At 41.3% G+C, this 121,862-nt stretch overlaps 2 protein-coding genes across 3 annotated transcripts; one reads left to right on the plus strand and one right to left on the minus strand.

Moving 5' to 3' along the window:
• Positions 1–2,311: 2,311 nt before the first annotated feature.
• Positions 2,312–53,107, minus strand: PDHX (pyruvate dehydrogenase complex component X). Of its 2 annotated transcripts, none has more exons than XM_081891810.1 (11): positions 52,914–53,107; positions 48,207–48,290; positions 44,386–44,486; positions 40,736–40,932; positions 38,239–38,337; positions 27,610–27,781; positions 26,071–26,218; positions 14,132–14,190; positions 9,786–9,944; positions 6,849–6,913; positions 2,312–3,280 (listed from the first exon to the last, which is right to left on the minus strand). In XM_081891810.1, the coding sequence occupies exons 1-11, from the start codon at positions 53,053–53,055 to the stop codon at positions 3,016–3,018; spliced, it is 1,491 nt and encodes a 496-aa protein (XP_081747936.1). In that variant the 5' UTR covers positions 53,056–53,107; the 3' UTR covers positions 2,312–3,015. The 2 variants fall into 2 exon arrangements, with proteins under 2 accessions (XP_081747936.1, XP_081747937.1); XM_081891811.1 differs by lacking the exon at positions 52,914–53,107 and adding an exon at positions 52,579–52,601.
• A 1,245-nt stretch (positions 53,108–54,352) lies between these two features.
• Positions 54,353–81,808, plus strand: APIP (APAF1 interacting protein). Its single transcript, XM_081892110.1, has 7 exons — positions 54,353–54,498; positions 61,909–62,009; positions 64,840–64,888; positions 69,899–70,016; positions 73,081–73,216; positions 76,540–76,707; positions 80,717–81,808. The coding sequence occupies exons 1-7, from the start codon at positions 54,427–54,429 to the stop codon at positions 80,814–80,816; spliced, it is 744 nt and encodes a 247-aa protein (XP_081748236.1). The 5' UTR covers positions 54,353–54,426; the 3' UTR covers positions 80,817–81,808.
• Positions 81,809–121,862: the final 40,054 nt, after the last annotated feature.

Genomic DNA, 121,862 nt, shown 5'->3' on the forward strand with positions numbered 1-121,862 from the left:
GTCCGTTCTCCATCATGCTTCTGAAGAGTGAGAGATGCAAGAGATGCAAGCCTGTTATGCAATAATGAAAAAAAGAGCATCCATTTTCTAGCCCTGTGTTGCTCTTGAAACATGCACTTGAGTTGATTCCATGTCCAACAAATTTGTGTGTGTGTAAATAAAAAGGACAGAAGATGGAAACACAATTAGGGACTAATTAGGTTAGGAAGGGTGCATTATGTTTCTTAAAACAATGCCAAGCACAATATAGATTTCAAACATGAAAGCATTTGTTTAGAGTTCCCACATAAAAAACAAGCACCCTGAAATCCACTTTCAGATATTGTTTTTATTAGGCCAACCAAAATGTCTTGCAATAGTGTGCAAGCTTTTGATTTCTGCGGAACTGTTCATCAGGCAAGGTGGTAAAGAAAAAGCAAGGTTGGGGAGGAAAAAACGCACACATCTTGTCTGGTGTTCAAGCCAGCTGCGTTTGCCTCTGGTAAGAGTCTTAAGGTAGACTGTGGGAAGAGGTAGCAGACCTTCTAATGTGGCTGTGCTATGCAGGTATCAGGAAGGTTTCCTGGGAAAAAGGAACACGTAATGGCAGATTCTTCACCTCTAGAAGTAAAATCATCAGCTGTTACTCAGTTCTTTCTCCATCCTTAGGCAAAACACACAGGTTCCTTGGTAGGTGGAGAACAGGAATAAAGGAAAACTAGGTAGTCATATTAACAGGGTTAGAAATTAATTTTAGATGGTGTGCTGGGGGGGGGGGGAAGGCAACAGAAGCCAAACTGGGGAGCTTTACCTAGTAAACATGTTATTCTTCCTTGAAAGTATTCTCCTATTATCAAACACTTTGTTGAAATATGTTTCAGTGTTCCATGCAAAATAACCAAACTCTTTTTTTCTCCTCCACCAGTTTTGTTGTTGCTTCTGTCAATAGTAGTGCCACTGTAATTTTTTTGCTGCAAAGAACCAATGAAGCAGACATTGGTTTAGAACTCATTTTATTTAAAATGTGAAGTTGGATGCAACTTTAATAATAAAAAACATATATGCAGTGTCTCATACCTTAATATTTTAAGTGAGGAAATATTTGTTCTGAATTCAAACCAAATGGAGCCAGTAGATTCTTCCTGGAGTCCATTAATTCCTGCTTGGTGGCATGGAAAAGGTAGCCCTGCAAAAGTTTGTGGGTCAAAGGTTTTAGAGACCTTCATCTATGAGTTGTGCTTTTGGGAGAAAGCTTTGTCCTACAGCAAGGTAATGCCTGTATTTTTCTAAATAGTTCATCTTTGCATTCTGAGCTGGTGGAACTCTTTCAAGATTTCTTCAATCAAACTTGGAGAACTTCTTAATTCAACTCATCTATAGAAGCTAGAAAAGTTTCAGTTTCCTCAGAGCAAGACATCTCTAAGGACCCAAAGAAGCTTCTAGTGTTTGGCCAACCTGGAGGCACAATTTATCAGAACCGTTATACTTGATGGTGCAGTGGCCAATTTAATTACACCTAACGTATATCTGATGGAAAAATAGCACATAGCTCAAATCACCAAGAACATCAAGTACACAGATATTCAGTCCAAGAATGCCGGTCAGCATATTATGTATATCTTTGTTTTGAAAAAAGTGGCAATTTTAAGCTGTGTGTGTTTGTTCCAAGTCCCTAATTTGCAATGCAGGACTGAGCACTTGCATTTAGAAGATGCCCTCTTGATTCCAAGTGAATGTAGTTTCAATTAACAGTTTAGGATGCGAGGACTTGTCATTTTGAACTTCAACATATCTAATGTTGTGCTTGAATGGCCTAATGCCACCACTGATGCGGTGTCCACATGTACAGGCACATGCGGTGGCTGTAATTCAGAACAGGCCTCAGAAGCATGGTAATGGTGCCTCGATCATATGGACAAACCCATCCTGTTTAAGTTAATTTTGAGCTAAAGGTCAGCAAGAAGCTGTTAAATACTATTTAATGTGAAGATAAAGGCTGGTATTCAGTGCTACCTGCATCGCTAATAGAAAGCATTATCTACTCCATATATAGGCATAGAGTCTTCATGGTTATGTCAGAAGACTCTTAAGTTTGCTAAATTTCCGTAAACAGATTGCTAGAGAGAAGGGCAATGATGTGGCCTATGATCTGAAACAATGGTTCTCAGACTGGGAGCGGCTACTGGTGGGCTTGCAGCTTGACTATTCTGGCACCGTTTTTTCTAGAAAAAAATATGTTGGTGAGCAGGATTTTAGTCAGTGACTTGAATTATAAAGATGATCAAGAAACTACAGGTAGACAACACAGAGAACTCAACAGGAAAAGGAGCGCTTATTATCTGTTGTGTTTTTAATGCAATTTGTTCTTCTGAAGTCAGCACTGGGTATTACATTGTTATAAATATTTATACACATTTCCCCCATTTATATCTGTTTTACACTTTAGACTTGAATCACTATTACTCTTAACTTCTCAAAACTATCATACCAGTACAACCATTACATATACAGTAAGCAGAGAACCAATACAAAGAATTCCCAACAAAAATTCCAGGTTCACATGGATGAATCCTAGTTTTAATGGGAACACTCTCTCTATTAAACAGCTGCATAACTGACACAGACAATCTGCTAGACTGAAAATGGTATTTGAAAATGCTTTCAACTTTTTTCAGTCTGAAAAAAAAAATGAAAGAAAGGATGGTTTTGTTCTCTTTTACTACTTTTTACCCATTTCACCCATTCAATATGCATTCAGGCATATTGAAGATATCCACATCTGATATAGCCACCCTGTTGTGCAATTGCTTAAACAGTTTGATAAATTCAGCATGTTCAATAACAGTATTTAGCATATAAAAACCAAGATCTGGAAATCTTTGAAAGTGTTTCAAGTCAGTTCAAATAAATAAGCTGTTTAATTGTCCATGTCTCACTAAGCATTTACCTTCCTATTTTTTGTACCTGGTTTTCTTTCATCTCCTTTTGCAGTTCAGTCCCCTATATTGCCAAGCAGAGGACCAAATCTTGACCATTTTAGCTCAAGGCAAGGCGAACTGGATTCTCCAAATTGCTTTTAAGTCTCTCCAGAAATTGTGAAGCTAGTTCATCGTCTACTACTCGGCCATCACTTGATAGCGTTACTGTCATCAACTGATGCTGCTGAAGCTTCTCATTCCCTTCGTCATCCACCGCAACTGCGAGTTCTGTCCGAGTTCGTCCCACAGCTAAGATACAGGCTTGTGGAGGGTTTATGACAGCAATGAAGCTACTGATGCCAAACATGCCTAGATTTGAAATGCTATTGGTGGAAGGGAAAACGAAGACAGACAAACAAATATTGGGGGGAAGGATAAGTATGAAGAAGGCACTTTGAAAACATATTTAGGAAATTACTAAGGATTCATTTAGACACAAAAAAGTATATGTATCTCCATAAACATATGGAGTTAGAAATTTAGCTTAATGAATTAAAACCAAAGGTTTAGAATAAAGAATAAAGATGAATAAAAACCACACACAAAGAAATACACCATTTCCCTATATTAATATAACTTTAGTATTAGTATCAGTTTGATTTTGTTAGTATGTGATGAACTAAAAGGAGAGTAGTTGGGGTTGTTTTTGTCAGTCTGCATTTCTTAGTGCGGAAAGTATTGATCTGAAGTGTAGAGATCTTTCCTATTCTACTTAATTCAAGAGGGTTCTGGAAGCCTCTCTGTGTGAAAGAAGGTTCGTGATGTTTGGGTTATACCTTCAGAGAAGCTGAGTAGAGATGGCTTAAACTGGTTGTCTTATCTCTTCAATCAAGGTCATGCTGACTATAAAAGTAAGGCCAGAAGGAGCCTGAGTTTCACTTTCTCTTTCTATCTCTTTTCCTTCTGGTGTAGTGTTCTGTATATAGTATGCTTAGTGTTAAACTTTTAGACTAATTATAAGTTATTGTAAGTTTAAATCTGCTGCAACTGGGCTTCTTATGGACATTACCAATCCTGAATGTATTGGATTTGTGACCATTCTGCTTATTTGCCTTTAGTAGCAGCAAAGCTCTGCTGGATGAAATACAATTGCCTTTGGTCTTTTTTTTAGGAATCCTGCAACATGTTTAAGTTGTTACTTTGCTAACCATACATTGGAATCTACTCTGGATCAACACTGAGTCGAATTTAAATAACAGTTTTTCGTGTTTTTTGTTGTTAACTTCAGTCTGAAAACTATATACAGAGAGTCATACCCCCTCAAGTTTTTCCCCATCTCATCATTTGCCACCAGGCACCTTTCTCTCTCTCATTTGTCATCACTGGCTGAGACGGTAGCAGTGTGCTGGGGCTGGTTTAAATTCAGCTAACTCAGTGGGGCATACTTTGGAGCAGAAATGTGTAGGGTTGCACTGTTAGCTGAAAATAGGCCATGGAGTCGTGATAGTGGACTTTTGGAGGAAAGCTTTGTCCTACGGCATGGAGTCTACTAAATAGATTCTGGAATAGGCATGGATGCAGAAAATAATACAACCAACCAATTTCCAACCAAACTTTGAACCTGTTCATCACTATTAACTACTGCGAATTCAGAATATTTAAGACTCTAGGATGTAACTACCTTCTTTGGCTTACTAGCGTTATGAGAAACATAGCAATAGATTCTTAAAAACACATTGGCTACAGTGTGATTTATCCTGTCTCTTCAGCTGAGGTAATGTCAGAATGAATCCAAGAGTAGAGAAAGCAACCTTGGCTGCTACACAGCAGTGGAAGTAATGCTAGGAAAATCTGGTAAAGTGAGAAAAGGTTTCCTGGCTGCTTATGTAGGTATTCAGTAACTCTGATTTAACACAACTTCTCCCTGCTAAATAAGAAGACTCTTCCCTGCCATAAATTGAACATGACAATTCTAGTGGGGGGCAGGGGTGGGAAACACTGTCACTGCCATTTCCTTTCACAATTTTGTAGAACATGGGATGGTCCTGGAAATTATAATAAAGTGTATCCTTTGTACCAAGCAGCTGTAATGGGGTTTCCATGCACCCAATATTCCTACCGTCTAGGATTTCTCACAAAGATCTTCAGAACAGAAAACAAGAAAGGGGAATGGAAGCCAACAGGAAATCAGCATTTACCCCTGAAGGCCCATCTAAACAGAAGGCTCTTTTTAAGTTATCATCTTTGCTCAGCATCATATACACAACTTCATTCTGGCCAATCTTAGCCTCTGGAAGTACAGAAGTCTGCTGTTGCTAGGCAAGAATGTTACAGAATAGGTCTCAGCCTTGCAGAATTCAAAGTGCAGATGGGCCAAGAGATTGGAAGCTGGGGTAACGTCAAGCATCCAAGGTGAAATTAATCAAAGCATAGGATACCATGGCGTATTAATATTGCCTCAATAATGCATCAGTTAAGGCTGTGGCCTCAATAGCTGTAATTTCCTGGCGTTCTGAAACCCTTTATGCAGCATGCTACACCAACCCCCACCCCACAATTTTTTTAAAATTAAATATTAAACTCACTCTATTGCACTATTCAACATGGGAATAAGCTAACAATGGACATTCCTCCTGGCCAACTCTAGGACACTCATTTAGATATGATGAAATTCTTAAATTTATGTGAAACATCTCTCAACATTGAAGCTTTTCCTGCCAACTAGGGTCTACAGTCTTGCTCTGCTATGTCCCCATTAGCCTTTAAACAGTTTTAATGAAATACCTGTTTACGTTCAAGGAGTAATTTTCTAATCTGAAAACCCCTCATAAGAAAAGAAAAGGTGCTGTGTTTTATAGAACCATATCCCAATTAAACAAGGTATATTAGGGACGCAGGTGGCGCTGTGGGTAAAACCTCAGTGCCTAGGACTTGCCGATCGTATGGTCGGCGGTTCGAATCCCTGCAGCGGGGTGCGCTCCTGTCGTTCGGTCCCAGCTCCTGCCCACCTAGCAGTTTGAAAGCACTCTTAAGTGCAAGTAGATAAATAGGTACCGCTTTCTAGCGGGAAGGTAAACGGCGTTTCCGTGTGCTGCGCTGGTGCTGGCTCGCCAGCTGCAGCTTCGTCACGCTGGCCACATGACCCGGAAGTGTCTTCGGACGGTGCCGGCTCATGGCCTCTAGAGCGAAATGAGCACGCAACCCTAGAGTCGGACATGACTGGCCCGTACGGGTAGGGGTACCTTTACCTATTAGCTGGTACCTTCATTACTAGTGCATCCTAAACATTATTGGGAGTCACCAGTTGTTCATAATAAAGCTAGAGGTTTGCATTCAATAAACAATTCTATAGAGATTACTCCTTTGACATGTTAGGTATGAATTTTGAAGACATCAATGGGAACCATTATCCAGAGTCTAGGAAAAACAACAGATTTATAGTGCAATATTGTCCATGACCAGCCACATGACCAGAGACTGGATTGTACTTAATATTTTTGAGTCAGTGGAATTGCACTGCTCTCTCTGTATACTCTATGCTGCTAAGGGGAAGGGATGCAGCTCAGTGGCAGAATATCTGCTTTGAATTCAGGAAATCCCAGTTTCAAATCTCAGCATCTCCAGGTAGGCCTGGGAGTGTCTCCCGTGTGAAACTTGGAAGAGCTGCTGACAGTCATGCTTCTCGCAGCATGGAGTGAGGGTGAAATGAAAATCAGCAATGCATTCTGAACGAATATGAATGTTATGAGAGGAGTTAAGCTAAGCTCATGCAGTACGCCAGATGTGCTATTTGTAGGTACATCTGAACACAGTCTAAGATTACAAAAAGCTAGATAAACCAAGTTTAGTGCTTCAGTTACAGACTAACAATATTCTGGAGCACAAGTATTCAAGAGTACAACTTCATTCCATGCTACTAAATTTTTAGCAATTAAAATACATTTGAAATACCTAAAAGATCCTCCTTGGTATTCTTCTGGTAGCAATTTTCCATCTCTTGCTTTCTTTGCTAGAGCCTATGGAGATCAAATCCAAACATATGTTAGTAATTTAAGAATATCTTTTAGCAAAGTTAATTGTATTTGTGAAATAAATATGCTCTTAAATGTATTTTGCTTGTATAAATAGTTCAGTTTAATTAATATCAATAAATTCAAGCAGATGCTGTAATTTGTGTTAGCAAAACTCTTAAATTTGTGTCTTCTGGGAATAGGCCTCCAAAGTAGGAATATACATTTGGAGGTAGCAGAGAAATTTCTGTGGTGATCCCTCAATTAGCTTTAGAATAGTCTCAGACAACATTTTCTGTTATGTGTAGCTTGTGTTAGTTATTCAACTGTCAGCACTGCCTTGCCTACAACCTATAGATGAAATAGTCTGATCTCATTGTAAGTAGCCATTAATTCTAACGCTGACAGGAAATTTCACCCAACTATTTTCCAACCAAAAATGAGAGGAAAATCTAAGTCCTGTTATATGATTCACAGCTGATGGGTGGAGCTAACAAAGTGTCAAATCATTCCTTCTAGGAGGCAACAAGACTCATGAAAAATTACCATTTCCTATGATTTCATATGACATATTTGGATGCATGAGATATCTACACATGACATCACTGTCTGAAAGTGCATTTTTCAGAAACAAGATACGGACAATATACAATTGGAACGGAAATTTCAATTTTTCAGATTTATAGCAGTTAAAAAGTAATGGTGCAAAAAAATGCATTTGAGAGATATGTGTCACTGAAAATTCCCCACAATTATGGGAAATATTTGTTTTTACTGTCTTGCCACCATGGCCATGGCAATTTCAATATAAAACATCAATGCACGCAGAGATTCAAAGATCACTTAGACCACTTACATAATCTATCTCAGTTTACTAAAGGAGAATGAAATAAAAGGTATCCAAGAGGTTGCCAGAGAGACAGGAAGAAATTATAGAAAATTAAAATTGAGGAATATTCAGCTCAGCTGTGATAAAGATAACACTGTAAACTCAATTCACAGTGATATATGTAAGTCCTTACAGTCCAATACTGTGCTCAGCTATGCCAAAGCAATGTTACATCTGTTATAACAATCCCAGTGCATTAGGGGACAGTTCTATTGACCAGACCTAGCCCTTCAATATATTCAGCTCATGACAATACTGAGAGGGATAATACATGCTTATGTTCAAAGCAAAAATATTAATCTTGACAAGCGTTTATAACTACAGTGCTGGTAATGCACCTTTTATTTGAAAATATCTGGCAGTAAAGAATGCCCCAGTAGCCTTAAGATGGGATTGGAATTCTGCTAAAGATATTAATAGCAAAGCTTATTGTTACAGATGGAAGTCTCAGATTTCCGAAATCCATCCATTATCTTTATGGAAATATATTGGCCTAGTAGATACTTGTAGATTAATACCTCTTACTATGGATGCCTACTTCCTGCTGCACATTAGAGTTATGATAGACAAGTTGTTAGGTTTTACATAAACACAGGAGAAGAAATCTGCAATAGTTTCATTTAAGATTATGCTCCAGTGGCTCTTTGTAGAACTAGAATATTCTTTGTGAATTAAGATGACATGCATAAAGTTTTACAGATGAGTACGACACTATCAAACATTTATCAAAGAAAAAAGTTAAATTGCACAACCATGTGGCAGGAAGCTAAGGAGTAAAGATCAACAAAATGAAATGGTCTACATTCCTTTCAGCAAAAACACAAAAACAAAAGGAACACCACAGATATGCATAGGTTTCTCTGGGTCTGTTCTTCCACTTCTTAAATTCTATTGGACTTCCAGATAAGTGGGGTTAGGATTGCAGTCTTGGTTACTGAACTGAGATATGGATGACTATACTTGGCCTATATTGCATTGCCTAGTTGCTTATTGCTGGAGATAAAAATATATGTTTCCATTGAAATTTAAATGCATCTCTGATGAAATTGCCTTCATTGATCATCCTTTCAGAATTACTCTAACAGTTACTACAACTGGCAAGCAGGAAGATAAAGAAAAGCACACTCTTCTTTCTAACTGATTTTTGAATTATTACTTACAACCCCATGGTGATTACTGGCAAAATAAAATCTTCCAAATCATTCCATTGTTGTGGTTTATAATACTTCAATAAGCAAAGAGTTGAGGACAGGCCTAAATGTGGGCAAGGAACAAGGATATTTTGCCTATTGGTTTTTTTCCTAAAATACACAAACATCTAAACCTCTCTCTCAAAGGGTAATGAAAACTTATTTGCAGAATGGTGTTGGAGGAGCCCAGAACAATAGTTCTGGGTGATTTCAACATCCATACTGAGGTGGACTCTAGTGCACTAGCTAGGGTTTTAATGGCCTCCATGGCGATTCTAACTAATCTTAAGAAATCCTCCATTTTCCATACTGCCAGCTTTTGTGAAGCTGGTGCAGCACAGTGGCTAAAAGACTGAAAGGCAAATCATAAAGAGTCTGATACAAATTTCACTATTCTGATGAACTCACTAGGCAAGACTCGATCTCAGAGCATCAGGCTCCTGTATGCAGAATGGGATTAATAATGATGACCTACTGCAAGAAGAAAGGAACAGCATGTGCAGTCCCCAACTTCCACAAAAGAACTCAAAATTAGCCTCCCTCTGGGGAACTTTAAATAAATGTAGGCCAGAAACAAAATGTATTTGTTGATTTTAATTTCACTTAAAATCCCTGAATGCCTGCCAAAAGCAAAACACAGTAATTCCTGTGGAATGGGACATCATCACAGATGTCTCATATCCAACAGAGAAGCGGCTTTAAAGCAGTGTGTTTTTTCCGAGGTACACCATGTCTTTGGTTGCACATCTAAATGCGATTATGCACCGAAAGATTACCACCATGTATGTGGAATACCTACCTTTGCAGAAGCTGCAATTTCCTGAACTCCCTTGGCTGCAGCATCTTTTATGATTGGTGTAATGAGACCTCGGTCTGTTGCCACAGCGATAGAGATGTCTATAGATTGCTGCTGCCGGGGGCCCTCTCCATCCCAGGTCACATTCACATCTGGCATTTGCTGGAAGAAGGAAACAGAGGGAGGCGCAGCTGTTAAAAGAATAATGGCATAACCAATTACCAAGGAAAAGGAAAATCCTTTAGAGTGTGTGGTGATGGAGGAATTCACATATGTGGAAAGGTTTGCCTTAAGCAAGGCAAGGTTAATAATAACAAAAGATCTGCCATGTGAGTCTAAAAATAGACCTATCTTATTAGCTAGCATCCATGTATACCTACTTTGTCACAAGGCATGAATGTACAGGATACTGGAAATTGCACAGCTGCAGGCAGCCAAGAAATACACGGTTTCTGAACTGCTAGTGAATTATTAACAGACTCCAATCCCATCGGATATCAACCCTCAACTTGCAGGTGCCTTGGAAACAAGAATTGTGACTGCTGCCCCAATCATAAGGAAGTACAGTACATATGGATTTTCTGTTGCCACTTGATTCATAGGAGAAAATACAAGTTCAGTGTTAAAAAGGAGAAAAACTCACATCAACATATCCTTGTTAGCAGCATCTGCTCTAAATGTAAAACAAAATTTGACTAATTTGAAACTTGTTAATGTCAGAATTAAATTTCACGTTTTAAAATTAGATTGAGGGTTTCTTTTTGCTTTGGATACAAATGGATATTTTGTATGAGAATGTTCTCATTTTCCCCCTACTCATGCTCCCATATTCATGGCTTCCATCAAGCTAATGTAACTCATTTATTTAAAACCTGTACATGATGAATTCTACTTGTAAAATTTTCCCAATGCTGATCACACAAATGCACTGAGCAAGACATATGTGTGCCTAAAGCAGTGGCATATGTGTGCCTAAAGCAGTAGATTGGAAAGGATTTCTACTTCCTAATTGTTTAACAATAGCAAATCAAAAATATTTTTTCCACCAGCAGTGGATTTTATGTATGTGGAAGGGCTATGAACTCCATTCAATTCTGATATTCAAATGCCTGAACTCAGGATAATTCAATTCTAGGCTCTGGTTGAAGGATCTGGGGCTTCTAGTAAAACACAAGGTAGATTCCCCAAGCCTAAAGCCTGTTCATTCCTAGCTCATGTAATGTTTATATGTATCCCCAGTAGTTCCATTTGCAAGTTTCCCTTTTCAGACACAAGTCACCACACATATAGAAACTTGTTTGAAAGAAGTGGAACACGACCCTTTGAAAAGTTTCCTAGGATTGAAGTTGGAACATTAATAATAATAATAATAATAATAATAATAATAATAATAATAATAATAATATTTCTACCCCGCCATCTGGCATGGTTTCCTAGCCACTCTGGGCGGCTTCCAACTGAAGGTTAAAAATACATTAAAACATCAGTCATTAAAAACTTCTCTGAACAGGGCTGCCTTTAGATGTCTTCTAAATATCATATAGTTGTTTATCTTCTTGACATCTGATGGGAGGGCGTTCCATAGGGCAGGAGCCACTACTGAGAAGGCCCTCTGCCTGGTTCCCTGTAACCTCTCTTCTTGCAGGAAGGGAACTGCCAGAAGGCCCTTGGTGCTGGACCTCAGTGTTTGGGCAGAACGATGGGGGTGGAGACGCTCCTTCAGGTATACAGGACCAAGGCAGTTTAGGGTTTTAAAGGTCAGCCCCATCATCAACACCAATTAGGTTATTTTCTACTTCCCTGGATGAAAGGAAGACTCAGCTAATGACAAAAAGATCTCTCAATGTCATGGGCTAAGAAACTGAAACTAAATTCAGATAAAGCAGGCTATTGGTAGATGTCTTGCCTGGCACCAGGTCTGACAGGGATCCAGGCAAGGATGTTGATAATTGGTTCAACTGGAAAACAGGTGTTTGGTTGTTCTAGACAGCACCAATGGACAAAGTTTCCAACTGAGGAATATTTTTGATCTAGTTTAGCACCTGGATAAAAAAGGAAGCCAGTAATGCTTTCTACCATGAGCTGCTCTGTCTCAGAGGATCTGGACTTGGCTAGCATACTGCAGCCCTCAGCAAAGTCTCATTTGGATTACCGCAGGGCATCCTCTGTAGGGCTGCTGTTGGAGAGTTTAAAAGGCTGCAACTAGTACAGCATGGGAGACCTGCTTTTTGACAGATGCTAATTGGTCATAGCTAATAAGTATGTGATCTTTTAAGGACAGAAAAGTTTACTGAAGTATAAAATACCATAAGCCTGCATATTAACCTCTTTACCTATACTAGCAGTACTCAAGCTAGAAAAGAATCATACCAAATAAACAAACCAACAAGCCGGTATTAGTGCTGGGCCAAAAAGGAATATCAGGCAAGGGTTTATTTTCAGTTAAAAGACAAAAAGGTAAATGAAGATCAAGCTCAATGTTCAGTTTTCTTTCCATATTAAACCTAGGAAGAAAGTGTTGGCATATGTGAAACTGAAACTAGTAGTCATTCCTTATCTGCACAGTGTAATGTAAACAATCTAGAAGCAGGTGGCTTCAAGGACAGAAGCATGAGCAATGTGCCTTTGGGCCTATATAAGAGACAGGGAGAAAGAGCTCTGTTCTTCTCCCTGCAGGGAGGGAGAAAATCATCTCCAGATGCAAACCGTACTAGCATCATGCTAGTGACTGATTTATGGGCTAATGATGTTAAAAAGGTAAAGGACTCCTGGACGGTTAAGTCCTGTCAAAGGTGACTATGGGGTGCGGTGCTCATCTGGCTTCAGGCCGAGGGAGCTGGCGTTTGTCCACAGACAGCTTTCCGGGTCATGTGGCCAGCATGACTAAACCGCTTCTGGAGCAATGGAACACTGTGATGGAAGCCAGAGAGCACGGAAACATTGTTTACCTTCCCGCCAAAGCGGTACCTATTTATCTACTTGCACTGGTGTGCTTTCGAACTGCTAGGTTGGCAGAAGCTGGGACAGAGCAATGGGAACTCACCCCGTCATGGGGATTCGAACTGCCAATCTTCCAATCGGCAAGCCCACGAGGCTCAGTGGTTTAGACCACAGCATCACCTGCTCCCCTACTGATGTACTGAGCCATTAAGCTGTAAACCAGCACTACAACTTACTTCCTGAATCGTGGGTGTGAAGTGAGTTTATTGCATCAGTGATTGTCTCCTCAAAAGGCTTAACAACGCTGCGCAGAGTGGAGCACGCAGAGGAGTGTGCTGGACAGTTTGTGAGTTGGAAAAGATACTCACAAATATTCAACAGAAAGGCGTCTTCACTGATAATGCTTTCTGCATGAAGGCTAAATAAAACTAGCACATCTTTCTTACAAATTCAGTGAGCTGATACAGATCAAGTGAACTGGAAATCCCAGAATAATGGGGAAATATTTTAGCTTCCTCTTAAGGAAGAAGATGCCCACATATGAGGAACATAATTTTAATTGAAGATGACACTCTCAAATCCCATGCAAGATAGCAGTCCACATAGGATTTGCTTTGCATAGTGCTAGAACTGAAAAACAGGGCAGTCAGAAAAGTTTGCATTTTATGGTGCTATGTAAACATAAACCCATGTTCAAACATATGGTACTTTTTTGGGAAGTTGCAGGTGGTGGGGTTGCATTTATTCATTCACAACCAGATACAATGATGAATTAGACGTGGGCTAAGATAATGAGGGTTAATCCAGATCAGACAGAGGTGCTGTTGGTCAGAAGATCTGAATGGGGAGTGGGAATCTGTCCCATTTTGTTATTAATGGTAGTGCAGGCACCTGTACTAGTTGCCATACCAAACCATATTCAAGGCAAGATGTGCTTAAATTCCACCAGTTTGCTCCCAGTAGTGCTGTCTAATTGGTAACAAAGGTTTAAAGATGATTTTAATCCGAAGACTAGATAACCTTGAAACAACAGTAGTCCATGTGTATAGAAGAATTTAGATCAGCCTTTCCCAACCTGGAAGCAAGGCCGCTAGCCAAATTGGCTGGGACGGATAGGAGCTGTAGTCTAAAACGTATGAAAGGTATTAGTTTGAGGGATGCTCTAGATGGTCTCTGGTATGGCAACAGCACAGAAGTTGTAATCTCACCATTAAGAGAATGTCTATCTGAATGGTGACTAAGAAACTACTTCTGAGGCTAGCAGATATTCTAGAAGAACAGAGAAAGGGGAAACTGATTTTGAGCTGACTTCCAAGGCACCAAACCTTCAGTTAAGCCTAACTCAACACAGCACTTACCATTATTGAACACAGAAAATCTACAACTATAATTAAAGAATGGTTACTTACTTTCAGGGTAACTGCTGTTGCTTTGATAATAAAGTCATTCACTGACACTTTAATATCATCTGTATAAAAGAGAGCAAGAAATTAAGATACATAGTTTGAAGATAAACAGTCCACCTGTCCCAACTTGTACAATTAATATACTAGTCATTAGCAGAACAGAATGACCTCTTAGAAAATCATGTAGTCAAAAACAGTTCTAATTACTTATCTTCATAGTAGGGGTGTTTTTATAGTACCATAAATCTGAAACTCAAAACATATTTCTGCTGTTGCTATAGGAAAACAGCGATTTAGAAATGATATGCTATTAACTGAGAGCATATAAAGCAGAATACTTGCATCCTCTAGAGTCTACCAGAAAGGAAAGTCTTTTTGTTTTTTAATGCATTCCACAATAATAATGTTTTATTTCGCCCCCATTCTTTTGCAGATAACAGCAAAGAACAAACAAGACCAACCCAGAAACCTGGATGCCTTTTTAAAAGGAGATGTAAATACAAGGGGGAAATGGAGAACAAGACAGGAGATGGAAAACCACTAGTCACCAAAACACCTCTACTCTGGTCCACCTATGAAGAAGAAAGGGGGAAGGCTTATTCAAGACAAAATATGTAGGTATTTGCAATGATGGCCAAGATGCCTTTGCAGAAGTACAGCTGGAATTTCCTCATCTCCACTCTACTATCATCTCTTCATCCTCATCCCTGAGCTATGCAGCATCTTTATTGGGAGCATATCGATTGACAGTATTAGCATTTAAACCTCAAACTGCTCACAATGCCAAAGTCGGTGTCAAGATAGGTGATGTTATTATCTTTTCACACAAGAAGTACAGCTCTTCTTTTCACACAGGGAAGCTTGCAAGAATACTGCAGTCACGTAAGTTGGTTCAATTGAAGGAGCATTTTTCACTCAATCAGTATTCTGCCAGGGCAGCGTGAGGTGCCAAAGACCCAGAGGTTCGGTTCTGCCCATGTTGTTTTGGTATTCACACATGGTCTCCAGCGGCAGCAAGCAATATCATGGGAAAAGGTGTTTCCATGTAGCTGGGTATATGTGAAGGAGCCCTTATTCGGTGCACTGGATTATACAATCAAAAAGATGGTAACTAGAGGTATACATCCAAGTCGAGCAGGCAAGGTTTCCAACTGACTCATTGAAATGAAATGTTCATTGACCACGTAACTTGGAATACAAGTGTAGTGCTGAACTCGAAAATGGGGGTAAGATGCCAGTCATTCAGAATAAATACTGCTGTTATATCAAGCTTTCAGGATCATTTACTGTAATCAAGGTAAAAAAGAAACATGATATTAAACCAGTAAGCTAAAGGCTTAAAGGTTACTTCATCGATGCAGGTAGTTTTGGAAAGCATTTTTAAATATTAAGGGTTGTACCCAACACTGTGAATGTGGAGCTCTACTTACATGATCGGACTACCCTTCATTTCCTTATGTGCCCCCCAAATATGTCTCTACAGCAGATGTTGAGGGAGGGTGAAGGGCTACAAGGGAGAAGAAAGGAGTAGGAGGAAGTTCAGTTGCCCAAGTGGAAGTCTGTTGTGCAAATGGGATGGCACAGCATTGGAGAGAACCCAAAGTGATATATTCATTATATGTTTTATTCAAAAAATATAGCTCTTAAGGTATAACAACTTTCTGGATGAAAGTGGTAAGGGTTCTATACAACATAGAGGGTTGTATATGATGTAGAGCTAAGGCTAAGGGCAAGTATTTTTCTTGTGTGATGGAACCTTCTCCTGCTCTCTCTCCCCCCCATCCACCGTGTGTCCCTTAAATCTGTTCTGAGGTTTGAGCATGGAGAAGATTTGAGCATGGTGTAGAATGCATATGGAGTGAGGAGACTGAGGCAAGTCCTGTTGTACTAGCAGGAATCCTTTTTTTATATATATAAATTTTTATTGAGTTTTCACATTTTATACAAAGACACACACAAAACACAAAAAACACCACAACAAAAACACATTTATGATTTTAAATCCTAACTTTCTTAACCCTCTTTCCTCGACTTTCCCCCCCACCCCCATACATCCCACTTTCCATATTTCAATCAACAAGTTCTTGTCCCTCTCCTTAACCTATCCTTATTATATTTAAAACTTAAATCTTTTTGTTGGGCCAAATTTTGTTATCCCATTCTCTTATATACATTAGATCCTTATTCTAAGATCGGCCTAAGTTTTTATGCCAAAAATTTCCCCTTTTTTATATTAAAATATCAATCAAATCAAAACACAAAAATCATAAATTTTAAAAATTCTGCTTTCCCCCTCCCACCCTGCCCCGGTTTCTGTCCCTTCCCAAAAGAGAATGTCCAACCCATACATCTCCTAGCCCGGATTCCTCACATCAGAGGCCGTTAAGTCTCTGTCAGTCTCTCTCTGTATATTTTGTTGATAGTCCTTTTTGTTGGTCTTCAGGTCTCAAGGAATATCTATCCCAATTGCCTCATTTTCTCTCACTCCAAACCTATTTGAAAAAACTTGCTGCCAAAGCTCTGCCGAAGATCCCCCGTATTCAAAGTCATAGAAGTCAGAAAAGTCAGAAAGGAGGAGGAAGTCCCAGTTATATTTCTTTACTCTTTTAACTTCCGTTATTCCAAAGTTTCCAGGGATTTCCTCCTTTGCTCCTTTAATCCTTCTCATCTTTCCAGAATTTGTAATCCAAGAGGTTTCTTCTTTATTTCCTGACCACGTGGGTTTCTGGTTAATATTTCCTGTCTGTCCTTTTTCCTCTCCTTCCTCTTTTTCCTCCAATTCCAGTGATGTCTTTTCAGGTTCGACTGCAGAATCTTTCACAGCCCAGTCCTTTGTTCCATCAGCAGGATTGCTTGTTTTAGAGATCAAGGTCGTAAGTTGTTTGTCCATAGCCATAGCCTGCTCTTGTAAGGTTCCCACGAGAAAAAAGGCTCTTTCTATTTCTGCCAGTAATTTTCCTTCTGCAGCCATTGTAGTGTCACAGATTCCCCCTAGGGGGATTCTAGTTTCAAAGTTCTTTACCAACAGTCCTAGACTTTGTTATTTACTTTGTTTCCAACCACTTCTGTTTGAATGTATCAGCTTTAATTCAGAGAGATACGAAATAATACAGTTCTTATCTTTATCCGTCCGTTTGACAGCTCATTTGACAGCTGTCAAGCTTCAGTTCTGTTGCGCTAGGATCATACACGGGACACTCCCGGGTCGGGGGGGGGGGGTAAACAAAGGTTTTCAAAGTTCCTTTCTCCTCAGCATAGAAAAAAGAAAAAAAAAACTTGTTCTTTCAAATTCATGGAATATCTTTTTAATCTCATAAAACACAGTTTTTCCAATCTTAGTTTTTCGTTCCTTGTTTCCAGTTATCTGTATGAAGGGGGGTGCGGACTTCCCTTTAGCACATCCCCCCGGTCGTTCCAATTTAAAGGTGTAAATTTTTAAAATCCAAATTTCCTTCTACTCACGGGGTCTTTGTTTCCAATCCAAATTTCGGGAAGAAAGTTGACGCTCTCCGGCAATGGCTTGCGGCTTCACTCCACTGAAGTAGCGGTCTACTCCCAGCACCACGCCGCTCCTCGTACCCTCTCGTAGCCTTTAAAAAGGCTCTTCGATTGTCGAGGAGGGCGCTTAAGGTGCCCACCGAGTCACCAAGTCCACAGGTATCCGCACCTGTGGTTTCTAAGGGTCGCCGGCGCGGTAAGACCCGTCTTCAGCGGAGCCGATTCCCTCCGGAGCTCGGAGGGAATCCGCCATTAACCGATCGCGTCAACCCGGAAGTCCTTTTGCTGGCATTTGCTAGTGCAACAATTTAGCTGAATACAGCTCATAGCACATAAATGATTTCATATACCTACCTACCAACCAAAACACAGTTGACGCGCAACTATTTTTTGGAAAGGCATAAAAGAACGAAACAGGTTAATAATTATATTTAATTGAAGGAATAATATCACGCACAGGAATAATGTCATGTGCAGATTTGCTAACCTGAAGTCAAACATTTGTAGTAACAACACCAGCACAAAATATTATCCATAATTTTATCACACATACACACAGACCAGTGAATGACAGCAATGTGTAAGTACAGTGGTACCTCGGGTTAAGTACTTAATTTGTTCCGAAGGTCCATTCTTAACCTGAAACTGTTCTTAACCTGAAGCACCACTTTAGCTAATGGGGCCTCCTGCTGCTGCTGTGCCGCCGGAGCACGATTTTTGTTCTCATCCTGAAGCAAAGTTCTTAACCCGAGGTAATATTTCTGGGTTAGCAAGGTCTGTAACCTGAAGCATATGTAACCCGAGGTACCACTGTATTACACACTGGTTTACTGTGATGCAAAATTCTACTGTATGTCTAAAAATACAACCAAATGAGAAAAACACAGAAAATAGAAATCTCATTGTTCAGTCTGATATTCTATGATGCATGAAATGGAATAATCAAAAGAATTATCTAGCATATCTGTTCAACTGTAAAAGCAAAACATGTCATTGTGTGATGTCCCTTGGAGACTTGTCCTGTTCAGATTACTGAGATGAAGGCACTGGCAAATCATGAAATTGCTTTAACAATAGAAGTAAAGCAGGTAGGAACTCTGTTGCATAGTTGAAAATTCTAACGTATTTGAAAAAGGTAAAAACAAACAAATCGTCCCTTATAACCTGCCCTTGTCCTTTCTAGATTGGATACCACAGGGCAGTTCCTTCATTGGTTCAGGTTCTATTTAGGTCTGCCTAGAAAGTTTAATAAAAATGGGTACCTGAATTCTATTAGATCTGCGCAAAATCAGGATTAATATTCAAAATTCCAAAGATATATACATATATATAAAAGAATGCAGCCTGCAGTTAGCACCACAACACTTTTACAGTATGTATAATACAAGCAGCCAACAGAACTGTGGTGGAAAATCTTTCATTAGGTTACAGTGAACTTTATTATGACTTGGGTTGCAATCCTATATACACACTAACCTTGCTTGGAGTTAAGTCTTATTGAACTCAAAACAAGCTACTCCTGAGCAGACATGCACAGGGTTAGATTGTTAAAACATGTTTCAAAATGTATCTGGCCTTCTTTGTTTTGAGAGGAGCAGTCTGTTTAAATCAATAATGTGGAGCAAAAAATATATTTTTCTGAGAGTTGTGTTGAAAATAAATAGGAAGATAGCCTTTAAACAAACAACAGAAAAGGGACACACAGTTGTTCTACGAAAATATAGCTGAGGAAGGTTCAAACCAGACAAAATTACTACGAACTTAACCCCCTATACAGTGGTACCTCGGGTTACATATGCTTCAGGTTACATACGCTTTAGGTTACAGACTCCGCTAACCCAGAAATAGTGCTTCAGGTTAAGAACTTTGCTTCAGGATGAGAACAGAAATCGTGCTCCGGCGGCACAGCAGCAGCAGGAGGCCCCATTAGCTAAAGTGGTGCTTCAGGTTAAGAACAGTTTCAGGTTAAGTACGGACCTCCGGAACAAATTAAGTACTTAACCCGAGGTACCACTGTATATTTGGGGGGGGGGGAGAGAATTTGCAGAACCATAGAAGAATGTTACCACCAAATCATAGTGACCTTAGTTTTTCCACTGACCCCATGCCTGTCTCAAGCGGCCTAATCATTTTTCCTATTTGTCCTAACAAAGTACACTAGCAGTAAGAAAAAATAATATAAATGCCATGCAATGTTCTTATTTAAGCCACAGAAATCTCTTGCTGGAGACCTGAAAGCTGGAAATCTCTTTTTCCCCCAATTGTAATGCTGTCAAGTGTCTAATTATGGGAGCTCAAAAACAAAACACAAACTTCAATAGAGTTAGTTTTATATTGGAAAACCAGAATCACCATATGAATAAACCGTACCTGTTTAGAATTCTAATGGAAGACTTTTGGCCTTCACATCGTCCAAGGCTGCTAATTAAAAAGGTAACCTTGAAATGCTTCAGCCAAAAGGCAAAGCCATTCATGTGAGGAAGCTTACAGTGGAACTTGTGGATTCTTGTTGCAGTTGGGAATATGGCCGTATCAAAGCAGTTTAACTCTTTGCAGAAGCAAAGCTTCCATTAAATCAAAATCCTTTGCCTGTGGCATGACATCCAGGTGACCCTGTTGGTCATCAAAACCAATTTAAGAATGATCAGTGCTAAATGCTAGATTGCAACACACACACACACACACACACACACACACACACACACATGAAAGAGAAGCCGATTACCAAACTACAGCTAAGGTTCAGAAGACTGTAAAGTGGTGCAAAGACAAATTTTGTTCCATTAAAATGCACCAGGTTTTGGAGCACAAATGGACTGTCATCAGAGGGACTGCATATCTTGAACACATACCGTAATTTTGAATTAGGAGAGTCAAGGAATTCCGTCCCCCCCTCAAGTATAGTCACTGCTGAAGAGACATCCATTATATGAAAGACATCAGACTGCTTCTGAGTACCTTTTATCTCCTTTATGCTAGGCTCACTTTGGAAGTTTCCTTTTGCTACACTTTCTACTAGGCTGTCTTCTCACCCACCACCCAAGCTGTCTACATTTATGAAACTGAGCTAATTATTAGACACAGATATAGCCTTTGCTTTCATGTGCTATCATGTGTACTATTTAGCTTTTCTGGTTTAAAGTCTTTTGTACAATAGTGTCAGCAGCACTGATCTAAATTATCAGTTTCCTTTTTTAAGGGAGACGGAATGCCAAGCAAAAATCCGCTGCCTTTCTGCAGCCTAATGCAATATCTGTAGACTCTGGAGAATAAAATCTTTTTTGAATTTTCCTCATCTCAACCCTCCTCCTCAGCCACCAGGGTTCCTCTTGTCTGCTTTCCCTCCCCAACTAATCTGTTCCCTGCCTGAAGGGGGCATGTCCCCCCAGGGAAGGACCAACAGAGGGCAGTTGCCTCTCTCACCACCTACACAAAATTCATTGTTTCTGTGCTAGACTTCTCCTTGGAGATGGCAGGCAGAGAAACTCACTTTTTAGGATGTTCCCCCTCCCAGGCTCAGAGGTACTTGCTGGGTCTCTGAGAACAACCAGTTGAGCTTGGGGAGATCTAAGAGAAGCTTTTAGGGAAGTCATCAGTCAGTCCCAAGAGTCAGCTCAATGAAAACCATCCACAGAGGGACTCTGCTGGCAGAGGGATGAAGGAATAGGGGAGAGCCTCTTTCCTCTCAAGTTTCATGTTAGGTCTCTGAAATGCAGAGGTCAAGGGAAAATGTCTTGCTGTGTTATTTACATCAGTGTTTCCCAATCTTTTTTGGGCAAAGGCACACTTGTTTCATGAAAAAAATCTCGAGGCACACCACAGCCCCGTGACGTCAGTGCGCAGCGTCACGCCGGGAGGGACGCACGAAAGTGTAAGTTTCAATTCCCCCCCCTTGCCTTCCTTCTGTGCCAACCGCCAAAAAGCCAAGAATCGCGGGACCGCTGGCGGAGGGGGGGAGGGTGAGCGGAGGCAGCGGCGAGCCCCGTTCCTCCCCATCCGCCCCATTCCGTGCAAGGAGCGCGAACAGGTGTGAGAAGGGGGTCAAACCTGCGGGCCGGCGCCGGGGAACCTCCAAGCTTTGGGGGTGGGGGGGGAGGAGGCAGCAAAGCGAGGCAGGAAGGAGAGCGCGGCTTGGCTGGGTGAGCTTTGGCAGGGGCAGGGAATGAGAGCCGCGAGGCAGGCGCTGCGGACGGAGGCGCTGCCCGCCGAGCTCGCAGGCAGCCAGGCAGGCAAACGTCGAGAGCCCCGCGCTGGGCGGCCTCTCCTGGGAAGTTTCAAAGCTGTAGTTAACTTTTTTAATTATTATAAAAAAATCGTGCTGGAGCACGATTTCTGTTCTCATCCTGAAGCAAAGTTCTTAACCCAAGGTAATATTTCTGGGTTAGTGGAGTCTGTAACCTGAAGCCTCAGTTACCCGAGGTACCACTGTCCCATGTAATGTAGTTTTGTGTTTTTGTGTTGTGAGCCTTGGATGTTAAACAGCCACCACCACCGCAGGCCCTTAAAAACAAGGTACTTTCATATTCATCTTTACTTGGAGGCAAGCCTCCCTCTTCCCAAGGGGGCCACTTCCCAATTCAGAGTGCTTGGCATCCTAAGGAGGGGAGCAGCGCTGTATTTGGGACGCTGCTGGTGGCAGAGGGGCGCAAATAACAACACTGAACAGATCCGTTGGAAAAAGCAGCTGTACCAAAATGAATTATTGCGAAAATGAGGGATATTTGAGGGAGGGGCCGTCAAATGTTGTCCTCGCCCAGGACGCCACTTGAAGGAAGCAGCGGGGGCGGACGCGGGTTGGAATCCTCTCAGCCCGGCCTCCCTCACAGGGTTGTTGTGGGGGGTAAATGGCGGGGAGCCCCGCCCGCCCCCCCCACCGGAGCTCCTGGGAGGGAGAAAAAGGAATGCGAAAGCGCTAATAATAAAAGCCAATTTATATATGTGGAGAGAGGGAGGGAACCCTGAGGCCGCGTCAGGCCCACAAAGGCGGGAAGGGGCCCCTCAGCCGCGCAGGAGGCGCCTGTCCCGCAAGAGGCCGGCAAAGGTCACCTCTGACGCCCTTGCGCCTCCCTCCCTCCATTGCGCGCGCAGTGGGGGGGGCGTCGCTCACCATCCTCCATGGCTGCGCGTGGCGGCTGCAGGTCGGCGGGCCCCTCTGGCGCGCGTGGACGGCGGCGCCCCTGGCGCAACTCAGGCACTGGAGGGAGCGGAGCGAGCGGTACATGGCGGAGGCTGAGGAGCGAGGCGCCGCGGGCGGGCGAGGGGGAGGAGGATGGAGTGGGCGGAGTCGCAGACAATGGGGTGGAAGAAACCCACATTTCCTTTTTGAAAGAGAAACTTTTAAACGAGCGCGTGGTTGAAGAAGGCGCTTGCCCAGCTCCCCTCTGCGCCTCGGAGGGCAGGTTTGAGCACGCGCAATGCGCCGCCCTCCCGCCCTGCGCCGCCGCCGTTTCGCGCTCCTCCCTTTTGTGCGCGCTGCCCCGCCGCCGCCCCATTGGCCGGGTCCTGTCAGCTGATCCTGTGTTATTTCCTGTGTGTGTGTGTGTGTGAGGGGAGAATGGAGAGAGAAACCTCGGCACCATCACCGCGGAGCCGCCCCCGGCTCGACGCGGATCCTCGCTGCCGCCGCCCCGCCTCCCGACTCGCCCGCCGCGGAACACCGGTTGGGAAACACTGATTTACATCAATATCATCATTTAAGATATTAATCGCTGAACATGTAAAATAGGATTAAAAATATGCAAAATTGTTAAAAAGAACGCCCCCGCCAAAAAGAATTACTCCAATTTTTGCAGCTGGGAAGGAGTGGGAGGAGCAACAAACCGCAACTCACAACTGTTCATCTGAAGGGACAGGAAGAGGCTGGCTCTGTTTCTAAACCTGCCAGCTGCTCCAAGCTGAGGGAACCTCCCATGTCTTGCCTCCTATTCTGAACTGAGAGGCAGAACCTTGCTCTGCTTGTGCAGGCTCCCGCCAAGCTTTGTGTATGGAGCAAGAGTGGGTTTCTCCAGGGCTTTTTCCCCAGTTGGAACTCAATTCTGGCACTTCTCAGGTGGGCGCCATTGCCATTATGAAAGGACAAGGGGAGGCATTAATGGTGAGTTCCAGCACCTCTTTTTCTAGAAAAATAGCACCATCTGCACTGTAGCTCCAGATCTGGAGGAAATCTCAGGTGCATCTCACTCACCAGAGCCTGGCTCCTCCACTTGATAAGGAGGACTGGTGAAATTGATCAAGCCATGCCCTTAAGACACAGCATCTTCATGGGAACTAACCTTGTGAAAGATTCGCAGATCTTCCTCAAGAAACTAATCCTTTATCTCCCTCAGATTTTACATATTTTACATATTCTTCCCAATCTGGACACAAAGATTGCTTAGTTCAACAATATTTTTCTGTCTTGATCTCTCTCACTCTCTCTCTCTCTCTCTCTCTCTCTCTCACACACACACACACACACACATACCATCTTCAGCAGTTGTACTCATTGTCTCTTACAATTTATCGAATGAGACCCATTCAGCTTCAGACAGTTGTTCACGTGCGCATATTTGTCTAACAAGAGGTGTTTTAGTTTATCTGAATCCTTAGAGAAAATTTTTTAATACACCCCCCCCCCAAAAAAAACCCCTACTGCTGTTGCCCAGATAATTCTGGCTTTTCACCTTTTATAAGAAACACATCATGGCCAGTGGTGGGCAGGGCGAAATCAAAAGTGGGCATGGCTAGAGCTGAGAGTGAATGGGCTGCTCCAAACACTGACAGCTCATGCTCTCAGTCTCTCATTCTAGCCTTTCCCCTCCAGCACAGCAATTAGGCTTCAAAAAAGCCTTGCATTGGAGAGGTGCGTGGCCTTGCATTGGTGAGCGAGCCTGTGGGCCAGAGCACTGTGAACCCCATCCCGCCCACAGAGCAGCAATTTCCCCATCCCTGTTCCACAGCATGTACTCATTTTGTAAATGTTTTAATTTATGTATAAAAAGTGAACCAGCAATTTTGAAGCGCCAATACCTTTTTAAACAGGGCATTTTAAATTATACCCCCAATCAGGGAAGCAATTTCATTCTCTGTGTTTAAAGCATTAAGTAATAGAGAGGCAGCACTCTCAATTTCAACGGAAAATCGTTACAGCCGAAACAGAATTAAGAAATCAAGGCAGCTTAAATGGAAATATGGGGAAAGCAAAATTGCTTAAATCAATTTGGTGATTTGTAGTGTGATGGCACGGGCTAAAGCCTGGACCGTGAGAAGGAGCGGCGGCAAGCAAACCTGCCAAAACAACCATTCTTTTTTGTTAGCTTCATCACTGCCCCCAAGTGGATATATCTTTTTTCTTCTGGCTGCCTCCACTCAACAGCCCTTTAATCTCTTGGACTTTTAACCCACCCAACCTACTCCCTGGACTGAGGAGAGTGGTGTGGCATTTAGGTGTGGGGTGAATAAACAAGGCCCAAGAACATTTCCCCCCCAAAACATGTCATGCTTTCAATTAAGGTTTTAGTGAGACAACAAGTTAACAGTTTTTGTTTATTTTAGGGGGGAAAGCCTAGGTTTACAGAGTGAGTAATTACTCATAAGAACAAATCAATAGAGAAATATGTACCTAGTTAGACCATTTCCCGAACCAAGTCAATAAGTCAACACTTGCGCCTCTCAGTTCAGCTTCTAGGTCCCTTTCTGGCCTCTCTGATGCAATGTCCAACTGTGCTTTTTCCTCAGCCCTTTCTTCTCCCTCTCTTCAATTGTCATGGCTCTGACGCAACAAGTCAACTACAGTGGTACCTCGGGTTAAGTACTTAATTCGTTCCGGAGGTCCAGTCTTAACCTGAAACTGTTCTTAACCTGAAGCACCACTTTAGCTAATGGGGCCTCCTCCTGCTGCCGCGCCGCCGGAGCCCAATTTCTGTTCTTATCCTGAAGCAAAGTTCTTAACCTGAAGCACTATTTCTGGGTTAGTGGAGTGTGTAACCTAAAGTGTATGTAACCTGAAGCGTATGTAACCTGAGGTACCACTGTACCTTATTTTCTTGCTTGACTCCAAAGCTAATTAGAAAGAGTGTGTTTCCCCTTCATTGCTAGGCTTGTTTGTTTACTTAAAACACTTCTTACCCACTTTTAATTACTGTATAATCCTGAAGAACGGTAAAATGGAAAGCAACAACACATAACACATCACAGTAACAACCCTAATTAAATTTCCTGTGCAGGAGAACCTCAGCAAAAAGTAACAATTTTATAAGAGGCAAACAAAACACGAAGGAGTGAACAGTTTCATTCCTTCACGTGCAGGATAGTTTAATTTATTACCAGCAATGCTTAGCTGAATATATAAATCCTAACCATCCATGACAAAGTATGCAGAATTGCTGACCAAATAGTAGATCAGGATAGATCAGCAAACGGAGCATATTATATGAAACAAAAATTTATAAATAGTAATAGTTCACCTTTTGCCAGCTCTTGCCTTAGTTTCATAACAGCACCAAGGTCACAATCAGCAGTTGCATATGCATGAGGTATGGTGGTTTTAGATTCTGTTAGCCTCTGAGCAATAACTCTTCTAATATTGCTAGCAGGGACTTCAGTGAATGTGCCCTATAATACAAATAAAAAAACACATTGCACATACTACATTAAAGGAAGAAAAGTTCAATGAAATATGCTAATAGCAATAAATAACAAAGTTTGAATTTCAAAACAACATTGATGGTGAAAGCTGGAATGATGTGATCCACCCAGAAGCATCTCTGCCATAAGGAAACTTTTCAAATGACCTCTCATCTTTTTGAACTCATTACACACTTTTTTATTTTTATACTGTTGACACAAGTGATAAATGCATTTTACTTGAAGGTGTGCTCCTGGCCAGTTCATTTGTTCCCTACAAAAATGAGGAAAAAGCCTCAACAAGTTTGTATATCTCCCACAAGTCTTTTTTTTTTTTGTGCAATCAAAAAAGAGCACCTGTGTCTTCTCAGATAGCCCTGTATATTTTCTGGAGTTTCCATGATAGGGAAGCGATGGGAGAGCTGGGAGGCTCTTTTTAAATTCCCACAAACCCAAGAAAAGGAGGGGAAGGAAGGGAAAAAATGCAGCAGGACCACAGAATTGTAGAGTTGGAAGGGACCCCGAGGGTCACTTAGTCCAACCCAACGCAAGGCAGAAAACTCAATCTAAGTAGATCCTAAGAAATGCATCCTTTAAAGATCCTTTAAAATAGGGGTGGGGTGGGGATCCTGCCCACCTTATAAGCTTAACTAATGTAATTTCGACAGTGCTATGTGACCCCTGTTCATTTGGGGACACTTGCGCATGCTTATCCATGTCCCTGTGGTGGACATATGCAAAATGTTCTGTCTTCTTTCAACTGGGATGTGACAGATTCTAGAATTCGCTCCCTTCTTCTTCCTTGGCATCTCTCGAGTCCCATCTGTATGTGACTATGACAGAGATAGCCCTGTATCTATCTACAGTGGTGCCCCGCAAGACGAACGCCTCGCAAGACAGAAAACCCGCTAGACGAAAGGGTTTTCCGTTTTGGAGGCGCTTCGCAAAACGAATTTCCCTATAGGGTTGCTTCGCAAGATGAAAAAATATTGCGAGTCCCCGCGGTTTCCCCCCGCTTTTTCCCCCTTTTCCTAAGCCACTAAGCCGCTTAACAGCTGATCCGCTGATAAGCCGCTTAACAGCTGATCGCTAGAAGCCGCTAGACCGCTGTAGCGCTAATCCGCTAAGCTGTCAATGGGCTTGCTTTGCAAGTCGAAAAAACCGCTAGACGAAGAGAATCGCGGAATGGATTCTTTTTGTCTTGCGAGGCACCACTGTATTCCCCCGACCAGCTATTTGAAAGAGATACTGTGATCTGAATATGAAGATCCCTCTTGGTTACTACAAAGCTTCCTCTTATTTTAACCCACATTACTGTGTTTTGTTTTGACCTGTCTGAAAATTCAAGGGGGGGAAAACAATTCTTCCATAGTTATTACCACGGAAGCAGGTCGACCTGGCACAGAAACAGGTGGAGCCAGAGGACGAGAAGCAGGAAGAGGTGTTGTTGCTGAAGGCACTCCAGGTTGTTGTGCAGGGAGTGAAGAAACCACTGGCTTTGCTGCTACAGGTTTCCCTTTCTGCTTCTGCTCTAAAAGCTTGAGGGCATCCCTGTTGTTTAAACGACAAATGCAGACACACTTTAGAATACAGTAAAAGCAGAAATGCAAAACAACCCACACCCCCGAATTAAAAACTAAATCTCTAATGCTAATGAGGATTGCTGTGAACCCCAACAACTGTTTGAAATATTTGTAAAGTTCTTTTCTTCAAACCAGGGCCACTTCCTGCTCCAAGTAATCCTCAACAATTATGGAAACAGTGGTTCACTAATATGCCAAGTTGTGGTGTGGGGAGTGGGGTGGAAAGAGCTTTTATAATCTTTCTTCCGCTAAGGCTACCTTTCAATTTTCTTTTTGCCCTCGAGATATATATTTCGGACAAACCACATCCCATGGTGGGATGGGAAGTTAATCCACGACAACTTCATCACCTTTGAAATCAAATGTGTAACTTGGGTTGGGAGTGAGGGGTTGGCAACACAAAAGCTGAAAACGTGACAAGGCTGTGAGTTAGTACTGCAACAACACCTTTAAAATGTAGCTGGCAGCTGACCTGCTTTTTTATATCACAAGACTGAAACTAAAATTAAAAACCCTGGGTGAGAAGACTGTGTGGAAAGTGCTTAATCCAAGATTAGAATTTATGAAATAGGAAGCAAACACATTTTTCATTTTGATTTCCTGCGCACGCAAAGTCTCCCTGCCCTGCCAACACCTTTTCTAGACACTGCTATTATTCTGTCCAGGGATTATGATGCAATATATACAGAACATAATCTTCCCACAAGTTTGGTACATGAAATGCTCAGTACAAGGTACAGGTGAAGTTCCATCAGCAAAGAACAAATTCTCCAGGGATGTATATGCTTCCAGCCAATGTACTATTGTCATTTTCATGGTTAGAGAAGCAGAATCACTTTTTGATTTTTAAAAATCTTACTCCAGTTATTTAAAAAGTCTTCAGATGTGAAGAATATAAAGAAGTATCCTAATAAGTTAAAATATTCATACATGAGTAATTTGATTTATAAGATTTTATTAATCCAGTGTACCAAACAGATCTTTCAAATGGTGCCATTTCCACAAGCATCCATGAGGTGGGCAGACTGTAGATTGGTGAGATCTCCTCTTTTTATTTACTGAAACACAAAGGTTCAATTGGTGCCCAGTCCAAAACAGTGGCTCAGGAAGGCAAAATTGAGGAATAGGGTTCTTTTTACATGGCTCAGACCAACAATTGGTTTACTGTAACAAATTGAACTTTGAATCCTTTAACACAAATCCCCCCCCAAATCTATTGCAAATCGTTCAGAGATGAATAACTAAAAGTCGATCAACTTTGTGCTCAGCACTGTTGTATTTCTCATGTATCATGAGAGATTTCTCATCTAGTCAGTCCATACAGCCCCTCCCCCCCCTTTACAATTATGGCTGCACATACAGCTACAGTTATTACAGTCAGCCTAATACATTAAATGGAACAGTACCAACTAAACATTATCCTTCCTCTCAGCCATTTCTCGAACTGGTAATATGCAGCTCAAATATCCACTGTACTTTACAAGACACAAGACAATTTAGAAAGTTACTGGCGTATTTAAGGCTTCTAAAAATATGGATTGCATCCAGAAGAAGTTGAACGTTGGTCTGCTTCTGGATGAGTCATGTGACCCATGCTGCACTCTCAATGTGGAAGAAGCACTTTTTCTGGGGCAAGAGCATGGAGCAAGAGCGCAGCATCCAAAATGGCCACCACAATCTCACCTGAATAAACAGGATGCCCCATTTTTTCCCAGGGCACTTGGGTGGTATGTGCTGGTTTCCTCACCAAAAAATAGGGATCCATCTTGAGGGATATGCAGTCCCATTCCCCACATTCTTAGGGTGAATTCTCACTATAGCTAAGGAAACATCTACATTAATGGTGGCTGACAAAGCTTCCCATTTAAATCGGGTCCAAAACCATGTTATATGTTGACATTTCCTTTAAATGTGGTTACAGCAGAAGGGAAAGAACTTGCTTCAGAGAGAGGGAGAGTGAACTCACATTCCCAAGGCTGGTTCCTGAATTCTTAACCATGATTTAGAACAGGCACCCCCAAATTCAGCCCTCCAGATGTTTTGGGACTACAACTCCCACCATCCCTAGCTAATAGGACCAGTGGTCAGGGATGATGGGAATTGTAGTCCCAAAACATCTGGAGGGCCGAGTTTGAGGATGCCTGATTTAGAGGAAGTTAACTTTACATCCATACTGGCATGATTATAACAAAAGCATATCTGAAGTATCTGAAGAAGTGTGCATGCACACGAAAGCTCATACCAAGAACTAACTTAGTTGGTCTTTAAGGTGCTACTGGAAGGAAAAAAATTTTTGTTTTGACTATGGCAGACCAACACGGCTACCTATCTGTAAACAAAAGCATAATTATTTACCTTTTTGTTTTATCCTCCTTTTCTCTTTAATTGGAGATTTAAAAATAATACCTAGAAGGAATTCACTGCCTCAGGCTGTGATGACTCTTAAAGACTGGCTTTTTTGCACGTCACAGTAAACCACCATAAATTGTTTGCCATGACTGCAACTGCTGTGCTAGCATATGGAAGAACAAACCATGATTCCAGGCTTAGCATTATATACAGGCACCAAATGGTTACACGCCTAAAGTAAGCCTAAAGTAAGTCTAGACTACATATCATGGTTTGTTGGGAGTAAAACAAAAGCCATGATCCCTGGTTAACATTAAAGCTAGAATTGAAGTTTGTTTCCTCCACACACCAGCCCCCAAAGGCACATTCATGGCAAACTATTAACTATGGTTTCCTGTGACGTGTGAAGTGGGTCAATGTATCTAACAGATGCTATCAGCAATGGGATTAAATGGAACCTCAAGGTTCAGAGATAATATCAGATACTAGAAGCAAACAACAGAATTGAGGTGCTACTGACCGCAAATAGTAATACACTAGTTAGGATTTTCTGTCATTCATTCTGTACTATTTTCTTATTTTGCACTACAAGACATCATTAGAAATCAAAGCCAGCATACAACTGCATGTGTGAAACCTGTCAGTGGGGAAAAAATAAACCTTGTTCCAAGTTACATAGATGCATTTTGGTAGGTAAAGAACAAAAAGAAGCCTAGGGAATTATATTACACGGTTCATATAATGGAACATTGACTATTTTTAAAGACTGATATAATAAAGCCATAAAATTTTACAGTCTTCAATTTCTTAATTCTAAAAGCCATAACTATCTTGCGCAGAAAGACTGGACAGCTTAAAATAGCTATTAGGAAATTTATACTGCTAGCTGCATTATTAATAGATTTTTCCTAATTCAGAGAGATTTGAAAGTTGTGGTTGAAAGAAGTTTTCACTCTCATTCTCATACAATAAAATACCATTATCAACTCTTTCATACCATTACCAGCTTCAGTGACTTTGGAATAATTAACATATTCAAAGCACTATAGAAAATCTTAGTAACAGTAATAAATAATTACAGGGTTCAACAGGACAGGCCATTTGTCAGCCAGAAAGATGCTTAAATGTACTGAAGATTACATATATATCATACATACATCTTCTTTTAGATGCCACAGTACCCCCATAAAATTTAATTGCTTCCCCTGCGACTTGCATAGATAATATATTGCTGCTAGTTATGAATTAATTTATTTGTGACATGCAGTGCTTTAGTTAATAATTATGGGAGCCAAACTGGCCCATTAAAATCAATAGGGGTTTTGCCACTGATTTCAATGAAGTATGAACTTCAGCCATAAACTTCTGACCTGGTGTGTGAGCTTCCTTTTCACTATTGTTTAATTTACACAAACAAGTGTCATTTTGCCTTTTATTAGATGTTCTCAAAGTATGCTGTATATAGTTATTTGATCTTTTTTAAAAAATATATATATATGCTATAATAGGTTGTAGATAGATCCTTATCACTGGAGGAAATGTGGTTATAGCCCAACACTTGGGGTATAAAAAAATACAATTCATATTCCAATTTTGCATCTAAGCTGGTTTCCAGGATTTCTTGGTTTGTGATACAAAAAGAGCAAAGCTATGTTTTAACAGGACAGAAACTGCTTCCGCTAAACTGTATAGAGGTTAGAACAAACAGACAATGTATATATTTCCAAATAAAGGTAAAAGCCAGTATTATTAAAACCAAATACAGGTTCATGCTAGTAAAGATTTTGTGGTAATTGACCAATGAATCCTTTATATGGAATCCAGATCTATTTCCACAATTAATTTGCAAGATAGAATGCAAGGGATTTAGCTACTTTAACTGGTTAAGATGTCACAGCCTATAAAAATTGTGTCTTGCTGCCACCTGCAGTTCTGAAAAGAACCAGACTGGGAATTATCGAGCCAAATACTGTCAGTAAGATTAGCAGAATAGAGTGAACAGAACAACTAAGAGGGTTCTTTGCAGGTAGTGCTCTTTTCTAGGGGTACTCAAGGGGCAAGCAGTTCTGGCACCTTATTTTCAAGAAGAAAAGCACTGCTTGTAGGGCCACGGCTTCAACTGGACTCTGAATTTCTTCTCAAAGCTACATAAGCAGGTTTCAGTTTGGATGCCAGGCTAGCACTTGTCCTGAAATTTCTGCACTGGCTGCCAGTCAACTACCGAGCCCAATTCAAAATGTTAGCTAGTGTACCAAGTGTTAACGGTTTGGGGACTCAAGAACCTAAGAAAGCATCTCCCCCAAATCAACCATCTTGGGCACCACAATCGGTAGGGGACACCCTATTGGTGGTGCTCTAGCAGCCGCGCTGTTGGCAATGAACTACAGCAGTGCCTTCTTGGTGGTAGTTCCCCGTTCATGGAGTGCCCTGCCTGGTGAGGTGTGTCTCTCTCCCTCATTATTGACTTTCAGGAGAAAATTTAGAGATTTGATGGCTGATAAGTATAGATATTTGATGGCTGATAAGATACTGGCCACGGCAATTCTGAAATTAGTAACTGTGAGGGGATGCGATGGCTTTGAAATATTCTAAATTGTTTTAAAATATGGTGTTTTTTTTAAAAAAAAATTATTTAACATTGTATTTTTTTAACGTTTGGATGTCTGCTGCCCTGGGCCCCTTTGGGAGGAAGGACATTATACAAATTCAATAATAAAAAAAGATAGATTTCCCAAGCCGTAGTTAAGTCACCTTCAAGACAGAAAACTGCTGAGGTGGTATCTCCCACATGGCAGGTCCATCTTTACACAATTCACTAGTTTCCCCTCTGGCTTCCACATTTTACTGACTAACTACAGCTGCCATGGAACATTCAGTCTCCTTGGCAGCTACGGCCAATACCATTCAGCAATCCAACTACCGGCATAAAGACCATGAACTGCAATCTGTAAATAACATTCAGGCAGCAGGCAGTTGTCATGTGCACACTGAATGTTACTTCTATGCACAGAACTGCTGATTCATGCATATTTAGGGACTCACTTCCAAGTAGGCAACTTTGCCCATAGTTCATTTATTTTAGGATTTATTTATTTTTCCTACTGAAAAGGGTTTACCGAAAGCATAAGGGTTGCCTAACCCATCCAAGTAAGTTTTTTTTTATTGCTCTCTCACATACAAGAGATCCATGTTTACTTGTTCCTTGCAATACAACTCAAAGCAGATGTGAGAGCAAAGTTGGAAGAATGAACAGCCCTTCTGAATTTGGCAGGTTTCCATATTATGTAGAAACACACCTGCCCCTATTTTTAATATTCAAATATCCACAAATATCACCTGCATTCATATTAAGACTATGGCCAGACTCCAAAGAACTGTGCAACTAATTTCACACACACACACACAAGGGACTTTTGGCTTGTGTCTTTCAAGTCGCAGATCCCTGTGCCGTAGCTCAAAACTTAGGAAACTTTGAATTTGTGATACAGCTGGCATGGGGAGGCTATTAAAAGTGTAAAAAGCAAACTAACTAGCCAAGCTCAAAACCTTGGCTGCACCTATATTAGCTTACTAAGATCCTAGTCCATATTTTTTCCTTTAATATAGGAGATTGTGTTTTTTCAATTATGTAAACACTGGATAGCTAATCAAATAAAATGAAAAGTGCCAAAATTACTAAATAAAGTAATGCTGCCTAATCAAACAGAGGAAACAATGGACATACCGTATTTTTCCATCTATAAGACTATATTTTGGGGGACTCCAATTTAAGCAAATGGGGGGAGATGGTCCCCGTGTATAAGACGCCCCCAAATTTTGGACATAATTTTTTTAGGGGGGGAAACCCTAGTCTTATACATAGAAAAATACAGTAATAATCCAGCTAAAACACTTGAAGGTATTCCAAGTCACAAATGAATGCATATATGGGAAAAGTTCAAGTCTTTGATTGCTCAGGGATTTTGAACAGGGTATCAATAGAAGAATTGTATGCTTAATTCCCAGATACTCCCCCGGGAAATGGCTCAAATACACAGGATATATGTACTGCCATTCATTTGAGTTTTGAAAAGAGCAGCCAAGGCAAAAAATAATTGCTGAATGTATCATCTACAGAATTTGAGTCTTTTGTTTGTCAGTAATGCCCACATGCTATACTGATAGTAACCACCATTATGAAAATAATTGCAGACAGCTTATGCAATTATGCAGCTTTGTATACTACATAAAACACTTGACTGTCCAGTAAACATAAAAGTTAATTGGGTAACAACATGCTAATAGGGAAACCTGAAAGAGGAACAAGAACAAGATTTGATGGCAGCAACGATTAATCAAGGTTTATGGTAAGTGCCAATGTGAATATATATTTGTAAGCACTGCAGTACTTTCCAGGACAATGATACAACCCACCACATTATGTGTGATAAATTGCACTTAATACTGAAACTGGATGGCACTGGATATATAGTTCAATCTTTTAAATTTCTTGCATTCAAGAGATCTACAGAATAATAAATAAACAAGTTATACTGCAAACAGGCACTTGCCTTGCTGCCTTCAACTAGTAAGCCTGACAAAGCAGTAATAATTGCATTAAAAAAAATGTCTGAGAACCCCTGTTCTGTGATAGTTTTACACCAGAAGTATCAGGGCTGGCCCAATACATTTTGTAGCTTGAGGTGAAGTAACCAATGACATTTCCCACCTGTCTACAAGTCAAGAACAAAGGGTCAGCCAGGTTATTTTGGCATTTGAGCTAGCAAACGTCATGAACACCTTTTCTCCCATCCTGGCATTAAAAATACAATAATAATAAAATTAACAACTTGTTGCCCTTTCATGACACCTGAAATGTGTTGCCCAAGATAGCTGCCTCACTGTACCTATTAGTAGTGCCAGCCCTGAGAAACATCTACTCTGAATCAGAAAGAACCATGTATTTAGATACTGTACAGAAATAGAATCAGTTGCATTTCACGGTACAGTAGCTCATTGGGTAACGTAAACTTCAGGTTGCAAAAGCAGCAACCCTGGAAGTGTTTCGCCGTGCGCATGCGCAGAACCGGTCTACCGCCACGCGTGCATGTGCAGAAGTAGCCTATCACCGTGCGCACATGCGCAGAAGCAGTCTACCACCACACGCATGCGTATAACAGTGATCCTCAGGTTGCGAAAATCTCGGCATCCGGTCGGACCTCCGGAATGGATCCTGTTTGCAACCGGAGGTACCACTGTATCTCCATGGAAAGGAACCCTAGAGCATTTATCGGTAATTCAGTTCCAAAGGCAATATCCAATGCCCTTGTTCCATTAGCCCAGGCATAGGCAAAGTCGGCCCTCCAGATGTTTTGGGACTACAACTCCCATCATCCCTAGCTAACAGGACCAGTGGTCAGAGATGATGGGAGTTGTAGTCCCAAAACATCTGGAGGGCCGACTTTGCCTATGCCCGGATTAACACAACGATTGATGTTTGCGCAATATAACATTCCCCTCTCCCCTCTCTTCATGTGCTCCCTACATCTGCTGGGATTTGGGAAGAGTGCAGGGCACATGCCCAGCGAAGTTTCGTTGCCCAAGCATAAATCCTTCAACTTATGGGACATGAGACTTTGCAGTACTTTGGATGCAAGCCTTAGCTGCACGGCATATATTTTCCCAACCAACATTCATTCAAATCTGTTTATCCAAAAAAATTTCATACACTTTTAAAAAAACAACTATGAATGAATGTGTCCCTCTTTTTTACCACGATTTAGTAAATTTACAGTGATGATTTAAGCAGCAAACTCCTCTTTCAAATGGACTATTCCAAGACAATTTATTCTGTTACAAGAAATAATAAAGGTAGGTGTTGGCATGTGTGTGTTTTAAAGGCATTTCTCTAGCTGCAAACATTCCCTCTACTCCTCTAGCAAAATCTGTGGTACATCTCCATGGCTACCAGGAAAAGTTAATTAGATATCTTTGTGACCTAGAAGGTTCCCACCTGCCACGAACTACTTACATACCATAATTTACAGTTACACTTACATAATGACTAAGCTTCCTGATAATGAGCTGCTATTACAAATGATATAACATCCACACAGCTCACTGTTCTGTCTAAATCAGGTCACAATGTGGACGAAGCACAAGCTGTGCTGCTTCTCATTGTTGTTTGTTTTAATATATAATTTCCTAAACCATTTAAATCTAGGTCTTGACTTGGTATAGGTCTATAACATTATAGGCAGACTATTCTTTCTAAGGTAGGGGGAAAGCAGCCTTCAAGCAGAGGTTGGATGGCTGCCCATCAGGGATTCTATAGCAAAAGATATCTACAGTGGTACCTCTAATTACGAACTTAATTCGTTCCGCAGGTCCATTCTTAACCTGAAACCGTTCTTAACCTGAGGCACCACTTTAGCTAATGGGGCCTCCTGCTGCTGCCGTGCTGCCGCCGCACAATTTTTGTTATCATCCTGAGGTAAAGTTCTGAACCCGAGGTACTACTTCCGGGTTAGGAGAGTCTGTAACCCGAAGTGTTTGTAACCCGAGGTACCAGAAGGCCTTCAAGAAACTATTCCATCCAAGTTATGTAATTTCTGTCTACTTGAAAAATCTCAATAAATTCAAAACAAAAACCAAAGCATTATACAGTGGTACCTTGGGTTACAGATGCTTCAGGTTACAGACTCCACTAACCCAGAAATAGTATCTTGGGTTAAGAACAGGTTAAGAACTAACCCAGAAATAGTATCTCGGGTTAAGAACTAAGGAAGAGAACAGAAATCGCGCGGCGGCAGCAGGAGGCCCCATTAGCTAAAGTGGTACCTCAGGTTAAGAACAGTTTCAGGTTAAGAATGGACCTCCGAAACGAATTAAGTTCTTAACATGAGGTACCACTGTAATTCATCTGCTACTAATCTATTGATCACACAGGTTTCAATATCACAAACTGCTTAATCGGGACATCAGAATCTTTTGTGGCTGTGGAATGTGTGATGCATAAACTAGTGGCCAAAATTTTGTGAAACCTTTTGGGAAAAGTGTATTTCTGAGGTTTGATGGCTCATAACACCACTATTTTTTTTAGTAATGTCATAAAATTATATATCAATGGGAAGATAATTTAGTGAAGAATGTAATGCAATAAAGATTGTTCAATTATCTGTATTCTATCAAAAGTTATAGCCAAATAACCAGAAAAACTTGCTTAGGTTGATATGCAGTAGCTTTCCTTCACTTGAATGTAGCCAATGTGCACGAGTGTTTAGAGAGCCAATCAGGTGTTAAAAGGGTAAAGGGACCCTTGACCATTAAGTCCAGTCGCGGACGACTCTGGGTTTGCAGTGCTCATCTTGCTTTACTGGCCGAGGGAGCCGGCATTTGTCCGCAGACAGTTTTTCCAGGTCATGTGGCCAGCATGACTAAGCCGCTTCTGGCACAACCGAACACCGAAACCAGAGCAGCGCACGGAAACATAGTTTACCTTCCTGCTGGAGCGGCACCTATTTATCTACTTGCACTTTGACATGCTTTCAAACTTCTAGGTTGGCAGGAGCAGGGACCGAACAACGGGAGCTCACCCCGTCACACGGATTCGAACAGCCAACCTTCTGATCAGCAAGCCCTAGGCTCCGTAGTTTAGACCACAAATCTCGGAAATACACTTTCCCCAAAAGGTTTCCACAATTTTGGCCACTAGTGTACATTGAGCTCCACTACCCACAAGTCCTTTCCCATTCATGCCAACTGAGTTAGATGTTAGCCTTTTCCTGTCAAGACTCTAGACCTAGCAACTCCAGCCCTTGCCTGCTCACTTCCTCCTATATGAGGTTTTGCTGCAGTCTTGCTTTTCTCTTTCATCCTTCCTTTCTTCTACCACACATATATACCAATATATTTCAGAGTTCAAATATGCCACAATCTAATAATGATTAGAAAATCTTCCTAAGATAGCTTCCAATACCTGTTTCATTGGACATCAAATCAGTCTCAACATTTACCTAGCATTGATCCTTCCTCCCAAAAAAAAATTGAGGAAGAAATATAGAAATAAAGGAAGAAAGGGGTGAACAGATGCCGTACTCTTTAGTGAAGATGCTTCGAGGACCTGAAGGTGTGCAACCACTTGCATCAAGTCCATGTGTCTCCAGAATGTTGCGAGCAGCAGGACTTAACCGAAACCTACAGACAAAGAAAAAACTGCATTAAAAATGCACGTATTTAAAAACCTGTCAATTTTGGTAAAGGAGTTTATACACCATCATCCTATATTTTAATTCTGAACCAAGCTTTTGTATGCTCTCACTTTTGTAGTCAAAATGCCAACAGGCAAACACACAGTATCAGCAGACTTGTGGTAACCCTGAAGTTAGTAGAAGTAATATATATATATATTACACATGAAAGAAACAGGACACGAAATTAATTTTGCAGATTCCAAATTGCTCTTTAACATGGAACATCACCACAAGAGAATAATCATGGAAGCCATCGAGATAGAGAAACACCCTCACAACATGAACAAGCGTGACGACACATCCCGCTTGCCAGACATCTGGAAATTAGCCCTCCCCACAAAAACTGACACCAGATCCAGAGGCACACAGAACGCCATCACCAATCAACCACACCAGACCCAAACCCAGACCCTCTCCACAGATAAATTACAGACACCATCCAGTAGCCAAACCATGGTGGCACCTCCGGATGCTGCACCCACCTGCAATCCCTACACAGATCTGGCTGACACAGGCCACAAAACCACAGCTCGCCCCTATACACGAAGCCAAGCCAGAGCACAACTAAGTGCAATACAGCCATCTTCTCAGAAAAACTCTTCACAAAGTTCAAGAGGTCAAGACACAAAGACTTTAGCAACTAATCCACACCTAATGACCCACCTAAGTGGTACTCAGGATATCACTCAAGAAATCACTCAAGATATCCCTCAAGTAATTAAGGAACAAAAGAAGAAAAGGCACACTAGCCTGGGAACTTCCTCTCTGCCCAGAACATTGGAGGCTATACACCACACCCCCTCAACAGTATTTATAGGAACTCAAACACTGAGATCCTGCTCTGTTCCAGTAACAAGAAGCCGAAAGCACCAGCCTGAAGATGACGAGTGAGACCTCGTCGAAACGTCGCCTAGACACCCCAACTTTTACACGGGAAGACACCCGAGGACACCAAAACCTACAATATATATATATATATATATATATGCTTTCGTAGATTTTCACGGGTACAGGAATGCAGGTTTTGGTGTCCTTATATATATATATAAAACAGGACAGCCAGAATATTAAACAACATATTTAAGAATGTAGCATCTAAAAAGAAGCACATTTGATCATCCTGTTGCATACATATAAATGAACTTTAGAAATCCACCGATACCTGGGTGAGCTATGTATCTGTGGACCCTATTTCCAGACTAATGGCTCTTTCTCTTATTGCCAGGAAACTATCAAGTTGTACAGCTCTAGCTATGCATAATTTTGAATTAGAAGTTGATTGTTTTCACATACACAATTGAAGATTATACCAACAAAAAAAATTGACCTAAACACTCTACAAATTAAAAATAAGTTGGTAGGTATATCTCCCATCACAACCATATAACTGAGATTCTGAAATGTGTTTAATGGAAGAAAAAATAATCACAGGGAACACTCTTTCCTAGAGCGTCACTGACAATCAGACCAGACAATACGGCTAAATGGACCAACGGTCTGACTCAATATACAGCCCTACAAAAAAGTTAAATCATTTCATCTCCAAACAAATCCAAAAAGACATGGGGCATTTACCTCAAGGACCTCCTTGACATTAAAGGGTTCCCCATCATGCAGAACGTCACAAGCTCAACCACAGTATAACTGGTCACTTATTTCAATGCTTTATTTCAGCATTGCTCATTACATTCTGAAGTGAAGGATGTCTGTTAAGTCTTCCAATGTTATGACACAAGTATTGGAAGGTCTACAACCACAGCACAGTTTTCCTCATTTCTTCTGCTTTGTGTAATATCTTGCCTGATGAAGAGTTCTGAAAGCATGTCACTATTTTGTTTGGTCCTAATAAAGATATTACCTAACTCTGGCTTTCAGAGAGTTTATTTTATTCTTATGGACCGACATGGTTACCCTTGCTTTTTATATTACTTTACTACAGCCAGTACTGCTAATACCACTGCTATCACTGAAAGTTCACAGGGGTATTAAAACTGGTCTCTTACCTCCATGCTTTAACCAAGGTTTGTTGGTTAAAGATTCCTGCACCTTCATCCAAAAGCACTACAGTAGTATCTCTGGTTACTTAACCCTCCGGTTACGTAAACTTCGGGATGCGAAAGCAGCAAACCCAGAAATATTTTACTGGATCCCGTCCACAGCCAGAGGTACCACTGTACAATTTTTCTCTTTTGTATAGCATGCAAATCTACAGGCGTAATCACTCTTTTTGCCATAGCTTGCAGCAGTATTATGGGCACTGAATTTGGTTATCAAACGCTAACTTTCTGTGGGGCATGATCAAAAAGTGCAAGCCTTGGCTCAAAAAGTGTGCAGAAACTCACTGTAGCTTTCCAGGATGGTGTTCCACTTTATGGGCCAACGTTACTGAAGGAGTGGGAGGTGGGGCTGCTGCTGCTGCTGCTGCTGGCGCAGCAATGCTCGTTTCAGCTGGTATTTCAACTTGCTTCCAGTCTTGTCCTTCGTCCACTAGCAAGGCGATTAGTTGACCCAAACGCACATTTCTGCTTCCTTCTTCCTTCTGAAAATGGATGGGGGTGGTGGCAGAGAAATCAGGTTGATGTCTACATACACACACTTGTACCTAATGTAAATGTTTTATAGTTGGGAAAGAGAAATATGCTCCCCTGCACCCACTCAGCAGCTTCACCAGCCCTACTTCTTCTAAGGGGCTAGGACTGCCTGGTCCTGCAGGATATATAGCAGAAGGTTTAACGCTAGAAGTTAAATACAAGCCCATGAAAGAACCAGAGTATTTTTTAGCAGCCAGCCCGGACCCTGCAACAGAGTCTCATATTGTAGTTAGTATAACTATGCCATGCTCCTGAAGTTAGTTGCAGAAGCTGTAGCATAGACACAAAGCAAACTATTTCACACTGCAATTCTAAGCATATGTATCCAATCAAACTTATCTCAAGTCTCCTACTGATTACAGTAAGACTTGTTCCCAATAGGATTGAACGGTCAGAAACATGCTGTACTGAGGTAAATATGCTCAGTAAATAGTAAATATGCTTACTGACATTGTTCCCAGAAACAGATAAGGTGACAAACCTGTGTCTGGGCTATACCATTTCAAAATGATGATGGAGATTCACATGAGTGAATGCTCAGAATTCTTAGTGTTCAGAATGACTGTAATTATAAGCTGTATTGAGTAAACCACAAAAAGAAGAGGAAGAAATGGAAAAGGGGAGGGAACAGATGCCAGGATGTTCCATACTTTCCCATTTAATAGGATTTGCTTTCTAACCAGGTGATAGGGGGTGCGCAGGGGATATTTTTGTGAACAGAATTCCACATATTTGGTTATCACAAACAAACACTGCACTGTTTGCATAAGAAGCAACTAAAAAGAGCACATCTTACGTCATGCTTCAAGCAGGCATTTTCTTGCTTGGTTTCTTCCTTAATTAGCCTGGCTGCTATTTCATATCCTTCACACATTGGGCTATCTTTGAAACTCATTTGCAAAACACGCAAACACTCATTTGCAAAACACGCTTAAGCAAACTATTTCAGCTCACTACAAGTTCAGTATCAGGACCAGTGATGTGATATGAATTTACAGAAGGGACTGCACATCATAACACTGCCTTAATGGGAATTTAATGTGCAACATTAGTAGACTTTATAATAGTGTTTTAAATGCAGCCTCAGTGTAAGATATGCTGACAGAAGGGCTTCTGCATAGGACTTTGCTTGGTTAAGACTGTTCTCCACTCTGCTACACCTCTTTTTCTCCCCCAATGTATTTACCAATAGTGGGAGAGAAGAATGGAAAAACAAGAAATACCCTTCATTTCAATGAACACATTTCTCAACTCGTTCAATCTGTACCGTATTATAACAACCCATCCGACTGACAATACAAAAGGTCTCCTCCTCATTACCAGCTGCAATGATGTGGTGTGAAAAAAGTATTACTACCAGACACAGAGCAGCTTCTGTTAAAATAAAATTCTTCCATCAAAAAGCATTACAAAAACATTTAAAAAACAGATGCTTGGTAGACTAGCAAATCAATCACATTCTGATGCCAACAGGCCTAGCGTGGGTGGCGCTGTGGGTTAAACCACAGAGCCTAGGACTTGCCGATTGATGGTTTGAATCCCCACAACGGGGTGAGCTCCCGTTGCTCGGTCCCTGCTCCTGTCAACCTAGCAGTTCAAAAGTATGTCAAAGTGCAAGTAGATAAATAGGTACCGCTCTGGCGGGAAGATAAACGGCGTTTCCATGTGCTGCTCTGGTTCGCATGCTTAGGCATGCTGGCCACATGACCCGGAAGCTGTCTGTGGACAAAGGCCGGCTCCCTCGGCCTATAGAGCGAGATGAGCGTGCAACCCAAGAGTCGGCCATGACTGGACCTAATGGTCAGGGGTCCCTTTACCTTTAAGTTATCCTCATAAGCATATTTCATGTACATGCATATGAGTACAGTTGTACCTTGGGTTACAAACACTTCAGGTTACAAACGCTTCGGGTTACAAACTCTGCTAACCCGGAAGTAGGTGCTCTGGGTTGTGAACTTTGCCCCAGGATGAGAACAGAAATCACGTGCCGGCGACACAGCGGCAGCAGGAGGCCCCATTAGCAAAAGTGCGCCTCAGGTTAAGAACAGTTTCGGGTTAAGAACGGACCTCCGGAACGAATTAAATTCATAACCTGAGATACCACTGTACACATATTGTGGGCTCAATTGATTTGTAAATTTCAACAATAAGAGCATAAAAAGAGCCTGATGGATGGGTAGCCATTGTGGTGCAGTGGTTAAGAGTGGTGGACTCGTAATCTGGTGAATCAGGTTCGCATCTCCGCTCCTCCACATGCAGCTGCTGGGTGACCTTGGGCCAGTCACACTTCTCTGAAATCTCTCAGCCTCACTCACCTCACAGAGTGTTTGTTGTGGGGGAGGAAGGGAAAGGAGAATGTTAGCCGCTTTGAGACTCCTTAGGGTAGAGATAAAGCGGGATATCAAATCCAAACTCCATCTAGTTCAGCATACTGTTCTTGCAATGGTCACAGATGTTTGGCAAACCAACAAGTAGGATCAAAGCACAAGAGCATACTTCCCCTCCTGGTATTCAGCACCTGGTATTCAGAAGCATACTGCCTCCAATAGCGGAGGCAGACAACAGCCATTATGGCTACAAGTCGCCGATAGCCTTATCCCCCATTAATTTGCCCAATCCTTTCCAAGATGGTGGCCACCACTGCCTCCTGTGGAAGCAAGTTCCACAGTTCAACTATGAGCTGCATGAAACTGTACAGCTAAAACTTTTCATCATAGAGGAGTCCCCTTGATCATTTCAGTGACTCTTTTCTGAAGCTTTTCCAATATCCTTTTACAGGGAAAGTGAACAGAATTGTATGCAATATTCCAAATGCAGTCGCACCACAGATTTGTATAATGGCACTGCGATACTGACAGTTTTATTTTCAATTCCTTTCCTAACGATCGCTAGTGTGGAAATCGTCAATTTCCCAGCTGCTGCTCTCTGGGTCAACATATTCATTAAGGTATCCACTGCAATCCAAGGTCTTGTTTCCGGTTAGTCACTGCCAGATTCAACCCCATGAAGGTATATGTGAAATTGAGATTTTTCTGCGCCAACATGTATCATTTGATGCTTGCTTACACTGATGTCTCTCAGAGCCAATCAGCTGATGGACCCTAAGAAACATTGCCTTTACAAAACCACTTGCAAATGAACTAAACCTCCTGCAAACAGACTAAAAGGTGAGCCCCTTACATGTTATTGCTTGACAATGTAACAATATCAAGTAATTGACGAGTGGCTCCGCCCACATATCAAAGTTGGCCTGTGGAGTGGTGGGGAGAAGGGAGGATCTCATCTGCCAGTAAGATGAGATTCCACATCCCTGAAATAAAGGAAAGTCTTAGCAAAGAGTCTACTGATTGCTGAGATCATATACCAAAGGCCGTAATATAGAATAAAAAAGTTCTCCCTACCATTATTTTAGCCAATATGCCATCATCACTTGACTCCATGGTAACCACTGCTTTATCTGTTTCAATTTCACACAATGCATCTCCAACAGTCACTGTTTCTCCTGTAAAAATCAAAAGATAGTTCAACATTTTAAATCAATTCCTTTCAGAGCACTGAGAAAAAACAGTACTTTAAAACCATATAGTGTAGCATGTTTAGAAAGAAAGTCAAGACACAATGGTGAAAACTGATACTGGAAAAGAGAGGGACTACACTTAGCAACTCACAATAGCATTACGAAATGATTCTACAGTTCACGGAATCTCAGTAATATAAAGTGAGGAATAAAGGCATTTGCAGAACCTTATTACCACTTTTTAATCAAAACCACCCTAAATCCCATCATCATATAATTTGGCATATTGTGATGGGGCGGAGGTTATAGCCTGTCATGTAGGTGCACTAAATATCAAGAAGCCAGGTACAGTCATACCTTGGTACTCATACATTTTTGCTTCCATTTTTTGGAAGCCGAATGTCCGACACGGCTTCCACTTGAGTGCAGGAAGCTCCTACAGCTGAGCGGAAGCCACGCCTTGGTTTTTGAATGTTTCGGAAGTCGAACGGACTTCCGGAAGGGTTTCCGTTCGAGAATCAAGGTACGACTGTACTCTCTTTGCCACTGCTAACTGCAGCTTTAGTCTTTACCAGCTCTATCATTTTACTACCTCCAAGGGAAAAGGGTGTCCAGTTGGGGGCAGCAAACCTATATGGAAAATGGGTGGCAGCAAGCTGGACAGTAACAACTGTTAAAGCAAGGACAGTGTGAACTGGGACAACTGGGGGAGAGATTAGGGTGGCAATGAGGGAAAGGCAGCACTGAAAAATGTAAATAAAAACATTAAAAAGCTGTAAGGGATATGAACCAATGGCTGATTCAGAATCAGTCACAAGGGTTGCTCCCAAGCTAGGACAATCCAGAGAGGGGTTTATTTATTTATTTTTTAAAAAAAATCAATGGCACCATCTGAATCAGCAACAAAAATTGTAGATGAAGAACAATCTAGTCCAGTCTTGATAAGCAATATATTCTTTAAATGATAAATTGTTTTGAGCTCTAAGCAGAGATTTCAAACAAATATTTTAATTCATACTATCATTTGCAGATAAGCAATGCTCCTCTGCCTTCTCCACCCTACCAAAAAAAGAAGAAAATTGGGAAGCGACTCTGCAAGCTCAGTTTCTTTCAACATGAAACAGTCCTTTTAGAAATGCATTTTCATTTTTTAAATGAAATGGAATCGTTTCAAGCCAGTATTTTCTTCTCAATTCAAGAAGATCACCATCTGCTGCCTTGTGATAACAGACCTGTGAACTCAGACGCCTTTGTCTACTGAAAGACCTGCTGGATGGCTGCCATTAAAGCTGGATTACAGTGGGAAGCTGGAGAGGCTTCTGAATGGTTCTGGGGTCAAAGCCATCCAACACACACCTTCTCTTTAGAGCACTGAAGTAACAAAGGCTTGCTTATGTACCAACTTTGCATGCAGTACAGTTTTCATCAAAATATGAAAAAAAGGCTTTTAACTGTCTCGCCTAAAGGAAATGGAGTGACTTGCCTAAGCCCTAAATTGGATTCGTCTTTGCTTTCTTTATGAAACACTTAAAACATTGAGCAATTAGGGTGGCAATGTGTAATAGCTGTGTCAATGAAATGACACACACGTCTTTGTCTTTTCCTTCCTCCATTACTACATTCATGGAAAACAAAAGAGAGAATATTGAAAGAGTGTGATGTTTATAACTCAGGTGCCTTTGGTAACAGTAAGCAGCTGCCAAATGCAATCTTCTTTCAAAACTGTATTTGGTCTCTTCAAACATTTCACTTCAAGAAGAGGAATAATGGTCTAATTATCTGTCCAATAAAACACCTGTCTGGAAATTATTGGATCTTTCCTCCCATTATTTGTTTTCCATGGGTTTACCTGTTAAATCCTGAAGAACTAGTAAGAATTCTCAAGATGCCTTATGTCAGAGATTTTGCCAGTATTTCAATACATTAGCCTCGTGAATGAACGTTATTGATTTGAAATGTCCTTTTGACATATGGAATAGATGTGGAACTATTTAGATGGATAGCAAGCATCTGCATGAGAGAATGCTTAATTTTAGAGAGAAGAATAAGAAAATCCCATGTCCAGAACAGAAATTGGGGCCAAAAATGAGTCATTTTTAATGCTATGGGAGATTCAAACTCCTGTGCTGCTTTATTTAAGATAGCAACAAAGGTAGCTAGCTACCTTTATTTTTAAACAAACATTAATGCAAATTTTCAGAGGCCCAGAGTTCAGGCTATATTGGGGTCGTCCCCCCCCCCCAGCCACTCAAATCCTCTTTAAAATATGTGATTAAACCGTACTAATTTAAAACCTTCCAAATGCCTTAATAAAGAGCAGCTATTTTAAGTGACAAGAATCTAGAAGAGCAGTGGTAATGAATGGCCCAAAATACCATTTTAAGAAGTTAGTCTTAAAAATAAAAGAGCCTTTCCTAATTTAGAGATGGCACCTGCAAACTGATAGAATGTTTCAAAAACTCATTAACACTACAGATAGGCTGATTTATTAATAGCATATGCCTGAAATATTTTATAGACTAGTAGGAGCCCAAATAATTCATGCTACAGAACTCTCAAAAGCCAAGTCAGATTTTATTGTTTTCTTCATTTAAGAGGTGCCTCTTCCTACCAACGGAGACCTGATCTACATATGGAGCACTCCATGAAGAACTAAAGTTGTAAAGTCCTGTGGTGGAATGGACTAAACCAACTCAGAATACACATGGGGGGGGGAGTGAAACACATTTTAAAATGATTCTCTATCTAGAAAATGCCTTGCACGTGTGTTGTTGTTTTTTAAAAAAACCCAACCTAGCAAAGCTGGCTGGACTACAACCTCTCCCCCTATTGTGTTAAGTGTTCAATTTGCAGGGAGGGTGGTATCTAAAGCTTCTGTCATCTGCCCTGAATGTGGGCTGGAGACCAAGGTTCAGTTAGTCTACCTTCCAAATTGCAAATACCTTTGAACAAGTGAAACAAATACGCGCTGCCTTAGGCCAGAAAATGCCTGAAGGGAAAGAAGTGCAAAATGTGCAGCAAATTTGGTGGCTTCAGGCTTTCTGCGGCTTATGGCTTGCAGGTGAAGTAAGCTCTGTTTAGCTACAAATCAACAAGTTTTAAAGTTATATCAACCGATGCATACATTTTTGCCTTAGTAAACATCAGAAGCCCAAAACTGAATTGGCACAATTTTTATCATCTTAATTCGTATCGCAACTGCAGCAATCACTGGAAACATTCCAGAGAGTTGATAAATCTTGCAATTTGATTTTTAAAAAAATATATTGTCTTTTTATGTAGTGAACTGCCCTGAGATCTATCGATGAGAGGCAGTATACAAATTAAATAAATAAATGATACAAACTACTCTGATGTTTTGTGATTCAGCGGTATACAAATACATTAATAAATAAATAATGGTTTAGAAGTAGTGCAGAGTCACTGTAGTGTAGTGGTTAGTGTGAACTAGGACTGAGAAGACTCCACTTGGCCACGAAGCTCACACCAGGATACAGTTGTGGGGCAGGGGGAGGAGATAACCACATATGCCACCATAAGCTTCTGAGAGGAGAAGCAGGATATCAATGTATAAATATAATGTACTGCAGTGATTACACTGTGGTAATTCTTTTTGATGAAATTAAGATGTGGCAAGTGACTAGGCTGAAGTGGAAAAAAGACACAGTTCTCAGTGCTCCAAAACGGCATCTCACTCAAATTCACCTTCCTTTTTCAGCCATTTCACTATGTTTCCTTCTTCCATTGTAGGTGATAGCGCAGGCATGAGGATTTTAACTGCAGGGGTACCTTGGAAAGAAAGAAAAAAAGGAATATCAAGTCGCTCGATAAGGATATGATTTCATTTTCTCAGCGTAAGAGGTGTAATAAAACCTATGCAACCCTATGCACACTTACTCCTTTGTAAATCCCACTGAACTCCATCAGAATTGCTACAAAGCAGCCATACAGGAGGGGTCTGGCAGCTGCACTGTAATTCGTGTAGCCAGAATGTGAGCTGAATTGTACCCATGGTGAAGTTGTTGTGTACAGAGTTTGCCACAAGCACAACTTGTAATTTGTACTACAACACTGCCACAGACAGCTGAGTGGTAGCAATTTAAGTAAAAGTGGATCAAGGTGAAAGATGTCCTCATGGTTGTGTCATAAGCTCAGCTCAGTCTATATACAAATTTACCCACACCACTTTTAGTCTAAATAATTGGATCTCAGTATATCCTTAACAACTCCTGCAGGAGCAACCAAAGAGATAAACGTGATGCAGTGTAAAAAATACATGCCCAAGCATATTATTTTTTAATAAATATGTTTTATTAAGTTTTACAAATAAAATTTCCATCAAAACACGATTCAGCATTGCACATAGGATGCCCAAGCATAGTATTAAATTATGCTTGCTTGCACAGTATCAACTTTCCCAAGCTTCTCTACTGTAGATCTGTCATGGGAATGAAAGGCATATATACAAAGCATAATGCCAATCAATATTACCAAGAAACTGAATTTTGTGATTACATGCTTTTTTGAATTATTATAAGAACTATTTCATGTATTGCTCAAATCCTGATTAGAAGCAACCTTAACTTCATTTCAACAGGTTTTAGATAAGACTTTCTCATTTAACCTAGCCTGTCAATGTCATCAGTATGTAATCACAAAGAGCTATGCATTCCATAAGGTTTTTTGAGGCACTGGTATAATATTGGGTATTGATCTCAGACTGGACTTGAGCAACGCGTGGGAAAACTCAAATTATACCCATCTGCAAAAGGAAAGAAACCACAGTGACCTGCCTTTGAGTAATTTGTCAGAGTTACAACATCATTATTGGAGAAATACTAAAACTGGATCATTATTCATTAAGCAAGAAAGAAAGGTGACTAAATAAGCTGTTGCAAAATCAGACTATAGTGTGAAATGTGGTCTCATTTTTAAATTAATAATAATAATAATAATAATAATAAAGACATCAGGTATCAAATGTGTGATCACAGACTTCCATTACCAAGACAGCTGCTGACAGTTTTACCTACCAGATAAAGTACATATTTTCCCATTATTGTAACAGATAGGATTTTGTACATGCATGCTATTGAATTTCCAGATAACACCAAATAATTCCACAAATATGATAATATTGTGAATGCTCACTTTTTTATTTCTGTTAGGCACTGTTCTCACTCTTTAGTTTTAAACTGTTAAATTAGGTTCGGTTATGTGTATTGTTTTCTACATTGCTGCATGGATTGTTTTGCATTTATTTATTGATATTATGATTATTTCTAACTATCCCCCTATGCATTTTGTAACTGTTAATACTTATTGCTCTGTTGATATGATATGAGCCACTTTGGACTCAATTTTGTGGAAAAGTGGTACACAAATAAAAAAAATACATGAGCCATGAAACACAACAGTTTAGCGATCAGCTATAATATTGAAGCAAAATGCATACAACTGAAAAGAATTTGAATATGGCTAACCAAGCAGCTCATCAAATCTCTCATTCTTTGTTGTTAACGTTACTATTTATTTATTTATTCATTAATTCATTCAGGGCAAGCCCTACCATGGGATGGTAAAGCAGCTGGAGAAGAGGACAGAGAGTGAAGAAAGAGCTGTGAGTGACAGTGGGCTCTTCCCAACTAGTGGGCTGCACTATGTCTGTGGGCTGGAGGTTTCTACTCCTGTGGCAAAGCTAAGTTTAACGACTTAGCTAGGATCCAGGATATAGTGCTCCAGTATCTCTGAACATATAATACTGTACAGTTCATGAATGCAAACTAAAAGTAATGTACAACATACAATATGTTTATTAATCATATTTCTATGGTCCCCATTTCTCTAGAGAGCTCAGAAACATGCATTATCTCACTTTATCTATTTCTACAATATTCATCAGCATATCAATGGCAGGACAAGATGTCAAATCAATTTTCATTGTAGGGATCCATCCCTTATCCTTCTTCCTGCTTCAGTTATGCATCTATCAGCTAGAAAGCAGCCTTTCTATGCAAATATTCATCTAAGATACAGTAACTGTACGGTTATGCTCTGTCTAGAATATGTACTTCTGCCACCTGCAGGTTAAAATTATTGTGGCTGGTAAATATTTCACTGGCAACACTACAGAAAGGTTAGAGGCCAGATGAGTTAACATTAACGTTTAGATTATCACTTGTGGAGTGATGTGCTTTGCTCCCAAATTGTAAAAGTGATCGCCTTTTTGAAGGAGTGTAGCAATTTGGCTAACAGTGGATTTCAAAGAGTCTTCCAGCTCAACTATGTGGCTTCTTGCACCATCAAAGCAATTTTCAGGACAGGAAGCAATAACTACTACTACGACTATTGATGCACGTGTCCTACTCTTCTTCCAAGAAACTCCACAACAACTTACATATGACTCTCCAAGCTAGGCACAGCTCAAGAGCAGACACCATTACCATCACCACCACCGTGCCTTCAGACATTCTCTGGGCCAGTGTCATAAGAGAGTATTGACACTGCAAGCCCACCTATAAGGGCAGACAGGGTCAATGCTACTAAGCTGCAAATATTCCCTATCAGTAGATAAGGCAGAGCTTTTAGGCAGTGCAGAAAAGTCACAGAAGTAATGTAGGGTCAGGTATGATGCTGCCTAACAACCTCCTCCAGCTTCAGAGCTCGTGTGACATATTGGCTCAGAGTGTAAAGCCCTCGGTTCGGTTTTTACATAAGCAGTGAGTTCATTAAAGCCCTCTTTAAGCATTACTCGCACAAAGGGATAGCACACATCAAAGGCACTGCAGGGTTGCACACTTAGCCCTGGCCCGATGGTGGTGTTACTTCTTCTATTACTGTAGGTTTCCCCTGTGATTGAGAATCCTGACCTTCCAGTACTCTAAATTTTGCAGGGAGTCTACAAAGATATTTATTTTGTAATCTGAGGTGTTGTGTTTTAAAATTGCTATGTATCTCCTTCTGGAATTGTTTGTAACTATGAAGGACTGGTAACAAATAGTTAGATAAACAAATAGAAAGAAACTCACTGATTTAGAAGTAATTCCATAATACACAAGCTTTGGGCGGGCCTAAAATGTGTGGTCCCACCACCTCTTCATGCAAGAAACACATGATGAGGGCTGAAGACTATAGTCCTATGCAAACCTACCTGGGAGTATGCCTCAGCTACCATAGTGGTACTTACTTCTAAGAAACCATCTACCCCTTGTCTTCTGTTTAAGGGAGTCCTTCTAAAAAGAAGAACAGGAATATCCTAGATAATAATCTACAATACAGGGATTTTAAGGGTCCTCTTTGACAGAAGTTTATTCAGACAGAGTGCATGAATGCTACCTTATTTATTATCAGAACCAATATCTGAACCATTTCTTTGTTTTCAACATATTGCCTGGAATTGACAGACTTTTCTAAGATTCTGTAACTTTTCATTTCAGTGTGTTAAAAGTTCCCATTTTTTCTGTCTTTTAAAAAATAATTCATGAACGTTTCACTTTACAAGAACACCCGAGTGAATGTCAAGTAAGAGCTGCCCGACAGTGGAACGGATGCCCTTGGGAGATTGTGGAGGTTTTAAAGCAGTGGTTGGATGGCCATCTGCCATGGATGCTTTAGTTGATATTCCTGCATTGCAGGGGGTTAGACTAGATGACCGTCAGCATCCCTTCCAATTACCCGATTCTAGAAGTGTATATTGTGGCATCTTCTGAGACTGCTGATTTTTAACACTAAAAGCTAAGGTACTAAGAGAAACAGCTTCAGAGACATTGCTGAAGAGAATGTTACACATCAAGGACGAAATTTTTCCAGCTCTTCCTTCTTCTCCAAAACCTAACCCCTTTACAAATCCCACCATCTCTGGCTACTGACCATGCTGAGTAGGACTGGTGGGTAGTTTATAGCGAACAATATATTAGCTACCTGAACCGTATTGGAGTTACTCCTACCCCCTTTTTCACATTTTTGGAGGGCTGTTGTTTTTGCTTTTAGGCACAAAAAAAGATGTCTGTTTGGTTTTTGTTTTTACTTTTAAATCTCTTTTTAATCGAGTGACACATGAAACCCCACTCAATCATACCGTTTGAATTTAGGATTTGAAAACCGGATCGGGGACCCTTTTCGCCCCAAAGGCAGCATAGAAACGAACTGTGACATAACAGAAGCAGGTACATCGAAAAGACAGCCCTACGTGAAAGGCCGCTAGGCATGCCGGGGATGCATCCTAAACTCCATCCCAGAGCAAGGGCACCTGCGACCCTCCGACCACCCAAACAGGCACCACCTTCTCCCACCAGCGCCCCCCACAAATCAATGACCCCGCGACCTGATCCCACAGGCAGCCAAATAACCCTGACCCTTTAGAGGCAGGTGACCAATGCGGGGCTTCTGTGTGTAATTAAACCCAGCACTCACCCAGCCGCTCCCGGGTGAGGTGCAGGAACCTCCAGGCAGCCGCGGGAGGCCGGCAAGCGGGAGCCCCCAGCGCGACATTCCTGCCGAGCAGCAGCTTCGCGGCTCCCCGGCCGCTGCAGCTCAGCCGCAAGGAGGCGGCCATCTTGCCCTCTTCTCACCACCCCCTCCCTTCGCCCACCGGGCTGTCCTCGCCGCTGCCTGACAAGAAATACTCCCACGACGGCGCGGTGCCCTTTAAGCGCCTGAACAAAAATGCGCGCGAGAGGAATTCCTCCTCCGGAGTCGAGGCTCCCCGGGCAGCGCAAGCGGGTGGATGCACCAGGTTTCTCTCTCTCTCTCTCTCTCTGAAGGAAGTTTGCCGCCCATTAGGAGTTTCCCATTTAGCAGCCGGAAAGCAGGCGGGCGAATAAAAAACGCGACGCTTTCTGGAGACCGCGTTTCTGCGCTAGGTCGATTTTTCTTTTCATTTTTCCAGGCATTGAAATAAATGTGGCAAGCAGCCGTAGTCTAAAGGCAAAAGCACGTTTCGAAGTCGGTTGGTTGGAAATAAGCAAATGGTCTTCCTGGTTCACCTCTATCTGACACCACTCACTCCTCCGCAGCCTCTCGCCCAAAGAGGCTTCATCTCTGTGCCCATCTGATATTTATTACTTATATAGTGCCGTCTTACAAAGAACAGGTGACTTGATCAGTCCCGAGGCCCAGGCAATAAAATAGACCCGGGGAGACAAAGGAAACGGAGACACGAGTTGTATATTCAGTTACTCAACAATCTTCACATATATTAGAGGTGGGAACTAAGGCAGGAGAAAGGATGCAGCAAATGCATAGGAGATGGTGGGCGCCGTACAGCATTGTGTATCTTGTTTAAATAAATAAATTGAACCCAAAGCAGATTCAGAATTATTTCTTATCCGGACGCCTGGCTATTAGAGGGTAGTGATGGATTGGTACTTAAACCTGCAAAAGGAGGGATAGCCAAAGCGGGAGCCTTGGGGCGCAAATGGACTCCAGCTCCCATCGTGCAAGACCATTGGCAGCGCTGGTTGGGGATGCTGGGAGTTGGAGTCTAACAACACCTGCAACACCTAACACCACCTGCCCCCAGGTTCCCCGTCACCAGCTGCTCCCCAGTCATATCTAGCCTTAAGGGGGAATTCATAACAAAAAGGTAAAAAAAAAAAAGGCATTCTCACTCCCTACTAAGCGCAAATTGGGCACGGAGACACGCACCCCCGCCTGCTAAATAGCGACATTTGGAGCCTTATAGCTGCGACCCTTTTCATGGGAGTAAGCTCCGTTGAGCTTGGTCAGTTTCACGTTTGAGTAAATGTATGCATCCCATTGAATGCATCGCGTTTTTGTTGTTGTGGCTCGTCGGGGTTGAGGTGATAAGGTTGCAGGACATAAGGGCTCACTGCTGCCAGCCTGGAGGGCAGCCGCCCCCTTTTGCCGGCGGCTCAGCCAAGCTCCTCCCTGCGCGGGGCCTTTTCTCGTCCTCGCGTGCAGCGAGATGGCTGAAAAGCAGCTGCAGCAGCGAGGCGACTGTGGCTGTCATTGCAGGAAGGGCCTGGAGAAAGCCGAGGTAAAGAGTGGGAGGGGAGGGACCAGGTTCAGTCGCCGAGGGTCCCAAGTAGAGCAGGGAAGATCGCCCGCAGGAGCAAGGCTAAGCTGCCATGGTCCGCAAGCTCACTTTCCTAGGGAAACTTCCGTTTGTAAAACGGGAGGACACTGTTTTGGAGAAAACCTAAAATTCAGCAGATGAAAAGATTTCATTTACAGGCTGGGAAGCATGATGCAAAGATTGCTGTTATTATTAATAATACTGTGCATATCGACACAAGCCATATCAGCAAGGAAAGGAGAAAACGGAGAGGGAGGCTTCACCATGTCTGGCTATCATAGCTGTTTAAAAAGGTTGGGGCAGAAATCAGGAGTAGCTGATAACAAGCAAATGCAGGGAACTGCAGGATCCAGCTGTGCCTTCAGTTTTTACCAGTGATGGGAATCAGCCTGGATTTTTTTAATGTATGCCAGCACTGATAAAGCACCACCAATACCCCCTTTCACCTAGAGCAGCAGTCTCCAATTTTTTCAGACTTCGACACAGCTTTCATCCAAACATGTATTTGAAGACCTCCCCCATCCTCTCACATTGCCTATATATTTGTATAGTAGTAATGCTGCTGTTGGACCTGCACCCTCCTTTGATCAGGCTGTGACTCGGTAGTCGGCCCCAGCCGCCAGATGAAGACCAATAACCCAGGGCCACTGACCACTGGTCCTGTTAACCAGGGATGATGGGAGTTGTAGTCCCAAAACATCTGGCGGGCCGAGTTTGCCTATGCCTGACCCAGAGGAATAGAGCATGAAAACAATAATTTCCTAGTTTGCATCCTGGATTCTGTGCAAAATGAGAATGCTGGCACAGGCAGGACAGGGAGCCTCTAGAGTCCCTACGGGGTAAATAAAAGTGACCTTGTCACCTTCTGGAGTCAACTCTTATCCAGGATCTGTTTTCTTCTTGGCTATGAAGCTTATTAGGTGGCCTATGGCAAGTCACTAATCTTGCTCTGTTGGGGAGTGCTTCTTAAAACACTGCTTAATTATTGAAATTATTTTAAGATCTTGTTTTCCATATGTGCCTGTATAACGCATTTTAAAATTGGGTGGAGTTTACTTGACAAATGTGCCCACATCAAAGATGAATACAATACCTATATCAATATCTATTTTTGAAATGCCTACTAATCAGCATACAGTTACTGTTTACATTGCTTCTTATTCTGGGGCAGAGTGGCTTTTGGATTACAACATTTGGGTAACCACTGGAAACTAGGCTTAAACTCAGTTAACTTAATAAGTATATTTAAAGGTAAAGGTACCCCTGCCCGTACGGGCCAGTCTTGCCAGACTCTGGGGTTGTGCGCCTATCTCACTCAAGAGGCCAGCGCTGTCCGGAGACACTTCCGGGTCACGTGGCCAGCGTGACATCGCTGCTCTGGCGAGCCAGAGCTGCACACGGAAACGCCGTTTACCTTCCCGCTAGAAAGCGGTCCCTATTTATCTACTTGCACCCAGAGGTGCTTTCGAACTGCTAGGTTGGCAGGCGCTGGGACCGAGCAGCGGGAGCGCACCCTGCCACGGGGATTCGAACCACCGACCTTTCGATCGGCAAGCCCTAGGCGCTGAGGCTTTAACCCACAGCGCCACCCGCGTCCCAATAAGTATATTTACACATTTGTATCTAGCTGTATTACAAATTGTAAGTGTACAGCTTTATGAGCTTTAATGCTTTTATTTGTCAATACTTACAAATTTTCTTGTTCATTTTTAATTTGAATAGCGTTCTGAGTACTATTTGAGAGAGTTGAGCTGAAGTCAGCATAGAACTGAGCTGCAGTAATCTTCTAGCTTTATATTTAAGATCCAAGGTGGTCAGAACTTTGACAGAATGAGTAATTTCAATGTGTAAATAAATAAAAGTTGCACCACTTTCATAATCAGTGAAAGGACCCGTTGGTTTGGTGAAATCAACAAGAGACAGTGTGAGATCTGTCATTTCAGTTCAGCTTTGCCTGGGAGCCCAACCACCAAAGAACTCCCCAATGTACCCACCCAAATGGCTGCAGATGGACCTTTTGGAGCTCTTCACAATCTCTTTTAATGGTCCTGAACAGTTTAGTCTCATCAGCAAACCTGGCAATCTCACTGCTCACTCCTAATTCTTAAATGTTTATGAACAAGTTAAGAAGCACATGTCCCAATATCAATCCTTGGGAGACTCCTCTATATATCAACATTTATTCCTATTCCTGCTACCTTATGGGTAGCCCTCAAGCTGATAGCATTAGTGCCTACCCCAACTTTTATTCTTAGACCCCAAAGGCCAGAAAGTCTCATTCGTTCTTCTGTTTAAGGCTGCCTACTGCCCATTTTGCAAATGGTATTGACAGGAAGTGAGACGCCTACTTACTGCTCCACTTCCTTTGGCCTCCAGTTCCAAATCCGCAGTGGGCTATCCAGGCTGTTACTGTCTATATCCTATCCTAAGAAGAGAGACTAGATGGCTAAAGAGGAAGCCAGCGAGTATCCAGGCAAGCAGGGGAGCAGTGGCAGTGGGGGGACACTGTGGTTTCAGCAGAGGGGAAGCATAACTGCAGGGTGCCAGGAATCACCAGGGCCCTTCAAACATGATAATGCCACTGTCAATTCCCCTGGAAAACTAGCTGTTTAATTAATCTAGTTTTAAAGGATTATTGCAAATCATGTTGTGGGGGAGAGTTGTCTGACACTACTTCTTACATATGTATCATTTTGTGCACTTAAATTACTAAGGTTATCAGCACAGCTGCCTCATCTATTGTTGCTTCCTCAGTTTATTAATGCTTCTAATTCTTGTAATAAAGGAACTGAAATGAGAAGAGCTCAAATTCTATTTTGGAATTTTGAAAATTGCAGAAGCTCTGACTATATTAGTTTAGTTCTTCTCTATAATTAAGATGTAATTCATCTCCTTCCAAAAATAAAACAACAAAATTATATATCATGTGAATTATTTTGATACATTTTGTACAAAACTGACTAATTAAAGGTTTTATGGTTGCTGTTTTTAGAAAAGGAATATGACCGTTCTTCACACCATTTTATTAAATGGAAATTTGCTCGTTTGGGAATCATGGTAGAATTGAAATGGGGTGGGTGTCTGATGGACAAAGAAAATTACTTGCCAACTTTTAAGCTAACACATTCCATAATATTTGTTGGTTCAAGGACTGCTTCAGATCATGCAGTGTTCACTTCCATAGGTGATGTTTCTCATGTTTCAAGCACTAAGCTGCACTCCTTCCATATAAGAGCATATTTTTAGAAACATGGCATTCAGCTGGTTTATACCAGTCAATATTGAACTCACTTCTCTATTATTAAGTTGGAAATCAAAGACCCATTCTAGTCCAGCATCCTGTTCTTGCAGTGGCCAAATACCTATGGAAAGTCTGTAAACAGAACCTAAGTGCAATAGGGCTCTTTCCAATGGTTTTCCCCAGCAACTGGTATGCAGAGGCATACTGCCTCCAAGTTAAGACAGAAGATTGCCATCATTGCTAGTAGCCTTTAATAGCCATACAGTGGTACCTCGGGTTACAGACGCTTCAGGTTACGTGATTTCGGGTTGTGCACTGTGCCGAACCCAGAAGTACCGGAACGGGTTACTTCCGGGTTTCGGCGCATGTGCAGAAGCACTAAATTGGGCTTTGCGCAGAAGGGCTGAATCGTGACCCGCGCATGCGCAGACACGGTGCTGTGGGTTGCAAACATGCCTCCTGCACGGATCACATTCGCAACCCGAGGTTCCACTGTACTGTTGATGTTATTTTTTTAAAACCACCCAAGTTAGTAGCCATCAATACCTCTTGGAGTAGCAAATGTGTAATAAGGAATTCCTTTTGTCTGTCCTTAATCTTCCACCATTCAGCTTAATTGGATGGCTCTGGGTTCTAGTGTTATGAGAAATGGAGGATTTCCAGGGGATGAACATGGCAGACTGTCTTCTGTTGGCAAGTTGCCGGCCGAGATAATTACATGGTGACTGATGATAGCCAGGACATAAATCTTGGCTATCAAAATTCACTCTGGAGATAAGAGTGAATAGGTTAATAACTTCTGATGCTCTGAAAAAGCCTTTTTCTACACCAGGATACCAAGAAGCTGTCAGTACCTGGGAATCTGGGTGGGGGTGAGCAACTTAGAATGGAGGAATCAACATGTTGCCCAAAAGCCACTCAAGAGCCCTGAAGGCCATAGGGACTGCAAGTCTGCCTTTTTTCTAAATACCTCTGAGACTGTTAAAATTTACAAATGAGAAAGATGTTTCTGTCTGCTGGTTGAAATTTACATTTGGTGTTTGAGCTACTTTATGTCTTTAAGAAGAGTTGGTCATTAAAGGGCTGAAAGCAAACAGGGGGGGGGGGATGTTCTAACTGTTTGAACCCAGAAAGTTTTATGATAAAGTGAGTTCTGAGTGCTAAGAATTTTTAATTCTCCATTTTCCCCGTGAAAGTGTTGCCTTGAAATCAAAAGTAATTTTGTTACTTCATATTTGCTTTGTGGGAAAGGAATGTGTTCTGATAAGAGATAATACTGTGACGATCTTAAAGTGGAGACGGGAGATTGAAGATCTTAAGATGGAGACTGAATTGTTAACAGGAACATTCAGTATGGAAAATACTCTGTTGGACATTCCATTGACTGTTGGCATCCTTTAGCAATTGTTTGATGAGCAGTTAAAAAGAGATCAGAGCTAGGATTGATGAAAGTGGACCAGAGAAGGATGAAATGGGAAGTGGAATTAAAGAGGACACAGAGATTTTGGAGAACAATATGAATATAGGATTGCCAGAACAGGAGGCTGAAATGGTTGAGTTGGAGGCAACAGATGTTGAAATGGAGAATACCTTCACACAGGTGTGTGAATGAAGGCAGTTGTGGGTGCACAGTGGGGAGGAGGCCTAAAACCGCTATTCATACAGTCAGCCTGTCTCATGATAAACATGACTGCGTGGACCTGCCTTCACTAACAACCTAGTGCATATTTTGGAATACAGTCTTACCTCAGGTTAAAGATGCTTCAGGCTGAGCGTTTTCAGGTTGCGTTCCGTGGCGACCCGGAAGTAATGGAACGGGTTACTTCTGGGTCTTGCAGCATGTGCAGCTGCTCAAAATGACGTCGTGCGCATGCGCAGAAGTGGTGAATCGTGAGACGCGCAGACGCAGGTTGCGTTCTGCTCAGGATGCGAACGGGGCTCCAGAATGGATCCCGTTCGCATCCAGAGGTACCACTGTACATGCCAGATTTATCTGTATTTTAAAAACAACAATTTCAAGTTCATGTCGGATAAATGATTCACTTCATTTGAAATGTTAGAGAAAAGTGGCAATCTCCCCCACCCTGCCATCAATGTACTTCAGTCATGTTGGCTTAACAGTAATTCTGTAAATCCTTGGTGAATCCCTTTGCAAATGTTTGTCATTACGCTGATACATACCCTAAGTTGAAGCTCATACTAGAAGGTGTTCTACTGAGATGGAGCTTACATCCAGCTTATGCAAATGTATATCATTTTTCTTTGCAGCAAATAGTGTGTATAATAGCTAGACTAACATATAATAATAATATGAAAGGTTTCAAAGGACTTTGATTTCATAGCAGATTTGGGATTAGTAATGATTTGCAGCATTAACTGGTGTAAACCTGCATGGCTGCATTGCATTCAGGACAGATACTCCAGTTTACATCAACTGTGAAGGTGCCCTGGAGTGTTTGCTTGGCATCTGCTAAAATGTGGTAAATGAAGAATGACAAATTGCAGCTGTTAATAGTAATTTCATGAAACTCCATTTGAAAGTTATTTTTCAGTGTGTTACTGATGACCGTTTATCAAGCTGAACGAGTTGCAGAAATCTAATTTATTTTCCCCTTCAATTTAAATGTAAATATTTTGGGGGTCGTGTAGTTGCTCATCCTTTAAGAAAATATATAGTGTCTCAGTTTGAGTGAAATATTAAAAAAAGAAGCACAGTCGACTGTGCAACTTCAGAAACTACATTAGAAGCAGATGTTTTAAAGCTGTACATAAAAGTCAATGGATAGCTACTGTGATAGCCTTGTGCACAATATATCACAGGTACAGGAAACCTTCATGTTTTTACTTGAAACCACTGCAGAGATGGGTATTGAACCCACGGGTACCCATAATATCTAAAGGTGTCAAGCAATGCTGTGCAAGGGAACCAGAAGGAACACTGTTCTTCACCATATGCACAAGAGCAAATGCTTTTTGTGAAGCCCCTTTCACTGCTGGGCAGATTCTGTATTGGACTAGACCTGAAAAGTCTGTTGGTCAACCATAGCCAAGCGTCTAAAAGCATGTACCCTGCCCTCTATAGCTGCAAACAGCGAAAATTGTGCTATTTAGAAAAAAACAACTGGGGTCAGGTCCCTCCTAGAATCATGGGACAGGACTATCTCAGGTCAAACAGGTCCCCATTCTGCACAGAAATCACAATGGACTCCTGGATGCTTGTGCCACAATGCTTATGGCTTATGTGTGGCCTGATTCATTCATAGTCCTAATGCACAGTTTATATGGATAGTTGGAAGGGTTGGTGACACTTCTGCACTAAGTAAGATGATATACAGTAAGCCAGTAACCTATGTGCATAGCAGTTAAAAAACAAAATGGAAAGGGGGCAAAGTTCTGGAAAAAATGACTTTGGCATTCCCAGTGTGTTCTGACTGTACACACGACCCCCACATATGTTGCAGGCTTACTTGGTTGGAGAGATGGCTCATCTGTGGTCCTCCAGAAATTGCTAAACTCCCAAGTTCTATCTTCCTTGACTATTGGCCATGCTGCCTTGGGCTGATGGGAATTGTAGTTCAACATCTGAAGGTCGCCATGTTGTCTACCACTGTCCAAAAGGATACAGCCCATGTGTGGGAACCTTTTACCCTCTTGATGCTGCTGAACTACAACGCCCATCATCCGTGGGATGCTTGCTGGAGCTGATGGGAGTTCTAGCTTAGCAAAATCTTAAATGTGAGATAGATAATTTAGTAACCCATGCTATATGGACCTTATATAACAGCTGCCACCGACTTAAACAAATCTCAGTGAATTTATTGTGCGAGTTTTGATTAATCAAATTTGCATATACACAAACCATAATGCTGAAGAAAAAGCATACTCTTTGTTTTTAGAGATTCATGTGTTACAGCAGGAAGAAGCAATCCCCCTTGACTGAGAGAAGAGCAGAAATCTGTTCAAAATAGCAATATTTCTAAGTATTTCTATTTAAAACAACTTCAAATGGGGGTTTTCCTGATCAGCTGGAATCACATTTTAATCAATGAATCGGATAAATATTGCAGCTTTCATTTAAAAAGCAAATAAACCATTTGAAAATGTGCCTTTTCTTTTTGTTTCCTCCGTAGGAGAATGTGCATCCAAGGAATTTGATCCCAGAGCTTTGCCGCCAGTTTTATCACTTAGGATGGGTTACAGGGACTGGTGGTGGAATCAGCATGAAGCACGGGTGAGTGTTTAGTGGTTGTTGTTTTAAACTAATACCCACTTAGGCACAGATCAGCATAAGTGGAGTAAAAGTGAAAGATAAAACATGATAGATGTTGAAAAGAAGTAGACAATTGGAACTTCATTAGAGTGGCCTTATACCATTGTCAAAGAAGGCCACTTACGTACAATACAGCGGCTTAAGAATTTTATGGGCCCCGGATAAGAAAACTGTCATTCTTGTATATCTTAAGCAAGTAAGTCCTCAGACTCTCTGAGCAGAATATAAATAATTTCCTCCAGCTGACAGCAGAACATAAAGTGAATGATTTCGTGCAGGTGCAGTACTCTAAATAGATTTTCTAAAGAAACATGTACATGAAATGTTTAGCTTATTTCTGAGTTGCTCTGGATATTTGCATTTGTGGATACCTAGCTCCACTTAGTGGTGGGAAAAGGAAAAACTTGCAATCTGTTGGCATAAAGTTCCAGTTACAGATAGGTAGCCGTATTGGTCTGCCATAGTCAAAACAAAAAAAATTCCTTCCAGTAGCACCTTAAAGACCAACTAAGTTAGTTCTTGGTATGAGCTTTCGTGTGCATGCACACGAAAGCTCATACCAAGAACTAACTTAGTTGGTCTTTAAGGTGCTACTGGAAGGAATTTTTTTTGTGTTGGCATAAAGATATATGTGTGTCTGGATAAAGACATATTAGTTACACTGTGAAGGGTTTTGCCACATGGGCTGCCAATTCCTAGCCTTGGGGTCACATGTGGATTCAAGCAGGTGGATCTTGAGCTGTTCCAAAAAAGAGTTTTCCAATGATAATTGCCATTTCCCTCTTCCTGTATAGCCAATATTGGACAAGCAGTGCATGCTTGGAGAAGAAGGTGAACCTAGATGTTAGAAAAAAGTGGAAGTAGCAATGGCAACAGAAGTGAGACTCCAATACCCCTAAAGAGCAAGAGAGGTTTTAGAAAACAGGCTAGAATTGGACGGCAGGATGACTGAAGTCAGTGGCTTAGGTTATAGAAAGAATTTTGGAGGAATAAATGGGAGAGCACCACTTGTATTCATCTCGGGGCTGGAGACAGAGGAAGCAGAAGGCCTGTTGTAGTGAAAACCATAATGTAACAGCTCAAAAAAACCCCACATGATGCAGAAATAAATCCCATTGATTTTTTAAAAACATAATAATAAAGTATAACTTCACCACTTAATAAAGGCTAAATTATTCTTAAGGCCAGGACAGCATTCCCATAAACACAGTGCAATGTCAGTTTCAAATGCTGACATTTTAAAATTATCCTTGCTTAATTTTATTGCAAATGTGTAAAAGCTTTAGGGAAGAGGTTGGCATGCAGCGCAATCCCAAGAGGGTCCAGGGAGGTGCAGAGTGGCATATTCTTTGCCTCACCTGAAACCCTGCTGGTTCCTGTCCACCATGGCAAAAGGTAGAGGAAGTGCTGTCTGTGTAGATGTGCTTGGTTTTTTTGCTTGCCAAATGCACAGCTGTCCTGCTCAACTCCACACCCCATTTTGGGGGCATACTGTGGCCACAATGAAATTCCCCACATAGAGCCCAGCTGAGGGACCCTGCTCCCTAATCCTAACTCACACCAGCACTTCTGATCAGGGGGTAACAATTGCAGCCTTAATCTTTCATCTAAGCTGAAAATGGCTCTTGTGTCACAAAAGTTAGCCTGTGACTTGAGGCTGCTGCCTTATATACTCACTGTATATATTTCAAAAAGCACTGTGCTTTCATTGCTGACAATTCTATGCACGATACCGTGTTGATTCTTAGTACATTAGCACCTCGGGTTACGTTACCCTTGCTTGGGTAACGTAAACTTCAGGTTGTGAAAGCGGCAAAACCGGGAGTGTTTTACCGTGCGCGCATGCACAGAAGTGGTCTACCACCGTGCGCATGCATATAACAGTGATCCTCAGGTTGTGAAAACATCGGGATCCGGCCGGACCTCCAGAACGGATCCCGTTTGCAACCGGAGGTGCCACTGTATTCCCCACAGATATATATTGTGCTTTTTAGTTTGACTGCAAATCATTGCCAGTTGAGTGACCAAATGGAATCTTCTTCATAAATGTGCACCCACCCACCTCCCTTTAACATCCAATGAATGTACCTATGTCTTCAATTATCAGCTGTGCATAACCTGACCAATTAACCACTAGGTGTCTCTGCTCTGCAAAATTCCAAGTAAGAGCTCCAAATTACTTCAATATTATTAAAAGCAACGGTTCTTCATGCAGACATTGCCTCACTTTCTCTTTTGCCCGCAAACAGATTTGTGCAATAGTTTTTAAAAACATATATATTTATTTTAAATCATTTACAATCCCTCTCCTCCTCCCTAAATAGTGGCGTACGCTAAACACAGCAAAATATGAACAACTCGTAAGAAAGAACAAAGCATACAGCTTACGTTTCACACTTTAGCCCTAAACCCCTTTATTTGTGTATCAAGTCCCCTTGGATTCAGAAGGATTTTCTTCGGCTTCCTTAGATTTGCAGCCTCGGTTAACCTGCAGCAGTATAGATGTTTATTCCCCTGCAAATCAAAAGGGATTTCTTTGTCTCATAGCGTCCACTGCATAATCACAGCTATGAAGAGCTTTAAGGGCAACGGCAAGCAATAACACCTCTAAGCTATAATAATGTCGGGTGTTCTAGGGCTAGCTAATCCTGTGGCAGTAGCTTAAGCACTGCTGTCAGATGTAGATCATGTTGTGATGGGAGGAATTGCTGTATGATCTGTTGTTGATAAATGAAGCCATATGCTTCATGCTATTGTGCCTACAGCTAATGTCTCTGATTTCCCCCTCTAGCAGTGAGATATATATTGCTCCCTCTGGTGTCCAAAAAGAAAGAATTCAGGTAGGTACAGCTAGCATTTCTACCTCTGATAATCTTCCTTGAAAACTAATCTGAAGATTTATCCCGTCCATGCTTACTCAGAAGGAAGTCTGGCTGAGTTACACCCTGGTAAATATGTATAGGATTGCAGACATATTTAAACACACATTTATTAGTAGGAAGAAAGCTCAAAAGCTTCATTTTCTAATTAGCTCTGGCCTAAACAGGCTAATTTTGGAACAGCCTTGAATGGTGGCATTAAGGTATCCTGGGCTAAAGAAAAAACTAAGGAGGCAGCCTGGATGAATGGGCCAGATAGATTGCAGTGTTCCTTGTATGCAAGAGGGAAGTGATAGCTTGGATCTTCTCACTCTGGGGAGCCCTTTTGCCTGTATGGAAGGGTTGCAATTCCTATTGGACAGCCAAAATGAGTTTCTCTGTATTAGAGAGAAACTTATTGAAGCCACATAACCAAGACATGCATGCAGGGTGGATAAAAGCAATGATTTTAAAATAATAAAAAATAAAAAATTGGTTTTTTAATTTAAATCAGATTTTTAAAATTTAAATCAGAATTTAAATTTAAATTGGATTTTTAAAATAAAATGCTTTTGGAGGAAAAATCTTTCTAAAGATAGTTTTCTATTTAAGTTACATTATGGTCCAAAGGCTATTCATCAACAAATAAGGATTTGTTGTTTTTCATGTGTGCTAAAACTTAGTCTAAGTTTTTTTATTTAAAAAAATGTTTAACCACATCAGTTAACAAACATGGATACATTTGCTATAATGTTATTGTTTTAGTTAAATAAATTGCTTAAATTGTTTTTAAGGAAATGATTATTTTTCTCCTTCGAATTAAATACAGTGGTGCCTCGCAAGACGAAATTAATCCGTTCCGTGAGGCTCTTCGTATAGCGTTTTTTTCGTCTTGCGAAGCAAGCCCATTGACAGCTTAGCGGATTAGTGCTACAGCTGTCAAGCGGCTTCCAGCGATCAGCTGTTAAGCGGCTTATCAGCGGAACAGCTGATAAGCGGCTTAGCGGCTTAAGAAAAGGGCGAAAAAAGCGGGGGGAAACCCGCGGGGGGGGGTGCAAGATTTTTTTCGTCTTGCGAAGCAACCCCATAGGGGAATTCGTTTTGCAAAGCGCCTCCAAAACGGAAAACCCTTTCGTCTAGTGGGTTTTTCGTCTTGCGAGGCGTTCGTCTTGCGGGGCACCACTGTACAGCAGAAAAGTTGTCCAAATATAAAGTTAACTTATTAAACCTCACAATAATTTCATAATTATCTGTTTATGTATTTCTACTAGTATAATCAAATCAGTAATTTTTGATATAACTGTAAAAAGTACTCTGAAAATTCATTATTCCAAATATGAAACCTTCATCTGGTAGTAAATATTAAGATTATACCAGTGAGAATGAGCCTTTCTGTAAAAAAAATAATAATGATTTAAATCAAGTCTTACTGACTAGTGATTTAAATCGTGATTTAAATCGATTTGATTTAAATCAAATCCACGCTGCATGCATGTATGTCCACTTAATTATCATCTTTTCCTTTCCATTTATTGGTCCTTTGTTCCTGTCAACTCACCCCTCAGACACTTGGGAGTGGTAAAGTGAGATGGTTCATTTTCTTTTGTGCAGCCAAGTTTATTTCACAAATGGCATTGGAGGGTTTTACTTGCCATTAATGCCACTGCTGCTGTGAGCTACTGTCAGGAACAAGAGTGGGCTGCCTGCCTTACCCCTATATTGGGCTAGAAGAACCCCACAATAGCAGGGTTGATTAGGAGCACTGCTTTCGTCCAGTGGCCAAGCAGGAATAGCCACTAATAATAAATCAAGAAATTGGCTCTGTACAGCCGTGTTTCTCTTGACCTTAGAGGCTGGTTGAAGGGGCTTCTCCTTCTACCCACCCAGAATGCTGGAGCAGTCTGCAAAGCTGGGTAGAAACAGTGCTTAATATGATGAAAATAGGCCTGTGCAGTTGGGCCTGTATGTTGTATACCATACGACCAACGTATACCAACGTGTCGACCGCGATCGACTCAGGGACCACGCAAGGATTTTGGTCGATTGCGGCCGCCTCAAGCACCCCGCTGGGCTGCCATTTTGCCTGATGCCCAGTCAGCTGGCCAGCCCGGAAAGGCACGAGGCACCTGCCTCCACCCCCAGCAAGCCTCCGGGCAGGGAGGCGAAAATGGGGCGTGCACAGCTCTGCACGGGCTGCACCTGTGGAGGCTCCCAGTCAGCTGGCTAGCCAGGAAAGGGAGCCGAGGGAAGGGCAGCTTGTGAGAGAGAGACCATGACGTTTCTCCTTCCTCTCCCCCCTCCCACCGGTTCCCATGGAAAGAAAACTCTCTCCCTCCAAGTTCTGCATGGATGTGGAACTTTCCAGCTCCAGCCTAGCTGCGTTTACTCAAAAGTAAGCTGCTCTCCCTCCTAGTTCTGCATGGATGCTGAACTTTCCCTGCCTTTCCAGCTCCAGCCTAGATACATTTGTTTGAATGTAAGCCACTGCTCCCTTCCCTACAGAGCTCTTCCATCCGGTAAAGGGGGAATTGGACATTTCAGGGCGTGTTGGCTTCCCGTGTGCACCAATGGCCTTGGGAGGGGGCTAGCATGGGGGTAATAATTTGTTATTATTATTATCATTATCATAATTTATTATTTATACCCCGCCTGTCTGGCTGGGTTTCCCCAGCTAAATATAATATGTTTAAGTTGAAGAATGACAATGGGAGAGTGTGGTAGCTCACTGCCAGTTTTTGATATTGGATGATGGATCACAACCTGTTGGATGTTGGACGTGCCTGTTGTATAACATAATGAAAAATTGGATTATTATTTTTTAAATAATCTTTATTAATTTAAATTACACACATATACAAAGAATTTACAATCTCATACTACAAAAAGAAAATTAAAGGAAAAAAACAATTAAGAAAAAAAAAAGAAGAAAATACAGAAAAAAGAAAGAAGGAAAAGCAGCATAAAAAACTTAATCTTCCTAATTAATACTTAAATAAACACTTGAATAAAAAAGACTTCTGACAAAACGAGTCAGATGTCTGAACTCAAAAATTTTGATTTTAAAGGAAATCTTTGTGTCCTATTGGCACAGAAACTCAGTCTGTGAATATTGTGTTGTGATTAACAGAAAGCATGACCAATACAGGGTGTGTTTTTTTTAAAAAAGTTACTAGATTGAATTCTCATAGGTGCCCCAAGAATGTATCGGTAAAATAAAACTTAAGTGCAATTCTATACTTATTGACTCAAAGGTTGGCCCCAGTGAGTTCAGGGGAGCTCCCTCCCAGGTGAATGGATGTAGGAGTGCAGATTAAATCATAGGCTGTTTCTGCTGCAACATTAGTGAAATAAATATTAAGGTATATTTTCAAATGAGGGCTATAATCCTATACTCACCTGGGTGCAAGCCCATTGAATGCAATGGAATTCACTTCTGAACAAATGTGCATATAGGGTTGCTCTGCAAATATTTGACCAGGGCTCTGTGTCTTTTCTGTGATTGTTTGTACGTGTGCCAGAATGAAAAGATGGATTCCAGAGGCTCTCGGTCTCAGCTTTCATTTGTTTGTCTCTAATCCTTTGAAAGAGAGAGTTTCGAAAACCAACGAGCATGCTAAGATGGTGGTAATTACAAACAAAGTGCATTTCCTAGGGGAGTTTACTTCTTAAAGTCGAGCAACACAAAATGTTAAAAATAAAATAGAATCAGTGATACATAAGGGTGTGAATTTCTATAGATCTATATTGTACTGGTCATACAGTTTTCTTAATGTTATCGTAAATTAGTTCACCAGAAAGGGAACAACTCAAAAATGATGTTCTCAGGAAAGGCAGCATCATACTCCTGACATGGCACCAGCACCACTGCAGTTTGCTAAGAAGGGGAGAGGTGATGTGGCAGAGACAGAGAGGTACTGTGCGGACACACTGGTGGAAATGGTGCCTTGGTTCTGCTCATTCAGCTTCACAGAAACATCTTCTCCACTGCCTGCCCCCGCTGCCCCCTAGTAGACGGCAGTGGCACTGGTCAGGCCAGGAGGACAGGTATGTGCTGCCATTCCTGCCCTACCGCCATTCTGTGTATGCACAGATATAACTTCCTTCTGTGGAGCAAGACTGGCTTCACAATGCATTCAAAGAATATACCGTATTGGCCTGAATATAAGCCACACCCAGAAATAAGCTGCACCTTTAAAATTTGGAAGGGGAGAGAAGAAAAAAAGACAATACCAGAATATAAGCCACTCCTTAAAATTCTGCAGGTGTTCATACCCGTAAATGGCATATGTAGAAGAAAATCCGAAAGGTACCAGAGAGGACCCGCAAGTGGGTTAAACACCTGTTCGTAGCACCGTAAATGCAAATAAAAAATCAATACTGTCCTGTAAAATATGGGGGTAGCCATGAACGGCACTAGAATTAATTGCACAAGAGTATCGCTTTTTTTGTGTGTTCTGTTTTACCGTATGTCTGTTTCAGCAGCAATATCCTAAAAAGCAATTTTTGTAAGGTCATGAATTTAAGTCGCACTTTGACTTTTCACGGTTGGAATTTGGAAAATAGTGTGGCATATTCAGGGCAATATGGTATTTATCAGCTAGTCAAGTGCTGATCTCAGTCATCGGCCTTACCCCCCCCCCCCCAGTTTGATCCTGGGAACCGGTCACTTCCACCATGCCTTAACAACTCACTGCACATTCACATTTCTGCACCCTCTCAGAATCTAATTATATTGAATGTATTTTATCAAGAACTAGTTTCTCCAGTGGGTTTTTCCTTTCTTGTTTTATTAAAATGCAAAACCAAGCATCAAACAAAATCATAACAGAAAACAGTTATTAAATTCCGAAGCAGAGCCAAAAAAAAGTTGCCGTGGTTTTTCAGCTCACAGTGCAGATCTTTCTCTGATCTTTGAACCCTTTATAATTTAGTTCGTTGAAATGTAGGTGTGCATAAATACTCAAACTGTGTCTCCAAATGCTTTCATTATAGCCTGAAGATATGTTTGTGTGTGACATTGAAGAACGGGACATCAGTGGTCCCCCACCACACAAGAAGCTAAAGAAGAGTCAATGCACGCCTCTCTTCATGAATGCTTACACCATGAGAGGTAGGCAGCAAGCAGCGTTATTGAAAAGTCAGCACTTCATAAACACGAGTGTGTTCTGCTTATAAAATGGAGATTTCTTAATTGAAACTGCAGCAGAATTGGAACATGCCTTAACAACAGTAGAATGCAATTCTTGCAGTGATTGCTATAACAGCTCAAACATCTTTCTTTTACTGATTGGTTGATTTCATTTACAGTATATATATGCCTCCTTATAACAAAAAACTCTCTTGATGGCTTTTTGAAAAGGAATGATTCACAGAAGCTTCATTTGGCAAATACAAATATGTACCCCAATGGAGTCTCTCTTTTTTGGTAACAATTGCGACATTTTTAATATGGGCCTTCTAGCGGTTCCCTCCCTGCAAGAAGTGAGGTTACAGGGAACCAGGCAGAGGAGCTTCTCGGTGGTGGCGCCCACCCTGTGGAATGCCCTCCCATCAGATGTCAAGGAAATAAACAACTATCTTGACTTTTAGAAGACATCTGAAGCCAGCCCTGTTCAGGGAAGTTTTTAATGTCTGATGTTTTATTGTGCTTTTAATTCTGTTGGGAATCACCCAGAGTGGCTGGGGAAGCCCAGCCAGATGGGTGGGGTATAATAATAATAATAATAATAATAATAATAATAATAATAATAATTCAGCCTCTCTGTATGTGCACAAAGTATGGCTGACTTACTAGTCTTCTGAGGGAGAAATCATAAGTGGCAGAATCAGAGGTGCCCAGTTGCCTCAGCTAGCGGTGAGGCAATGAATGAGTACCTCCTGGCCATTCCCCTTATTTTCAATGTTTTGCTGGTGCTCGTGTGCTAGCAGCTTATCCTCCCCTCCTCTCTGCCTCATTCTGAGGAAGACAAAGAGGCACCATGGGCGAGGTGGCTTCAGAGAATGCTTTAGTAGACATCCTCTCTTAAATAATTCCCAGCTATCCCAGAATAGTGGCAGCTCAGGCATTTTCCCGGGCCACTTGTCACGCGGTGCCTTGCTTTGAGAAAATACCCCTTCTTCTTCTTCAGAATGAGGCGTGTTGCTGCCATATTAGCAGTGGCAAGACATTAAAAGCGATGAGGAGGAGGAGGAGCACTTGGAAAGGAGTAGCAGAATGTTCAAAATCAGTGAACCTGTCTGCCACTTAGGCTGGGGAAGGAGGAGACAAGGAAGCAGGCAGGTTTTGGAGAAAAGTTTTATACTGTGTCTGTGGACAGGGGTCTGGGTGCTCTTGGTAGGAATGAATGCAGGGAGATGAAGGCTGAATTTTCTAGCTCAGTTCAAAATAAGGCAAATGTTTGACTGTGGGACTCTAGTCCTTATCCTTAGCACTAGACTACAGTCATACCTTGGAAGTCAAACGGAATCTGTTCCGGAAGTCCGTTTGACTTCCAAAATGTTCGAAAACCAAATCACGGCTTCTGATTGGCTGCAGGAAGGTCCTGCAGCCAATCAGAAGCCACGGAACGCCCGTCAGACGTCCGGCTTCCAAAAATAGTTTGCAAGCCTGAACAGTCACTTCCAAGTTTGCGACGTTCGGGAGCCAAAACGTTTGGGAACTAAGCTGTTTGAAAACCAAGGTACTACTGTATAATCCTGAAAATATGTCTAGCATGATTAACAAGAGAGCCAGTAAATCAGAATCTGTTCATATTGTTGCTTGGCACCTTTGGAATGGAATGGGTGGAGGACCAGTTCAAAGGTTAAACTCAAAGGACTGGTTCTTTATTAAATCAAATCAAATCTTAGAGAGAGAGAGAGAGAAAAGAGAAGAAGTAGTTTGGGGTATTTCAGTCTTGACGGGGCGTTTAAATTTTCATTCCGAGAATGTATGCCTTCTGGGGATGTGTGTGTTGAATGTAATTAATATACCCTCAGGTGGAGAGTGTGGCTGAAGTTCAAGTAGAGAGAGATAATTTTCTAGATTATTATTTGCTTCCTTTTAAGTTTGTTCCCCAAGGAATACAAATTACTAGAAATTGTGAATATTGCCTCTGTTTCCCACCTGTGCTACTTAGCTGGTAGCTGCATGCTAGTATTAGTAATTAGTACTGGAAACTGGTTTTTGTCCCTGGAGTACTGGAGGAGACTCTTGAGAGTCCCATGGACTGCAAGAAGATCAAACTTATGCATTCTTAAGGAAATCAGCCCTGAGTGCTCACTGGAAAGACAGATCCTGAAGCTGAGGCTCCAATACTTTGGCCACCTCATGAGAAGAGAAGACTCCCTGGGAAAGACCCTGATGTTGGGAAAGATGGAGGGCACAAGGAGAACGAGATGGTTGGACAGTGTTCTCGAAGCTACTAACATGTGTTAGACCAAACTGTGGGAGGCAGTGGAAGACAGGAGTGCCTGTTGTGCTTTGGTCCATGGGGTCACGACGAGTCAGACACGACTAAACAACAACAATTGGAAATTGGTATAGATGTAGACACAATTTTATTAAGAAAGGTTGTGGTGGGGTGAACCCACCCTTCCGGCGTCACTGCAACTTACCTGGAGGGGACAGGGGCAGAACTGGGTGATGACAAGCTTGGAGCAGTGTGGTCACATTGGCAGGAGCTCCACACTGCTGGTGTGGACCCTGTTGAATAATTGTCACTACTAACATTTTGGCACACACACTTCCCTTTTCCTAATATTCAATGCCAGTGTTGGGATATACGGAGCATTCTCTTGAGCTCTTGGCTACAAATCGGGGTTAAAATAATAAAACCAAGTTTTGCTGATCTCTGATAAAATACTACAAAGAAAGCTTATAGGAAAATGTACAAATGTCTCCTTCATTGTTTTGTGGTGTGTAAGAAGCTGGCTGCATTAAGCTAGTGAAACTGAAGCAACCCATACATTTTCTCTGAGGATTACTGAGTTCAGTCTGCCATGCTTTCCGTTGATTTAAATAAGTGAGTTGTTTTGTCTTTTAATTTACCTTGTCCGTATTAGCAAAAATATTTAGCGTGGGTCGTAAGTTTATATACCAGGAACATATCAAGAAAAAAAGGAGCTGCGATTGAAGAGTGATGTATGAGTCATGTTTTTCATTAAAAATAAAACAGAAGTTTTCGCTTTCGTAGGAGCTGGAGCAGTAATCCATACGCACTCCAAAGCTGCTGTAATGGCCACACTTCTCTATCCTGGAAGAGAGTTTAAAATTACCCATCAGGAGATGATAAAAGGGATCAAGAAATGCACAGCAGGAGGCTATTTCAGGTAATTTCCCCTTGATAAGTTTTCAGGCTCGTGTCATAGTTTACCCCGATTTCAGAACAATCTCTCTTGTTCATATTTCAGATAATCTGTTTTTATGTGCAATGTGCAAATACTTCACTTTAAAAAAAGAACTTCTGCTGGTAATTTCCCAGAAAATATGTCTGCAGTCCTATAGATGGTTATGCTGGGCACAAATTCTGTTGAACTCAGTGGGACATATGAGCTGAACTGGCATAAATTGGCTTTTGTTGTACAAGACGCACTACCTCTCCTGCCTTTACAAACCTACGTTAGTAGATGTAGATCTGGGGTCAGCAACCTAAGGCCCATGGGCCACAAGCGGCCCATGGGGGTCGTTTAACTAGCCCATGGGCTCCCACCACCTGCTCTGTCAGCTCCTGTGCGCCGCGCTAAACTGGTGCAGAGCAGAACGGGGACTGCCTTCCGTGACGCTGGCCAGCTTCCCATTGGCTGCAGGAAGCTCCTGCAGCCAATGGGAAGCTGCACACGCCTCCTCCACGCTGGAAGGAGCCGGAAATAGCACTTGCGCATGTTTGCGCGCACTCCAGCCCACCATGGTGTCTGCAGGACCGTGAACTGGCCCAAGCCACAAAACCTTCACTGACCCCTGATGTAGAGCTATCTAATAATTCCACAGAATCTCTGAGATCCCAGGTTACTGTTACAGACATCCTTGGAAGAATTGGGTAAAGAAGGGTGGTAGATATTATTATTTCAAATCCAAATTCCTATAGTTGTTGCATTTTCAACTACCTAGCACATTTCTTGCACATTAGTGTAAAATTATCTCCTATGTTTTCCTAGTAACTAGGGTTTCTTGGGTCATTTTGTATACCAGATTCTAGTTTTGTAGCTAGTTTATGAAATGTCTTAGTTCAGTAGCTTGATCGTTTTGACACTGTAACTTTAATTATTTAATTGTGCCCATTACAACAACATTGTAAGGGAAGTCAGCATTATTACTCCCATATAGTAGATGGGGTGGGTGGGGGAGTAGCATGAGAGTGGCTTGCTTTAAGGCCATCTAGCGCATACATTGGTAGAGTCAAGTTTCAAACTGGGACTTTCTGATTAATAAGTATGCCTGCAGTCCTAATCGTACTTGCCTGGGAGTAAGCCCCATTGAATTCAATAGGAATTACTTCTGAGAGGACGTGGTTACGGTTGAACTGTAAGGCCCCATCGGCACTATACATTTAAAGCAGTATTATACCACTTTAAACAGTCATGGCTTCACCCAAGTAATTTTGGGAACTACAGTTCCCCTGAAAGTGATACAATTCCCAGAGTTCCCTGGGAGAAAAGGGATTGATTGTTAAACTGCTCTGGAAATTGGAGCTCTGTGAGGGGAATAGAGGCCTCCTAACAACTCTGAGCACCATAACCCCCATATTTCAGACTACAGTTCCCAAGATTCTTTGGGGGGAAGCCAAAACAGTTTAAAGTAGTTTGATGCGCTTTAAATGTATAGTGCAGAGGGGCCTACTATGCTGCTCTGGTTTTTACTTCTAACACCCCCCCCCCCCATTTTATGGAGGACACATACAAATACTCCCTTTGCAGAGGATTTTTTTTCTGGTAATCAAGACGGATTGAATTTACATGTACTGTATTTAACCTTTCTAGATCACATGAAAGTATCCTAAGAATCACGATACTTCTGTAAGTGAGAGGTGCCCAATCATCTTTACATATAAGAGCGAGATATACTTAGAGTCATATCTTATTTTAGAACAACAAAGTTCAAGCATATAAATTGTGGCATGTTTAATTTATTATTTCTGTCATGGTTCCAACAGTGTATAGCTAGTGCCCTGCCAGTTTTAATTAACTTGGTTTAAACAATGCCAGGTTATCTTAATCCCACTTTAGTATTCATAGAGCAAATTCCAGGGAGGGACAGGCTCCATCTTGCTCACAGTTGAGATTCTCAGAATATGATAGAACAATACGAATGATCTGCTAAGACTTCTAAGCAAACAATTACAAGGGAACAAAACATCAATTCTTGGAATTCACGTGATATTTTTCTCTCCTCACTCCCTTCAAAATGAAAGAACTCAGGACCCAACGAAACTGATAAGTGGTCTGATCTTTGACAATTAAATTCTGGAATTGACTTCTCTAGTGTTTTAGGACGACCAGTGGCATAAGCAGACTTTTTTTTACAATTCATGGATATTATGTCCGTTGCAGTAATAACCCGTTCCAACAGTGTAGCATCACCTACCATATGCTGGTGATTAATAACAAGAGATTAATATTGTGCTGTTTGTCACAGCAGAGTGAAGGTCCGTTGCTGCTGGTAAATGCTTAAGACAAATAAATGCAAAATACAGAACAATTGATAGAGTCTAGCCAAAGTTAAGAAGAGTTACAACTTCTTTGAAATTGTTGACACTTGCAATGCAATCCTATGCATTTCTCCTCAGAAATAAGTGTCAGTGGGACTTGTTCCTGGGTAGGCGTGTGGTGCATGGTTGCTGCCTTAAGTCATGTGGTTGGTCGTGCCCATTGATGCTCTGCACCCAAACACTACCATTCCTGAGTGCCAATTCCATGATGAACCAATGGAAACATAGATAGGGAGATGTTTTCAAAGAAACGTTTGTTTCAAAAAATCCTTAGTACAAATAAGCTGTGATGTTCACTATCTCTTTGATGATTTAGTTCCTCTTTCATTCACTTCTATGCTTTAGATCAAACTCTTCCTAATACCACAGTGACATGGTGCTGGTGTCGTCATTGTGTTACGTGATTTAGGCTGCAATCCAACACACACACACACTGGGGAGCCTTTACAGAGTGGCAGGGCCACCAAGCATCCAGAGCTCTGCTGCACACAGCTGGTGGAGCAGAAGGTGGGAGAATTGTAATATGACCCAGCTCAGGCTTAATGCTGTTGCATGACAACAGTGACACTGGCTTGGGATCCCACAGACCTGGGACTGACTCAGTCAATCCCCACCTCCAGAACACCCTGCAGTGGTCTTCCTGCCTTCCTGCACCTTCAACTGATGGAAGGGGTCATGTACCACTGATGGCCAGCAGGAGGCCAGCTTAACCAGGAGAGCTGGGTAGAAAGGATTGCTCTTCCCTGGGTATACGGGATGCCATTGCTGATTTTAATTCATTGTTAATCACCTGGGCGGCTTTGTGGCAGAAAAGTGGGACATACTCCTCCATTGTCTCCTGAGACAGACGGATGCCAACCAGATTGCTTTGGACCAGCCTTTCCAGGTAGCAGAAGCACAATGCTAACCTGAAAAGGAACATGTGTCCCAATTCTATCATCTTTTCAGGTATGATGATACCTTAGTGGTTCCTATTGTCGAGAACACACCTGAAGAGAAGGACCTGAAGGAAAGAATGGCTCAGGCAATGGATGACTACCCAGACTCCTGTGCTGTGCTGGTCAGACGTCATGGGGTCTATGTTTGGGGAGAAACTTGGGAAAAAGCCAAGACAATGTGAGTTCTTCTTCTTCTTTGGCAGTCACTCATAGCCGAGTACAACTATGTGAGTACAACTACGAAGAAGCTCAATGGTAGCCCTCTGCTGTTGCAAGCAAATACCACTGGATTTTACATTCCCGAATGTACTAGAGAATGCATGTTGCTTTCAGGTGAAGGTATCACCACTTCTGCTTTACCTGTGTCTTTCCTTTAATATATGTAGATACTGAGAACAGCTCTCTTATATATATATATAGAAGCCGAAAGCACCAGCCTGAAGATGACGAGTGAGACCTCGTCGAAACGTCGCCTAGACACCCCAACTTTTACACGGGAAGACACCCGAGGACACCAAAACCTGCATTCCTGTACCCGTGAAAATCTACGAAAGCAAATATATATATATATATATATATATATATATATATATATGCAGGTTTTGGTGTCCTCGGGTGTCTTCCCGTGTAAAAGTTGGGGTGTCTAGGCGACGTTTCGACGAGGTCTCACTCGTCATCTTCAGGCTGGTGCTTTCGGCTTCTTGTTACTGGAACAGAGCAGGATCTCAGTGTTTGAGTTCCTATAAATACTGTTGAGGGGGTGTGGTGTATAGCCTCCAATGTTCTGGGCAGAGAGGAAGTTCCCAGGCTAGTGTGCCTTTTATTCTTTTGTTCCTTAATTACTTGAGGGATATCTTGAGTGATTTCTTGAGTGATATCCTGAGTACCACTTAGGTGGGTCATTAGGTGTGGATTAGTTGCTAAAGTCTTTGTGTCTTGACCTCTTGAACTTTGTGAAGAGTTTTTCTGAGAAGATGGCTGTACTGCACTTAGTTGTGCTCTGGCTTGGCTTCGTGTATAGGGGCGAGCTGTGGTTTTGTGGCCTGTGTCAGCCAGATCTGTGTAGGGATTGCAGGGGGGTGCAGCATCCGGAGGTGCCACCATGGTTTGGCTACTGGATGGTGTCTGTAATTTATCTGTGGAGAGGGTCTGGGTTTGGGTCTGGTGTGGTTGATTGGTGATAGCGTTCTGTGTGCCTCTGGATCTGGTGTCAGTTTTTGTGGGGAGGGCTAATTTCCAGATGTCTGGCAAGCGGGATGTGTCGTCACGCTTGTTCATGTTGTGAGGGTGTTTCTCTATCTCGATGGCTTCCATGATTATTCTCTTGTGGTGATGTTCCATGTTAAAGAGCAATTTGGAATCTGCAAAATTAATTTCGTGTCCTGTTTCTTTCATGTGTTGGAAAAGAGAGGAAGTTTTTTCTTCTTTTTTGACGGCATTCTTGTGTTCTGCGATACGTGCATTTATTCGTCTGTTTGTTTGTCCAATGTACGTGGCTGGGCAGACTTTGCAGGGTATTTCATAGACCCCTTGGTTTTCCAACTGGATTTTATCCTTGGGGTTTCTGAGGATATTGGCTATTTTTTGGTTGGTGCAAAAGGCTGTTTTGATATTGTGTTTACCAAGGGGTCTATGAAATACCCTGCAAAGTCTGCCCAGCCACGTACATTGGACAAACAAACAGACGAATAAATGCACGTATCGCAGAACACAAGAATGCCGTCAAAAAAGAAGAAAAAACTTCCTCTCTTTTCCAACACATGAAAGAAACAGGACACGAAATTAATTTTGCAGATTCCAAATTGCTCTTTAACATGGAACATCACCACAAGAGAATAATCATGGAAGCCATCGAGATAGAGAAACACCCTCACAACATGAACAAGCGTGACGACACATCCCGCTTGCCAGACATCTGGAAATTAGCCCTCCCCACAAAAACTGACACCAGATCCAGAGGCACACAGAACGCTATCACCAATCAACCACACCAGACCCAAACCCAGACCCTCTCCACAGATAAATTACAGACACCATCCAGTAGCCAAACCATGGTGGCACCTCCGGATGCTGCACCCCCCTGCAATCCCTACACAGATCTGGCTGACACAGGCCACAAAACCACAGCTCGCCCCTGTACACGAAGCCAAGCCAGAGCACAACTAAGTGCAGTACAGCCATCTTCTCAGAAAAACTCTTCACAAAGTTCAAGAGGTCAAGACACAAAGACTTTAGCAACTAATCCACACCTAATGACCCACCTAAGTGGTACTCAGGATATCACTCAAGAAATCACTCAAGATATCCCTCAAGTAATTAAGGAACAAAAGAATAAAAGGCACACTAGCCTGGGAACTTCCTCTCTGCCCAGAACATTGGAGGCTATACACCACACCCCCTCAACAGTATTTATAGGAACTCAAACACTGAGATCCTGCTCTGTTCCAGTAACAAGAAGCCGAAAGCACCAGCCTGAAGATGACGAGTGAGACCTCGTCGAAACGTCGCCTAGACACCCCAACTTTTACACGGGAAGACACCCGAGGACACCAAAACCTGCATTCCTGTACCCGTGAAAATCTACGAAACCAAATATATATATATATATATATATATATATATATATATATATATATATATATAAATTTTTATTAAGTTTTTCTTTAACAAATAATTTTGACAACCATGTTTACCAATTTACAGTTTTTGAACTTCCACCAGTACCTCCTTCAATCATCCATTTTTCATATCTTTACACATTTTCTATGTAGTATTGCTGATTTGATAATAACCTTCCATCTCAGTTTCTTTCTTACAATATACCTTGGTTTATCACAAAGCCTCTTTAAAACCCACTAGCGTTGTCTGTTCATCACATACAGTTTTCAGATATTCCATAAACTTTCCCCAGTCCTCAATGAATTTGTGATCTTTCTGATATCTAATTTTTCCAGTCATTTTATCCAATTCTGCATAATCCATAAGTTTCATTCTCCACTCAGGCAAGGTCGGTAGTTCCTCTTGTTTCCATTTTTGGGCCATTAGTATTCTTGCCGCTGTAACTGCATATTGAAACACATCACATCTTTTTATCTCTCTTCCTGTTATTCCTAACAAAAAGGCTTCTGTTTTTTTAACAAACGTATATTTAAACATCTTTTTCAATTCGTTGTATATCATTTCCCAGAAACCCTTTACCTTCTTACATTCCCACCACATATGAAAAAATGAACCTTCTTTTTCTTTACATTTCCAACACTTATTACATGTTTTATACATTTTTGCTAACTTTACGGGTGTAATATACCATCTGTAAACCATTTTCATAATATTTTCCTTTAACGCCATACATGCAGTGAATTTCATATTATCATTCCATACCTTTTCCCAATCATCCAATTGTATATTATAACCAAAATCTCTGGCCCATTGAATCATGACCGACTTTATCTCCTCATCTTTTGTTTGCCATTCCAAAAGTATTTTGTACATTTTTGACAATATCTTAACATCATTATCAATTATCTCCGTTTGAAATTTCGATTCTTTCTCTGTAAATCCCCTCTCTTTGAGGTCCATTTTGAACCTTTCATTTACCTGAAGATAATGCAACCAATCATATACATACTCTTTAACTTGTTCATATGGCTTCATTTTCCATTCCCCCCCCCCTCTTTCATTACTAACTCACCATAAGTTATCCAATTTCCTCTCATATTAATTTTCTTTACACTCAATATCTCTAATGGTGACAGCCAGTGCGGAACTTTAGGTTCCAGTATATTTTTGTACCTCTCCCATATTTCTAATATGGAGCTCCTGAAAATATGATTATCAAAACCCTTATGAGTTTTCTTCTTCTCCAACCATAAGTAGGCGTGCCAACTGAGAACAGCTCTCATACACTCAGATTCCCAAAAGTGAAGATCCCTGGGAGTACAATTCCCTTTTGCAAATATTTTCAAAAGCCTTCGCATGTTTTACAGATCGTAGCACAGACTTGGGAGCTGAGCATAATTTTTAAAAAACTAATTCGGGTCTTGTTGCTATTTATGATTGCGTTTCTAATGTGAGGAAAGACATTACCAAGATAATGTTGTATAAGAAAAAACACACAAAATTTATATTGCTACAACTGGTGCTAAATCACATAGCAAGATGCCAACTTTTTTCGTTTTGTCTTTTAGGTGTGAATGTTATGACTACCTTTTTGATATTGCGGTACAAATGAAGCAACATGGACTTGATCCTACTGCAGTTCCAAAGGAAGAAAATGGGATCGTTTAATACCTCGACATCTCTCACCAAAATGACACTGATATTTCAGGGAAATATCAATAGGTTTTTAGGGTTCACGTTTGGCACAATATGTGCTTATTGGTTTTAGTGAAATATTGTTGCTAAATACAGACCATTTTATGCTGTTTGTTAAAATCCTGAAGGATTCCCAAGGCAGTCTGGATTCCCAGTTGTGCATATTAAAGGATCTGGGATTTCCCTTTCCCTTTACAACTGGCATGTTTCTTTAGGATTTTCCTTGTGGCTCATATTCTATAGTATAGCATGATCAAAATGCAAAGGTCTTACAACTTTTCAAATTATTGTAAGGTTTTCATAAATAAAAGACATGTTGCATTTTGAAAGCCTAGCATGGCACCAGATGGAAAAGTTCTTTAAAACAGCTTTAAACTAAATCAACAAAGAGTCTATCTCTGGAAAAACTAGATAGTGTTGAAAGAGTGCCACGTATAAAAGTACGCCAAAATGAGACATTAGCCTTTTCTCTTTGAAAAGTGCAGTAGTAATTATATTTTACACTATCCTCTTTCCTCAGCAGCCCCTAGGTTACAATAGATTTTCTCTTGGTTAATTTTAATGGATGCCTTCTTTGTAAGTTAAGCAGAGGAGAAAATGTATGCATTAAAAATGATAATATTTGAAGTAGAAATGAGAATCAGATATGTGAAAGTACATGGTGACTTTCTTTTTTATATAATTAAATTTATAATTTCCGTTTATGTACAAATGTACAATTATTCAACAATCGTTCTAACATTTCAAACTTTGACTCTTCTTCCCCCTCTTTCTGCGGTTCTTTGCATTTATTTTCATCATTTCCTGCATACTCCAAATTAACATTATTTTATTCATCTATTCTCATATCTATCTCATAAACATTTTTGAAGCCGCAGGTTCTTACAAGAATCCTACCAGTGTCTTGATTTGTTTACAATTTGTTTGTAAATACTCTATAAAACATTTCCATTCCTTTCTAAAAAGTTTATTGTCTTTATTTCTTTTTCTTCCAGTAAGGATATTGTTGTGTATAAAACAGTACTTATCATTTCTTCACCATTTCAGTTACATAACTATGTTGGATAATATTGCCAAATGATTTAATCCTCTTTAGAAACAACTCTGTTTTCAAGGAAAAGTAAATTCTGTAATATTCGTAAGGTAGACCTTTGTGCCAAGTTTCTTTCAGTATGGCTTACACCATGTGTAATTTTACTAAAGAGACTTGATTACAAAAGCTTTGAATTCTACAAGTGGGTGGTTTATACGAGCAGTTTCTGTGTGACTAGATTCTATGCTGCTCCTGTATGATTTCTTAAAAAGGCCAGGGGGTTCCTCGTCTCTTGAGAGCCAGTGTGGTGTAGTGGTTAAAAGCGGTAGTCTCGTAAACTGGGGAACCGGGTTCGTGTCTCCACTCCTCCTCATGCAGCTGCTGGGTGACCTTGGGTTAGTCACACTTCTCTGAAGTCTCTCAGCCCCACTCACCTCACAGAGTGTTTGTTGTGGGGGAGGAAGGGAAAGGAGAATGTTAGCCTCTTTGAGACTCCTGAAGGGGAGTGAAAGGCGGGATATCAAATCCAAACTCTTCTTCTTCTTCTTCTTCTTCTTCTTCTTCTTCTTCTTCTCTACAGAGCTGCCCTTAAATCTGAATCAAACACTGGGTTTGGGGTGGTAAATAAGGCACTACACCAGGCATAGGCAAACTCAGCCCTCCAGATGTTTTGGGAGTACAAATCCCATCATCCCTAGTTAACAGGACCAGTGGTCAGGGATGATGGGAGTTGTAGTCCCAAAACATCTGGAGAGCCGAGTTTGTCTATGCCTGTACTATACCCTTTTTTAATTAGGCACATATTGGTATCAGATAGCTTCCATGAAACAGGTAACATCTGAATATTTCATGCAGGATGGAGATACAAGGAAGAGAATATTTCCACACTTCCATCAGCTAAAGGTCTACCTGTGTCAGGATTCGGGGAATCAGCTTCCTTCCCTGTGGCAGTAAAGAAGATCAAACAAAAGGAACATCTTACCATTTAGATTCTTTAGTAATCACAATGAGAGACAAAAGAAAATGTCTCCCTAGAAATGGCGGTGCTCCCAATTAAGGCTCACACCCCATCCATCCCTATTAATCTACGTCACTCCTACATCTTGAAATCTGAACTTATACCCTCTGCGCTTTTTGTTCTGAGACTTTCTGAGCTCTTCTCGACCTTGGGAAGGGCAATGGAGGACTGATGTCCAGAGACTGTTCCCCATCCAGTATTTCCCAGTTTCTGCCTTCTGAACTATGCCTCTCTGCAAACCGCTGTTCCAAATCTACACTGTCCTCCTTTTCCTGGGAAGACTCAGGATCAGGGGGAGGGGGTGGTTCCCACCATTCCTCCTCAGCACAGTCCCAGACAACCAGTCAGTAAGATCTTGAAGCGCTTCTAGAAAATTTTCTAGATTTGGTGAAACATCAAGGGAGCAGAAGTTTCACATTATACTTTGGTATCATTGCCTCTTCTGGCTCAGTACTGCCTACAATGACTGGCAGCAGGTTTCTAGGACTTTGTTTCTTCCAGTCCTACATGGAAATGCTTAGGATTGAACCCAGTACCTTCTGCCTTTCCCCCAGAGAATGGTTTTGTATGTGGATGATACACTCAAGACATTGTCTTTGCCTGTCGGATATTGCAAGAAGGTTGTCTTAGCTGCACCCTGTTTGGACAACTGTTTCAACGTCAGTGTTGCTAAACTATTAGGCTAGTTGTCTCTGCCTATCATGGTTTTAGGTGTCACAAAAGGCTCATAGAGACACTTCAGACCTATCCTGTGCACTCCTGTAGCAAAGCACCCAGAATTTAGTAGCAGGTCATCAGTAAGTAATTGGCAAGTTTGCCTACTATTTGATCAGATCCATTCAACACTATAGGCACAAATATATGATGAACCAGACATACCACAGGTCTTATTACTCCTAATAAACAGTGTTCCGAGTTTTGTTTCAGGGTGCTAGATAAGTGAAAGTTATAATCAGCTTACGTTTTCATTCTTGCTTCACTTATGTATTTATGAGTAGATTCACTTTTGAGTTCTCAGAGTATACTTAAAAAGCAATTTTGGACACCACCTTACTGAAGGCCTCAAAATTTATGTGCCTTTCCTATCTAGTATGATTTGAAAGTGTGTCAGGTTGAAGGTAACTGAAGTTAGCATTAATGACTAGTGCAAAGTCAATGCAAAAGCATCAGTATTTATCGGTTGCTCATATAATTCAAAGTACCTGCTTTCACTCATCTTCTCAAGGATTGCACGTCAATCATAGGCAACTATGTGATCAATTTAATGCAGCTGTAAAGACTATAATAAAAATTTATTAATTATACCCTGTCTATCTGGCTGGGTTTCCCAAGCCACTAGGCGGCTCCCAACAGAACACAATAACAATAATAAAAAACCAACAACATCAAACATTAAAAAAACTTCCCTAAACAGGGCTCCCTTCAGATGTCTTCTAAAAGTCAGTTGTTTATTTCCTTCACATCTGAAGAAAGGGAGTTCCACAGGGCAGGTGCCACTGAGAAGGCCCTCTGCCTGGTTCCCTGTATCTTCACTTCTCGCAGTGAGGGAACTGCCAGAAGGCCCTTGGAGATGGACTGTTCTTAAGCTGAGGTACCACTGACAAGAAAAGGGTCAACAGGTAGTAATTTTATTGCAGAGGTAAGGAACCAGTGACCCTCCAACTCTTGCTGGACTATAACTCCTCTCATTCCTGATAACTGGGCATTCCTGATTAGCCTGGGGCCAATGGGAGTTTGAAACCTATGCGGCTCCACCCCGTTCAACTGTTAAAGTTAACTTGTGAAGCGTAGTAAGGGGTGTGTGTATGTGTGAATGCTGATAAAATTCTTAATCTTCAATCCTATATATATTGTGTAACCTTTTTTTTGCTGTTTGGGGTTTCTTCAAATCAAAACCAAGAAACTGGATAAATGGGGTATTGGAATTTGATGTAAAACGGCAAATGATTTTTAAAAAATTTTTAAAAAAGAAACTGAATGAAATCTTTCATGTGCTCTAGTCTCAAATCTTTTGCAGAAAGACTATAATGAGAAAGGACTCTCCCCCACCCTGGTTTCTGTCAGCCATTCACCATCACTTTTTAATGAACAATCTTCAAAAACGGAGAGACTTTGCCAACCACAATTGGATTGTTGTTCTGCAGCTCGGATGCTTCCTTAGAAGCAGATGTCTCGGGCATTAGAGCAACACAATGGTAAAGCTTATAATCTTCAGAAACCTGCTCAACAAGAACGGTGACCGCAAAGGGTAGTGTAACTCTTGAATTAGTGGCCTTTTAAAAATTCAGGGTGGTACATTGTTAATTATAAATCTACCATATTCTTTATAAAGTGAAGAGGCAGGCTTATGATTAAAGTAAACATAACTCAAGGATCTTATTCCCAGCTACCCACATTGATTTAGGATGTCGGTCTAAGAGTGCCCTCGAAAACGTATCATCTGAACTGCTGAAAGGTGCTGAGCTAGCGCATTGGAATGCCGGCATATTCTGCCAAAATAAGCACTCCAGGCGGGGCTAATGCCCAATTCATACATTATCACCGTGGCCTGGCTCCCCATGAGAAACTACTTCCATATGATTGGATCTCCATCTCACAGCAGCAGTTACGCCTTATGTAAATATGCAGAAATTACCATTATTAATTACTAAGCACCTAATTTTTTTTCTAAGCCCTGTAGAGAAATTTAGAAGAATTTTTAAATTCTAAAATGCTGGAAGACTCAGTCTAGTAAACATAAAGGGGGAAAGGAATGGAGAGAGGAAAGGAAGGGAATCAAAGACAGATACTAATTCTTGAAGTGACATAATCTCAACGACATCATCTGATCTGGACAGATGGAACTAACTGCCTTTAAGTACACATACACAATCTGGCCCTCTGGCCAGAAGCTGAAGCCAGAGTGTGCTTCGCTTCAGCTTTGCGGTTCCAGCTGGTATATAGAGTCCAATGTTCTTTCTGGCAGTGAAGGGGACAACTGTAATTCAGTGGGAGAGCATTTGGTTTGCATGTAGAAGGTCCCTAAATTCAATCCCCAGCATCTCCAGGTAAGAATGGGAATGTCCCCTTGTCTAAAACTCTGGAGATATAGGCAATACTCAGCTAGACTGATCAATGGCCTGGCTCACTTTAAAGCAGATTCTTACAAGCCCAAGATTCCTGCAGCTATTCCTTTTCTGATAGGGCCATGCTGTTTTCCTTCTAGCTGTTGTTTCCTTCCTGGGAGGTAAGGAGTGCAATCTCTTAGTAGTGCGTGGTCCTCCAGCTGGTAGCAGAAGCATCTGAGTGTGTTTCCCTTTGGCTGAGAACTGCCAGAGCATCACTAAAAGGAGTCTGAATCTTTTAACTTCAGTTCCTCTTTTTCCCAATCCTAAATTCAGTTTCCACATCAGTTTGCATTTTTTTTAAAAAAAAAGCATCTCATGAAAATCCAGCATATGAGTGCAAATTTATTCTAACATCCTGTTTGTTTGCAATTGTGACTCATAGGCACATTTTTTTGCAAAGCATTTCCTCCTCATATAATGTTATTTTCACAGATGTTAACAAGATGCAAGACTAGTATAATTTCGGTGTAATTGTGAAATCAACAATTCTGTTTAGGAACAATGATTTTTAGAAAAATAAAATTTGACACATTCAAATTACATGAATACGCCCTTAATGGGCTACAATTCATTTTCAAGATTTAATACGATTTTAATTTGATGCTTTTATATAGTGTTAATTTCACTGCATAATTTTGTATGCTGCCTTCTGAGGGCAGTGTGACCTGAAAGGCAGTTAATTTGTCTTTAAACAAACAAATAAAACCTGCATCTTCAGACAGGCCTTCAATAATAATTTACAAGCTGTCTCAGGTTAACATCCAATTTGAAGAGTAATGTCTGCATAAAGGCCTTAGTTATGCAACCCTTACTTTGAAGAAGAAAAAGTGTAGGAAGTCACGTAGAAGAAATAAGATGCTACTCTTTTGCCCAAAGATGCAGTCCTCACTAGCTCACTGTCTCAAGTTGTTATCACAAACCAGCACAAAGATATCATTGATCCGCACTCTCCAAACTATAGTCAAGATTCTGGACAAATATCCCCACCCCTCAATGTTCATGGGAAATACATGATGTGAATACCAATAACACAAGTTCTGTCAGTTTTACAGAGTTAATTCTCCATGCACCCAGTGGTATTGGGGGAAGCATCCCCACACAGTCTCAAGTATTTGAAGAACGGCAGAATTAAGTTGCAATCCTGTACATCGGGATTGGCAAACCTTTTTGGGGCTTTGATCCATGTTCAAGACTCCGTGAGCTGTATGTCAAAGTGGGACTGGCCAAAGTGTAAAAGCAGGTATGGTGTCAAGGGCAATTCTCAAGATCACTTTCCAAAAGGCCTTCTCATCAGCTTTATGTATTTCATATATTTTAAATCATTTTAATATTTTAAATCATTTTTAACATTCATTATCCATTCTTAAACTCAGGTAGAATCTTTTTCTTTTTTTAAAAAATAGCCATTTGACACTTTTGGGGAGACACAAATATCTTTTGGCATCATGTCATCACAGTGACTAATTTAAAATGCTGCACATACTTTGGGGTCATCTACGGGAGAGCTGCTATAAACCTTAGGAGGATGAAGATATGGCCCATAGGTCACATGTTAGTCGCCCTTCTATACACATCTGGGAGTAAATCTCATTGTGCTTAAAGAGACTTACCTCTGAGCACAGTTACACAGAAGTGCACTGTTAGTGTCTTATACAAGTTCTTATGTAACAAACTCTTCCTTTCCTATCTGCTTCAGAATGACACCTTTCAAATTAATGAATTCTCACTCTCTCTCTAGGAGCCAGCATGGTGTAGTGGTTAAGAGCGGTGTACTCGTAATCTGGTGAACTGGGTTCGCATCCCCGCTCCTCCACATGCAGCTGCTGGGTGACCTTGGGCCAGTCACACTTCTCTGAAGTGTCTCAGCCCCACTCACCTCACAGAGTGTTTGTTGTGGGGAACGAAGGGAAAGGAGAATGTTAGCCGCTTTGAGACTCCTTTGGGTAGTGATAAAGCAGGATATCAAATCCAAACTCCTCCTCCTCCTCCTCCTCCTCCTCTTCCTCTTCTTCTTCTTCTTCTTCTTCTTCTTCTTCTTCTTCTTCTTCTTCTTCTTCTCCTCTCAATCACACACACACACGTTTCGCAGTTTCAAAAACATTTACTTGTTTTTCCTGTATAAGTGGCCACCAGAAACAAGAATGCACACTATGTTCATTGAATGTATTATAAATCATAAACTAGGGGATATTTAAGCACTAGTCTATAGTATCAACATTTTCAATTAACTTTCTTATAGGTAGCAGATCAACAAAGAATGTGCCAGTATAGTCCTTGAGATCCTCAGATTTACATGAGTAGTTTTCCAGCACAGGATCCTCTGAGGGTGATACTGTGATAGTAGGGAAGGAGAAGGAAGAAGGCGCCATTATGTTGCAGTTGCAGATGTTAGCAAACCCTTGCATTCCATTGTACAAGTCATATTGATCCAACATATCTGTACTCAGGTGTTAGTACCATTGGGCTGCATCCAACATTGCACAAATAGAAGGCAGCTTGTGCAACTAATCTGTCCCTTGGCCTTTTCGTCCCCATATCCCCCCCCCAAAAAAAAAACTTTTCTAGATGGTAATGGGGGACTACCATTCATTGGCTGTGTTGACCAGTACTGCAGTAGAAGATTCACCTGAAAATGAGTGGAAGAACCTTGACCTCCCAGATGACGACATTTGGAAGACACTCCCCCAACCCTTTTGAAATATATGAACAGAGGGTGGGAGGGAAAGATGCTTTACCCAAATTTGTCTTCTGTGCATGCAACACTGAATGCAATGCACTGATGTTCAGGGGACTCAATCTCAGGTAACTGTATATAGCAGGGGTGGGGAACCTGAGACCCAGGGCTGAACATGGCCCTCCAGGTTTCTGGCCCTTGACACTCTCACTGGGCCATGCCCCATTCCCAGGTGCACCCACTTTCTCTAGGGCACACCCCTCACCAGGCCTACTCTTTGCCCAGTTCAAATGCTTCTCTCTGTCTGGATTGTATGGTTGACCTGTGAAATGCTTCTTGTTTGCCTGGATGGGTAATGCAGAGATGGGCTGGAGTGTGTGAGGAGAAACCTTTGACCTTTGTGAGGCTGGCATGGAGCCTACATACCCTCCAACATTTCTCTGATGAAAGTAGGGATGTCCTATTCAACAACGACAACAGCAATTTTATTATTTATACCCTGCCCATCTGACTGGGTTGCCTCAGGTACTCTGGGCAGCTTCCATCATACACATATAAAAATATAATAAAACATTTAACATAAAAAAACCTTTCCTAGTTACTTACCTCCTTAGCTCAGGGCTACACCAAACTTGTTGCATCTGTTGTTCTACCCACCTTTGCATGTCTAAAACTACCCCCGAAAACTTCCCCAGTGAGGGATGTGGCCCAAAGGCTGAAAAAGTTCCCAACCGCTGGCAAATAGGATTTCAACCTCGGTTACTTTGGCCGGAAGAGGATGAGAAAAATAAATTGCGCTAAAAAGTATATTGTTGCTCCATACCTTCAGTGCCTTATGCAATGGTGGCACACCATGTACTTTGCGCACGGACACATTCACGAGGATTGACTATAGATACCTGTAAAATATTTGCATAATCATGAATTATGGAAATATGGAACACAGCTGAAACCTAGGGATCCACATTTAAAGCTCTGAGGGTCAAATTCAGCTAAGGCAAAAGGGAGGCACCAACAGAGTGGTAGCTAAGAACTTACTCTGAGAAAATGGGGGCAGAGGTCTGGCCTGACACAACCAGGAGACCCTCTTCCTCTATCTTGATTAAAATTAGTTGCTGGGCAGAGACATGAACTTTTTAAGATTTTATAATGAGGGAGAAATCTGGTAGTTTGCATGAACACTGTCATAACTATGACTAGTTTCCTGTAAAAGATTTGCATAATTATGATCTGGGAAGAGCTAGGGAAAATCTGGAGGATTGTTTGGTTGCCAAGCCCCAAATGTAATTTATATGAGTGAAAGCTTTTTATTAGTCAGTACCTCAAAATCCTGAGTAATTTAAGACTGTGCTGCAGCAACCGGGTCACGCTCCTCCTAGATAAGTCACTATCCACAAAGAAATACCAAAGGATTACTATAAATTTGCCTCCACAATGGGTGCATTTTAAGCCATTCAGTAAAATTCCAATCCCTTTGGGGTGTTACTTATCTCAAATGCCACAATTTGTGCTGTAATATTTTCTTGGGTCAAAGCGCTATTATGTGGATCAGCCGTCAGGTTACAATGACTTTGGATATGCCTCTCATGCTACAAAAATAAAAATGCCTGTCTACACCTACAAAAGTTCTAGCCAAAAAACGAAACAATAAAATTTCACAACATGGCTAGGTGTGTTTTACTCAGTTTGTCTGTAAATAGAGGAGTGCCGACGTAGGAGTATAATAAAGAGCGACTCAAAGGGGGGCAGGTTGGGGTGAAATACATTAGTAATTAATGACTTCACTTAAATGCACATGAACCCTTGCTTTTAAAAAACTAAAGCACTGGCTGTGGTGGTGACCATTTTGAATCAATATAACGTCTCAAACCAAGAAACATCACTTGCAAAAATAAGAGTTTATGACTAAGAATTATCCATGAAAGCTGAGACCAGCCTGTAGGAGAAACACTTTGGCTGCGAGAGCAGATATGGAGGCTGGTTCCTTCCCAGAGCCACCTTGGGCCTGAGCATTTTGGTTTTATTGGTGTACATCAGAGGATGAGGACAAAAATATAGCTTCTTGATTGTCTACAACTGGTATGGAGGAAAATTTGACCTTGCAGCTGTTGCTACACTACATGTCCCATCATCCCTACTTGTTGCTCATGCTTGGCCTGATAGGGCTATAACTCAGCAATAGGTGGCGGTCCAGAGATTCTCCACATCTGGTCTACAAGCTTTGCATGAGGAAGGTGTCATGGTAAAAATCCTTGGCTTCTCCCATGGTATAGGTGAGGGGAGCACAGCTCCAGGACTTTTTTTTAAGAAGAAGAACAACGACTGATGGATTCTCCCTGCCCTGACGTGTGAATGAGGGGATAATGAGGCTTTCAAGTTGATTTGCGACAAATTTGGAGAATGAAGACAATAATCAAGCAGACTCCGATTTCATGCAAGCAATTTAAATGATAACACATCTTTGCAAAATTGTTTGCATTTCTAATTAAAGCCTAAGGGGTTGCACTTCAGCTTTCTAGATCTTTCGTTAATGCTGATTTTGTTTTGCAACTTGAACCTATGGAAGTCAGAAGTAAGGGCCACTGAGTTTATGGATATAATCAGTTAAGACAGCTGCCTGCATGTTTGTACTCTCCTTGGAGGCAAGGCTATGGAGGGCTGTCATAATGACTTCAACTTCATAATCTCCCCATTAGAAAAAACACTGTTTTTCTTCAATTAAAAGGAGGGGGTAGTAGGTGAGTGAAAGACTGAATTCTAGAGAACCACTGCAAACAAAGATGTCAATATTTGGCTCGATGAACCAGCAGTCTGACCTGTTATAAGGCAGCTTGCTACGTTCCTGGTGTCTGAAGACATGGAAGGTCCAAGAAGCAGCTATTCATTTTTTCCCCCCCTATGTATTTTTTTTTTAATAAATATTTATTAAGGTTTTTACAGAAAAGAAAAGAAAACATCCAATAACAATAAACAATATTACTTTGTTTAACAAAATTTCATATCCTCTTTGAACTTCCTCACGCCTCCCACTCCCATTTGCATCATTAATAAATTTTGTCCAGCAAATTATCATCTTATTTCCAAATTTTAAAACCGCTTATTTAATTACAATAAAATTGTTCTCCTGCAAATTTGTTTTTCTTAATCTCTCTTGTCATCAGTTCCTAATCTATTTTAGTGATGGCCAATTATTTATAACTAAGCATCTTTTTTAACATTCCGATAAATCATAATATTTTTGTAAATAAATCTTGAATTTCTTCCAGTCTTCTTCCATCCTTTCTTCTCCCAGGTCCAAGAAGCAGCTATTCAGCATTGATCATGGCGGAAGATGTTTCCACTGGGTCCGGTGTGAGCCCCAGGATGGCAAGCAGACGCTATCTACTGGCACACAGAGGGCTAGTGCTTGCAGAGAGGCATGGGGCATTTTCACAGAGGTTAATCTTGAGTCTTTCATATGTTGTCAAGCGAAACACAAAGCAAAATAGAGAAATTTGCAATTAAATGAGCATTCTTGCTGGTCTTACTTCACACATGTGAATTGCAGGGGAACCAAACACGGGGTGTTTATTTGAAACAGTTAAGGGAATTTTGTGTGTATGTTGTGTGTTGCTGAAAAACGTTCTGTTGGAGCCGAGTAAGACAATTCTTACTGTGAAGGTCAGGATAATCTGCATGGCTCCCTCCTTTATCTGCACTGTGAGGTAACTGCACTATGAAATACAGTGACTGGCCCAAACTCACCCAATCTGTAAATCGAAGGACATAAATTTTAACCCAGATCTCCCAGACTCAGTTCAACACTGATTTCCTCAAAACCATGATGAGAACTTCCTGGCCCAGAAATCCTGGATCTGATGGAATTGTGGAGTAAGGAGCACCTTTTTAACACTGTCCCTAAGGCCAACTCCATTCAAGCCTACCCAATTTATCCTAGAGTAAGAGGTGCACAGCTAATAGAGAAAGCACTGTCCACTCCCTGCACCCCTTCATGGCTCCTGTTTCTTCAATAACTGCACATGTGAAAATTCAGCTGGTGAAGCTTTTGCCACCATGACAAAAATGGACTCTCTTGCCGCAAAACATATGCTGAATATATGGGAAGCTTTTGTGGCAATCCAGCTACAGCTGAAGCATATTCTGCAGGATTGGGACCTTAAGAGGGCAAAGCTTTATGTGCGATGGGGAAAAAACATGCAAGTACTGTTTTCTGAGTGTATAAACTGCCTGTATTCTGCAAGTGTATGTTTGGTGAAAACAGTGAATGGATCCTTGGAAAGGAGATGGAAAAGTAACTTAAGAAATATTTAGCTTCCAAATTTACACTTTTTCGCTATACTTAGAAGTGGTCTACATCTGACTCCTTTTCTGAGAACGCTGATAGATGAATTCCTCAGTCGTTTACTTTGGCAGATTCCTCATTTTTTTCATCCCAGTCACACACCCTAAAATTTGCATTTATAATCCCTTTCTGGAATAACAAAAGTTGCTGCAGAAACATGTCTATAAGGATGCTCTTCTACTACAGTGTTTCCCAACCGGTGTTCCGCGGCACAGTAGTGTGCCGCGAGACGTTGGCTGGTGTGCCGTGGGAGGGAGGCGGGCGAGTCGGGCGGCGAGAGGCGGGGCAGCGGGGGGGCGGCGGTGGTGGTGGCGGCGGCCCCCCGGAGCTCTCCCTGCTCCAGCCGGGCTCCGGGCAGCAGCGGCGGAGCAGCTTCACGGGCGGCGAGTGCCGCTCCCCTCAGCCATCCCCGGCTCGGTCCGCGCCGCCCGCCTCCAGCCCGCCATCGCCCGGCCCCGGGCAGCAGCAGCGCGCCGCCGAGACGCTCGGCTTCTACAAGAGCGACCACCACAGGCAGCAGAAGCGCGGCGGGGCCTCAGGTGAGCTGGGGGGGCCCTGCGGGGGCTGGAAAGACAGGCAGGCGCGCCCGCGAGCATGTACAGAGTGCATCGCGGCGGGCTCAGAAAGAAAAGCGGAGTGCCTCTGGGCACGTGCAGAGTGTTTCTTCTTCTCACGCGAACTCGAGCCCATGCCGCTTCTCGGTTGTTTGGGGGCGGCAGGAGTCAAATTTAGATTTTCCCAAGAGGTGGGAGCGAAAAGGGGCTGCTGTCGTTACGGCGCCAGTTTCTCTCCGGGAATGTCTTGGCGGCACCGAGGAAAATAAATGCACCTTGCACTTAGTCGGGGGTGTTTCGTGGTTGTTCATAGGTGGCGAGGTGGGTCTTGCGCAGGGTGCAAGGGCAAGACCTCGCAGGCGGCCTTCCCACCAGATGTCAAAGAGAAAAATAACTACCAAACTTTTAGAAGACATCTGAAGGCAGCCCTGCTTAGGGAAGCTTTTCATGTTTAATAGGTTATTGTATTTTAGTGTTTTGTTGCAAGCCGCCCAGAGTGGCCGGGGAAACCGAGCCAGATGGGTGGGGTACAAATAATAAATTATTATTATTTAGTTTTTTTCCTCCCTAGAAATGAAGGGCTGAGTGCATTCAGGAGCATGGAGAGATTTGGGTGGCGAGTGACTTTTGGCAGACAGCATTTGGAGCAGGGGGGCAGGAGGAAGTGAGTGAGCAAGCAGAAATCAAAGCTGAAAGTTGTCTTCTCTCAGCCAAGTGTTGCTGCTCTTTTAAATCAAAAGGTGGCAAGGAGGTTGGAGAAGTAGAAATAGCATTCCTGCTGCGTGCGTGTTTTGTGCACCAAGAAGTGAATCCGGCAGTTCTACTCTGGAAGACAGTACAAGAGTTCCTCTGAAGTCATGACAGCCTTGCCAACTGCTCTCTGATTGGCTCTGCTGTTCTTGCCTTTTCCAAGTTTGAGATTCGGTGCTGTCAAAAGTTTGGAGGAATTTAGTTTTACAAGCACCTAAGCCTTTTTTACAAGCTAGTTTTACAAGCACCTAACCAAAATCGTGGTTTCAAGCTAAGATTTGCTGATCTACCTTTGGACAGTTTTTGGTTGGAAACTGCCAAGGAGTTCCCCCTTCTGGCAAACAAAGCTATTTTGACATTGCTCCCATTTTCCACTACATATCTCTGTGAGTTGAGCTTTTCAAGCATGATTGCTATAAAACTAAATACAGAGAGAGACTGAGAGCTGTTGACGAAGAGCTACGTGTGTGTCTTTCTTCGATTCCAGCCAGAATATCAGCTTTGTGTTCAGCCAAACAGGCCCAGGTTGCGCACTGAATAAAGTATTTTATAATTTTTCATATTTCTGTTTACTTACTATTTAATAATAAAGTAATTATAAAATACTTTCTTTGTGTTTATTTGATTCCTATTAAAGAGAGTTACTTTATATATAGTCAATATAGGCACAGAGTTAATTTTTTAAACATTTTCTAATGGTGGTGTGCCTCAAGATTTTTTTCATGAAACAAGTGTGCCTTTGCCCAAAAAAGGTTGGGAAACACTGTTCTACTACATAGTATTGATATAGTAAGTGCCATGGCAATGACCAGCAAGCCACAGTGCTAAAATACTAATTGTGACAAAGGGTGTATTCATTCCATCACATATTTTATTAATGTTTCTAGTAGGGGGCTCTTCTCTTTCCTCACACCGAAAGCCAGACCTCATTTTGACTGTAAATTAACTATGCCTTTATGACTATAAGGAGAGTTTTGGGCTGCACCAACCAGGTTGTGTCCATATTAGGCATCTTCTAATTCAAACACACACATGTTTATCACCTAAAACCCTGGATAATGTGTCTTTGAAGACTTGGTATGGAAACATATGGTATTTAGCAATATCAGAAAAAATACTTTCTCCACACATTTGATACAACTAAAAGCACAGCCACAAGCATTTTTGTGATGTGTGGTGGGACTTCATTCAATATACAATGGGCACTGGAGAATACAAGACACTACCAGAAGTGGTAAAAAGTTGTGGCTGGGTGATTTATTCAGTTATGGACAATATGAACCACAATGTAAGATCTAGATAAAATGTACAGTATATGTGAGAGATACCATATTATTTGAATCACCCCCATAATGATTTTGTGGCTATAGACTGATTTTATATTTCAGACTTTTAGTTTTTTGTTTCTGTTTACTGTTGTTGCTATCCTCATGCATGAAAACTATAAATATTAAAAAAGCAACACATGTTCATCACTTGATGAGTGTAACATCAAAGATGTGTTCAGGCATTTACCTGAACACACCAATGAGTCAGAGCATTGGAACATGTGTGCATGCAAACCCCAATTTTTTACGGAAAAGGACAGGTAAGAAAACCAGTGTGGTGTAGTGGTTAAGAGTGGTGGACTCGTAATCTGGTGAACCGGCATTGCATCCCCCTCCTCCACATGCAGCTGCTGGGTGACCTTGGACTAGTCACACTTCCTCACAGAGTGTTTGTTGTGGGGGAGGAAGGGAAAGGAGATTTTTAGCTGCTTTGAGACTCCTTAGGGTAGTGATAAAGCGGGAAATCAAATCCAAACTCATCGTCTTCTTCTTCTTCTAAATAAATAAATAAGTGTCTTTAAGGTGCATTCTTTTTTTTACATCACATGTGTCCATCCAATGTTTCAAATGGTTATGAGACACAACAAAATAATGCTACACAAATTTCTCATGAATGTGTGGAATATGACTGCTGAAAAACAATTTTCATTCAGTCAATCAATCAATCAATCAATCAATCTTCATTATGGTCCAAGACCAGACAGCAACACTTTGTATTATTTCTCAATAAATATGCAATTAAGATTCACCTTGTGGTATTTTAAAAGCGTGGGTGTGCTGCACTCCTCACTGTGTTACATAATGCTAGTGCTGTAGCTTGACACGGTATATCTCAGGAGGATTGCAAACATTCATACAGACAGAGAGACGCTCAGCTTAGCTGTCTCAGCAAAAGAGAATAATTGGCACAGAAAATAAATTACTGGTACAAAAAAAAGGCAAACGGGGAACGAAGAATCTACACATGACTTTGGAGCACGTCAAGTGTGTAGGAGATGTCCATTAGCAAATGCATCCTTTCTTCTGGAAAGCACAAGAAAGCTCCTAACTAGCAGAAGAATCGCACAGCAAGGCAGTTCAGTTGCTGCTTTTCTAATGAGCAAATGATCAATAATTCCTCTAAGTTAACACAGAGCCACCATGAGAGCTAAACTAGATGTAACTTTAACTGAGTCTGCATACACGCCATCTGTTTAAAGCACACCTAGGGCATATCCCTCCACTACAAGAATACTAGGAACTGTGATTTATCTCTAACAGAGTTACAGTTCCTAGCACCCTTAACAAACTCTAGTTCCCAGGATTATTTTTTCCCCTTTTGGGGGATGGGTGTGCTTTAAATGGATTGTGTAGACTCAGCCTCAGTGAATGCAATTAACACACTTTTTAATGTAAAAAAATACATGCATTTTTAAAATGTGGGTCTTTATTGTCTTCTGTCTTTCATTTTCAATCTTTATTTGTTTTAAGATAGGTTGTACACTGCTTAGAGATCTCCCCCTACCCCAAAAGAAAAGTAAAGCAGTACAGGAAATTAATGAAAGAAATACATAAATATAAATAGCCTCTGGGGCTCTAAGCAGCATCAGAACTGAAACTGGTGGGGAAGGAAAGTTTAACTCTTCTCCCCTTGCTGTGGTCCTGATACATCTACCCACCCACCAGGGAGGGAAGCTGTTCTGATGCAAATAGCAGCTTCAGAGGACCAGTTTTCATTGGGACTATGGTAAGGGGTAAAGAGTTAAACTCCTCCCCCCTGATCTCCTGTGCTCCCAGACAAATACTAACCCCCCCCCCTTCAGCTGCTGTTTACATTTTTTGAAAAGGTGCACATTAGTTTGCATTCATGCAATTAACATCACATCTCTCCTGTACCTAAGAGAGACTTAATTGTTTCCTGGACCTGGCCTTCATCCTAGAAGCCCAGATGACTGTTGTGGCCAGCAGTTTCTTTGCCCAGCTTAGAGTGGTTCTCCAACTACACCCATTCCCAGAGAATGCAGATCTGGACATGGTATTGCATTCCTTAGTTACATCATACCTGGATCATTGCCACGTGCTCTATAGAGAACTGCCTTTGAAGAATACTCAGAAGCTACCGTTGATACAAAAGCTGCAGAAGCCAGAATGTTAACAGAGTCCGCATATAGGGAGCATGGGGATTCCTTACTATAGCAGCTGCACTAACTTCCCATTTACTTCTAGGTAAAGGTAAAGGTAAAGGGACCCCTGACCATTAGGTCCAGTCGTGACCGACTCTGGGGTTGCGGCGCTCATCTCGCTTTATTGGCCGAGGGAGCCAGCGTACAGCTTCTGGGTCATGTGGCTAGCATGACTAAGCCGCTTCTGGCGAACCAGAGCAGAGCACGGAAACGCTGTTTACCTTCCCGCCAGAGTGGTACCTATTTATCTACTTGCACTTTGACATGCTTTCGAACTGCTAGGTTGGCAGGAGCAGGGACCGAGCAACGGGAGCTCACCCCGTCGCGGGGATTTGAACTGCCGACCTTCTGATCAGCAAGTCCTAGGCTCTGTGGTTTAACCTACAGCGCCACCCACGTCCCTATTTACTTCTAGGCACAATTCAAATTGGTTGTGATTATCTTCAAACCCCCAAATCATTCTGGACCAGGTTATCTAGAGGACTACCTTCTTCCCCCAAACCTGCCCATGTACTGAGATCAGTTTCAGATTTAGGGCAGTGTGGGTGCTTCCCCCACCCAGGGTACAAAGACAAAGGCACACAAAACTGAGAAGATTCATAAATGGAAAGATCCATGGGGGGGACAAATTTTGGCCTCGCACAGGGCGCCATATTATGGAAGATTACCAAAGTCAACCCCTGATTGAGATCATCTTCAAAGCTCCTCCTCTCTGTCCTCTGAAATATGCTTGCTTGTCACCAGGAGAAAGGTTTGTTCTGTTGCTATGCTAATGCTCCAAAAATCCCTTTGAAAGGAGGCACACACACCTCTTCTTCACAGCCTTCCAGAAGCTAGCAAAAAAACAACCACCCAACAACCTTTAAAAGGAGATGTTTGGAAAGCAGACAGTTGTTTTATTGTATTCATTTCAGCCTATTCAACAGTAGCTGTAAATGTGATGTTGTTGTTTCAAACTGCTTTTGGTATTTCATTGGTTCTATCCTACGTAACGAGGGACACGGGTGGCGCTGTGGGTTAAACCACAGAGCCTAGGACTTGCCGATAAGAAGGTCGGCGGTTCGAATCTCCGCAACGGGGTGAGCTCCCGTTGCTCGGTCCCTGCTCCTGCCAACCTAGCAGTTCCAAAGCATGTCAAAGTGCAAGTAGATAAATAGGAACCGCTCCGGCAGTAGATAAATAGGAACGGCGTTTCCATGCGCTGCTCTGGTTTACCAGAAGCGGCTTAGTCATGCTGGCCACATGACCCGGAAGCTGTACGCCGGCTCCCTCGGCCAATAAAGTGAGATGAGCGCTGCAACCCCAGAGTCAGTCACGATTGGACCTAATGGTCAGGGGTCCCTTTACCTTTTATCATACGTAACACTAATAATGGATAACACCCTGAATATGTAGCTGATGCTGATCACAGTCTCCAGCAAGGCTCCAGTCATACAGAACTCCTTATGCTATGCCCCAAATGCTTTTACCATTCACAATGCATTAGATGGAATGGACTCATAAATTGCTGCCCAATTTATAGGTGCAGTGAAAAATCGAAAGTGTTAGGCGATGATATATGATGCATACAAACATGCACTTGTCATCATGCACAAGTAGAAGCAAAGGGAGAACAAGCTAATAAGCAGCATTCCTGTGAAGTTTAGGGCTATAATTGGATGCATGCTTATCTAGGGGCTTGCTTCTAAGGAAAGAAGCATAGCATTGTGCTGCATGGGAATTTTAGACAGACATTCAGATAAACACATCATAGCAATTTAAGTGAATAAACAGAAGTGTCCTATCCAACACTTTGAAAGTTACATTACAGAAGCAACCTATCTAAATAAAAAAGTCAGCACTGATTATGCACAGTTTCAGACCATGCTTCAATGAGGAAAAAATATAGCATACCCTCCAACATTTCGCTGATGAAAATAGGGACATTCCATTCCATAATGATAATTTTACTATTTATAACCCACACATCTTACTAGGTTGCCCCAGTCACTATGGGCAGCTTCCAACATATATAAAAAACACAATAAAACATTAAATATTAAAAAAACTCTTCCCTATACAGGACTGCCTTCAGACGGCTCCAGGGTTGGATACCATACCCTCCAACATTTCTCCAGTGAAAATAGGGACATCCTAATGAAATGTGGGACATTCCGGAATCCGATCAGAATGTTGGACTTTCTTCGCCAACCGACTTTGCCCAGCGACTGGGGCGATGAAGTAAAAACTTGCTCGCAATCTTTGCTTATCTTTATTTTTAATAATAATAATAATAATAATTTATTATTTATACCCCGCCCATCTGGCTGGGCTTCCCCAGCCACTCTGGGCGGCTTCCATAAAAACCAAAAATACAGTAAAATCACACGTTAAAAACTTCCCTGAACAGGGCTGCCTTAAGATGTCTTCTGAATGTCAGGTAGTTGTTTATTGCTTTGACATCTGCTGGAAGGGCGTTCCACAGGGTGGGCGCCACTACCGAGAAGGCCCTCTGCCTGGTTCCCTGTAGCTTTGCTTCTCGCAATGAGGGAACCACCAGAAGGCCCTCAGCGCTGGACCTCAGCGTCCGGGCAGAATGATGGGGGTGGAGACGCTCCTTCAGGTATACTGGACCGAGGCCGATTTTAAATAATAATCAAACAGCTGCAACTCTACATCATCCAGTACCGTACAAAGCATTTGGTCAACTTGAATACAGTTTTCAAAATAATCAATTACCCTATCACATCGCTGCATTTGGTGCAGCAGGTAAACTCCCCTCCCTGCTAATTAGTTAAATTGTTAAGATACTACAGGTGTGTTGAATTGTCAAGAGCTCACAGATGTGCTGCCATGCAGGTTATAATTACAAACACACACCTCTGGGTAGCACCATTGACCACATCAATATTAAGAAAACCCAACACAGAAACCAGGATGGCTTCTCTAAATTAGGAATGTCCCTGGAAAATAGGGACACTTGGAGGGTCTGATATAGTGAAAGGAACAAGAATGTTCAAAGTCTGCTATGAAGAAGCTGCCTAAAGCAGGTCTGCACTGAATTGGAGTTTATTAGCAGTTGTTTGGTGATTCATCAGGGGTTCAGTGACTGTTCGTTGCTTTCTAAGATTACAGAAGCAACGAGAAACCTGCTAGGCCACAAGACATGTCTAAAGCACTTTGTCTGTCTTAGTGGTCCATGAGTTGTGTGGGTTTGGTCAAGTACACAAATATGTAAGATACGGAGAAAATAAGTGTCACGTGTTGGTGTGAATGGGGTCCTTTAGAATCTTAGACTTGCAAGACAACCTATGGACAAGCTGGTCAGAAGAGGTGGGCAGCTTTGCTAAGAGAAGGAGAGAAAAGGACTTTCAATGGGACCTGACCTTCTGACTGCATTCACTGTTGTGCTGGGTTCAGTAGTACCTCAGTTTTTGAGCGTCTCGGAAGCCAAATGTTTCTGTTTTCGAATGCCGAAAACCTGGAAGTGTGTGTTTCAGTTTTTGAACACTCATCGGAAATCGAACGGCTTCCGCTGCATGTTTTTCAGTTTTCTCAATTGAACTTGCAGCCAGCCCTTTGCGCCTTGGTTGTTGAAGGTTTTGGAAGTCAAATAGTCTTCCGGAACGGATTACGTTCAAGAACCGAGGTACCACTGTACTATCATCTTTAATAAGGTTTTCTTGGGTTACAGAAGTGCATATATCTACTCCACTTTAAAATTATAAAGCCCTTTTTACAGTATTTCTTCATGACTTTCTGACTACTGCAGCAGCTAGTGGTAATTTGCATGCAAAGAAGAGCCACTGAATAGCTTAGAGGTTTCACATACTTTTTTACAGGGTTCTTGTCAAATTTAGCAGAAAATATAAAATTCCCTATATATATGTACAGCATATGGATCAAGTGTTTTAGGTCTGGGAGATAACACACAGTGCCTGTCAATGCACACCTTTCTTTCTATTACATTGGTCTGATAAAGGAAATAGAAGTGTGTTTAAATTATTAGGATTATATAAGAAATGGATTTCATATGAGAGATATGGCCAAACCACAAAACATTTCCCTCTATAATAGTTCTTTGGGATATAATAGTTCTTTGGGAAGGATATCTATAATACCTTCTTTTTACCCATTTCTTCCCGTAGTATTTTCCATTTCAAAGATACCAGTTCAAATGAGTTGGTGTCCATTTATCTACAAGCTGCTAGAACAGATATTAAATAGGCCTCCCTGAGGCATTTAGAAGTAAGTAGGATAAAAAATAGTGTATGAGGACCACTATGCAGGGTCAGAGTACCTTTGTACCTTTTTGCTGACCACAAGGTACAGTGATACCTCGGGTTAAGTACATACGGTAATTCGTTCCAGAGGTCCATACTTAACCTGAAACTCTTCTTAACCTGAAGCACCACTTTAGCTAATGGGGCCTCCTGCTGCTGCCGTGCCACCACTGCACAATTTCTGTTCTCATCCTGAAGCAAAGTTCTTAACCTGAAGCACTATTTCCGGGTTAGCAGAGTCTGTAACCTGAAGCGTATGTAACCTGAAGTGTATGTAACCCAAGGTACCACTGTACTTACTCAGTTCTTGTTTTTCTTTTTTTTAAAAAAAATATTTATTAAGGTTTTCCATATAAATGCATAAATAATTCACAATACAATATATATCATAACATATTTTCACAACTTCTTTGGACTTCCTCACGTCTCCCGCTCCCATTTTCATCATTAAAAGTTTTTATCAGCAATTTATCATCTTGTTTGCATTTTTGTGTCCCACAAACTTAGTTTATAATCTAATAGTTCTCCAAAAGGTTTTTACTGTACTTTCTCAATCTCACTTATCTTCCTAATTCTATCTAGTTTAGTGGTGCTCAATTATTTCTGATTTAGCAACCTACTTAACATTCAACCAAATTACAATGTTTTTGTAGATAAATCTTGAATTTCTTCCAGTCTTCTTCCGTCCTCTCCTCTCCCAGGTCTCGGATTCTGCCAGTCATCTCGGCCAGTTCCATATAGTCTATCAGTTGCATCTGCCATTCTTCCAGTGTGGGTAGATCTTGGATTTTCCAGTTCTTCGCGAGAAGTATCCTTGCTGCTGTTGTTGCGTACATAAAAAATGTTCGGTCCTTCTTTGCCACCCCTTGGCCGACAATACCCAGAAGGAAGGCCTCTGGTTTCTTAGTGAAGGTATACTTAAATACCTTTTTCAGTTCATTATATATCATTTCCCAGAAGGCCTTCACTTTAGGGCATGTCCACCAGAGGTGAAAGAATGTTCCTTCACATTCTTTACATTTCCAACATTTGTTATCAGACAGGGGGTATATCTTTGCAAGTTTGACTTTGGTTATGTACCATCTATAAATCATTTTCATTATATTTTCTTTCAAAGCATTACATGCAGTAAAGTTCATCCCAGTAGTCCACAACCTTTCCCAGTCCTCAAACATGATGTTATGCCCAATGTCCTGCGCCCATCTTATCATAGCTGATTTAACCATTTCATCTTGAGTATTCCATTTTAGCAGCAAGTTATACATTCTAGATAGTATTTTAGTCTTTGGTTCTAACAGTTCTGTTTCCAATTTCGATTTCTCCACCTGGAACCCTAACTTCTTGTCATTTTTAAAAACTTCTTTAATCTGAGCGTAATGTAACCAGTCTCGCACTTTATCCTTTATTTTCTCCAAACTCTGCAATTTCCAATTGTCTCCATCTTTTTCTAATATTTCCCAATACTTTGGCCAGTAGGCCTCCATATTGGGTCTTTTCCGGGCCTTAGCTTCCATAGGTGAGAGCCACCTTGGAGTTTTGTTTTCCAATAAGTCTTTATATTTTGTCCAGACATTAAACACTGCTTTTCTGACAATATGGTTCTTAAAGGCCTTATTGATCTTAACCTTGTCATACCATAAGTATGCATGCCATCCAAACGCATTGTTAAACCCTTCCAAATCCAATACATCAGTGTCTTCCAGAAGTAGCCAATCTTTTAGCCAGCAGAAAGCTGCGGCCTCATAATACAACTTTAAGTCCGGCAGGGCAAAGCCCCCTCTATCTTTCGCATCAGTTAATATCTTAAACTTAATTCTGGGCTTTTTACCCTGCCAGACAAACTTAGAAATATCTCTCTGCCACTTCCGGAAGCACTCCGTCTTGTCCACAATCTGTAGTGTTTGAAATAGAAACAACATTTTTGGCAATACATTCATCTTGATCGCAGCAATTCGGCCTAACAAAGAAAGTTTCAATTTAGTCCAACTGTCTAAGTCTCTCTTGATTTCTGACCAACATTTTTCGTAATTATCCTTAAATAGACTCAGATTTTTTGCTGTTATGTTTACCCCTAGGTACTTTACTTTTTTAACCACATTTAGTTCTGTCTCTCTCTGAAACCGTTCTGACTCTGAAACTGTCAGATTCTTTTCCAATACCTTAGTTCTTGTTTTTCACCACTGATCCTGATCAACTCAGCAGGCTGCAGCTGAATGAGAGAATTATGATGAAGAGCCTGCTCACTGACTCTTCTATGCTGACACTGAGTTTGTTGCTATTTTCAAAATAAGCGGTGAGTATACTTTGAAGATAATACATTTTAAAAACAATGAACATTCCAGGAAACCACTCATGGTTTGTACATTAACATGAAAGCAACCAGTTAATGAACCCTGTACCTTTGACAGGCTGGCAATCATATATTTAAGCAGTTGTTTTGTTTTTTATTTGTTTAACAAAATCTATGGACTGCTTAATTAATAAAATCTACAGATAGAAGCAACAAAAATTAAAAACATGCATAGGTAATTAAATTACATGTTTGGAATTTTCAGAAGGTGTCTAAAAAACCTGCCTGACATTAATGTTTTTTGGGAGTGGGAGCAGGGAGACAGTACTGACAAAGATTTATAAAATTACTAGTAGCCTACTGCTCAGTGTAGCTTGGGAATTCTAAGAAACCAACAAAATCAGTGAGGTTTTGAAACGTTCAGGCTGCCATCTTGATTCGAAATAGTGTCCAATTGTATCCAAACACAGTGAAAACCTTCTCCTTGATCTCAGAACATATTACCCAAAATTTGATTGAAGTCAATGAAGCTTTCAGAGGTCCAGTCCATCATCTTGAGTCACAGTGGTGCCCAATTTTATCTAAACATAGATGAAAATCTGCTCCTGGATTTCAGGAACCATATGCAAAATTTGGTTATGATATTTTAAGTGGTGAACAAATGCATAGAGAATAGATACATAAATTTCCAAATATACACATTAGAACAGAAATAGATAGACAGATGGAGATATAGATAGATCCATAGATCCATAGATCGATGATAGATAAATCAGGACCAGCTTCAGTACATTACATTAGTGGGTTGCCCAGAGCCCAGTATCCTGGCTGGGACTGCCTTGGAGGCATGCAAAACAAAACAAAATGGGGGGGGGGGGAACCAGTCCTATTCTATCTGCCATTTCAGTTTCTCACAATGCCCTAAAGCAGGAGCAGCCAGATATTGTTCAATTTCAAAGTTCAACTACAAGTCCTGGCCAGTGGCTATTTTGGCTGGGGTTGATGGGGCTTGGAATTTGACAGTATCCAGGGAAAACCATGTTGGCTACCACTGCTTTTGAATAGTGCTACATCTGAGGCACTGAGGGAAAATTACAATGACAGCTACACCTAACAATCTGGCACCACTTGGAGTTCATCAGGGCCCACAGACAGAGGATGGGGACCACTAGAGGACACTTTGCTCACAACCCTGCCAGAATTATACCTTCATAATACTAAAACCAGGAGGAAGGGCTCTCTCAATTATTTTGATTGGCAGAAAATTTAGGATAGACAAATGAAAATACATTACTCACAGAAGTGTATAATTCATAAATTAATGGGATGGAGTAGGATTCATCCCTTTTATTCTTGTTGTTGAATAGACTCCTTAAGAAACGTTTTATTTTCTTGTATGTATCTTGTTTTACAACGGTTGATAGGTAGCTTTGAGGTATTTTTGTGCCAGTTATAAACAATAATGTAAATGTAAACCATAATGAAAAGAATCTTATGAATTCACTGTCACTTTATGTATTGGTTTAGATAGCTTTAGAAGGTCATGGGAAAAATCCATGAAAATATGTGTCTGCTGACTACCAGATGCTGAGGAAAAATAACAGATGTTGGTTGGGCCTAGGCTTCCTAGAGACATCTGACTAGCAGTGGTACAGGCAATTTTAGACTGGATTTGTCTCAAGACCCACCTCTTTTGTTGGAGGTGCAATTGTATACTGAAGACTCAACCTGGAACCTTATGAATGTGGAGAGTATTTCTTAGCACTGACTTAAAGTCTCTATGCAGTACCGAAAGTTTACTCCAGCAGTTTAGCAGAGATACCAGCACAAATGTTTTGATCACAGCTTTCTGACCAGAAGGCCCTATCTGGTATCTTAACTGCAATTACTTAAGCACAGGGCAGAACAATCCCTTGAGAACAGAGTTGGCCTAGGGAATCCAGGTATATTAAAAGTTTCTTTGTGCAAACAATCCAATGTAAATAATTAGTCTTATAAATCAAGTGGCTATCTGTGCAACGTGTACACTATGCACTGCACCACTCAAGCATGTAAACAAAATTATTCTGTACTTGACCTGGGATCCTGCCACACCCAGACCGCACACAATAATGCCTTTCATGTTGTGCATGAAAGGCTATATTGCAAATGAATTTTGGTACAAAGTTTAAATAAAGAATTACAAAGTAATAATTAACTCAAAGTGTCATTTATTATGACGAGATGGTGGAGCATTGCCTGTCTCTTGTTATGCTCCTAACAGAATGTACTCGGCTCAAAACTGGTACAACCAGTTGACAAGTTGCACACAGCTCCTAAGAGACAGACTGTTCTCATCACCCCATACAATGTTTTCTTTTATGGTTTTGTCAAAGGGGTCAGTAAGGATGAGGAAAGGGGATGCTGCAGAAGCTGTGGCTGAATCACACTTTCATATGTGACCATGCCGCAGATTGACATAATATGTCACAGATTGGCTTTAATAAAAGGATAAACGAAAGAAGACTGATGTTATATCCCACATGGTTTAGGCACGTTGTTTGAATTACCGTTCCATTATAGGACATGATTGACATGGTCAGTGAAAGACATGGATTAACCAGTGCAGACTCAATAGTATTGAGTCAGATTTTATATGACTGAATGCTCCCCCATGTTAAAAAAAAAAACCCTCACAAAAACTCATATCAGTCATAAATTGGCACTTTTATCTCTGACTTGCATGCACCAGTCTCCACTGGCTAGAAACCTGCAGCAATCCAGGAAATTATATTTCCATGCTGTTTGTACTGTGAGTCAACAGATTTCCCAGGAGTAGATTTCATTGCCCATTTGTACAGATGAACCTTTTCTCTAGCTGAATGATGTTCAGCTTCAGCTACCCAGGGATTCAGTTGTACTGCTGAAAGGGATTGGGGAATCAAATCAGTGTAGATCCACTTGCTGTTTTTTTCTAACCTCTGACATAATGAAAAATTGAATTAGAGGGGTGGGGGAAGGAATAGAATTAATTAGAGAAATTCAGCAATGATCATGTAGTTTTATACAGCTGGGGGAGGTCAACACATGTTCCCTATTTTTCCTGTGTGTAAATATTCCATTTGTGAATGATGAAATTTCAATACCTGGGATTCAGGATTGAGAACCAGCTTAAATTGCTACAGAACATTTTATATATATATATATATATATATATATATATATATATATATATATATATATATATAAACTGATCTCGATACCGAAGGGCTGGTTAATCTGCACATATGACAGGATAACACTTTTAGTCGCCTGTCTGCGGACATATGATGAAATAGTATCTTCTGTATTGAAATTCTTCTTGCCTCACAGAGGTTGTGATCCAGGAAATATAACTGAATGTTGAGAATAAATTTACATAATTACACCCATCAATATGTGCAAAGGGGAAAATCTTTCTGCAATCTGATTTAATTGGCTCAGTTGTTGTTTGAGGTACATTTTAAAATATGAATGGGCCACTGATTTTAGTTTTGTTAAAAATGCATTGCTTGTTTGCAATTTTGATTTGATTTGATTAAGGTCTGTGACAGGCGACATGTGCATTGCCTGCAACCGATCAGTGTTATATCCGCTGCCACAGCTTTTTCAGCTTGGCCTCTAACAGAAAGAAAAGAACTGGTTTCATTTGAAATGGAATGCTAGCCTAATGAAAGGGTTTGGCCATTAGAAAGGAGGAGGAGGATAAGAGAACATGTTGTGAATCCAGACAGTCCTTCCCAGAATTGCCAGGCGGGACTGAATAAGTCCTAGAAACTAGGTTATGTGGGAACCTCTGGTATGGGGGCCAGTTTTCATCCGCCAGGTGGCCCCAATTTGCCCTGAAACCATGTCCACCTGTCAATCAGCATTACTGGATGACATCAGCTGATGTGTGTTGTGGCAGGGCTCAATCCTGTGGGGTGGGGTGGACTTACCCCTCTGGCAGAGAAAGGGGGTGCAGTAGGTGTGGTCCGCCCTGGGTGTCATTCCTGAGGGGGTGACATCGCCCCCCTGCCCCCTGGGATGCTTGCCGTGGGTGGCACCCCCTGGGATGCTCGCCCCCACAGGTGGCTAGCCCCGTGCCCCCGGGCATGTGTGCCGCTCCAGGTGCCGGAGCAGCTAGCTCCGCTTCTGATTTACCCTTGTCTACCTTCAAGTTCATCTACCTGCTAACATGGAACAACCCATTATACAGTCTCTATATAATGAAGCTATGTTAGCTTTTTCTATGAGTTAAACACCATCTGTGCATAAAGTATGTCATTAGGGACGCAATCCTGTACAGTAAGTGATTACATGGGACCAGATCCTATGGGGCTAAATGGGGCTTCTGATTAATACATCACTGCACAGTTTCAGGATACTTTTTGTTCACAAGTGAACAAGTGGTCGTTGTTGTTGTTGTTGTTTAGTCGTTTAGTCGTGTCCGACTCTTCGTGACCCCATGGACCAGAGAACGCCAGGCACCTCTGTCCTCCACTGCCTCCCGCAGTTTGGTCAAACTCATGCTGGTAACCTCGAAAACACTATCCAACCATCTCGTCCTCTGCCGTCCCCTTCTCCTTGTGCCCTCCATCTTTCCCAACATCAGGGTCTTCTCCAGGGAGTCTTCTCTTCTCATGAGGTGGCCAAAGTACTGGAGCCTCAGCTTCACAATCTGTCCTTCCAGTGAGCGAACAAGTGGTCACATATATATTAATGAGACGCTGCCAATGCAATACCAAGCCAGACTTGCTTTTAACTAGCTACTGCGCAAAAGGCTAGTCATACAATGCTACATAAACAGCAGGAAGTCAGTCTGACCTTTGAGTTGTGGCTAAACAGTACCTTTCTAAAGCGTAACTCTTAGTATCAGAGCTCATTAATTTCTAATTGCTTGATTGTTAGGACTCATTAAACCAAGAGGTTCATCATGCATGCATGCACAATCCTGGAAGCGGCTGGCAAACAAGTATTAGAAACTACTTAGAATACTAGTATATAGCAGCTGAGGGCCAAACTGCACCACAGTACATGAAATGATAGCAAGACAGTCCCTTATAAATTGCAAAATGTATGTAAGAACACCACAAAATTATTTCCCAGAAATCCTTGCACTGGGAGCAGTGGCAGACCTTGGGGTCTCAAATTTCAGCGGCACCCTCTGCAGTACCTAAATTTGGCACCCCCTGCTTCTTGCCTTCCATTCTACATAATAGTTGCAGTACCTCCAAGGCTCTGCACCAGTGCAAGCAAATTGGTGGTAAGTCCAGTATTCAGCAGGGAGTATTCAGTATTCAGCAGGGAGCAACAAACTCTGGTTCAGGTGAAAGAATTGCAAGATCTAGGCTAGGGAGCACACACTGGAATCCTCCACATCCAGTGCAACTCTCCAGGCAGAGGGCCTTCTCGGTGGTGGTGGTGGCGCCCGTCCTGTGGATCACCCTCCCATCAGAGTTGATGGTGTCTGCTGCAGATGGAGGTTGCGGGGGTGTCTTCAGTAGGCGCTAGAAATTCGGTAGGAAGGGGGCTTATCTGGCCTAAACTTGGAGTTGCATAAAATCCGGCCCACAATACTGAACTCATAGCACCCAGTTGATACGAGCTGTGCATTCGAGCCACAGGGGACCACCCAAAATTGACTTCCCCAAAGTCTGACTGGGCAGTTGTGGTGCACATACAAGTTGTGAATTCATAACCCCTAGTCATGTGTTACTTTTAGGTAGGACATATCTGTGTTGGCGGTAGAGCAGGGTTGTGCTTTAGCCTCACCCCCACTGTTAGGGCTTCTTCCTGCAACAACCTTATGTTGCACATGGTTGTTTGTAGAGAAAATGCAGCATTTGAGCACCTGCTTGTGTGCAGGGGCTCCACGTGACCAGGAACAGACCCCTCTGCCCCCCATTGCATGGACAGAAGGGATGTGGCACATCAGGTGAAGCCAATGGGCAGAGTTCTGTTATTCCCCTCCATGCAATGTTAATTGTGTGATTTGCAAAGTCAAATGCTTCAAAAGCAGTCATTATTTCCCTCCCATCTCTGACATTATGGAACACAGCTGAAGGTGTTATAACAGAGTAATCACATAACAGATTTCACAAACTGCATTTTAAACCTAGGGAGGTTATTTCTTTTGCATTACTTTCCAAGTAGTGTTTTCAAGCGGCCATTGTAGCTGTGCTTTTAACAGCAGCTCAACATGCAGACATAGGGTGATATTCAATTAAATAATCCAACAAATCTTCTGAGAATTTGAATTAAAATCAAACTCCTTCTGATTTTCACCTTCTTCTGATCTGTCTCATTTGGAGCCATTAATTCTGGTTTCTAGAAGGTCTCCTGGACCTGCATTTTTAAAGGACTTCAGTTTATAAGGACTGTTTCTAAACTTCATTTCTGATTCTGTAATAACAACAACCATGGCTGCATGATCTTTCTGTTGTTGATAACTGAATCTGTGGCTGTGTATATATATTTTCATCAGTCTGTCGGTCAAGCTGTTCTCCTATCTATCACATTTTGTTGCAATAGCTGCTCCTTGAATTAAGTAGGTCAGACATGCTGACAAACAAGCAAAGATTGGGAAGGGTGATATAATTGCCTGACAGATCTTAATTGACAATTATGTGAAAATCCTCCACCCATTTGGTATGATCCTTTTGTTGGAGACAGAAATGATAACGTCCCTGAAAACCCTAAACTTTAATTTATTTCTCCCATCATCCACAGTGCTTGTTTTAGGCTGTGTCTTTTGGCGATTGTTATCCTTTGCATCCTCACCACTGTGTTCATCTTGATCGCACAGCATCATAGAGTGCCTGAGTAGACATCTCTTTTGCTTGCTTTCTCCTGTGTGCCTGCTAACCTCATTCCATTCACTTGTGAACCTGTCTTGCATACTCCATTGCCTCGCCAGCATGCTGCTCATCTCGGATACCAATAGTAACCAGCCTTATACAGAGTCAGAACGTTGATCTGCCTGGCTCAGTGCAACAGTACATGGACTAGAGGGGCTACCAAGTATTTATTTGTTGCATTTATTACACATTTATTATACATTTATTACAGGTTAGGCTGAGAGACTATGACTTGTCCAACTTCACCCAGCAAGCTTCATGGCCTACTGGAGATTTAGACCCTGGTCGCACAGGTCCTAGCCCAACATCCTAACCACTACATTACACTGGCTCTCTTTGCTATTTATTAATGAAATCAATGTATATGTCGCTGTCAAGCCAAAATGGCTTCTAAGCAGTTTACAATACATAATTAGAATACACAATAACAATTCCACTAGGGCACCAAAACGTCCTTAACTAAACTACATAGACTAAAACAAACAATTAATAAGCATGGCAATTAAAACAGTTTTTAAAAGTTTTAAGAGTTTCCCTGTGTGAGTGAACACAACGGACTCCTTTGAGGACTGATATTTAGAAGAGCTGCAGTGCCTGTCATATAATTGCTGTGGTTGCTTACATTATATGCAATTTTTCCATTCTAAGATAAGTGTGTGGTGGTTATTCATATGAAAAATGGTATGGACCGAAGAATCAACCCTACATCTTCCTGGTCCAAACTGCAACCACCACCATGCACTCATTGCCTAAGTTTATCTGAACTACAATTAATATTTAGGGGAAATGCACAGTGAGGGCTGAGCATGCTCACTGGTCATGAAATGCTGACTGAGGGCAAAGAATAATAAAAAAGTGATTAGGATTAGGGGGGTGGGAGAATTCTGAACAGGACCTCTCTATTGCAACATTTTGTTGAAGGCACAAACACACACACACACCAACTCATCCCAATGATATGTGCCAACAAACCACCAAATCTTGCTTGAAAGTCAGTATTTGGGCATGCAAACAGGCATATTGAGTTATCAGAGGTATGTTGTTGTTTGTTGTTACAGAACAGAGGGGTGTTGCTCCTAGTGACAGCAGTACTAGTGAGTGACATATTACAGTAAACAGGTTTGAATGACCAGGAAAAAGTAAGAACACTTTTTGCCCAAGCAGTTGCATCAATATGAGTCACACTACAAATCTGAAGTCCTCCAAGACTCCTCATCCATCAGAGCTGGATGAACCATTGTGCTAAATGGGCCACAGAGCAGGGCCCAAGCAAAGTGAAGCTATTGTTGCGCTCCAAGTTTGTAAAAATGGCTCCACTTGCCCTTTTCTTATGCCAATCAATGGTGGCTAAGAAATTTCTAGTTAATTTCACACTTTCTCCCATTAAAAAGAAAAATGCAGTTATATTGAGGTTTTGGTAATAAACATGTTAATTTAAGTATTATAAATTGATTAAACAATTCATCTGAACAATGAGTATATTATCGAAATTTCAATAATAATACAGAAAGCTGAGATAGTTTACATTTTATTCAGCAATTGTATTTGCTACAAAAGGATTTAAATTACACACCAGAAACTAAACAATCTCAAGTGTGCTCTTGACAATCAAATCCACCACCAATGAAAACTTCTCTTTATTAATTAAAATTGGCTTCCACCAAATACTCAACTAACAGCACAATCTCATATTTGTCTTCTAAAAATTTCACTAGGGCTTACTCCCAGAGAAGTGGGCACGGAACTTAATGGAGTCTTCTTCTGAATAATATTGTATAGGAATGCACTTTAAAGCATTCATTGATTACTCTGTCAATGAAAGCTTGGTGGCTTTATCTTCTTGGTTGGGTAGCATAGAATCATTCCCTGACACAGTGACTTCTCCAAGATCAGCTTGAAATACAGATGGAAATTGAGTTGCACCTTGAAACAATCTGATTTTGTGGCTCCTAACCACAAAGGGATTTCCAGACATAGCTGTTCATCAAAGAAAGATGTATTTTGTCAAACAGAAAATTCAAAGTCTGCTTTTTCAATCCCTTTTTCATTTTTTGTCTATTAGCAGGTAATTATGCTAGCATCTGTAACTCTAACCCATCACCACTAACCACCACTTCCTTCATTATAGTATTTTTAATAAGCACATTACATTTCCCCCCACTATTTTTACATTGAGATATGTCTGTCTGTGTGCACTGATATGTATGGTGCATGGGTTTAACCACAGCAAATACTGTAGCAGGAAAATCACTCACAGCACACTTGATACATTACAATCCACATATGTTTTCCTACATGAACATCAATACCCTTAGAGGAAATTGTTACATACAGAGCAGCCCACAGTTCCATAGGAAAGTGTTTTTCCATGTAAAACTAATTTTCATCCCCTTGGTACCAAGGGTCTTCTATTTTATTTTATTTATATATATAAAATATGGTCATGGCAAAGAAACAGAAGAATAAATTGCTCCCACTTGTACAGGCAGAAAAATGTAAAACTTAGACAATGTTAAGAATGCTGAAGCTGATCCATGGAAGGTAGGCTAAATTATATTGGAGCCAGTCCCACAAATGGTACATGGAGTTTAAGAAGTACCTGCTGGGTTGAACAAAAGGCGTCTCTGGTCCTGCGTCCCACAGTGACCAACCAACCAGATGACTCTGGGAAGCCCACATGCAGCTCCCTTTCTTGAGCAGCTGATTGGTGAGATTTCAGCTTTTTGAAAAGGGCTTTGACATTTGGTTGATCTGGGAAATTGTACACACACAGCACTTTTGGGGGGGCTCATGATGCCCCATCCTTTAGGATACATACATGTAAACATGCTTGGTCATGTGTTTAGTATCCACCTAAATTGGGACCATTGGCTTTTGGCAGGCATAACAATAGTTTTATTTCTGGGGCTAATGTATAGGAATTTAAATGGATGTACAAATAGCTGGAGTATTTTCCACACAGAATGTTTGTGATCAAGTGTGACTGTTGAAGACTCTATATTGGAAGGGATGGATAACGTTTCTGTTTATGGCATACCGATTTTCATTATTTTGTATTTTTAATTATTAAAAAAAGAAAATGAATTGTCATTATCTGGAGGCTAGGACCCAAACCTGTGGATTCAGGTTACAAGAAGGAGAGTCCAACTAAACATCAGGAAGAACTTTCTGACAGTAAGAGCTGTTCAGCAGTGGAACAGAGTCTCTCGGGAGGTGGTGGACTCTTATTAATTGGAGGTCTTTAAGCAGAGGTTGGATAGCTATCTGTCATGGATGCTTTAGTTGAGATTCCTGCAATGCAGGAGATTGGACAAATAACCCTCAAGGTCCATCCCAACTCTAAAATTCTATGATTCTACGAATTGACCTTTCACTATTAGTACAATTGAATGACATGCATTTAAACAAATAATCCCACCAAATATTTAAAATACAGGAGCAGGACATCTTCTCTGGGTACGAAAAGAAGACCTGCTCAGATGTTTGCACCTGGTGCTAAAAACTGATTTTAAGAACCTCTTGTGCAGAAGCAGAATAACAACCAAACAAGAATGACAAGCAAATTACGTTTTGCTGGGAAAACTTTGCAAGTATGCAGGATGAGTTAATTCTAGCTCAAAGGATTAAAGGGGAAACAAAGATCTTCTCAAATATGCCAGGAAAAGAAAAGAAGCACTGTTATTTGTTTTGGAGACAACACCCAGTGTTGGTGCACACGAGGTACACGATGAAAAGCATAGCAAAGTAGACCCTGCCAGAACTCACATTACTTTGAATAGCAAGTGAAGTGAATGGGCTGAGTGATTACAAGTGCAGGCACAGAGCCTCGTGGAACTAGGAGTAGGATGACTTTGTCTGAACTAATGTTGCACTGTAGCTTGAATTGCAGCTGCTGGGTTGTTTCAAAGGAATATGAAGGATATGTTTTGTTTTGGGTTTTTAAAAACACATTTTATTGATTTAAAACATAAACAGAATTACATAACAACAAATCTCTACATAAGTAAGATGTGGCTTATTTCCGGTTCTAAGTTTTCACAAGCATCAATAAAGTAATTAATTGAAATCGTCATTCCACTGTGTTCCATGTGTGGGCGAAAGCTGTGCTGAATGGATTGCGCATATTGAATAAAATCAAACCATGTTTCATAGAAGGTGGGACTTCTCTTTCCAGTACAAAGTTCACATCTAAAGGCAGTTAATTTGCCCATGGGTACAATGTCCCAGATCTCTGACAGCCGGGCTTCAAAAAAGATCTGTGTTGAGGGATCTCCAGTGTCTGTCGATTACTAGCTTTGCAGCAATTAGCAGATGCATGATTAAATCTTTATTCATTAAGCTGTGAAACTCTCAAGATAAGTGAGTAGTACCACCTTTGGGTCAATAGGATATGTTTTAAACTCTGGATCATCAGATTTTTTTATTTATTTTTTAGATATCAGTATAGAAATTGAAAGGGAAACTAATGAAATCTGAAGAAAACAGAACTTAAAGTCCAAATAGAAGTTTTAAAGAGGGACAGCAGTGAAGCACACAAAGTAGCAGCAGAGAACCTTTGGCTCATGGGCCTAATTAGACCCTGATGTCTTCCAGTTTGGCCCATGACCATGTCCACCTGCCCTACACCTGATGTCACATGTGGCACTGTGTGGGAGGCATGACTGGGCCAAGAAAGGGGGTTGTAGGCACCACTGATCAACACCTGATCATTTTTAGGTTCCAGCAAAAGACTTCGATGCATTTCTTTGCTCAGGCGTTCAAGAGTCATTGACCCTGTCATACATATTGGTGTAATTTTTTGTTAGATTAGGGTTGGATGGTTGGATTATTGCTTAAAGTACTGGTGGACATTTTAACTGGTTTTATTCCATTGTTTTTAATCGATATTTTTGGACACAGCCCTGGGATACTCATAGAGGAAGGGCAGTTAGCAAACAGAATACATAATTTTTAAGCTCCTTATTGTGGGCCCAAACAATGTGATATATCACATTAAACTGCCTTCCCTATTCGCTCCATAATACAGGGAATATGTACAGAGTATGGTGCCTGCACAGATGTGGGTACAAATACCTGCTCATCTGTGAACTCAGATAATTAGTACAAGTAAGGTCTTGGCAACTCTCAGCATCAGTGGTGCTATACTCTGTCTGTCTGTCTGTCTGTCTGTCTGTCTGTCTGTGTCTGTGTCTGTGTCTGTCTCTGTATCTGTCTCTCCGTCTCTCTCTCTCTTTGACAGGCTGTGGAATTTTCTCCCCACAGAGGTGCACTTTCATCATATGCTGAAGATGGACATCTTTGCCCTGACCTTTGACTCCTGAGGATCATTATGATGGAAGTTAGGTAAGAAATAATAATAATAATAATAATAATAATAATAATAATAATATGCTTCATTCATTCATTCAATACGTGAAGGTATCTATTGTTTGATTAGATACCTTCACATACTGAATGAAAGAATCATAATTTATTTATTTAGTATTATTATTATTATTATTATTATTATTATTATTATTATTATTATTATCAAAGGTGTTTGGGGAAGTGGGTGATCTTCCTGAACTTCTGTCATTTTTACACTTATAATATCTGGATAGAAACATCAAGGAAATAAATTGACCAGGGAGTTGAATAACAGTAGGCCAAAATAATTCATGTGTATTAACAGTGTGAGCTACAATGAACATCATAAAAACCATAGAACAGAGTTCAGAGACAGAAAGCAAATACATATTTGCAAGTTTAACTGTACAGAAAGGGTGTCTCATGCTTTGCCATATGGGGCAGGGAAGACTCAAGCCCTCAGCTCCTGCGAAGGGACTAGTTTGTTACCAAGCGAACAATTTCTCTGTCATTTTTTTTCCATGGCAGAGTGATAACTTCTTTTATTTTTGCTATGACAGCCAACCTTATTCATACTGCTAAAATAAACACGTTGTTAGGCTTGTCAGATGTTCCCAAACCAGCACTTTGACAATAGCCCCTTTTGTCCCATTGAGTTTATGATGGGAAAATGGAATAAACCCAATCTGCCCGAGGATACCATAGGAATAACTGCTAGGATGTCAAATTACCTTTCAGAACTAGAGTTGCTAAAGACTGGTTCACACATGCATGCATATCACTCGACTTATCTGAAGATGTGAACAGCCTCCCCTGAGAAGTACTGTGCTGTGTGAGATGAGATGAAAATTCTGCTTTTGGGCTTGTAATTGGGAGTGACAGTCACCTCTTTATTTTTCACTCACTCCCCACAATATGGGAAAGAATGAAGGTGTACCTCAGTTCTGTGGTTCACGCCCCACACCCCCAAAACACCTTTCACCTCTTACTACCATTAGTTGGTAGTTGCTAATTTTCATGTGGATTTTTTTTTGAGGGGGGGCAAATATTTTATTTTACAAAGTTTCTGTAACATAAAAATCAGCCACACTTTGTACAAATAATGATCAGTTGAGTCAGGAATCGTACAAACCCAAACATCAAATGCAAACTTTGCAACTTTCAGATTAAGTCAATATACCTGGGGTTTGGTTTCATTCTGAAGCAAACAAACTTTTGCAGAGTAAACAATGGTTCAAAAGTAAAATCTTTTTTATGAATCAAGATTTACAGCCTGTGCCTATGCATATTTACTCAGCAGTTAGTCCTACTGATTGCAATGGACCCAGCTTCCAGGTAGGCATGGGTGAGATAGCAAATTTAATTGATAATTTCAGCGGTAAGGGCAAGAGACAACTTCATACTGGCCCCCAGTAGCTACTGCAGTCATCTGAATATTGAAGCCATGCAGTCTTAACCAATATGCTTACATGAGAAAAGAGCAGATCCCTCTCAGTAGGCATGCTAGATCTAACTACCGTATTTTTCGCCCTATAGGACGCACTTTTTCCCCTCCAAAAATTAAGGGGAAATGTGTGTGCGTCCTATGGAGCGAATGCAGGCTCCTTGGCTTCAGCAATAGCAACGCGAAGCCCCCGAAGCACAGAGGCTTTGCGTTGCTTTCGCTGAAGCCGGGAGAGTGAGAGGGGTCGGTGTGCACCGACCCCTCTCGCTCTCCAGGCTTCAGGGATAGCCGCCTGAAACCTTTGGAGCACAGTGCAAGTTCCCGCTGTGCTCCAGGGGGTTCAGGTTCCTTTTGCTGAAGCCGGGAGAGCAAGACTCTCCTGGCTTCAGCAGAGAGGGAGAGCTGTGCAGCGCTTCTTCAGCGAAGCAGCAGGAGAAATGGAAGGGGCTCCGTTTCTCCTGCCGCTTCGCTGAAGGGGCGCTGAGCAGAGAGGGGGAGAATTTTTTTTCTTATTCTCCCCCTCTAAAACAAGGTGCATCCTATGCATTTATTTGGTTCACAAATGCAATACATTGTTCAGTTGTTGTGGGAAACCTATGCTAAGCCATTGGCTGGTGGACCCATTCATCTCTCATGTGCTCCATCCACACAGGTTCTAAATGGATTGTTATTATTTTACTTGGCAGGACTTTCACACAGGCTCAACATCCTATTCCAGATTCTGCAATACAGATGGCATGTTGATTCTAGGACTATGCCTGCCCCAGCAGTTACTAATAGGCTGGATACGACCAAATCAGTTTTGGGATGTGCAGTATGCCAGATTCACACATTCTTCTTGCCAGGGCAAGAAACCTGGTGAAACTGACTCTATATAGGGATGCCAAGAAACTTCATTATTTTTTTTATCAAGAGCTGGAAAATATTCCTATGCTTTCAGTCATTTAATATTTCCAATTGTAGAGGTTTAAGTTCATCTGAATTGCCAAAACCTCAAATGACGTTGAAATGACGTTGTTTTAAAGTAGACTGAAAGTAGCTGCATTGGATAATAATTTTGCTTCTCTTTACTTTTTGCATCCAGTATAGGAAGGGAAGACTGAAGGAGAAAAGGTTAGACAAAGAAGCAAGAGAAAGAAAAAGTTTTGGGTGTACGGAGGATTTTTTCTTCTATATTATTGTGCTCATCGTGACTCTGAATCCCCAGTGTGAGAGAGGAAAACTCCCTTTACCTCTGCCCTTCTCTTTTTCACAAAGTTCATATTGAAATAATGATCTTAATCCTCAAAAAGCAGCAATATTTTTGCTGGAGAAAGTTGCACAACTTGTGGTATGGACCGATGCCATGTATTAGCTGTGAAGCAAGGTTTGACGTAGCTAAAGAGCACCAACTACAATACTACATTTTATCAAAACCAAGCAGCATAACAATGCACACAGGGCTCTTGCAAATATATCAGACCCTTCAGATTTCAACCTGATAAAGACAATACAGAACAGAAATATAGGGTACAATATGTCTTCCTTTCCCAATAAATACACCTGGCAATTGTACTTTTCCTCTCAGCTAAATTCTTGGTCCACTAGTCAGAAATGCTGATCACCACTATGGGGGAAAGTTAATTTTGCATTATGTCAGGGATCAGGGACCTGTGGTTTAAAGAGTCTGTGCCACAAAAAGGAAAAAAATTAGGGGAAAACATACTCTTGGTTCTGGTACTTTTAATACTCCCATAATGTAAGTACACCTGTAATTTAACACTGTAAAACTAAATGTCAAAGTAAACCATCCCATAATGATCAAAGGAGATGTTTATTCCCCTCCCCGGGTTCTCCTTTGTTTCCCATAACTTCTTCCCCCCCCCCTAGAGTTTGAAATGCTTTGCAATGGCTGAGGTGATTAACTCCACCCTCGTAGTTCATTGAAAAGCTTACGATAAAACCTAAGAATAATTGAGAGCCTTTCATTGTCAATTTCAGCACAATACTCCTGTGAGATGAAAAAGAGAACTTGAGGCGGGGGTAGGGCAGAAGTGGTTCCAATTTCTTTTTTCCCAGTGAATTTTTGCACCAATTGACAGTTCAGTTGAAATCTCTGGCAGAGCAAAAACTAATCCTATTAGCACATAAACTGCAACTTCAGCTCTGTTTCAAGAAAGGGTTTCCCTGCTCCTCCCCCTTACTCTTTCTCATTCTTTCAACAAGGTTGTTCTAAAGACTCTATTTTTTACAAACATCTGCAAAGTTTATTCTGCATAGGTTATATCCCAAGAAATTTACTGTGTGTCAGTTGGGTGTTCTTTTTTGGGGAGGGGGGAAATTATGAATGAAACACCTTGAGTTTAGCCTGTATAAAAGGGGTGGGGAACCAGTGGCTCTGGAGGAGCTGTTGGACTACAACTCCCATCATCCCTAGCCCTTGACCATGCTGGCTAAGATTGGTGGGAGTTGGTGTATAAAGTGGCTTGTAGATTCACATACAACCATTGCATATGCAGAATGAAACTCATCAGATAAAAGGCTATAATCCCATCATTATCTGCTCGGTGAACTAGACCTTTGAACTCTATCCCAACAGTCTTCTCGAAGTTTCAGCTGCAATTCTAAAAGCACTTGAGAAGACACGCATAGGATTGCACTGCTAATTTACTGTCAGAAGGATTATTCAGTTCAATTTTAAGAAATTACATATATATCAGCATGGCATACCCAATTCACATTTTAGCATGCAGAAACTATAAATCAAGGAATGATGAACTAAGAAGGGAATAGAACCACATGACATTTGGGAAGTGAAATAAGCTGATTTATTTATCTCTTTAGTTTACAGTGCATTTCTAATCATGTCTACTTAGAAATAAGTCCGGCCGAATTCTTTTTTATTTTTAAATTTTATTTTCCTTGCTTGTTACATAACCAAGAAAAATAATACACAAAACAATACTGAAAAAGGGTACAACTTAAGACGGATAAGATAAAAAGTATGACATAAATTTGTGATTGCAATTTCATGTTACAATAAAAATAAAAATCTCATGTTTTATACCCAACCTCCCATTTATCCCTCAATTCTTCTTTACATATCTTTACTGCCATATCAAAATACTATTTTTTGTGTTAATATTTTCACAATTTATAAATATTTATGTTTATATAAGCAATTGCTAAAAACTTCTGGGATCACTCAAAAGCCACAGATCTTAACATGGTATAATTTTGTTTAAAATATGTTCTGAAGGCCTCCCATTTTGATACCAATTCAGTTCTCAGTTTATTTTTTATTTTTCCTGAAAGATTGTCTAATTCTGCATATTCAGACAATTTTTGAATCCACTCTTGTCTAGAAAGAATTATGTCACTCTTCCACCTTGTAGCTATAAGGACTCTCACTGCCACTGTTGCATGCAAATACAGTAAAGATCTCTGCATTTTTTAGTAATATCTGAATCAGTGATGCCCAACAGATATGCCTCTGGTTTACTAGTACAGTGGTACCTCTGGTTGCAAACAGGATCCGTTCCAGAGGCCTGTTCGCAACACAAAAAGCCCGCAACCTGAAGCTCCGTATCTGCGCAGGTGCACGTGATTTGGTGCTTGTGCGCATGCGCGAGCAGCAAGACCTGGAAGTAACCCTTTTCGGTACTTCCGGATCGCCGCAGGACGCAACCTGAAAAAATGTAACATGAAGCAAACGTAACATGAGGTATGACTGTAAATGAGATTCTTAACATTTTTTCTGGTTCTTTAACATTTTTTCTAGTTCAAAGTGGATTTCCTCCCAAAATTTCTTTATTTTGCTACATTGCCACCATATATGGTACAGTGAGTCTGGCTAAATTCAAAGGGGCTTAT

The sequence above is a fragment of the Podarcis melisellensis genome (assembly GCF_964234715.1).
Source record: "Podarcis melisellensis genome assembly, chromosome: 1".
NCBI lineage: Eukaryota > Metazoa > Chordata > Lepidosauria > Squamata > Lacertidae > Podarcis > Podarcis melisellensis.

Excerpts from the sequence above, each read along its gene's own strand:
- PDHX (XM_081891810.1), bottom strand. The coding sequence starts at position 53,055 with ATGGCCGCCTCCTTGCGGCTGAGCTGCAGCGGCCGGGGAGCCGCGAAG. Across the intron at positions 44,487-48,206 it reads GAAATGGCTGAAAAAGGAAG|GAGAAACAGTGACTGTTGGA; the intron begins GTGAATTTGAGT and ends TGATTTTTACAG. Across the intron at positions 14,191-26,070 it reads AAGGCAAGAGCTGGCAAAAG|ATGATATTAAAGTGTCAGTG; the intron begins GTGAACTATTAC and ends TCTTTTATACAG.
- APIP (XM_081892110.1), top strand. The coding sequence starts at position 54,427 with ATGGCTGAAAAGCAGCTGCAGCAGCGAGGCGACTGTGGCTGTCATTGC. Across the intron at positions 62,010-64,839 it reads GGAATCAGCATGAAGCACGG|CAGTGAGATATATATTGCTC; the intron begins GTGAGTGTTTAG and ends TTCCCCCTCTAG. Across the intron at positions 73,217-76,539 it reads ACAGCAGGAGGCTATTTCAG|GTATGATGATACCTTAGTGG; the intron begins GTAATTTCCCCT and ends TCATCTTTTCAG.